Genomic DNA, 111,598 nt, shown 5'->3' on the forward strand with positions numbered 1-111,598 from the left:
TGTAACACTATACGTCTTGGTTTTCTATATGGTTGAATTTACAAAATTCACATTTAATATAAAGTTATTGAATGATGTAATACTTAATAAAAGTTACACCGGTATTATTATAACCTTCCTCATATAAAAATAATATACATATATTATCAATAATATAAATAAATAAATAAATTTATAAAAAATTATCAATATTTTTTTATCACCTCACTTAAATGTCTTACGTACCTTATTCACACAAAATTAAGAAATCCCAAGCAAATAGAAATCCTATCATTCACATCTATTGTACATCATTGTATATAAATGTGCATGAACCATTACTTTAATAAAAAAATAATTTTTTCTATTATCTCTTTGTGGTATTGTATATATATGTACCGTCACCTCATGTATAATGTGTATTTTTTTAGTTTGTTACCATAGCTTTTTAATTTGTTAAAATAGAAGTCAGTTATTCATAATATGTCAAATAAGATAAAGAAATATTTTTTTAAAAAAATTTGGATAAGAATAAGATTATCTTTTTTCATTAAATGTTTACAACTTGTGAACAAAGTGATCCTCTAACAAAAAAAATATTCATTTTTCCGTCCTTTTTAAGACATTGTATATATTTATTCTAAAATCTAAATTTTAATAATATTTAGTAAATTATTTTTTATTACACAAATTTAAAAAATAACTCACAATAACATTTAAAAATAGATTTATGGACTTTTTTAAAAATCATGTTTATTGACCTGATTAATGTCATTAATATAAAATAAATTTTTAAATAAGTTAATAGGTTATACCAGTTTTTGAAAAAGAATACGTTATTCCATTAAAATGTTTAAGATAAATAATAACTTAAACTTAAACTTTAATACTGTTAAACATATTCAATTTATATATTCAAAACTTGACATGACGTGACCTATTTTCATCCTTATCATCCATGTTATCCAATTTTACTTGTAATATTATGATTGACATGATCGAAATTTTTACAAATATCAAATATGAATTCTTTATTAAATAAGTAATTTTCACAATATATAAACACAAAGCAGGTGACCATTAGGCCAACTTAGTAGGCTACAAAACTTATTTATAAAGAAGCATAACTTACAATTCCGTTCACGCATATCCAACATTCCATTTCTCATCATGGACTTTTTTATTCCCTCCTCTCTTCTTTTCATCATTTTCTTCATTTTCTCATTGTTGAACACTCTTAATGGTTCAAACTCCAAGTCCCTCAAAATCCTACCACCGGGACCATGGAAACTGCCTCTTCTAGGCAATATTCACCAATTTGTAGGGCCACTTCGCCACCAAACTCTGAGAAACTTAGCTAACCAACATGGTCCCTTGATGCTCCTACAACTAGGTGAAAAGCCACACATTATAGTCTCTTCAGCAGACATTGCCGAAAAAGTTATGAAAACTCATGATGTCATCTTTGCTAACAGGCCTCATATTCTTGCTTCCAAATTCTTTCTCTATGAGAACAGTGATATAGCTTTCTCTTCCTATGGAAAAACTTGGAGGCAACTGAAGAAAATATGCATTTCACAGCTGCTAAATGCAAAGCACGTTCAATCATTGAGGCACATAAGAGAAGATGAGGTGTCAAAACTAGTTGAAAACATTCATGCAAATGAAGGATCAGTTATCAATCTTAGCAGGGAAATTGAGATCATGACAAATGCTATAATTGTTAAGGCAGTGAATGGTAAAAGGTGTGAGGACCAAGCAACTTTGCTATCAACGATGGAGAAAATGTTAGAGCTGTTGGGAGGTTTCTCGATCGCTGATTTCTACCCTTCAATCAAAGTGCTTCCTTTGCTTACAGGAATGAAAAATAAACTTGAAAGGGCACAGAGAGAAAATGATAAGATCCTAGAGAATATGGTTAAGGATCACATGGAAAATAATAAGAACAGCAAGAATGAGGATTTTATTGATATTCTTCTCAAAACTCAGAAGAAAGATGACTTGGAAATTCCATTGACTCACAACAATATCAAAGCAATTATTTGGGTTAGTATGCAATTTTCTTTCAAATCTCTCTCATTAAATTTTTTTTTTAGCAATTCCATTGATAGTATGTAATTATTAAAAAAATTTAATTTAACAATTTAATCATTAATATAAAACATAAGTTATTAATAGAATAATAGTATGGATAGATTTATTTTTAAAATTAAAGAGTATTATCATAAGTTATGTATTTTATGAAAATCTTTTTATGCCTATATTTTTTTTTTATCATATTGTTTGTTAAATTAATTATTACTATTTTATCTTTTTAAGATTTACTTTGATTTTTTATTTTGTAAATTTTATTTAGTGCTTCATCTTTTAATAGAAAATATTTAATTAGTCAATTCATTATTTTCTTATTGAACACATTCGAACCAAATACGGCTTTATACATAGTAAAAGTCAGATAAAAAAATTTAATCGCACCAGCAACTTGAAAATATGATAATAGTTTTTTTTATTTATAAATTGGGCTTAATAAATTTTAAATTTTAAAATTTAATCTCTCTGAATTTATTTTCATCACGTTTAACATGTTTATGACCTCTTTTTTAACATTAATTGAGTTTAATAAATTTTAGGGATATAAGTGGATTGAGTTGAGTCAGGTTTGGATAAACTCGTAATTCGACTCAACCAAAATTTAAAGGGTTAGGTTGTACTGAATTTGTGTAATTTAAAAAAAATATATATATCAATCCAACCCAACCCAATCACAAACTGGTTAAATTGGGTTAGGTTAATTGAGTTAACATAATTAAATTTATTTATTTATTATAAAATTTAAATATTTTAAAAGATATATATAAATCATTTGATACATTGTTCCAAATATAATGTTACCAATCTATAAAACAAACAATGATATAAATAACATTCTAAAATAAATTTATTAACTTGTTACATTATTATCAATTCAAAAAACTAACATTAATTAATACAAAATAAAATTAAATAATATATATCATATTGTTACAATGTTATCAACTTAAAATACAAAACTCGATATTAAGTAAGAGTAATAGTGATTATTATTATTATTATTATTATTATTATTATTATTATTATTATTATTATTATTATTATTATTATTATTATTATTATTATTATTATTATTATTATTATTATTATTATTATTATTATTATTATTATTATTATTATTATTATCAAGTTGAGTCAGGTAACAGGTTGAAAACACAAAATTCAATGTCCAACTCAAATAAATTTGTTTTTTTTCACGCAAATTATAAGATCTGTTTGAATAAAATTAACAGAAAATATTTATCTAATAAAATAAGAAAAGTCTATGCGACTATGCCCCAATCTGGTCCACCTCACTGTCACGTGGTAATTTCATTTCTTGGCAAATATCAGACTCGTTCTTAAATTTGTTGAATTTCATTTCTTTTCTTTGCTTCTTTCGTGAGGTGAGGTCATTTTTTTTTTACAGTTTCTTTTTTTTTTTTTTAAGCGTCACGTTGTTTTTATATCAACGTCGTGTGTTTTTAGCAACGATTAATTACTTTTTTTTATTTCATTATAAATTGTCACCATACACTATAAGATGATTAATTGAGTTGCAATATAAATAAAAAATTTCACTAAAAATTAATTTTTTTTAAATAAATATTTATTTTACATTAATTTACAAATGATATAAAATAATTATAAACTCAAGTATTTAAGTTTTATTTACACCAAATATTCGTATAAATTTTAGTTTATTAACCTTCATCATATCTTTATAAGATTAAAACTCTTATAGGTATGTTTTTTTTTTTTTTTTATAGTGATAAAGACTATTTTGTAACCTTTATAAAATTAAGTGTTGCTAAAATCTGATATTATATTAAAGTATAAAGCTAAAATAGTAAAAAAGAGAACATATACATATTTCACTTCACGAGTTATTAATTTAAAGAATCCTTCAAAATTTTCTTATTATCTTGAAGTATTTTTAAATAAAGAAAAAGGAAAATTTTCACCGGTGTCCTACCTTGACTTCTTTATTAAGTTTGGAGCTTTTTTTTTTATTCTCTTTTTTTATTATTTAAATAAGATATTGCTCTAACACGCATAAAAAAAAATGGTATTTACAATTTTTTATCCATTTGAATTTTTTATATACAATTTTTTAAAAGATCCATTTTTATAATCTTATTAAATTTAAGTTTTTTTCAACCGTTTAAACATTGACCCTCATATCGATTGTTCAGATAGTTTTAATTTTAACTTTTTAATATAATTTCTATTCTTTTAATATTGTTCTCTATTCTTTATGAACAACTGTTCCCGTCATTTTTACGTGTTAAGATATTGAATTCTGAACACCAAAACCCGAATGAGTTATTGAGCCTTGGTTTAAAATAAAAATAAAAATAAAAGATTATTAATTTAAGTAATTCATTATTTTTATTTTTTAATAAAAAATTAAAATTCATTTTTTGTTTAAACATAAGGTCGCAACAAAAAATATCATTTTAATTAATTTTTTAGTCTTGATAAATCAAATCTTATAGTGTGTAGACTACTAGGGTTAGTTTAGTGGTTGGGTAAGAAAGAATTGAAGTAATTAAAAATATGAGGACCTAAGTTCAATTTTCATTGTCATTATTTTTATAATTTTTTCTGTCTTTTAAAAAAAAAACTTATAAAGTGTTTGATTCAGTATTAATAAGATGATTTTTCACGTCAAATCAAAAATAAATAATTTTAATTTTTACATTTGAGACAAAATTGATATGAAAAAACTTATAAAGTGTTTGATTCAGTATTAATAAGATGATTTTTCACGTCAAATCAAAAATAAATAGTTTTAACTTTCACATTTGAGACAAAATTGATATGAAAATATATTATAAAATACTAAAAAAAATATATTATAAAATGTTAAAACAAACACACACTCATATACATAAGAATGGATGAAGTACTCCCTCCGTTTTTTTTCATAGTCGTTTACTCCCTCCGTTTTTTTTCATAGTCGTTTGAGGTTTTGCACGAGACTTAAGGAAATCATTGATATTTTAGTTTTCAAAAATACTTATTACTTACTTTCCTATTTTACCCTTTATTATTTTTTGCATTTTTTAGACTGTTGAACTACTCCATTAAATGGTTGTTCCTTTTTTTGTTTTTTTATAGTATTTTTGTTGAGAACATATTGCTTTTATAAATGCACATTAATTTTATATGAGTAGTTGGGGAAAAATTAGGTAGACATTAAAAATAAATACACACATTGTTCAGGAAACATGTATTAATTATCAAGGGTAAAAATGGAAGAAAAAAATTAATAACTCATTGATTTTAGTAATATGACAATGAAAAAAAAACAACAAACTCTGACAAAATGACTATAAAAAAAAACGGAGGGATTAACTGTTTAAGGTTTTGCACGAGAATTAAAGAAATCATTGATATTTTAGTTTTCAAAAATATTTATTACTTACTTTCCTATTTTACCTTTTTTTTTTTGCATTTTTTAGATTGTTGAACTACTTCATTAAATAATTGTCCCTTTTTTTATTTTTTTATAGTATTTTGTTGGGAACATATTGCTCTTATAAATGCACATTAACTTTATATGAGTAGTTAGAGAAAAATTAGGTAGACATTAAAAATAAATACACATATTGTTCAGGAAACATGTATTAATTATCAAGGGTAAAAATGGAAGAAAAAATTAATAACTCATTGATTTTAGTAATATGACAATGAAAAAAAAAACAACAAACTCTGACAAAACGACTATGAAAAAAAAACGGAGGGAGTATGTTGTAAATTAAATTTGACGGTTAATTAATTTCAGGACATGTTTGTTGGGGGAACTGCTGCACCAACAGCAGTGGCAGTATGGGCAATGTCAGAACTGATGAAAAACCCGAACGTGATGGAGAAGACACAAGCCGAGGTAAGAAACGTTTTTAATGTAAAACACTACGTAGATGAAACCGACCTTGGACAGTGCGAATACTTAAAATCAGTGATAAAAGAAACCATGAGGCTACACCCTCCTGAAGCACTTCTAGTCCCAAGAGAAAACCGTGAGTCATGTGCCATCAATGGATTCGAAATCCCCGCAAAGAGCAAAGTCATTATCAATGCATGGGCCATTGGGAGGGATCCTAAGTATTGGCACCATGCAGAGAGGTTTTCACCTGAGAGATTCATTGGTAAAAGTTTTGATTTCAGTGGCACAAGTTTTGAGTACATACCCTTTGGTGCTGGACGTAGAATATGTCCAGGGGCTACATTTTCCGTGACCATCATCATGCTTTTACTGGCCAATTTGCTTTATCATTTTGATTGGAAAATGCCGAATGGGACAAAACACCATGAGCTGGACATGTCTGAGTCTTTTGGCCTCACAGTTAAGAAAGCTTCTGATCTTTGCTTGGTTCCCACTCCTTATCAACTCTGTCCGCACATGTGGTAGTAAATTCAAGACAGGTCTTGTTATACTTTTAGTAGCAGTACTGTATTTTATTTTATTAGTTAAAAATCGTCAGTATCATTCATTAAATATGAGTGGAGGTTATGGAATTTAGGATTGTTATTAAGAGTTTAATACTCATATCCTAATATGTTAAGTATCTTTATATTATTAATCAATTAGATATTAGTTAAAAATCGTGAGTATCATTCATTTGCACTATAAGAGCTTGTTCTTCAAAAATGTCATTAGACATAATAGACCGGTTTGATTTTCTAATGAGTTTGGACTTAAAATTTTAAAAAAATGCATGTAAAATTCACAAGTTTTGTGACTTTAGTGCTTCAAGAATGATTATGAATTTGGTGTAACCTTTTTAAGAAAATTGGGCTTTCCATACAAATAGACAGCTTGAACATACTAGGAAAGTTACATGCCTTCCTCAATTGTAGTAGATTTTTTAGTGTCATTATCATTAAATTTTCTCGTGTACTTCTTAAAAGTCTTTCTAAACATTCCATTATAATTTTTTTAAAAAAAAAAGATAAATAATAATTTTCTTAAGCAAAGATATTCCATCGTAATGTTTTGGTCAATTTAAACATAACCATCTACATTATCACCGAACAATTCATATGTTAATATATGAATAGTAGTTGTACATTTTTGGAAGTTAAAAAGACTCGTTCTAATAATTGCATCTGCCCACATTTGAAATTAAGCATCATATAATGACAAATACTCCATTATTGAAGGTGATAGATTTCAATTTTTGTACTCCAATCATGCAGAAAAAAAAAAGGATGGGTGTCCTATTGAATTATGATATATTATTTTGTCGTGCACCATCAATTAGTATTTCATATTTGTTGAATATATTTTTTTTTATAAATTATAAGTGCTTTAAAAAAAATGATTGAAATTTTTTTCAATAGAAATATTCTTAAAAACGTTTTTTTAGTTTGTATTCAAATAGATCAAAGACTAATATTTTGTATATAAATATTATCTAACATAGTGTTTGATTGTAGGAGAATAGAATGGAGGAAAGTAAAATCTCTCCCATCTAATTTCAAGTCCTCTTCAATATTGGGGGATTTAGAGGAGAGGGAAAGTGAGGGGTTTTAAATTATTTATAGTATCATGTTTAAGATATTTTAATTTATGTTTTTAAATTCATTATAATTTATAAGGATATAAGGCTAAATTAATTTTTAAAATCTTTTTTCTCTTTTTGTGAATCAAACTAGAAAATAATTATGGTTCTTTTGAACAAAAAGATCCTAAACGTTTTTCTCTTAATAAAATATGTAATTAATAAATTTGATTTTAGATTAGATAAGTGCTAGTTCAAATTACGAGAATCGATTTTGTTTTGTAACATTAGTTCTAACAAAGGCAAAAGTAGTAACTAACGGATAGTTTGGTCTAATAAAAAATAAAGATCAAAATAATTATTATGAGAAATATTCTCCTTATATAATATAAATAATTTATGATAAATGTAATAAGTTGATTTTAAGGTGTTTGATTTGATATATTAATTTGTTTAAAGCAATTAGGTCACTATTTTTTTTTTTTTGGAAAGAAAATAAGTTATTTAATAACAACGCATGAAGAACAATGAGACCATGCCACACCAAGGTTAACGTGAGGCACGACTCTAAAGCAACAAACAAAGGTACTACAGGCTAATTTTCCGCCATGTTAATAACAACCAAACAAACAAAATAAAAAGAAATTTGTTCTTTGACAAATATTCAATAATCTCATTAAAAATTAATTGCCCTCAAGCAGAAGACCATTCAGCTTGAGCTGAGATTTAACCTTCACCATTTCATCCTCGGCCAAAATCATGGTCACAAACTTGCCATCAACACCATTATTCTTGGTAGAACCTTTTGGCCAAGGATACACCAAAACAGCACCTTCATCACCAACCCCTTGAAGGGTGTAGTAAACAAATGTTGGTTTGTGTCCCTTCAATTGCAAGCCATACACATTGGTTTCTTCCAAGTCTAGAAATGTCAAATTGGCACCATACACAAAAAAGTCACTCACACCTTCATCTCTTTCAATTTCTTCCTCAATTTGCTTCCTCTCATCCACACCTTGATCCGCAAGCATGCTAGCCAACACACTCAAATTTGTGTCAACAATGCAACATTCACTTCCAGCCTCAACCTTGCATATCATTTGGTTATTACCAATGATGTCATTGGCCCTATTGTTCGGGTCGGGTCGACACACGGTCACAATTTTCGGTTCGGATCCTGGCCGAGCCCGGGCCACGCAACTCCAAATCATGGCACATAGGGACTCAAAAGGAGGGGTTTGGGCAAGACTTGGACCCCAAATTTGTGCTTGCAAGTAGTTCATTTGGGAGCTAGTGAGGTGGAAGGAGAATGTGTCCATTTTGTTGTTGTTGGCTGGGATCCAATGATCACTCACCGGGTCGATCCGCTTCGCTGAAACTGGATCCTTTTCGGGTCCGGGTTGTCCGGATGTTGGGACAGGTCTTGGGATGTTATCAAGCTTTTTAGGGCCCAAATTGTTCATTACTTGGCCCCAAGAGTTCATGAATTCTGAAGCTGAAAGTGGGTCCCCCAACACATGGGCCCAGCTAAGGCCCAATGAAATACCTCCGCACTTGAATTTAGTGACCTGCAAAAGCAAATTCTCATGATTTTTATTTTTATTCAGAAGTATTTGTTGTCCTCTTTCTCTGCATTTATTTTTTGAAAATAAAAATAAATAAATTTTCAAAATTACTAGGATAGTATTAGAATCGAGGAAGACATTAATGTTTTTTGAAATTTAAATAATTTTTAAAATTATAAATTAAAATAAAATATCTAAGAATTTTTATAAAATAAGTGTATATATATATAATTTGAGTATAATATTAAAATATAAAGTAAAATAAAAAGTATATCATAAATTCAAAAGATGAAATATCCCCTTGTACTTGTTAAGCATTAAAACATAGAAACAATAATAATTTTTCCGTATTCTTTGTTCTGTATAAATATGTAACTAGCATTCTTAACTAGTAGGAAAAGAAAGCACTAAATCCAGCGAAACATTTTTTTTTTCTTTTTAGTTAAATGATAAGTATTTTTTTTCATAGTGTACAATTATTTTTATGGATAGTTAATTAAGGATAAAATTGGAAAAAAAATTGTAAACATCAAAAGGTAATATATATCTCTTTTATTATTAATATAAAAAGTATACATCATTAGACAGTTATAACATTTGAGTCAACAAAGAAAGAAGAGATAACATTAATATATAAATTTTATGAAAAAAGTTAACATCTAAGTTTTCTCTTTCACGAGCATTAATGATATAGGGAGAGAAACAGATGGAGCGAAAGTGAAAGGAACCACGGATCATGATCGACCTTATCTCTTCTCTTATTAAGAATGGTCTTCCATTATCCATACCATATATACTGCGTATAGGATCTTAAAAAAATAAGATAGTAGTGAATCCATGGTGACTCATTCATTCAACTATGGCAGATTTTCTTTTTCTACATATATTTTGTTTCTAGGGCAATCATGATTTAGGGTATGGTATGGTACTAAACAGGCCGATCTTAAAAAAAATCCTAGATAAAAAGATTTGATTTATAATTATTTAAATATTACTTATGATTATAGTTTTTAAATGTAAAACACAGATAAATAAATATGCAATTGGTAAAAAATGACTATGAGTAATTCTTAGAGATTATTATAAATTGTAAAAAAAAAAAAAAAAAGTTGATTAATATAGATGATACATCATAAAGAAGTTTATGGTTGAGATTCATGATTGATTTTGATGTTTCAACAGAATAAAATAGATTATAATTTAAAAATTTTAAAATTTAAAAAGTTAGAAATAAAGAAAAATGGACAAAATTAAAAACAATCCTTATTATTTTACATTAATACTTACAAAAATTCACATCAGAAATGAAAAATAAGTCCATAATATATCATATTTTTTTATTTACACTTCATATCATAGATTTATTTATTTATTTTATAATTATGAGTATATTTTTTTGACTAGTAAAAAATAATAATTATTAATTAATTATTTACAATTAATTTATCTTCTTTAATTCATATTTTTATGTAATTTAATTATGTAAATTTTTATTTTTATACTATATTGATTAAATAACATTTTTTGGGATTCCTCCAACTATGAGACCTCGACTTATCATCCACCAACTTGTACTTAGGACTATCACTATTACTAAATATAAATACATCTCTTAAATATAAATTAAAATTGTCGTATACTCGTAAAAGTATATAATACGTTATTATATATATGCGTATATGAATGCGATGTAAGATGTGCAAATCCAATTACGTAATATGTGATGTAACCAGAAAAAGATCGAAGGCACTAAATCCAACAGTTGTATAAAAGGACTTTTTTCATATATATATATATATATATATAAGATAATGTAAACCCTAAATCCTAAACTTTAAATTCTAAAAATTTTACACTGATAACCAATTATATTTTTTAGTAGTATTATGTCAATTGCTTATTTAATAAAATAATAATAAAATAAATAATTTTAAAAGATATGGTTGGTTTTACATTGACAGTATAGAGTTAATCATTTATACACTGTCAGGGTAAAACTTTTTACACCGACAACCAATTATATATTTTAATTGTGTCATATCATTATTAAAAGTAAATGTGTTTATAGTAACATGACACAATTAAAAGATATAATTAATTATTAGTGTAAAAAAATTTTACACGATAATTGTATAGGTAATTAACTCTATATAAATATATAAACTAACTTAAGCTAAAAGGAAAACTCAACGAATTTTTCTGTGAGCAAACACAAACAGTTAATTAATTCAATGCCTTAATACAAAGATCGAGTAGCTACTAGCTAGGGTTTCGACCCACTACACTGTACAGTTGTACAATCGTGTCTGATTCTTTTATCAGAAAATGAGGCATTCAATTTTAAATTTATTCAGTGAGAGAATCAGACTAGAGTTTCTTCAATGCCTTAATGCAAAGAGTAATACATAAATTTTTTAAAAAATCTTTCTGTAGCTTTTTCTTTTATCATTAATGTTCTTCTGCTGGTGAACTGGATGCATTTATCTACGTTGACCGGGATTTTGACTTGTATTCGTTCTTTTATTACTGGCTAACTCTTATTCGGTGAAACTTCACTGTCACATTATTTTTTCAGTTTCTGAGTGTCCATTCCAGTGCAAATATGTAATAGAAATTTTCTTATCTGAAAAAAAAAATTTAATAACTACGCACGATGTAAAGTCAATCAATCAGAAATTATTATTTATATAATTTTTTAAATAACTATTATAAAAATTAACAAATTTGTTATGCATATAATAATTTGTGATAGGATAATAATGTAATTTGATACTATGTAGCCTATATTTTCTTTAAGTATATTTAGATGAAAAATTTTAAAAATTTAAAAAAATTAAAATTTTTAAGATTTAAATTACTTTGATTTCAATTTTTATCGTTCTTTAAATGTTTTGTTTGTACAAGTCAATCTACATTTGTTAAATTTTATATTTTTAATTTGAACAAGACAATTTTATTTTCACCACGAATATTGATTTTAAACACACACACACACATATATATATATATATATTAAAATTTTAAGATTAAATTTTATAAAATTAAATATTAACTAATTTTAAATGTTAATAACTTTAAAATTAATATTAAATAATTTTAATAATTTAAGGATAATTTTGAATATTCAATAATAATAAAAATTATTGTTACTTTTTATGTCAACTTTGAAAGAGAAGAGTGAGAGGTAGGAGAAAAAAAGAGGGAAGAATTTCAAAATTTTACTTTTTTAAAAAAATTTAAAATTATATAATTCTAAAAAAATTCAAAAATACTTAAATTTTAAATTTTTGTAAATTTTTCTTTCAAACAAAACATATGATCTCAAAACATTTAAAATTCTTTAAATAAATAAATTACTCCATTAAAATCTCCATTCAAACACACTAACAAAAAATTGAAAAATAAAAATGATTAATACGTATATAACATGTGATGTATAATATATAAATTAAGAGTGATAATGTTACACGTATAGTAAAAGTTGTACTGTAACTTATTCAACATCACTTGTATACTTATATCTCTATCACTTCATTTATTTATTATGGAGAAAAATGCTTATTAATGATGAAGAGATAGACATAAAAATAATTTTGTAGAGTTTTTTGTTGTATATGATTAACATTATATATCGATAAACTTAACATGTGTATGGAGAAAATGAAGCATGATACCTGCAATAAAACAGGAGGAGAAAAAGAAAGGTCAGGTCCAATGACTTGGTGAGAGACCAAGAACTTGTACAAGGGCCAATCCTGAGTGGCTAGCCATTGATGAAGGGTCTTGTTGCAGTTGGCTTCAATGAACCTTGCTCCACAATCATTGCACTTGATGAAGGGTCTACCGGATTCCGATCGGCGGAAGCGGCCACAGGTGATGAAGTAAGGGTTGAACAAAGTGAACATGGCATCCTTGATCTTCATTATGGTTAGGTCTTGTGCAGCCTCACTATCAAAGAAGTAAACCACTCTAAGGTAGTGAAGCTTCATGGCCAAGTCCAACCCACCCGGGCTGTGGAACACGTCCGACCCGGTGGCCCGCCCCGGCCCAACTGAGGATAGCCTCACATCATACACTTCAATCTCCTCCTCTAACACCATTTTCCTTTGATCCTATTCCTACCTAGCTAGGGTTCACAAAGAGAACACAAAAGAGGGGAATAAGGGTTTTCGTTGTTGTACCAAAGTAGGGTTTGCTAGTAAGGACCTTATATAGAGACTGAAAAAAAGTGTAGTTATGACTTCTATGTGCGGGACGCTGTATAGCTAGTTGGAGATTTAATGGAAACTTATTGTGTGTCTCATTCCCATTGGTTCCTACCAAATAAACAGTTAGAAATTCGCATTTCTATTTAAACTATATTGTTCAATTATTGAATATTAATAAATGTCTTGAACAAATTATGAATTTAAAAATGGAATTATTTATTATAAATATTATTAATATAATTTATCGTGATTTTAATATGCTTTGTAACTTATTTAATAATAAAAAAGTCTTCTTGATTTTATAACTAGTATCGTGGCAAGATCTTTAAAGTATTTTATTCTTTAAGTTACTGTTTGTATTTTTTTTAAAAATACTAAAGGGGATTTTGTAATGAAAAGACGGGTCTAATAATACACTAATAATAAAATTTATATATGTAAGTTAAAATATAAGAACTTTAAATGATTTTTTTCGATAAATATATCTTCCGAAGAAAATTAACAATTCTTAAGTTAATTCTTTTAAGCTTTAACAAGTTATAAGTTAATTTGATTATTTTTAAAGAGTTTTTAATTAAAAAATATATTTGTGACATTTATATAAAGTATAAATGGTAACTCTTCCTTTTGAGGAAGGGCCATTGGTGAAGGAAGAGTTAATGGGCAAATGTGGGTGGGAGCTATTTTGTTTGTCTCAGTTTTTGAAAGAGCATCTTTGTGGGGCGTTTAACTATTCTTGTACTTAATAAACAAATTATAAACTTTTTTTAAGTAAATACTTATATCTTAATTTAAAATGTTATATTAATTAACCTTAAGAATGAAATATGACTTGAACTTTTCACCGGCATTTTTTTTTTCTTTTTTGGCCTTAGCAGTTAGCACAATTTTTTAGAATTTTAGTACACTTCTACTAATTCTTGTTGTGAGGTCGCATTTTTGGTGCATCGCAATTTGATGTTAATTGAGACTGCATGCTTAATCGTAGCAGCATGGAGTGCAACTTCATCTAATTATTCTTTAAAGGTGATTTTTAATCCACGAGGAATCCAATTATTTTAAGAATAAATTTTATTTTTTATAAACTTATTTTATTCGATAATTTATGTCTTATATCAAATTTTAATAATTTAATTGCTAAATTAAAATTTTAATATATAGATCAAGTTTATAATTTTTAAAAAAAATTTAAAAATTATATGATATTTCATTATATAAATTTAAATTAATGTATTAAGAACTCTTAATTTGATTATCAGATTATTAAAATTTAACATAGAACATACAATATTGAGTGGAGTAAGCTTACTTAAACTTACTTTTAATTAGAGTAAGTGGATTCCTTCATAATTTATTAAGGTTGAGTTAAACTCAAATTCACTTTCTTAGTATGGTATTAGAATTATCATAGATTCATTAAAAAAAATTACCTACCATTTATGCACGCACCAAGTTTAATAGTGTCGAATATAAAAGGTGTATTAGAAAGAACACAAATATCACATACTCTAAATCATTAAAAGGGTTATGTATGCACTAAGTTTAATAGTGTTAAGTATGGGGGAAGTATTGTAAAAAAGTAAATCTATGAAAATGTAAATTCAAAGTGGATAATATCATATTAATATATGGAGGATGTGTATGAATATTTGAAGCACAAGAAGACATCATGTTCCTCTTGAGAAATATCTCTACAAAACACAAATAAATACAAAACATCTCATCAATGATATTAAAGTCAATTATTCAATGTGAAAGATAAATCTTACCTTACAAGCTAATTTTGTAAGATTGAATTTGACTCAAATCCACTTTCGAAAAATATTATTGTGATATATATTCATATAATTTATATTTCATTCTTCTTAAGTTCTTTTCAAAATTTTGAAATGTTAATATTTTTAATAAATTGACATGATTACTCAAACCAACTCAATTAAAATCAAATTAATTAAGTTTAATTACTTAATTTTAAGTGTGTTCCATCCAACTTTTCATTCCAAGGAAAAGAAAAACTAAATAAAAAGTATGTCAAATAGTACCTAATTTTTAAATGCCGAAATTCTTTCTGCAAAGCCGTCAAAATTCCTTTCCAATTATTTTCTTGGCCAAACCCCCTTTATTTCTCTTAAATAACATCATACTCATTCATTTCATATAATAGTTCATAATGGCAGGTTGAAAATGGATAAGGATTTTCCATTCAACTATGTGCAATGGGAGTCAGCACCAGGGATATGCATTACAGAAGATGAAGGATAAAGATTGGAAGACTTACAAGGGGACACCAGGGATGACACAAGAAGTAATAATAATCTGAGTGGTTGAGTGGAAAAAAGGGTTCTATATAGGGCATTAAATGATTGGTAGAAAATAAATGAGAGTGAATTCGGGATTTACTGTTTTGCTATGCAATGTTGGATCAAATTACTTTTAGGAGAGATACTAAGATTTTGTTTGGTTAGTTCGTAATTTGGTTAGTTAATCTAAATTACCCCTAACCAATACCTTGTAAATATGGGATTATGGCACCCCTAGTACCACAATATAATTTTATTTGGCCGTTTCAAAAAAAAAAAATTTGTTCAATAACTAGTCGATAAAAGATTTAGTCGATGCTACTATTAACATCAAAATTAGTCACAGTTATTAGTGAATACCTGGTTAACCAACCTCCAAAAACATTGAATGTTATTATCAACATTAATCAACTTAGTGACGACGATACAAATGATTTAATCACTATAACAAGTTAGGTTTAGATATAGAGAGACTAGAGAAAAAGTTGGCTGAAGAAAACATGCATTTACGTTGAAATTCTTTAGAAAATGGCATATCTGCTGCAAGATCCGTGTTTTACGATTGTTGCTTCCTCTTTTTATACTAAGACACATTTACCATAGCTAAGTATATTGCACATGGATGCCAATTGATATTCTACACTTCTAGTCTGGTTAGTGGTGACATCTCACATATTTATAGATCAAAAACAATTTATATTATCCATATTAGTTGGCTGAGCTCTGCAAGTGTAAGTGTAAGTATGCCCAGTAATTTGCAAATGTTTTCTTAAAACAAAAAACTGATCATTAATGGTATATTTCAAATAATGTAAAACATTTTGCTTATAATGCTTTAAACATTCTCTTGCTTATTAGGTTGGTTGATTTAAAACTAATTAGTGATATTTTCGACCGAGATTCTATATTTAAATCAAAGTTTAAAAATATCAGTTACTAATTAAAAAATAAAAGTGTTGAATCAGATTGTCATAATCATAAAGGATATTTGTAATGCTAAATAAAAAATAACTTGAAACATTTATATGAGTTCACACCTAAGTTCCTTCAAAGTACATATTGCCCAAATTGTATTTTTTTTAAAATTAATATCAGAATTTTAAATTATTTTATTTACTTATTAAATTATGTTCTTATCTATTGGTTGTTAATTTTATCCAATGGGTCAGTGACTGTTGAGTTGCCGATGAATTATAACCTTATACGTCATTCAATACATTAATATTCATTATAATCCTTGATTCATATGTATTTTGAATTTACAAAAAGATGAATAATTATATGTTGTAATGACTTATCGTAGTCAACACATTAATTATTTTTATAATAAAAAAATAATTATTTAGGATTATATATTTACACTATCAAAATATGTACATTATAGCATATTTGTGAATATAAAAATAATTAAAAGAATTACACAAGTATATGTATAGTAATCCAATAACTAAAGAATATAAAATCTTAAGTCGATCGTTGGTCAAGCGATGCCTATATAAACCATCAAAAATAGTTAAAGACTATTTTACCAAAATATATGGCCTAATAGAAACTCTTATAGCTTAACTCCAGTTAATCATATCCTACTCTCATTAAAATTATGATCATCGCAATTCCAATCATAAGAAAAACACACTATGACAAGCTAACAAAGCTAGGAATAAAATATCTATACTCAACATCATGCAAATCAAGCAAGCACATCACAAGATTCACATCCAACAACATTTACCATGTTTGAAAGCTAAAATACCTAAGCAATCAAACTTATACCATGATCATATTACATAACAACATAATCTTCTGATGCATATGAAAAACAACCATAACACACACCACATCATTTGCATATTCAACAACTAATGTATCATCATATATTTACCTACGAAGATCTTCTAATACACTAGAGCAGCCTAACTGACTTAACTCCACTAAATCAACTCTGATCATTTTCACGCCATATGTACCTGCTGAACCCACAGTTAAAATGGGATACTAATCTTTTCTCTTCGAGTGTCTCCACTTTTATTAGGAAAGTTTAGTTCCACCGTCATGACTAGTATAGTTGGATATAGGCATATCACGGCCTTGACATGTATTACCAAGTTATTTATGGAGTTAGTTCACTAACTATCTACAAGGAATCACACAACCTTTTCAATAATCAATTAAGGGTTATAGCCTTCGATATCATACTTTAATCCACATTAATTAAGGGTCTAGAAGAGACTCAACAAAATCCACTCCAAGATTTTTTCACCTACTCAAGGAGGGTTACAACTAGCTTCCTAGAACGCCAAAACAATATTCTATATGTAGGATCTTCAATTTTTTAAATAATATCCTTTCTTATAGTCTTAAGTCAGTCAACATGCTTTAATGCTCACAACATTCTTAACATCAATACCTCAACATACATCTTATATATACATTACCCTAGGTCAATGCACATAGAGATCAAATTACACCAATCATGTATAACATACCAATAATTAACACCTCAACTAAGAAAAACACACCAATGCTTACCAATTCATTCAAGAATAATATATCAATCACACATAGCATATCAATGCTCATCACCATGTCAACTACACAAATATAGCATGCCAATGCTTATTGTCATCATCCTACATCACACAACATTCAATAGGTTAAGCATTCTATTCATGCTCATCATACAACATTTAATCATCAATAATTAAATCAACATCATACATTATCTCATATCAATGTTCAATCAACATACAAGGTATTAAATTAACATCCATTCTTACTTCATACAAACATTCAACTCATACAACAAAGAAGGAACTCAATTCTTTAAGCGTAAAAGATTCTCGCTCTAAGCGACACAATTTTGCTCTAAGCACCAAGAAACTTGGTTGGAGCAAACCAAGACAGAGAGCACCCCTGGAGTCTCACTTTGGTCTCTTAAAGTGACATCACCCTCGCTCTAGGCGATTGAATCCGCTCAAAGCGCTCCTTAATTCACTTTAAGCAAGCAAAGTCAAAGACTACCCCCTAAACTTCCACCTCCACTCACTCTAAGTAAGTGAGTTTTCACTTTGAGCCACTAAAACTTACTTTGAGTGAACATAATTCACTATGAACAAACCAAATCAAAGATTACCCTTGACCTGGTCAAATCTGCTTGCTTCGATTGGCCCACCATGGAGGCTCTAAAAAAGCAAATTCAAATACCTAAATATTCATGAATGAAAACAACAACAATAAGAACCAAATACAACTTCATATCCTCTCGTCTACTACCAGTTTTCCAAACATGCAACTCAAAATTTAGCATCTTCTATCATGCCACATGCAATCACCTAATAGCAAACAAATTAAGAATTTCCCCATTCTTTGCCAGAACACCCTGTTTATTCAAATCTTTAATACTGAATTTGTATTCATCACACCAACAAGGAATTTAATCAAGAATTCAGGTATCAGAATACCATAGTCTACCAACAAAGAAACTCTAGCTTTCCATATGCCTCAACAATCACACCAAGATGATGAGGATAAGAGAAGAAGCGAATTGAGCTCTCCAAAGAACTTTGCACTATACCAGGGTAGATTCAAGCTTCTAAACGTGAATCAAGGCACACAAGAAGATATAAGACTTGGGGAAAGGATTCAGCGATTAAGAGAAGGTTTAGGAAAAAGAAAAATCTCATAGAACCAGAGCTTCTCTCTCTAAACTATTTTTTAAAATTCTTTAAAATTAAACTTATGAAGCTTAATTCTTTAATAAATGAATAAAAAAAACCTTATATATCGCCTCTTCACCTAAAGTCAACTGAAACTCTAACAAAAAATCTTCATAAGATACATCATTTACCTAAGTACAATGTTACATATGTAATATATAAAATATATAATAATTTAATTTGAGTAAAAATTATGATTTAATATTTAAAAAAATGAGAAATAATAATAATAATAATAATAATAATGATGATAATGATAATGATAATTATTTAATTTGTGTGAAATTGATTTTATTTGTTTATGTATAAAAGAAATATTAAGTAGGAACTTTTAATTATTGTAATTAATGATGATTATAAATTTAATTTCTTCAATTAAAAAAAATAGTGATGATTAAGTATTAGTAAATAATTATACATTCCATTTATTTCATAATAAATGTCATATTTAAAAAAAACTTAAAATAAATGTCGTGTTAGTTTTCAATGTAATATTAAATATATTTTTTTATTTATATTTCTTATAATATTCTTTAAAAAGTGACTATTTTGATACATACTTTTTAATAAAAAATTAATTATAAGATTAATTTTATAAAATTATTATTTTCTTTTATTTATTTATTAAAAAATTATATAAAATAACTATATTTATTATAAAACGGAAGGAGCAATAATATTTATTCAACTCACTCCATATATGAAAATGACTTTTATATTAAATACACCTTTAGTATCAATTCTTATGCCTAAATAAGGGGGACATATGCTTTCAGAATGCACATTACCATACCCAATGGTGAGGCCATTATTTTGCTGGCAACGTTACAAAAGAACTGTATAGGGATATAATGAATTTGTTTGTTTAATTTTTTTTCTCTTTAAAAGCATATTTTTAATAAGATATTTAAAAAAAACAAATTTATGTGTTTGTCTAAACTTATTTTTTAAAAGAAAAAGTAGTTTTCTGTTTTTTTTTTTCTAAAAAACAACTTAAATTGCTTTATTAAAAAAAATACATGTTTTAAAAATACTTTTTATGTTTAATTTTCACTAAAAATTATTTTTATGTATAATATATGTTATATATATATATATATATATATATATATATATATATATATATATATATATATATATGTTAGTAAATACATTTTTATAATTATTAAAATATATAGACATAAATTATAATGACACAAAATTTATGTTACTAAATCATATTTATAATCGATACTAAAATTAAGTATAAATAAATTTATATGAGAAAGGATCATTTTACTTTAGGAATAAGTTTATTTATACTTACTTCGTTCAATAACTCATGTTCTACATCAGATTTCAACAATACAATCGTTTAATTTAAAAATTTTAATACATAGATCAAATTTTCAAATTTTTAAAAAATTTAAAAATTATTTGATACTTCATTTTATTAATTCAAATTGATGGATAATCATAAAATTATTTTATACATTAATTCAAATTAATGAAATGAAGTATCAAATAATTTTTAAAAATTTTAAAAATTTACAGATTTAATTTATACATTAAAAACTTTAAATTGAACGGTTGAATCGTTAAAATTTGATGTAGAATATGAATTATTGAATGGAATAAGTCTATCCCTCCTCAATTTATATATATATACAAATATAGTTATATTTATTATATGTCATCATATATATATATATATATATAACACTCCTTATAATATCTAGATGAAATCATATTATCTCAAATATCTTGATCGAATCATATGTATCCCAAATATCTAGAAGATCATGTATTAACAGACATTTATTATTCTTCTTTTTATATGGGATACATGTTCTCATGTCACCAATTTTTAACATCCGAACGAACTTTTCGTCGCAAGAAATAAAATCATTTATAACCTCAACCCGCTCCACTCATTTATAGGTATTAAAAGTATGCGTATATTCTATGATTTAGATTGTCGGAACAATTATTAATATATTACATGTACATAAATTGTGCTATACATATTCGAACACCATTTCTGTGCCCTTATTTTTTTGTCAAGCTAAAAGTATGCTTAAAAAGTGCTAGTATAAATATTACGATATTGAAAGAATGTAGAAATCTATGTCGAACTGACACTTACCTTTCTTACAAGGCGTTTTATTTTACTTTTTTTTCCTCGACAAACAAACAAAATTTTCCAATAAATTAACTCCAGATTTTCCTGTGCGCCAAAATCAAATCTTCAATTAATAAAATGTTTGCAAGAATTGTACTAATGATGGAATTACATATGATAAATATAATAAATAAAGCTGTGAAAATTCAGACATAGAAAAGTAAAAAAAAAAAATGCAACAAGCTAATGAATAGCACTTCATATTGTATGCATGGCCATCGATCAATACTCCATTTTGCCATAAATTGAGGAAAGAAAAAACAATATATAAACTATAATGTATGAACTGTAACTTAAAAAAACTATAATATTAATGTGTGAATGGGACATTTTGCCAACCTAGCTCTGGATAATTCAAGAACTTCAACTCCCCCATTCCTGCCAATAAATATATTTCCATCAAAATATGAAGGTTCTAGCTGCAAAGGCACTTTCATTGGTCCCCATTTCCTAGATGCAATAATGCATGTGTATTACAATACTGAATAGGCATCGCTTTCACGTTCATCTACCATATATAATCGACCTTTAAGAGACAGTAGTATACCCCCAGTCGATAGAAGTGAATAATGTCACAGTAAAAGTAGTTGAAGTGAAGATAGTACGTTGCATGTTCATCAAATTAAATTAATATATGCCATAATAAAACACTTTAAATTTGGTGTAGTTCTATATTGGTTAATTTATAGTTGACACCTACATTTTTTCCATTGCGCTCTTAAATTTTATGGAATTTTCTTTTTCTTACTTTTGTTTTTGTTGATATGATTAAAATAAAAACATAGTTGAGAACAATTTTTATTCTACAAATTATAGTTTTTTGGAGTTGAATTACATGTAAATTCAAATTTTAAGATCATGTTGAAATTTATTGAAGTGATTTATATTAAGTCAAAACATCCAAAATTCTAAGATGTAGTTGAGCTCTTCTTTACCAAAGGAATGACATAATTTAGTTAATAAAAATATTTTAACCTTGATTAAGTTTTTCTATAAATATTTTTCCTAATTTAAGCATTACTTTTAACTTTTAAGTGCTTGATCACCATTTAAATATTTAGGCTCGTGTTAAGAATACTGAATAAGCATACCCTTCTTGCATTGCATTCATGGATGAGGTTAACCTATAAATAGATACGTACCTTCGTTTACGTAGACTATGATTATATTTAAATTACAATTTTTAAAAGAAATTTTTAAGAAGAGAAAAAAAGTTTTTTTTAATAAGGTTAAAGTAATTTTAATAGTGCAAAATATAGATCCTAATATTTTGATCCTGTTATTTTCCGTTCTTTAATTTTTATTTAAATTCTTAAAAGTGGAGATCAAGTTATTTCATTAATTTTTTTATAGTCAATAACTAGCTGTATGTATTTAATCACTTAAAAGAAAAATACGAAAAGTTAATTACTTTAATCACTTTTTATTTTAAAATTATATTCTTCGTATGAAAATGACACTTCAATTTGGCTGTCCAAGTACAGGTGTCGGATTACGTCAGTTTAATTTCCTGGCCTGGCCTAAACTAATTAAGTCAAATACATATTGAATGTTATAATATCTGTTTATTTAATTTTTAAAAGAAGTATTTATAAACATGTTTTTTAAATGTAGATATATATTATTTTTTTAAAAATTTAAACAAAGACATTAAAAACTATAATTTTTTTTTATTAAAAAAATATTTATATAAAAATAAAAAGTCAAAACAAACAAACCCAACATGAAACTAAGAACGTGAGATAAGAAAAAAAAAATCCCGTGAGAACTGACAAATGATGCAAGGTGAAAATGCACTGTTTTTGTTAAATATAAATAATAATAATAATAATAATAATAATAATAATAAGCATTAAAATAAAAAAAATGATATATTTTAAAAGATAAAGAATACATTTAATTTAAGTCATTTTCTATAATAAGAATATTCTTCTACAGCTATCAAGGATCGACGTGAACCAAACTGAGCGAGTCAAATTTATTATTTATTTACATCAATATTCCAATTATTAGTAAGGTGAGTAAAATAAATAGATTAATTTTTTCGAGAGATAAAAATTATCCAAATAACTTTTGTATTTTCAATTTTTTTTCCATACACATCATAAATCAAATTCTTAATGAGATACTTAAATAATTAAATATAGCTATATTTTCAAGTTCACATGTGTATATATATATATACCATTTTTTATTTACCTAATTAACCTTTCCCACTTTTATTTACCTAATTAACCTTTCCCACTTTTATTTACCAAACTAACTTATTTTTCAGTCCAAGTGAGAAATGGATTGTATCGATTTCTCTCTTTTTTAATTCAATTTTTTTTTTTGTTTTATTTTGTGTTTTTTATTTTTAAAAATTATTTTATTTTAATTTAAAATTCACCACAAAGTGCATATACTTATATGAAAACTGAGTTTTTCTTCTTTTTCTTCCTTTCACTCTAAGGTTGGTGGAAGTTCTTCAACGAACCTCACTACCAATAATGCTCAAATGGTATATGATGAGGATTAAGTTGAACCTGAACAACGACGAATTGTTCATCGAAATCCAAGAAGAAATAGACAACTTCCAAGGTGTGGAACTAGTAGACACAAACATCATTAGTTTATCTTAGTATTATATAATTTGTGGGGTGTGATTTTTATTTCTTTAGGTTATCCTTTGATCTCTTGTATGTCAACTAACTCACTTCGTGAACTTTTATTAAGTCTCTATTAAGCTAGTTTTTTTTTCTTGTGACAACTATTTTCTATAATTTTTATGTCAATCAATCCAACGATATCATTTTCAGGTCTCAGATATGTTTGTAACACCTTTTAAAAGTCATTCAAAAATTAAAAAAATTAGAATTTCATACTAAAATTCATTGATTTATAATACAAAATTTAATATATAATATAAGTATTTCTTGTTATATAACTTAAATGTTCCATATAAAATAATTAAATTAAATTAATTTTTTTAAAAAAAATCATTTAAAATTAATTATCTATAATTATTAAAACAAAACAAAATAAATAAAATAAAATTATACGTATTTAAAATATAATAAATTAATTATTAAATTTAAATATTAAATTATCTATATTTTTAAATAAAATTTAAATATTAAAAATATATTATTTTTAATTTTAATTTCTGAATTTTAAATTAAATTAAAACTACTTAACTAACAATTCAGATGTGACAACAGTTCTGAATTCTGATGAAGGATCCAAGTTATCGGGAGTCCACTGAAGGCGGAGATTGACAAGCAGGTGTATCAACGCTGATCGTTATATTGACATTAAGTTCAACTGTGAGCCAATAACCAAAATCAAGACACCCTCCAATCCTCAAATAATTACCCAAAAACGCTCCCAAATAATTAATTGAGGAAGGCAATATTATTTGATAAGTGTCCCACAAAAAGATAAAAATAAAAATCCCGCCAACACAACTCAAAAGGCTTGGTTAATTATCCTCTACATTTTGCAGAGATGTTTTGGGCTTAGGTGGTGGTGCTATTTTGCCCATAGCTGTGCATGGAAAAAGATATACAGTACCACGTTCACTGCACATGTCTCAAATGTTCAATTCTTAGACCTATACGAAAAACGAAAAACCTACTCTCATAATGAATCTTAACATGTAGAATCAATCTCTAACTCCTTAAGAAGAATATCTTATGTTAAAATAAAAATAGAAAAGACTTGTAATCACAAGGTTCGATCATTAGGAGAAAGTGAAGGCCCCCTATACTGAATAGATTCATCCTCCTTAACTATGACATGTTCGACAGTAACTTATCCATATTTATAGCCCCCACCGTAAAATATGTTGCAACAACCCAAAGACCATAAATGGTATCACTAGTTGCAATATCTCTTCTTACACTACATTGGATTGACTTTTTACACATTCATGAAAAGTAGTCAAGCAAAAAAGTTATCAATCGTTTCAGGTTATTTTGCAAAGGACTGACTATCATACTATATTATCCTCTCTCTTTTTTAATATGATTCACTTCAATCTTGATAGTAAACACTAGAGCAACATGACTAAAAATTTACATGAAACTGAATAAATGAATCCGATTACTCTTTCCCCCTTCTCTATCATACATATTCTCGTAAATAAGAGTTCTATGTTACAAATCAAAATTGTGGTGGAGTTGCCAAGACCACATCTAGTTTCACTTGGATATATTTTCATTCTCAATTAGAAAGAGCATCTCAGCTCTCAGGCAAAAATAGAAAAAACAAGTTGCACAAGCTTGTACCTCTCCCCTTCCTTTCTCCACAACCTGTACAAAGTATCAGTGTTATAAATGAATAACTATGATGCACAAGATGAGAACTGCACCTCCAGCATGTTCTGCAATGCAATGCTCCTAGCATGCAACAGCTTGTGACAGATGTTCTCCAATTCTGAACAGTAAATAATCAGTCATGCACAAGTCACCATCCAAACAGTTTACGATCAACGCACTAATCCAGTCACTCACACTTGCTGTCAGTGTGCAAGTAACAAAAGAATGCATCAAGAAATTTGGAATCATTTTCCGCCTACCCCGTGCAGCAGTTCTGCCAGCGCGGAGTGTCAAAGGAGGTTTCCTTGTGCACATATAATTGATTGAAGTTTCGTGTGACGATTAAATAATCAATCAGTATGGAATGACATATGGAAGAGCAAAAACATCTGCTGGTTCTATGTGCAGAGCTTCTGCCCATACCTGCGGTGTCTCTCCAACCTCTGAAGATTTCAACACAGATTTTTGTTCTTGTGAAACATTGCTGCCAAATAGCCACTCTTGATCATCAAAATCAGACCAATGCTGCACCTTAGGTACTGAATAGACCTGGCTTAGGTACTTGGTATCAGGATGGGGTGGCTTTGCAGATGATTCAGTTACCAAATCAGCTGGCACAGTAGCAGTGTGAATCTTGTTTGAAGAAGCTGCAAATGGCTGAGCTTCAATGAAACCATTTATCTTGCACTCTTTCTTTTCTACCTTAACACCGGCGGCTACTCCTGATCTAACTGAAGCATTTGGAATGGAAATTTGGCAAGGTTCTAATATCTTTCCATTTTCAGTGAATGGATGAGTGGAAGACAACTTTGGAAGCTTATTGGGCCTATTGTCATTGGCTGTAAAAAATTAAAAAATTAGCTATAACATGTCAATCACCAACAAAATAATGTGTACAAAACTTGAGAAAACTGATCAATATGCCTGAAAAACACCAATTAATTGAAATATCAATATAATCATGCGTCATCATGGAAAACCCACCATTATCTCACAGGATGTAGTATCTGGTATTAGCTTATTAGATCAGCAATATACTACTCCAAATCCAATAAGAGAAACATCTTATTCTTATTTAAATACAACTTAACAAGACCACTGGGTAGAAATGAGAACAAGACTCATCATAAGTAACACTCACCATGTGGAACTCCATTTGACTCACAGTCCTTTCGTTTCTTGAGATTTTCCCCACTAACAGCATTCTCGTGGTTGTTCTTGGAAAGCTGTGTCAAAGAATTTGAATCTACAAGTCCAATTTTGTTGCTTTCCATTAATTTATTTAGCTCTGTTGTTTTAAGTTCACTATGTTCCTTAGCTTTCTCCTCCTTTTTCTTCTCTTTATCCCTGTCTTTGTCCTTCCCATGCCCTTTCTTCTCCTTCTCTTTATCTTTCTTCTTATCTCTCCGTTTCTCATCTTTTTTTTCCTTAACTTTTTCCTTTCCTTCATCTTTCTTTTCCTTAACCTTTCTTTCTGCCTTTTCCTTGGTCTTTTCTTTTTGTTCATCTTTCTTTTCCTTGACCTTTTCTTTACCTTCAATTGTTGCTTCCAAATTCCTTTCAAAATACTTACCCAAAAGTTTGGGTATTCCATCAACTCTAGGATGAAGATTTCCAGTATGATTCTGAACTGGTGCATTTCCAATAGGTCTGCCCTCAGCCTGTAATCCTCTTCCATCAATCTTCTTAGCATCAGGACCCCTATCCTTGAGTTTTTCATTTCCATCGGGCCAGGTGCCACCACCTCTAGCCACCAACCTAACACTCGCCTCATCTTTTCTATGGTCTGTATTTGTAAACTTATGAACCAATTGATTGCTAGCTCCTCCATCACCATCCCTAATCCTCCGGTCAAACTCCAAGAGGAACTTTGAATCCTTGTTCTCCTCAACCAGATGATTTTTCTCTCTTGCCTTCTCCCCATTGTTACCAGTATACTGTTTGGTGAGTCTGTTCTCAAACAAGACACCCTTCTTTTCATCTTGCTTAATTTCCTTTTGATGGAGTTTACTTGCATTGGGACCTTCAGCTTGTCTTGGAATCCCTTTGTCATCAGCAGTATTGATTTTACTTTTATCTCTATCTTTTCTCTTATCCTTGTCCTTGTCCTTATCTTTCTTTTTCTCTTTGTGCTTTTCCTTTTTGTCCTTCTTTTCCTTATGCTTTCCATCCCTTCCTTCTTTCTCTCTCTTTTCCTTGCTTTCCCTCTTCTCTTTGTCCCTCTTATCTTTCTTATGTTTTTTCTCCTTCTGCTTTTCCTGCAAGGCATATGGTGACAAGTGATATTAAGAAAAATAATCAAATAAGGGAACAACCACAATTGCTTCACAATATCACCCAAGAACAACCTTAGAAAAATAAAAAGAGAATAATATCAACAGTTAAACATGCAACAAAAAAATATGGTCCTCGTATCCTACAATCATATATCTAGAACGAAGAAACTCCAACTAAAATAACAGATCAAAGTCCATTTGATACACAATGTCCACCCACAAAGCATTCAAGATTTTAGGAAACCACATTTCAGCCAACTATAACCAAACTGCGGGAAAACAATTCCATAGAAGTCAAAATAAAAGTATAGCTCTTTGATGCATTATTCAGCAGTCCAATGATTAGATTCTTTAAACTAAATTAGATGGTAATGCTGGTCATTCTGATCCATTTCAGCTTTTCATATATTAAAAATAAGATGTGCTACGACATTTTTAAAGGACGTTTCATATTCTATGCCTGATGTTGAAAGAAAAAGAAAAATATCATGATATGGTCATTGACATTTAGATGTTTAACAATTATAAAAAATGTCACGATTGTCATCTTTCACAAGTAATCTTCAATCAGAGAAATGCAACTGACGTGTTATTAAGGATTACAAATATGAAACTCCAGCAAATAAAATATACATGTCCAGCTACAACTCATAGATGAACAACCTTCAATGCTACCATGGAAAAGACCCTTCTGTCTTCCAATAGTTGAATCAAAAGGAATGCAAAATAGACAAACCTTGATCATTTAGTTCCTCAAAAAAAACTTTAAGGCATAGAACAAACAACAAAGCCACTGATTGTTCATCTTCCAGGTCACAAGAAGCAATCCTATACACCATAGTCAATACAATAGTCTACCAAATGGGACCAAAGACATAACTATAATTAGCTCTCCATTAGGATACCCCTTGTAGAGGAACATCCTAAGCGAAACAGGTAAGACTAGTTTTCATCTTGTCCCAAATTGAATCTCCCTATTTACATTCTTGAACAGCCATGACAATGTAGTGTAATGAAATGTTTCAAAAGAAGTACTGGATCAATCACTTGAACCGGTCTGACCATGAGCCAGCTATGTTTCTAATTCAAACCTACAAGCACTGTCAGACATTTTCCAACACCAACACTTGTCAGACACTTATAACTAGATATCCAATTAAAAAAATATTTTTGGTTGGCTTAGACACTCATGCCGACACATCTACACAACTCAAATACTTGAGCCAACACCTCCATATGAATGGACACACTAATATTAAAAAATATGACTTACATATGTTTTTAGTTCCCTCAAAATGAACAAATTTTGATTTTGGTCCACATAAAAATTTCCTGTGTTTTTCATCCCTTTGAAATTTAGAACTACTATTTTTAGTCCTAATTATCATGTAATCATTTTAACTACTTATTTGTTTATTAAAAGGTCCAATAACCATCTTAGGTATTATCCATAACTGATAATGATATTATGCTAATGTATGACACTTCTAAATTTCTTATAAGGCTTTAAAAATAAATATTATTTATCTACTTTAAAATCATCATTAGGGACAAAAATAATGATTTCAAAGGGATGAAAATCAAAAAATAATATTTTATACGAATCAAAATTTGTTCATTTTCCAAGGACTAAAAATATATTATAAGGACCAAAAATAATTTTCACAAATTTTAAAAAGATGAAAAAAAAAAATTACAGGGACCTCATTTTACATGGACTAAAAACATATATAAACCAAAAAAAAAATATTTATTTTTTAACTTTTAGATAACTCAGCTTAAAATATAACATAAATTATTAAAAATAATGTTTCTTACCTTTTTTAAGGCTTGTTATCATAGAAAAAACATAGAAGGTTGGTTTAAAAAGGTGAATATACAATTAATTTACATCTTGTTATGTTACTCATTTTATTTCATCAGAATGTGTGTGTCCCACTTTCCTAAATTTTAGACACCAATCGTGTCTAATGTTCGTGTCAAAGTCCATGCTTTATAGATTCATACACCACCATGTTCAATCAGGGTTCAACCACCAATTTAACTAATTGAACCATAACTAAAAGGAGATTCAGAATGGAGAAGCATATTATTAGAATTTTATATCTAATTAAAGTTTATCTAGGAATTATATTTTCTTAGAAATATCGATTACAGATTCAGAATGGAGAAGCATATTACTAGGATTTTATATTCAATTAAAATTTATCTAGGGTTTTTATTCTTAGAAATTATAATAAAACTAAGATTTTTGTTATCTTGGGGTTATAAATGCCCTTTTGTTGCCTGACTTATTTAGACTGTTGAAAGTAAAGAGAAGAGGCATAAAAGATGAGCTGAAACCGTGTGCTTTACTATACCACGGGATATGTTTATATATATGCTCAATTCATTCAATACACATGATTAGGAAATATTTTGTTTCCCTAAATAAAATATGCATAATTATTAAATATCACGACATTATTCACACCACAGACCTTTTGCACAATTTGAAATATTGAGATTTCCTTTCCTCATAGAACCTATGAAATTCTAGTTAGGGTTACTCTGTCTAGAGGAGTACTCCAAATTTATTGAATGACTCCTTTAACATGAAAAAGTGTAGTGAAAATGTATGTCCACCCTTGATTTGAAATGGATTCAATTTATAAGATATTTTACTTCAAATCAAGATCAAGATCAAGAGTGGATACATGCTTACTTTCTCGCTTTACACACCTCACTTTGAAGGACCTAAATCCCGGTTCATCTATCTACACTACACAGGGGTACTCTAGGCTTATCATTCAACATTAGGCCTCACTGGTTCAATCTCCAATACAATTTTAAAAACATTGACATGAATATACTCTACAAGCCAACTCATACATGGTGGATCTGATGAACTTAACTTATCAATGAACTGCCAAGGTTTGCAAATAATTACAGTACAGTGCTTAGTAAAAGGAGAGACTAAACAAAAGTATTGAAATTTAATAATTTAAATCAGGAATGGATTGCAACTGAATGCAGTCATGACCACTTGCAGAATGTTGAACACTTCATTAAATTCAATTTTTGAATGCATTGAATAAACAATCAATTTTATCACCAAAACTTCTTATGAGTCTCAAATTGAACAGGCTCCAAATCAAAATGGAACAAAGCTTAGCAGGTTTGGTTTGCAATTATCCAAATATTAGAACCTGTTTAGAAAAATGTTTGCAGAAACAATGAAATATTTTAACCTCCATTCTATTTCAAAATCCATACAAATGTCCCCCTTGATTTTTAAATACCAGCTTGAAAAACTGCCCACATTATCTTACCTGGATTTTCCGCACATTTTTTTACAAACTCTACAAGGGAGATCAGTTGAGGTTTTGAAAACAGAGGGAAGGAATTATAAAAATTAGAAAAATAGAGTATCAATTGAAGGACTCTACTCTTGAAAAAATCATCAAAGCAAAATGCTAAAGTAATTATCATCAAATAATTATCACTTAATTCACAGTACCTAAAACAAAATACTATGTTAAGAGTAAATTATCTTGAGACCCCTGGATTTCTCGAAATTGCACGTACCTCCAATGCTCTTTTAACATTTACAACATCCTCCCTTAAAAGGGGACACTAAGATTTTTTAAACAATTAAGGGGGCGTAGTGTAATGTTTAATGGGTATCAATGTAATATTTTTCAAACATTTAAGGGTTAGAAAAAAAAGGGGGGATTAAGTGCAATCTCACAAAATTTCAGAGGGTGTTAATGTAATTTACTCTTTCTAAATAACTTTCTTGATTCCAGTTCAAATAATTCAAGTCAATACTAAACTCATTCAGTATCTAAAGTCATTTTAAATAGTATTCTAAGACTTGCAAAAAGAAATACAATTCTACTACGCAGTTCTCTAAAGGTCCTCCAAATACAAAACTTATACACAGATGGAACTCCAACTAAACTACCAAGTTGCAATATCTAGTTCATATTATGCAGTTCAAATCAGTGCCCATGCAATACCTTAAAGGCCTAATCATAATTAAAACTCCTATCTTCCAAAAATATAAGCTAACAGCATTGATCAACATAAGTAAATCTACTACATAACATACTCCCTTTAATGAATCATCCAATGCAATATTCTAGCTGATCTACATAACGTCAACCTCCATACTCGGACATCCTCATCCAACAAAGGATGTTTCTTTATTATTTTCTCTTTCTCCTCAAAATTTTCAAATCCCTTCTTATAGAAAAAGCTCAACAACCTACTACTGCTAGCAGAATACAATTAGAAGTTGAAACAAATAAAAGGTCTAATAGAATGTAACCAAAAAAAATTAATAATAAAGGAGAAATAAGACCATTATCCATAGTCTCTCCAGATAGTCAGATACCAATAGGTTGGGGGAAGTCCAGTCCAACGAGAAAGAAAAAAAGAGGCATTGTGGAGGGACAGATAATAAAGTATGGACCAAAGAGGCAGGCTCAGTACTGATGAAGAGGTCCAGAGGTCAATGCAAACTCAGAAGATGCCAAAGCATCACCAGCAAAAAAAAAGGGCCAGCAGGAGGGGTCACAAAAATGCACAATATGAAATTTTAGGTAGCTTTGTAAACAGCATCCATTACCCATTGCGTTTTCTCAATAGTACCACTTCATGAAATTTGCAATACAAATAGAGTAGAAAAGAAGTATCTTGCAAGCATTGTAGCTGGCTCGCTATAAATAATATGATCCTGAATTGCAAAACTACTAGCCAAGCCAACCGGACAGGATAATCAATTATGTTGTGATACGGTAACACATACACCTTATCAACCAAAATGAAAAGCTACACTAACAATTTAGCATGTTACCTAACAAGAAGAATATACTAACATTTAAAATTAAGGGGGAAAGTTGACATTTACATTTTAACAAAAATTAAAAAAACTGACTTACATCATTGTCGTTCAAATTGAGAATTTTAGGCAGATACTTACCAAAAAATTCATTTCTATTTTCTAGTATAAAATCAACCTGAAGTTATTAATTTGCATGCATAACCTATATGATGAATTCATACACAAAACAGAGTTATCCCTGAAAATATGTATAACTTATTATTAATCTAATCAAGGTAAAATTAACCTGAAATCAAGGGGCATATAAATTGAAGTAACTGAAAAAATCTATTCAAGAACAACATACAAATAGGTTCTCCAACCTTGATCACATCATTGAAGCAACCTCTAGTTTCATCACAAAAAAAAAAAAAAAAAAAAAACTGCAACACTTTTACATGTTTGGGGAAAATAAATCTAGCACAATTTCACTGAGGTGACGTGATTATGATACAACGTTCAGTTACAGACTTATAGCAGAAAATCTGCAACTACTCAATATATGGCTCATGAATGATTAAATCAATTAAAGTTACACAGGAGAAAAAAAAAATTAATAAAATGATAAAAAAAAAAAATTCTCTTTCTTCTTCAAAGAGAAAGAATTGAGAAGTGTACTGAATTGTGCAGATAGACAGCTCAAAACATGGTAAATTGAATAAAAAAAGAGCATAAAAGAAGCTAAAAAAATCTCATGCATGATAATCAAGAAGCCATAGTAGCCAACTAACCAAAGACGAAACAATTAGTATATTTTACATATATCGAATCCTGAAAGTATTCCATAGGATCATCTAAGAAGAATAAAACAAAAGCCTTTTCCAAGTAGTTGGAATTTGCTACATGGACCAAACCATACTATCAAGCAATGTCAAGAACCCAGCTTTTACAAAGGCTATTCTCTAATGGTTTAACTTAAATTTTCCTCAGTAATCACAACAAAACATGTTCAGGTATCAAAGCCAAAGCAAGAAATTTAAAAATGTAAGAATTATTTATACAAAATCATAAACCCAACCATGGTAGTAAGTATCGGACGAATCGCGACTCGTATCGTACGATACGATTCCGTGGTTCCGCAATTTGAATCGCAGGTCATATCGTTTTTGATTATGAATCGTGTTCGAATCGTGTGTATCGTGTTGCGAATCGGAAAATCGCGATTCAAGAAGAAATCGCACGATTATGGAAGAAGCGGGTCGCATCCGAAACTAGGTCGGGTCATGCGCGACCCAGTTCTGAAAACCCTAAAAAAATGATTATTTTTTTTTTAAAACGAAAGTGAGACGGAAATAGCCGATATTACTCCCTGTACATGACCCACTTAGTGGGTTTCACTTTTTGTGGTCCATTTGCTTCGTCCAAGTTCTCTACTTTGTTTGGGTTGCTGTTCATCGTGGTCCAAGGGTAAGGGCTTCCCTTCTTGTTGTGTGGTCCATTCCTTCACTTGTTCTCTCTTTTTTTCTTTGTTATTCCCTCTACAACTTACTAGTCCCATCTCTTCACTTGGTAGGGCATTAAAAAATGGGTCATTCAAAAAGAGAGCCCGATATCACTTGGAACTATTGTGATAGTATCCCTCCAAACAGACTTCAAGTAAAATGTAAGTTCTGTTTTCATGTTTGTTGGGGTGGTATTTCAAGGATGAAACATCATCTTGCTGGAACAAAGGAAAATGTGATTGCTTGCCCAAGTGTTCCTAATGATGTGAAGGAAATATTTGTGAAGCTCTTGGAAACTAAAGATAAAAAGAAAGAGGATTGCTTGGATGTAGAGAATGGGACAGTAAAAGGAAAAGAGGGAACATCTAAAATTTTCAAACAAAAGACGATGAATGAAGTTTGTAAAGATAGGGAATTTGTGATTCAAGAAATTTGTAAATGCATTTATGGTAATGCATTACCATTTAATTTGGTAAGGAGTCCTCTTTTTATTCAAATGTTGAAGGTTGTTGGAGAATATGGAAGAGGTTTGAAGCCACCAACTTATCATGAGGCGAGGGTTTCATTTTTTAAGAAAGTTGTTGACAACATCCAAAAAAGCTTAGAGAAATATAGAAGTGATTCGGAGAAATGGGGATGCACCTTGATGTGTGATGGTTGGACGGATGGGAAAGGAAGATCACTCACTAATTTTCTTGTTAACAGTCCAAGTGGGACTGTTTTTTTGAAATCTATTGATACAAGTGATGTGATAAAGGATGGGGAAAAAATGTTTGAATTGTTAGACAACATTGTTGAAGAAATTGGGGAGGAGCATGTAGTCCAAGTTGTGACGGATGGGGCTTCTAATCTTGTGGCAGCTGGACAAATGTTAATGGAGAAGAGAACCAAACTATTTTGGTCCCCATATGCAGCCCATTGCCTTGATCTAATCCTTGAGGACATTGGAGACCTTCCGGTATTTTATAATACCATTGCTAATGCAAAGAAGATTACTACCTACATATATAGGCATACATGGGTCCTTAATTTGTATAGACAATATTCCAATGGAGGGGAATTAGCAAGACCAGCTGTGACAAGATTTGCAACTTCTTATCTTACACTAAATTGCATTAAACAACAAAAGAATGCTCTTAGATCAATGTTTGCATCGGAGGAATGGGCTACTAGTCCACATGCTAGTAAAAGTGAGGCTAAGCAAGTCATGAACCTAGTGTTGAGTGATGATAGATTTTGGAGATCAATCACATATTGCCTAAAGTGCGTGATTCCACTTGTGAAAGTGTTAAGGCTTGTAGATGGTGATTCAAAGCCAGCCTCACCATACATTTATGAAGCAATGGATATGGCTAAAGAGAAAATTGCTCAAAACTTTCAAATGCAAGAGTCAAGGTATAAAAGAGTGTGGAAGATTATTGACACTAGGTGGAATCTGCAGCTTCATAGGCCTCTTCATGCAGCTGCCTATTATCTCAATCCTAGGTAAATTATTTAAAAATAATTGTCATTTTAAGAACTACTATTTTCTTTATGCCTAGTAGCCAAGTTATTTCTTATTTGGTTAGGTATCATTATGACAAGAACTTCAATCCGGATAGTGAAGTCTTAATTGGTTTATATGAAACCTTTCAAAAAATGGTTCCGGATATAAGGACAAGAGTTATAATAGATCAACAACTTGAAAAGTTTAAGGGAGCTAAGGAGATCTTTGGAATGGACATGGCAATAGCTACTAGAGATAAGAAACAACCGGGTATCCCTTTAATTTTTACTTAATAAATATCATAAAGATAATACATAATAATTAATAATAACTACATTTGTAAACTAAATACACTTTTTTGTAGCTCTTTGGTGGGAGAGTTACAGTGGAAGAGGTAAAGAGTTACAAAAAGTGGCCATGAGAATTTTGAGTCTTACATATAGTGTCACTGGATGTGAGAGAAATTGGAGTACATTTGACCAAGTGCATACTAAGAGAAGAAATCGATTGGAGCAACAAAGATTAAATGCACTTGTATATGTCAAATATAATCTTCAACTTGAGATGAGGCAAAATAGTAGAGAAGAGAATGGAGATACCTATGATCCCATATGTTTGTCAGATATTGAATCCGATGATGAGTGGATCACCGAAAAGGAGAATCCTTGCTTGCCTATTGATGCCTCATGGATGGATGTACATGAGTGCTTTGGTGTTGATGAGGGAGCTCCAAAGAAGAAAAGAAAGAGAGGTAATTATTTATATTTTAAAGTTAGTTTAGAACTTGGAAGTTGGAATTAGAACTAGACCTTATTATTTTCTTTTGATTACATAGGTCCAAGAAACTTGAATGCCAAGATTGGTAAGGGAAAATCAATAATAGAAGATGAGGATGAAATTGAAGATAATGAAGAAGAAGAACTTTTGATATTAGAAGATGAAGATGACTTGAGTGATGTAGATCTTGGGGTTGGAGATGATGAATGATCTTGGATAGGGGCATTTTGTATTTATTTTTTGAGGCTGTATGACTGAATTTGTGTGGCAGTAGCGCCACTTGTTGCTGAGTTTATGCAGCAACAACACTAATATTTTTTTTGGGTGGCTATATTGCTGATTAGAGTAGCAAACAGACCCTGGTATACGCATATATTTAGCAACAACAATGATTTTTTTGGAGGTTTTGTTGTTGAACTGTGCAGTCATTTCTTTTGGCTTTGAGACTGTTATTATTTGTATAATTGTATCTTTGTATTTTGAAGCTTATATATTACTATATATTTATGTATGACTTCATTTTGTCTGTTTCTTTATATTAAAATGTGCTTAGAGTGCTTTTATATGTCTTGTATGCATATATATACACTATGTTTTTACTGATCATAAATCTTACGATTCACGATATGATTCGATTCACGATTCAAAAAATAAGCTTTCCGATACATTATTTGTATCTCGATTCAACTACCATGAACCCAACTATTTACAATAAAATCCATGTGAATTCTTGGTTTTCAACTTTTCATCCCTACTTTTGTAAAAATTGGTTGGGCCAAGAAAATCTAGAACCAGTTTTTGCCAGTGTAATTAGTCTAGAGCATGCATCTGATTAACCTCACATTAAGTATAAGTATATAGACATAGCATCTCTAACCATGGACTGTCCTTATTCTTTAAAGCTATTATTTCAACAGAGACATAGACCAGGCAATTTGTCACCACATGTAAAACAACATATCTATCATTGGTATTACAACTCCCTTTATACCTTTTAAACCCCAAAAAAATGATTATAATTCTATGACCTTATTCTAAATCCATTTCTCTCCAAAAGAATACAACTCAGCAGCCTATTAGAGTTGAGACAACATATCTAGGTAAGCCACCCAAAATTTTGAAGCGCTTTGTTTTATGGCACTGACAAGATCAAGGAGATTCAAAAATATATGTGGTCAATCTCTACCAAGACTAAATTTTTTGCTTCAATACCTAAGATGCCAAGTTACACCATACACCCATCAAAAGGACTAAAAACTTGAATACTGATGACTACTTATTCAATACTAATAACAGGCTAAAATTTTGAAGAACCCACGCTCCTACAAAAAAAGCAAAAAAGAAAATCCATAACAAAATCATATATATTATGAAAGATTGGTTGCATTAGTACAAATCAACACTTCGAAGATAGCTTTGAAGTAAATGATACCTCAACACTTTTAACATGAAAGTACAAATCAAATTCACTTCAAAAATTAAATTCCCATGGCTTACTAATACTATCAAAACAATAAATAAAATTGCCAAGGTCAGGCAGTAGAATGACACAAATTAGGTGAAGTTTGTGGCTTTGTGCAAAGATGGATGTGCATAGAGCAAGTGACGCATATACACTACTAATAATCATAATATCCTCCCCTCTTCATTAGTAATATCATAAGTTCTCTGCTCAATCCTCTTGGAACTTAACTTTTGGCAGTACTACCACAACAGTCCCAAAATCTAAGGTTTGGATATAAAGCAGAAAAACCTAACATGAATTGTAAACATGTACAACAGATAAACTTAACATTTAATGAGACGTGCACCTATGGATAGTTATAAATCACATGAACCAACTTCCATCAACAATGAGTGCACAACCCCTAACTAATCATTGTGGGCCAAACAGATACTGTAATATATGCCCCCAATTATTTTTAATTGCACCCATACCCAACCAAACAAAATCTGTTATACTTTCATGGCCTATGTGATAGTTCGAAAGGGGCCACTTTAAATGTTTCTAGATAGTATTTTAAAATGAACTCAAAGAAAATTCGATTAAATCATTATTAAGAAGAAAGAGATGAAAAATTAAGGATACATAATTATTTTGAACAGCATTAAGCACTTGGTCTAGTGAAACATTTTAACATTCCACTTAGAAAATGAACTTTATCGATATACGTTTAACATTGTGCAAGAAACTGCAATTTGCATCACAAAATAATGCATGCCAAATTATGTGTACAATGTGAATATAGGAAAAGTATATTAACCTTTTTTAATAAGTCCAGTTCATCTGTAGCCTTCTTTACATATCCCGGTGGCGGAAATGGAAAACAGCGCGACATTGCACAAAATCCAGATACGCCTAGTGTAAAATTCTTTTAAATTTGAGAGTGATTGAATTAGTTTCCAATAGCACTGTTCCAGAAAGGGAACAAACCAGCAACTATGCTCCTGTCCATGCACCATGTCACTGCTTTCATTTCCAGCTTTAATACTCCTCCATATGCCTCTTACTACAAACAAAGATAGTGGAAACCACCAAGGTTTACTACCCTTCACCAAAATATTCAAACAGCTAAAACTATACTACTGGAAATTGATGCAAATTCAAGGCACAGCAACCACTTGTTCTAACTACTTAATGTCAGCAAATGGATCAACACAACTCCAATCAGTGTATTTTAGCTACTAATGTTAGTCAATTCAAAGGGCTAAGAGGCAACAAAAAATCATCAGCTTCTTCTTCGTGTCAAATCCCCCAGCAAAGACCAAAAAAAACGCGAAAACTGAAGACCCGGAAGGCTTTGTACTGTGTCCAAACACGGTTCTCCAAATCAACCACTGATTCACTGTTATTAATATAGACAATCTTCTTCCATGCTCAAAAAAGCAATGTTAAACAGCATCTTAAGCAATCTCCAAGTGCAAATGCTCAACCAGCGTAGCTCTAAACCCACAACACGACCCCCAGAAAAGATCAGAGCTCATGCCCATTTCACGCAACCCCGGCGCAGAGAATGAACAAGCACAGTCTTCCTTTCAATCACACCCTCCGATCAAAACCCTAATCACTCGGGAATTTTCCAATTTCGACAAGTGCCCCAGTTACGATCCAATGAAACCCTAAAAACACACACAAACAAGCTGAGTACGCATACCCGGAAAATACCCACAAGGAAAGAAAACCCTAATCCCAATTCCAAAAACTTTTATCATTAAACACGTTAAAAAAAAGTGTATAAAGCAGCAAATTGAGCGGAATAAAGAGAATCAAACACTTTTTGGAACCTAAGCAATAAATGGGTATCGATCAAAAGCGGAAAAGAAGCTCTGATTCGAAGCGTTAAAAAAAAGTGAAAGATGAATTGGTGAAGGAGAGAGTCCAAGTGAAAAATAGTTGCATGAGATTACCAAGTCCGCTACAAAGTGAGCATTGTAGAAGGACAAGATCTCCCTCTCTCTCTCTCAAATGAAAAATCAAGAAAGAGAGAACAACAATCCTGAATATACACAAAACTATGTATACATATATGTATGTACATATAATAATATAATATAATATATGGTTTGGGGGGAAGTACTTTTTGTTTGTGTGTGTTGTGTTGTGTGGTATGGTATGCTAGAGCCGTTTTTGCTCTCTAGATTCTGGGTTTTGTTTTTCTTTGTTTACGCTCTGCTTCTCTTTCTTTTCCTTCTCTCTTCTGTGGTTATGGGTATTTGTTCGCGTTTCTCTGCTTGAGTTGTGTGTTGTCCCCTATATATATCTCATCATTATTGGTCATGTCATGTGTTTTTCATTTTTTTCTTTTTCATTTTTATTATTTCTCTCGGTCTGCTCCTTCTACTCTTGATTACCAGAGCGAAAGAATTTTATGTCTCTAATAATTATACATAAATAAAATATTAAAAAATTATATATAATTATTTAAAAATAATATATAAGATTTTTATATATTTAAAGAATATAATTTTCTATCAATAAGTACAGATTAAAAATAATTATATATTCATATATTTCATTTATATATTAGCATAGATGTTTAATGTATCTTCGGAAGTTGCACGCGAGGATCATAAATAATTGAAACCCCAAACCAAAAACAAACACCACATGTCGATCACACACCATGTATGCACAAGTGTGCTTCAACCTTTTTTTTTATTTGCAACAATAATATTCTTCATTACTTTTCAATAGTATAAATTGTTGAAATTATTTTTTTCTTATAGATAAAATGGTAGTAACATTTATTAACAAAAATGTTAGTAACATTTATTTTAACACTATTTTGCTAACAATTTTTTTATAATTAATTGAGAGTTGCAAATCTCTATAATTACTAATAATGATAAATAGAGATTTATTATTAAGTAAAATGAAGTATTAAAAAAGTGTTAAAAAAATATTAAGGAAAATGTTGTTAGTATCCGCCGTTTACAACGTTGTTTTCCAAGTGTATTTAACAAGTCGAGTAAGGTAGTGAGTAATCAGGTTATGACTTTATGAGATGTTAATTTTCTACTCTCGGTCAAAGATATATTAGGAACAAAATAAATTTCAACTAAGGAAACTTTTAATTTATTTAATTAGCTTGTACATTTGTTATATTAATGTTTATATTTTTATAATTTATTTCTCATTTTTTATTAACATTGACAGAAAATTTCGTTTCAAAAATTTGTCAGTTCAACTTGTATTTCATCCCATATTATAATTAGTATTTTAATATGTGTAGAGGACAAACATTTACTCTATATAGTTATAATTTATAATAAATAAATACTTTTGAATAATTAATTTATGTTAAAATTATAATTTATAATAAATAAATATTTTTAATATATAAATTATATTTTAAATATATAATAAAAAATTTATATCATAATTTAAGGTAGGTTTTAAGTATTGATGATAAAGATTAAAAAAATATTAAAATTTAATATATGATTAAATAAAAGATAAAATGTAAGAGATAAGAAGTTGATAAAAATCTATAAAAACATTCTTGTAAAAGAAAATTAATTAAAACATTTTTATTAAAAATAATAATAATCACAGCACACACTATCATTTAAGACAATTATTTTTATTTATATATAAAGATACAAAAGCTTAAAATTATAACCTCTTAAAATTTTGATAATCAACAGTATTTTGTTTTTAGTTGACAATCTATAAGTGAGTCAAAATCTTAATTCTTTCATATTTTTTTTAGTGGTAGAAAGTTTATATTAGAGCAAAACATTATTTTATGCAATGTTAAAGTCAACCACCAACCTTTTGAGTATTTTTAGTGGGATTGATTAAGGGACAAAACTTAAGTACAATTCCTTATCCATAGATGATGTTGTTCTCCATTCAAAATTCAAGTTTTATCTTGTTAATATGCACTTGAGTTTAATGGAGGCCTGTTAATATACACTTACTCATATTACTAAGGTACAACTTCAATTTTGATTAAAGAACAACATCAACTACATCCAAAGAATTATATCTAAGTTTTGTCCTTAATTAAGACTTTGATTTGCATGGGATGAATAATCAATTTTAATTTGGTTATTAGACAAATTATTTTAGTTATTAAAACAATTTTGCAATCCTAAAAGGGTATGAGGAATTCAACCATGAAGCATCATGTTAAGTGGTACATCCATAAAGTATCATTTTAAAGAATGAAGTTAAGTGATATATCTATGTACCATCACTTATAACTACTGGGTATATATTTTAATATTTTAATGGTTGAGGTGCATTGCCTATATATTATTTATTTTTTTGACATTTTTTCCTCATTAAAAGAAAAAAAAAATCAACTAAGACATTATCACCAAGGATGTCAACAGGATGGGATAGATATGGATAGTAGTCTCTCACTACTCGTTTTGCTAAATAAATATCTACCTCATACGTGTCCCCATTAGGGATGGTAACGGAGCGAAACGAGTACAGGTTTCTCTATCTTTGTCTCCATCCTCATTTTTGTACCATATATCCATCTCCATCCTCATGCTCAATTGGTCTGAAATTTATGTCATCACCCTCGTACTCATTGGATATGGTTATATTTGTACTTGTCTTGTACCTGTCTAAAAATTTATTAATTTTTTTACAAGAAAAAAATTTAAAAATAAGAATTTTAACATAAAATAACAATTACAAAATTTTATTAATTAAATTTTATTTGACATAAATTATAAATAAAGTAAGAATTACATAAAACATTAAGTAAATTTTAAAAAAAGAAAAGTTAAATATCTAAAAATTTAAAATAAGTATGGCTTACAGATACGGGTAGATGACAAATATGTATATATTTATCCCTATCTCAATACCTGAATTAATCAATTGAGTAATACCCGTACCCATACCCGTATATGGTCAAATCAAGTATTATTCATCAAAGTCGGGACATGATCGGACATTATCCACAGATACAGATTTTATTTGTCATCTCTAATCCTCATATTTGTTTAGGTATTAGTTTAGGAGATACATGTATATTTTTTAATATTCGAGGGTATCCATGATATTCATGGGTATTTATTTAAAAAAGAATAATTTATACACAATTTTTTAAAAAAATAATAGTTTAAAAATTAAAATTATTCAAATATTATATACAATTTTATCAATCAAAATTCTTCAATTTTAAAGTTAATTTTAATTGTTAAAGTATTTTATTATTATAAGTTAAAACAAATTTAATATGTAATTATATAATTAATTATTAACATGTAATTTAATGTATGAAATTATGATACTCATACCCACCTGTTAACATGCAGGTATAGGAAATACTCGTACTTGGTACCCGTGGATACCTATTTACAATATTCATTTTTTATCCATAACAAATTTTATCTACAGGTTGGCTAATAGGTAAATCAATTCAATCAAACTCATTTTCTAGTGAGCTTACAAAAAATAAATACAACCCAACCCACCATAAGCTGGTGAGTTAAATGGACTCTCACTTAATTTTTAAAAAATTGAATGTCTAAATAGTCGTACCTTTTTTTCTTCTTTATATTCTAATGTGCAACCAAAAAGTCCAAAATTATTTAAAGAGTTTTTAAGTTACTAATAAATCCATACAAAGGTTAATTTAGATCAAAACAATGAGGGAATACTAAATCACATAAATGGGTTGTGTGAGTTTTTAATCATTTTTTTAGTGAGATGTGAGTGGATTGGTTAGGACTTGATTTTTTTTTTAGACTCGTGACCAATTCGGCTCACCACTTATTTAATTTAAGATGAGTTGAGTTTAATATTTACCGTCATCAAAATTTATAATTTTTTTAGTCTAATCCAACTTAAAACCATAGTAAGTCAGGTTAACTAAAAATATAAATTTGGCAATCCTTGAAGATTTGGTGTTGGTGGCATCTTCAAGAATCACTAGTATGTGGATCGATGGTTTCTTGGGTTGTATCGGCTACTCCAACAACACGTATGCTAAGCTTATCACAATTTACAAGAGTCTTTAAGCTGTGATATGAATTTCACAGTGTGATTTGTTAGTATTTAAATGTTTGTGTTACATTTGTTCCACCCTGCAAATGTTAATTTTCATACGTATAATGTCCTGGTCTTTTTCATTAACTAGCTCCTCCAAAAGGATTGGATAGTGAGCCTATCCAAGGCATACTTTATGGGAAGGAAACGTTTATACAAACCTTATCATCAAGATTGAATTAACCCAAGATCAAATATTCTGTTTCAATGATTCCATTGTGGAATTAGTTTGGCGCTTCATGTCGATGCTCGGGGAAATGACGTTTCTCGCTTGTAATTTTGCGTTTCACGTTTTTAAGTGTTTTTTTTTAATAAGAACGTTTTTTTTTTTTAAATTTTGCGTAACATTCAAATAAAGCATAAAATATATGTATATAAACAACAATGTTATAATATATATAAGATATTAAATTATTTATAATTTTATTTGTTAATATTTCTTTTAATTGACCTGCTAACCAATCTAATAACTAACAAGTAGTTACAAAAAGGGTTTTAACTCGCGAGCTGGCCTGTTAACCCGCCAAAAATTAGTGAGCTAGGCCTATTATGTCAACTCGCCAAACCTGTCTTGCCAAACCTGCCAACTCGTCGGGCCAAATAGCGGGTTGACCTGTCACAACCGGCCAACCTGCACGAGGATGAAGATGATCAAGACGAAAAAATAGAGACAACCACTTCCAAGGGAGCTTCTAATATTCTTGAAATAGAAAGTCAAAGTTAATTAATTGTGTTTGGACTTGTTTTGTAGACTATCAAAAAATTTAGATTATTAGTAGTTTGTAAATTTATAATTTAGTTTTGATTTTAGTGTAAGTGAACTAATTTCTATTTGATTTTGTTATAAGTTTGTAATTTGCTTTTGTTGAACATATATTATGTATAATATGTTTACATTTTTAATTTCATATGGTTATATTTATTTATTTGTAGTAATTTTTTTATTTAAACGTAAAAAATAAATTTCCCATTTTTTTAATAACTTTTTTTTTGTATGTGGGTTGGCCTGCTGACCTGTCAACTTGTCCTTAGGCGGGACGGACCAACATTCCCAACCTGTTTTTCATTGACAAGTTAGTTCAGTCAGACCCATTTTTGACGAACCGAACTAAAACAGGTCAAGCTGACTCGTTTTGTCACCCCTACTAACAAGAATCAAGGTGCTTTAGAACTGACATGAATTGGTTGAATTTCATCACCTATATTAATTTCTATTTTGAGATTTTTATAATTTATATTACATTTATTTGACACTTTATATTCAAAATGTAAATTTATTATTGTTAATAGAAATTTTATATTTTATTAAATTTTAAACTTAAATATTTAATATTTTTATTAAAAATTTATAATAATATTTTATTTAAATTTGTAATATTATAAAGATATATTTATTTAATGTTATTTTATATTAAAAATTAAATAAGTTTTTTAAGACCAATCACGTGGGATTTACAAAACATGGCGTTAAGGTGAAAACTGAAAACACGCGCAAGTGAAGAAGAGTGTTACAGAGTTAAGAAGAATAGAAAATGCATGAAAAGGCCTTCGCATTCGCATAATAATAATTGCATGTGCATTGGTTCCCATTACTACTGCCACAATTCCAGGTGGCGCCACCCCAGCTTTCACTACTTATGCCTTTTCCACACACGTGTCAAATTCCTATCCACACCTTTTTTATAAATACTTTTCTTTTTATTTAAAATAATCAGACAAATTAACATATTTCATGTCTCTAACACTTAAAAATATTTTTAAAATCTAAAAAATATAATGATTTATTGATAGTGAAAACAAAAAGCAATTACATATTTTAATATTCTTTTTATAATAAAAGATACTGATTCTGAAATACTTTTCTCTTTATTTTATAAAACTATAGTATGCTATTATCGTTATATTTTTCAACACTTTGCGGAATATTATAAATTCAATATTTTGTTTTATCGTTATTATATAATATTGAAAAAATACCCTTTAACATTTTTAATTTGGATTTTTTTGTCTAGTGGGATTTTTTTGCTTCTAATTGTTAGCTGTGAAATGTGAATCCAACACCTGGACTTATCATATCAAAGTATTGATGGTGACAAGTGTCAGTTCTTAAGTTCTAATAATCATTTTAAAATCTGAAATTGAAAATACTATTAATTTGATATTTTAAAACTATTAAAATTTTAAAATAATTCTTGAAAGTTGAAGAGAGTTAATCGTTATTTTAACCGCCATTTCAATTAATTAATGTCATCATACTTATATTTAAGTGCTCATTTCAACGCCAACTTTAACCTACACTAGACAGTTTAGTTACAAGAAATTGGAGTACCATTTTAATTTATAAAATTATGAAAAAATGATTGAGACCAATAACTTTTCTGATGAAAAATCATCACTTTTGACCCACTAGCAACCTTTAATCCCCTACCATTACAGTTCAATTTAAAGGAACCAAATGCCATATGATATATGTAAATAATAAGCCCTATTTGGATTTTATAATATCCCGCCCAAAGTTATCAAAGAATCTTTTATTTTTTTAATCATGAAACACAAATATCCAACTATTTAAACTAATAATTTTGATATAAAAAAAAATCTTTCATTAACAAATATAAATTCATTTATATTTTTACAAACAAACACTATAATAAAAAATGTGAGAAATGTTAACAATTTATTAACTAAAATATTATTTTATACAAATATTTATTTATTAAAATTTACTAAAAAAATATAATTTAGTAAATTTTATATTTTATTTAATAATTTTTGTTGAGTATTGGACTCCCTTTTTAAATAAAAAAAATCTAAAATTGAGAGATTCATTTGATGTCAAGTAAAGAGAGATTTGAAGTATAAGAAGGTGAAAAAGAGGGAAGATCAAAAGCCACTTTGAACTCCAACACTTTGAGAGAGAGAAAAAATAGTCATTATCATTTTTACACAAAACTACGACTATAAAATCAATATTGCAGATTCATTAACGTTGGGAGATATCCAGTTCACACTATAACTATGTATTTAAGGTTTTTCGTGTTTCTTGTTTTTTATTTGTAAACTTTATTGCTTTATTATTTGTCTAGGTGTTAACACTGTTTTGTGCAGTTGGGATTTTTCATCTTTCTTATTCTCTATTTGTAAATTTTATTACTTTGTTATTTGGTTGGATGTTAGCATTGTTTTGTGCAGATGATTGAGATTCCTTTGTATTCTTTATTAATTATAGTAAAACTATTTATTTGATTTGGATACTCGTGATTTTTATCCTTACTTTGAGAGATTTTTAATGTTAAAATCTTGGTATCTTTGTATGTGATATCGGTAATTTACTATTATTGTTCATTAGTTATTGTTTCTCATACATTTTTACAAGTTAGACTACATTAATTGTTTGAATTTGCTCTATGTTATTATTGTGTTGTTGTTTTTTTCAACAATTTTCTATCTTGATTTTTGTAATTTTGAATAAATTATAATAAATAAAAATGAGTACATTAAAACAAAGTATATTAGAGTATGTGTTAGTTTTAGTTATTAGTTGAAAGGTAGGAAATTATTTCTTGTTGAATAATAGTTGTCAGAAATGTGGTTTGGGTTTCATCTCAGTCAAAGGGACTGATCCAGATGACATAGCAGTTATATTCAAAGGAAGGTAGGTATAAGGGAAATGAACATGAAAAAGCGTATTCATTTACAGCAATAGATCAATCACCAATCGTTGTCACTGAAGCAGTATGTAACAACTTTTGACTGGTAAAAAAGTATGTACGAGTACGATAACCATTGCAGTTCCAGTCTCCAGAAGGTTAAAAAAATCCAACATCAATACCTTAACGGCTTGATCAATGATAATACCAATTAATTTTCATATAAGAGGAAGCTTCCAAAGTTGAAACCCAAAAGGGAGTGTTTAGTACAATCAAATAAATCCATTCAAAAGATAAATGAATTTAGGATTTTACGAACTCCCAACCTTAATTAACCTTCTAACTAGGATGAATTCACTTATTTTCATTATTTTGGAGGGGACAAGAGTCTTGAATGTCCTTCATAATTTATCCAACTTGTAATCATTTATCATGATAGGATAAAGGCATAACATATAAATATTCACTTTTGGGAAATTATGATTGAATTGAATTATAATATAACAGGACACCATGAAAAAGTCACTGGGTAGTGGTGAACATCCCACCATTAATGCAAGCACTACAATTTTGTTCTTTTATGTGTTCGCGTGTATATATACTTGTATTCATTTGCTTGTTCAATTTATAATCATTTCATTTCAAAGCTCACTTTGAAAAATATGAGAATAATTCTTTTGTAACTTCAAATTCTTAAATTATAATATTCTTGTAAATTTTATGATTTTATCTTTAAAATATAAAATGATACCTTGAAATGAATTTTATCTTTAAAAATATAAAATGATACCTTGAAATAAATGTTCCTTAGATCTTTCTATTTTTATCTATTTATAATATTTAAATTTTATTAATGATTTTCTTTAAAATAGTAATTAATCAGCTCTTATATATTAAATACAAATTATTATGGTACCTGAAAATATTTTTAGAAAATTTTCTTTGATGAGATATTTTTGTAAGAATTTTTTTAATTTTTTATTTAATTCAATTTTTATTTGTATAATTATATTTTAATTAAATATTAATGTTATAAAATAAACTATCAATAAAAAAATTATGTTATAATATAAATTATTTATTATAAATTTAAAATATAATTTATATATATAAAAATATTTATTTATATAAATTTTTAATACAATTTATATATAAAACATAGTATTTATACATATGTATGTGTAATTTATTATAAATTTAATTATATATAATGCAATTTCATATGCATTATACAGGTAAAATATAAATATATAGCAATTAAAGGGAAATATTTTTCTTAAAAAATAGCTCCTTAATTTTCTATTACTATCTATTCATCTTTTGAAAATGGGTCACTTGTATTAATTAATGTAAAAGAAATCTAATTAGGTCAATGTATTTATTGGCCCAACCCTCGTGGAGGCATGTTTTGTTGCATTGTCATGTTGAGATAAAACTCATTTTGAATGTTATAAGATGAAAATAAATTATAACTATTTTTTCTTAATGGAGAGGCAGAGAAGCCTAGACTATGTGAATAAAATGATTGAGAAAATAAAAATTAAAAATAATGGAAAAATATGTACAAAAATAATATGATTATTAAATTCATTCTTAGATATTATAATTAGAATATACAATTTTAGGAGTGAAACTTTAATCTTCAATACTTTTTAATTAAATGTTTTCAATATTCTTTCTCTATTACTACATGATAGAAAATGGAATCTGTCTCTTTTTTTTTCTTTGTTCTGGGCATAAAGGCCCAACACTATATGCTAGAAAATCCGGGCCCATGTTGGATACTATGCCAATTTCCTTTTTTTTTTTCTCCTAAAAATAAATAAATAAATATATATATATATATATATATATATATATATATATATATATATGAAAAAATTATACAAACAAATCCTTATCACATGTCACTTGTCAGATCATGTGACGCGAAAATATACACCGCCGTGAGAGTGTTTATTTATTTATTTTTTAGAAGGTAAATGTAAGAGTATTTACAAGACTTTGGCGGTGAGAGAGTTTATATTTGTTTTTATTTGATTAATAATTGATATGGTTATTAATTTAAATTCCATCCCAACACTACTGAAATCTAATAATATATGAGCCAGATTGCAAGTTAACTTTATTTGTTGACATAATGTATTAACTTAATATTGTATAACTAATTACAAAATTTTTAAAAAAAATTATAATTAACGTATATTTTATAATATATATTTTAATATAAATATAATTTTCTATTATATTATATAAAGTATTTTGGATTAAAAAAGTTTTATCAATAATATATAAATGACTAAAAGTTTTATATATACTATAGGATACTAGATGAAAATAAAAGTCCCATCATAGATCAGTTTAACAAATCTTATGATTTTAAACTACATTATTAGTTAAATTAGTCTTGTTTTTTTTTTAGTTTCGGGTTAAATCTAAACCAAACCAAATGAAATTTGATGTTGATTAGTTTGGATATTAAATTCACATTTTTTAAATCCAAATCAAACTAATGATTTATGTACTAGTTTATGTAGGTTAACATAATAAATATGTGAGTTTGTGTAGTTAATTAGAATATATTGGGTGTACATTGGTAAATTTGACTTTTATCAGACAATTTAGCATATGTTAAAAGAATTTGATTTGTGTTGAGCTTTTTGTTAATTTTTCTTTTTATATTTATAAATGGAGTAATGTGATTTAATAGATTATTTTGTATTATTTTTTAAATAATTTATATTATTATTTAATTAGTGTAAAAATAAAATGTGTAATTCATATTATTTTATAATATCACATTATTTAACAATTTGGAGGCAAAATCATTTTTAATTTTATTTATTTTAAAACATTTTCTTCATTCTAAATCGAACCAATTTGTTGAACATCAAAATAAAAAAAATCTTAAAATCAAATTGAAGAAATGAAATAATTAATTTAGACTTTATTTTTCCTTAAATCTAAATCAATCTACATTATACAAATGAAATTATATATAATATTTTAAAATTAATATAATCATTCCACCTATTTAAGTTAGCATCTATGCTATCTACATTATTAGAAAATGAGACACTTCATTTTGATTTATACAAATTTTAAACTAATTTATACTTATAAGTTACAACTATCTTTAAACCATTTTTCTAATTATTATTTATTTTTTTATTTTTTTATTTTTTTTACTTCAAGGATCTCTCTCTCTCTCTCTCTCTCTCTCTCTCTCTCTCTCTCTCTCTCTCTCTCTCTCTCTCTCTCTCTCTCTCCTCTCTCTCTCTCTCTCTCTCTCTCTCTCTCTCTCTCTCTCTCTCTCTCTCTCTCTCTCTCTCTCTCTCTCTCTCTCTCTCTCTCTCTCTCTCTCTCTCTCTCTCTCTTTCTTGAAGCTACAACATTATCTTCCTAGTATATTATAATTTTTGATAATGTTTCAAATGACATATATTTATTATCACTAAATAAGTAAAATTTTATATATTATTAATATTATAATATTACTTATAAATTAATATAATAATATTATTAGTGTATTTAAAAGAATTAATGATTTTATAAATATAAATCGTTATAAAAATATAAATATATTAGAGTTTAAAAAAAAATTCAACTTTTTATCTATTTCATTTTCTATTTATCTTATTTATTTACGAATAAAATTAACAATCTTAAAATGAATTATAAAATATTTAACATATTTTGTGTTACAATATTAATTATTTTTTACAAATATGAATTAAATATAATTTATGTGTTAAAAAATATTTATTTATATAAAATTTAAATTAATATAATTCAAATATTAAAATATAATATTTTTTCAATAAAAAATATTATCAATAATATTTATTTATATGTATAATTTATTGAGTAACTATTTTAATATAATAAGCCTTTAACCTATTCAACAAGATAAAATACAGGTAAATAAATAATTTTCATATAAATTATATTTTAGATACATGATAAGTAATATATATTGTGGTACAAAGATATTTATCACTATTGATAATATTTTTCAATAAAAAGTTGAAAATAAATATTAAAGTGTACATTATTTAAATTAATTAATTTATTAAGTGTGAAATATTTTATGTGTTTTGAATAGATTATTAGTGTTTATCTTTTTAAATAATTTATTCAATTGTCACTTACAAGAAGATTTAGTTTAATTGATTGAGTAAAGTGTATGAGTTGTTGTGCCTTTATTCAAATTGGTTTGAAATAAATATTTCAATTTTTATATAAATATTATTAAAAAATTATAGTCTTCCTTTTAAATTACTTAATTAATGTAATTATATAAATTTAAACTCTTAATGAATTAAAAATATAATTTATTATTTTTATTTATTTATTTATTATTATTATTATTATGGTGGTAAAAGGTTTGAATTATATGAATGAAATATTAGATTTGAATCTCAATATGTACACTAAAAAATATATATAATTTTAAATATCAAAATAAAATTGAATATAAGGATATATTATGCGTGTTATTCAAACAATTCATTTTATTAAATTTAGTATTTTTAAAAATTACAAATCATCAACTACATATTATTATGGAACTTTTATTATAATCATTAGGACCGATTTTGGTGACGGAGACTTACATAGCATGCATCAAATCATAGATTTCAACCCTAATATTATCATTATAATTTTAATAATATAAAAAAGAACTTCTATTATCTTTATTTTTATATATATATATATATATATTATTTATCATTTTTATAACTACTTTATTACTTTTAATCTCTATTTTTTTAACTTTATAACTACTTTCGAACCAATTAGATCTTCAATTACAAATAAATCACTCACTATCTTCTATTATACGTGTAAATTTTACTTTTAAATTTTTTTAAAAAATAAATATGCAGGGAGAAGAAGTGTTTTTCCTTATAGTAAAAAAAAATTGTTACTAGTTAAAATTCAAATAATTTGTAAAACGATACCATTGTACTTGTGTTTGGATTTTTTGAGATGCAATAATTGAGAAATACCAAAAAAATTTAGTTAAACAAATATATCATTTTTTTAATTTATTAAAAATAATTTATAAAAGTTGTTGAAAAGATATTTTTGTCTTTGTTTATAGAAATATTTTTCGTTGTACCTTTCTAACTACCAAACAACTTGGATTGGATATTGGATCTTGGATTATAAATCACATACGATCTATAATTAATATGTGCAACTTTGTTTATCTTGAATCTTTTAAAACCAAATACGTAGAGAGAAGAAGTGTTTTCCCTCCTAGTGAAAATAAATACGGTTAGTAGTTAAAATCAAAAAATTTGCATAACGATAAGAGATATAATAATAAGAAGATAATGAGAGTAGGAAAGAAGGCGAGTAATTAGGAGGTTTAAAAGGAGGGAATTACTATGGTACCCATGATAATTAAAGGGTTTTGGTATCTTAAATTATGTGAATAAATAAATTAAAAAAAATAAATTTAAAATAATATAAATTTTAGATTAAAAATTTGTAGAAGATGAATTTATTAAAAAGACTAATTAAAAGGTTAATTTTTATAACAAATTTTATTTATATGTAGTATAATTAAAAAAATTAAAAACAAAAAGTATAATAAAATTATAAAAATATTAAAATAAGAAAGATAAATAATAAATAATACAACTGAAAAATTAATTTATACTATAAATTCAAAAAATTAACAAAAGAAAACTAAAACGTTTTAACAAAATAATATTAATATTAAACTATTTAATTATAATAAATGCTATATTAAGATAAAATTTAAAAATATAAAAATAATATAAAAATATAAAATTAATTTATAAAGATAAATTATTAAAAATATTAAATTAAAATTAAAATAAAATAAATAATTACAATAAAAAAAAAATTTAAACGGCTGTACCGGTATCAAGTGGACACCGTAGAATCTTCCTTAAAAGGAAAGGTGATTAGAGAAGAATAGCATTTGCAAAGCGTCAAGTCTTGACTCTGAAAGCAAGAAGGACGAAGAATGTTAGGGTCTTCCGAGCAACATATGAATAAGGATGGGAACAACACTCTAGGGCAAGAAAAGTGGAAGAACATATACCAGAGCTTTCGTACCATACTTCCACAACCCCACCTCGCATTGCCTAACGAGTTGGGTGCTCAAGATGACTTGCTCAACCATCCACTTGACGCGCCGCAGCATGATGGTGGTTCCACGGGAAACAACGATGCTTTGAAGGTGCATGACGGCGTACGTAACGTTGTTAGGGCTCGAATTTCAGCTTCATTATTTACAAATTATTTATTATTATTTGTAGTAAAGAAAAACTATATATATTAATACATCAACATGTAATTATTTTATTTTGAGATTCTGCTAGATTCTATATGTGTAAAAGTTTCTCTAACTATGCTTTTATGGTGAAGAACCATTCTTTTTGGCCGGTTCAGAATGATGCTTTCCCGGTTCAGAACGGTTCTTTTCCGGTCCAGAATGATGTTTTCCCTACGCAGAACGATGTGCTTTGTGGGGGCAGATCGACGATTTTCCGACATGTAATTATTTTATTTTGAGATTCTGCTAGATTCTATATGTGTAAAAGTTTCTCTAACTATGCTTTTATGGTGAAGAACCATTCTTTTTGGCCGGTTCAGAATGATGCTTTTCCGGTACAAAACGGTGCTTTGTGGGGGCAGAACGATGCATTGCTGATTCAGAACGGTGTTCTCCCGGTGCAAAACGATGCTTTTCCAGATCAGAATGATGCTTTCTCAGTTCATAACGGTGCTTTGACGGTCCAGAATAGTGCTTTGCTGTTTCAAAACGGTGCTTTGTTGGAGCAGAAAGATGGTTTTGCGGTGCAAAACGATGCATTGTCGATTCAGAACGGTGGTTTCACGGTGCAGAATGGTGCTTTTTCCGTGAACAATGGTGGTTCCACGGTTTTGCAGGTGCATATCTGCGTAACCGGTTGAAAAACGAGGCTACTGAAGCTTAAACTTAAGTTCATTAACTAGGGTCTACAAATTATTTATCATTACTTGAAAAAGGTTATGTATATATTGAATAATGAGTACATTAACGTATAATTGTTTTATTTACGGTGCAGAACTACGCTTTTCCCCCGCTTCAGAACGGTGGTTTCCCGGTGCAGAACAATGCTTTGCCGGAGCAGAATGATGTTATCCTCCCAGTTCAGAACGGTGTTTTGCCGGTGGAAAAGGGTGGTTCCTCTTCCACTACGGTAAATAACGGTGCTTCATTGGCTAACGTTGCACCAAGGAATCAGAGAGGGAAATGGAGTGAGGACGAACACTTGTAAGCTTTTACTATTATTTTATTTATTTGTCTTTTTAATATTTCATTCTTTCTTTTTAAGGGGTAAAAACAACATTGACAAAAGAGTGTCATCTGTGTTTCTCTTTTGAGTGAATGATATAAATATTTGTTAATTGAAAACCTAATGTCACGTTTGTTTTTTTGGTGACAGGTTATTCTTAATTGGGCTTCAACAGCATGGTATAGGAAAATGGAAAGCTATTTCAGAACGTATTGGAACAAAAAGTAGGACACAGGTGGTGAGTCACGCCCGAAAATTCTTTGCGCGTCAGAATGCTGCACCAGAAAAAAAGAAAAGAAGAAGCATTCATGACATGGTTTTAGAAGACATGAATATCGTTATTGATCGCACCAATGCAGTTCGTGGCCCACAGAATGTTACTGCTCGTCATCCGGATCGTTGAATCCACCAAACAACATCACTCATCAAATGAAGGATTTTAGTTTTATATTAATTGAGTTATTAAATAAAGCATTCTTTTGTTTTGGATACATTTTATTGAAGGACCATGACCCATGCAAAAGATGTCACCAGCTAGCGCAAAAACATTATCAAGCCTCAATCCATATATAATATTACACAATTACACTGATCTACCTTATTCAAAGTTGTTTCTATCTCAGAACAACATTCTTTTTTTTCTCTTCCGGGGCTGCGCACAAGAATTCATGGCCTTGTAGATTTCAAGCCTCAATGTATAGCACACCAAAACACATGTCAACAACCAAAATAAATATGAAATAGTGACTCAAACTAGAAAGAGGACATATATAAGGTGAGAAATTGTTAGTATAAAACCTGCAGAATCATTAATTAGCATTCTTTTTTTCTTCAACTAATTACAAACATGATCCTACATTGCAAGTGATTCACGTGAATTGATTTCACCAGAAAAGCTAGCACACAGTGCATACAAATCGCTGAGTTCGAAATGTATATATATTAGCAATTGCGCATCTAGATATTTTTATTTAGTGATGGAAAAAAATAGTCCTCAATATTTTTATAATTGTCTTGTACACATTTAAACAAGAATTTATAATTTTTCATTGTGAATGCTATTAAAAAGAAATCTCTACTTAGTTTTCTTACATTTATTAAAAAAAATTAATAATTAGAAACAATACCTATTTTTTTAGAACAGTAACTCAACTTGGTTCTCGACCCTTATCAGTTTGAAAATCGTGTTTCCGAGTAGCGATGGGAGAAGAGCATTCTGCGTCGATCGAAAGCTTCAATCCATACAGATAGGTGCCAAAGGGGATTCTGATTCGGATCTGTTTCCCGGTGCTTTCTATCTCACGGACCAGGAGATTGCTGATTATTACTGGCTGGTTGTGTTCATTCTTTCAATGATGGTTTTCGCATTCTCGGTTGTGTATCTCATTACTGGTAAGGAATTGAATTTCGTTGTTGCTGTTGAATAGGGTTTTCTATGTAATTATTGTAATTTGTAAGAGATAGGACAGGATGCACAATTTTATGCATTAATAGAGAAACGTGCCTAAATATAGTTTGAGAGACTACGTGACAATGCATGTCACTTCGATGACCTCTTCTGTCGATTGTAAGTTTTATATTAAAACATGGTTTATACTCATTTGATTCAGGTAGTTTTATGAACTATGCCTTTTATTCTCCGTAGTTAACAACATTTCATTTTAATTTCTATTTGTTATAGGTCTAAAAAGTAAAATTTATAAAACTGATAGGAACTAAAAAAAATTAAAATGGTATATTTAGGAACTAAAATAGAATGTTTTTAGCTATAGGAACTTAAAAGTAAAGTTTACCAAACTATAAGGACCAAATGAGTATTTAAATCTTAAAACGTTTATGGCTATAATATAATGATTGAGAGAAGGCTCATTTGAGGTGAAGAATTTTTGGCACTGAAAGAGTTCAGGCCATGTTTGGATTGATGATAGAAAATTGAATGGAATAGATCGAAACATAATAGAGAGTGGAATGGATTGGAATCACACTTGCTTCTCTCCCCATCATGCTTACCCTCTTGCTTGCTCCTCATTTAAACCTAATAAAAAGCCCCTATGGATCTCTACCCTTTCTATTTTCTCTGGTCTGTTGTGGTTTAACAGTGTCTTACTAATTATTAGTATCTATACCTGGCTAGGAAGACTCTTTCACTGGAATCTTTCTAAGTGGTCATATTATTATAGCAACATGATCTGTGTGGTTATGTTATTTGCAAGATTATGTTATATTTTGCTCTTTAAGTATGTCTTTAGTTATCCCTCGTCCTTCTAAAAATTAGAAACAGTAATATTCCTTCTCAAAATATGACATGTAACTCAACTTCGTTATAAAATTTAATATAAAATTTGAGTTATTAAATAAAATAAATCTAAACAAACTTAGTTTTCAAATAATTGGACCCTTTTCATATACACACACAAACATATATACTTATATACATACGTATGTCTACATATATACAAAATAACAAAAATATTTTATTTTAGTAAAAAATTGTTCTAAAAAAATAGGTATTGTTTCTAATTATTAATTTTTTTTAATAAATGTAAGAAAACTAAGTAGAGATTTCTTTTTAATAGCATTCACAATGAAAAATTATAAATTCTTGTTTAAATGTGTACAAGACAATTATAAAAATATTGAGGACTATTTTTTTCCATCACTAAATAAAAATATCTAGATGCGCAATTGCTAATATATATACATTTCGAACTCAGCGATTTGTATGCACTGTGTGCTAGCTTTTCTGGTGAAATCAATTCACGTGAATCACTTGCAATGTAGGATCATGTTTGTAATTAGTTGAAGAAAAAAAGAATGCTAATTAATGATTCTGCAGGTTTTATACTAACAATTTCTCACCTTATATATGTCCTCTTTCTAGTTTGAGTCACTATTTCATATTTATTTTGGTTGTTGACATGTGTTTTGGTGTGCTATACATTGAGGCTTGAAATCTACAAGGCCATGAATTCTTGTGCGCAGCCCCGGAAGAGAAAAAAAAGAATGTTGTTCTGAGATAGAAACAACTTTGAATAAGGTAGATCAGTGTAATTGTGTAATATTATATATGGATTGAGGCTTGATAATGTTTTTGCGCTAGCTGGTGACATCTTTTGCATGGGTCATGGTCCTTCAATAAAATGTATCCAAAACAAAAGAATGCTTTATTTAATAACTCAATTAATATAAAACTAAAATCCTTCATTTGATGAGTGATGTTGTTTGGTGGATTCAACGATCCGGATGACGAGCAGTAACATTCTGTGGGCCACGAACTGCATTGGTGCGATCAATAACGATATTCATGTCTTCTAAAACCATGTCATGAATGCTTCTTCTTTTCTTTTTTTCTGGTGCAGCATTCTGACGCGCAAAGAATTTTCGGGCGTGACTCACCACCTGTGTCCTACTTTTTGTTCCAATACGTTCTGAAATAGCTTTCCATTTTCCTATACCATGCTGTTGAAGCCCAATTAAGAATAACCTGTCACCAAAAAAACAAACGTGACATTAGGTTTTCAATTAACAAATATTTATATCATTCACTCAAAAGAGAAACACAGATGACACTCTTTTGTCAATGTTGTTTTTACCCCTTAAAAAGAAAGAATGAAATATTAAAAAGACAAATAAATAAAATAATAGTAAAAGCTTACAAGTGTTCGTCCTCACTCCATTTCCCTCTCTGATTCCTTGGTGCAACGTTAGCCAATGAAGCACCGTTATTTACCGTAGTGGAAGAGGAACCACCCTTTTCCACCGGCAAAACACCGTTCTGAACTGGGAGGATAACATCATTCTGCTCCGGCAAAGCATTGTTCTGCACCGGGAAACCACCGTTCTGAAGCGGGGGAAAAGCGTAGTTCTGCACCGTAAATAAAACAATTATACGTTAATGTACTCATTATTCAATATATACATAACCTTTTTCAAGTAATGATAAATAATTTGTAGACCCTAGTTAATGAACTTAAGTTTAAGCTTCAGTAGCCTCGTTTTTCAACCGGTTACGCAGATATGCACCTGCAAAACCGTGGAACCACCATTGTTCACGGAAAAAGCACCATTCTGCACCGTGAAACCACCGTTCTGAATCGACAATGCATCGTTTTGCACCGCAAAACCATCTTTCTGCTCCAACAAAGCACCGTTTTGAAACAGCAAAGCACTATTCTGGACCGTCAAAGCACCGTTATGAACTGAGAAAGCATCATTCTGATCTGGAAAAGCATCGTTTTGCACCGGGAGAACACCGTTCTGAATCAGCAATGCATCGTTCTGCCCCCACAAAGCACCGTTTTGTACCGGAAAAGCATCATTCTGAACCGGCCAAAAAGAATGGTTCTTCACCATAAAAGCATAGTTAGAGAAACTTTTACACATATAGAATCTAGCAGAATCTCAAAATAAAATAATTACATGTCGGAAAATCGTCGATCTGCCCCCACAAAGCACATCGTTCTGCGTAGGGAAAACATCATTCTGGACCGGAAAAGAACCGTTCTGAACCGGGAAAGCATCATTCTGAACCGGCCAAAAAGAATGGTTCTTCACCATAAAAGCATAGTTAGAGAAACTTTTACACATATAGAATCTAGCAGAATCTCAAAATAAAATAATTACATGTTGATGTATTAATATATATAGTTTTTCTTTACTACAAATAATAATAAATAATTTGTAAATAATGAAGCTGAAATTCGAGCCCTAACAACGTTACGTACGCCGTCATGCACCTTCAAAGCATCGTTGTTTCCCGTGGAACCACCATCATGCTGCGGCGCGTCAAGTGGATGGTTGAGCAAGTCATCTTGAGCACCCAACTCGTTAGGCAATGCGAGGTGGGGTTGTGGAAGTATGGTACGAAAGCTCTGGTATATGTTCTTCCACTTTTCTTGCCCTAGAGTGTTGTTCCCATCCTTATTCATATGTTGCTCGGAAGACCCTAACATTCTTCGTCCTTCTTGCTTTCAGAGTCAAGACTTGACGCTTTGCAAATGCTATTCTTCTCTAATCACCTTTCCTTTTAAGGAAGATTCTACGGTGTCCACTTGATACCGGTACAGCCGTTTAAATTTTTTTTTTATTGTAATTATTTATTTTATTTTAATTTTAATTTAATATTTTTAATAATTTATCTTTATAAATTAATTTTATATTTTTATATTATTTTTATATTTTTAAATTTTATCTTAATATAGCATTTATTATAATTAAATAGTTTAATATTAATATTATTTTGTTAAAACGTTTTAGTTTTCTTTTGTTAATTTTTTGAATTTATAGTATAAATTAATTTTTCAGTTGTATTATTTATTATTTATCTTTCTTATTTTAATATTTTTATAATTTTATTATACTTTTTGTTTTTAATTTTTTTAATTATACTACATATAAATAAAATTTGTTATAAAAATTAACCTTTTAATTAGTCTTTTTAATAAATTCATCTTCTACAAATTTTTAATCTAAAATTTATATTATTTTAAATTTATTTTTTTTTAATTTATTTATTCACATAATTTAAGGTACCAAAACCCTTTAATTATCATGGGTACCATAGCAATTCCCTTCCCTTTATCTATTGTTATATATATATATATATATATATATATATATATATATATATATATATATTTTATTTTTTTTTCTTTCTTTTTTGCGTTGTTCATATACTTATTTATTTTTAAAATATTTCCTTCTTTGTTGAGAGCGTATGTACCCAAAAAAGTTAAAAACAATAATTATTTACTAGCCAGAAAAAGGCACTCCGTGCCTACATTATATTAAAAAAAAGGAAAAAAAATGAGAAATTAATCATAAAAAAATTAAAGAAAGTTTTGAAATTTAACGTGAAACATAAATATATTCTTGAGGTGGCTTTCGTTAAAAGTCCTTATATATGCGTAAAAATAATAGAAAATATCAATGGTAGAAAAAGAATAGAAAAATAGAGGAATTACTTTAGTAGAAGCAAAGGGGACCAGAGTGTTAGATCTTAACCGGATTACAAAATGGTGATGGTCCAAATGCATGCAAAACATTAACAACAACCTGAAAACCAAAATTGAAACTAAATTGTTGTCATTTCCTTCACAAATTCAAATTTCATTTTAATATACATACCTTCAATTTCAAACATGTCATTGTGTTTCTTCTATTATAATTTTTAGCATATCTAATTATAGATGATTTAAAAAAAAGAACATATTTTTTGTTTGATGAACTTCATCTAAGTCATGATCATGAAAGGTGTGATCATGCTTTTGAATGTTGTCGTTATCACGGTCAGAGTATTTATCTTCTACACCATGTGTCACTATATTCAAAAAATCCAGTAGAAAAAGAAACAAAGAAATTGATTAAAAAAATATTAGAACGTTAAAAAAGATGAGTTAAAATATAATACAACTTGTTTCCAAATGTGATTCATACCAAGAAATAGGGATGAGTTTGGAATATAAGGGAAACTGAGAATCAATTGGGATGAGAAAATTGTAGAGACTGAGAATGAAAAAGAAAATACGAAAGAGGGAGAGGAAATTTTTTAGAGCAGCAAGATAGAAATAGATAAAAGCCTAGATATGTTGAGTCGTTATTATTTTAAAAGAAAGTGGTTATTGTTTTAGAAGAAAGTAGTTATTTTTTTTTAAAGGAATAACCACCAATAAGGATGAAAATTGAATAAAGAAAAGTGGAGACCAAAACCTTTTTGTATCCCTTTTATCTTAAGTTATAGATTAGGACACTTGAAAACATAAGATCGAGTAATATCTATCATATTAACAACTTTCATACAAAACAAAATATTTCCATTTTTGAGGTTGAGTTTATTTTTTCATAAACTATAAATAATTACATGAATCGTTAAATATCTCATATTTATATATGACATTATATTATTTATTTTTGTAATTTTTTAAAATCAAAGAAATTATGGATGACGTATTCTATAATGACTTAAGATTAATTCTCGAAAGGTATGAGATTATTTAATTCACTACAAGAAAATGACGATTTTGCGACGGTTATATGACCTACATTGCGACGGTTATAACTGCCGCAAAGACAACATTGCGACGGTTGGGAACCGTCGCAGAGTCGTCCGTCACCAGGCAATTTTGCGACGGTTATCAGAACCGTTGCACAAACCGTCGCAAAATTGGAATTGCGACCGTTTCATCAACTGTCGCACCAAATGCCTCTATATTAACATTGCGACCCTTTCATCAACTGTCGCACCAACTGCCTCTAAATTAATATTACAATCCTTTTTTTAACAGTCAAAAATTATAATTTTTTTTTATTTTAATAAATTTATTAATGTAACAATCCTCATATTTGGCCTTTCAAAGATTTTATTTCACGATATTTCACTGTTTAGCATGTTTTATCCTTACTTGTGCAATTTCTGGGAAACTTCCCAGAAGGTCACCCATCCTTGTACTACTCCAGGTCAAACACGCTTAACTGTGAAGTTCTGATGAGTAAGCTACCGAAATGTATATGTATGTTGTCAGTATAACTTGTACAGATTAATTCATTTAAGTCATCCTCAAATATACAATCTCATATCTGTATTATAATAATAATATATAATAATTTTATATTACAAATAATAATAATAATAATAATAATAATATATTTAGTTATTCTTTATTTATATGTACTTACTTTTATAATTAACATCTACTTATTTCGATTTAAAATTATAATTTAAATTATTTAAATTTTTTAATTTATAATGATAATATAATTTATAAAATTATAAATATTTATTTATTACATACTTATAAATTATTTTAATATTTTAAATAAATTATTAATTAATTTAATATATTTATTTACCTTAAATCAAACATATAAAATTCAAAAAAAAAATGTATTTATCCTTGTTTTATTTTCTAATTATCAACTATTAATAAAATACTAACTTAAAATCTTATCTAATTATATATAATATTCTCATATCAAATTTAAAACCAAGTATTAGTTATACAAAAATATTAAGATCATATAGTAAATTGTCAATAAGATTTTAGTTAAATAATTTAAAATAATTAATGTTTTAATTATATTGTTAATTAGAAAATAATTTATTCCAAAACTAATTAAATTTTTTATATTAATTATTAGTAAAATTTAATAATTTTTAAATTAACAATTAATTGGATCAATGAAATTCAACACACACGATGAGTTATTGAGCGGAATAACTTTACCAAGAGTTATTTTGTAAGTTATCTTAAATCAAATATATAAAATTCAAAAAATATATTTATCCTTGTTTTATTTTTTAATTATCAACCATTAATAAAATACTAACTTAAAATCTTATCTAATTATATCATAATATTTTCATATCAAATTTAAAACCAGTTCTTACATTTTCGACAAATATAAATTTTTCTAAAATATTTCATCAATAATATAGTTTTTCCTACAAAAATTTTCTCATCAAAAATATAAATTTTCTGACAGATTTAATTTTGTTTTTATAAGAAATCATCTTCGATTAATTTAACATTTTGTATATATGATTTAACAGTAAAAGATTTTCAATTTAACGGTTAAATTTACAAAATTCACATTTAATATAAAGTTATTGAGTTGTGTAACACTTAGTAAAATTTACACTGATGTAATTATAAACCCCCTCATATATATATATATATATATATATATATATATTAAATGTGACTTTTACTAAGTATTACACCGCTCAATAACTTTATATTAAATGTGAATTTGGTAAATCCAACTGTTAGATTGAAAGTTCATATCTCTCAAAGATTATATATACAAAACTTTATATTAATCCAAGATGGTTTGATACTTCATTTTTATAAAACAAAATTGATGTCATATATTCATTTTAAAATACACTAAAATATAAACAATTTGATTACCTTCCAGTTGTTGTTCAATTTTAACAAAATTTGATATACACTTATAAAGTGATATGAACTTTCAATTTAACGGTTGGATTTACAAAATACACATTTAATATAAAGTTATTGAACAACATAATACTTAATAAAAGTTACATTGGTATAATTATAACTCCCTATATTATATATATATATATATATATATATATATATATATATATATATATAGATATATATAGGGACGGATGTACATTTGGAATAGTGGGCACTTGCCCCACTACTATTTGACATATACATAATTTTTTATCTAAAAAAATAATATATTTTAAAAAATAAAAATTATATTCTAATAAAATAAAAATATAGATTCAGAAAAAATGTTTATTTATTTTATATCTATCAAATTTTTGAAAGAAATTAATTCTCATGTAATAAATTTTTTTTTCTTAATAATGAATTAATTTTTTAAAAAAGTTTAATTATAATATATATATATGTATATATATATATGTCTTAATATTCACATATATAATGTAATATATTAAAATAAAAAGTTTTTTGATAAAATAAAAATTTTACTATGCATGTTTATCTTTTGTGTTTTTTCTTTATTGTATACGTTGATTGAAAAAATCAAAATAGTAAAATTATATATATTGATTAAAAAAATCAAACTAAGAAAAATCAGAAGATTTATGTTCCATTTAGAATTGTTATTATAAGATATATTTTAAAATAAATTATCATCTAAAAATATATATTAGATATTAAAAACATATTTATATCATAAATAAATTAAACTGGATTTTTATAAATTTTAACATATTTATTTTTATATTTTTAAAGAAAGTATATATAAAATTGTTAATAAAATATAAGTTCGTTAAGATAATATACATAATACTTAAAAAAAAACTTTTAAATTCTAATAAAAAAAATGCTGAAAATTTTGCGACGGTTTATGACTAACTGCCGCAATGTTAAATTTGCGACGGTTATGATTAACTGTCGCAATGTTAAACTTGCGACGGTTTATCATAAACCGTCGCAATGTTAAACAAATTTTGCGACAGTTTATGATAAACCGTCGCAATGTTAAACAAATTTTGCGACGGTTTACGATAAACCGTCGCAATGTTGAACAATTTTGCGACGGTTTTGAAAAACCGTCGTATGAAGGGTCGCAATATCAAAGCGACGACGGTTTCTAGATAACCGTCGCAATTTGTCCGTCGCAATTTATCATTTTTCTTGTAGTGATTTAATTATTTATTAATTCTGATATATATTTTAGTTCATGTTAATGTTAACTAAAAATAATAGCAAAATGACATTTAATTTCTATAATAAATTACAGCGAAGCTAAAAATCGTCCTGAGGTGGAATCTTTATTTGGTCTTCCTATTAAGGAAGTTTTATGATTGTAAAACATCATGTTGTGTAAAAATTTTTTGTATCATTATATGTTAACAAATGAATTCATTCCATAGATAAGTTATTTTAAATTTTAAGATAATATACATATAGAGGCACGAAGTGCCTCGGTCCCGCTAGTAATTTATATTTTTTTTGAACTATTTTATTCATTTTAAATAATAAAAAATAATTTTCAAAATTAATTAAATGTTAAAAATCAAATACATTATTTATTTTTATTTTATTGGCCGAAGTTACCATTCAATATATAACCTCTGCAAACTACCCGTTGATACAGTTAGTTATGAGTTAGTTACTATTCCTAAAGAAATCACTCATCCTTTAGAGCACTTTGATAACTTTGATACCTTTCTTCAACTCTCGCGGATATTTTTGAAATATCAAAGCTTCACCCTCTGACCTTATGTTTTATCTTTTGAAAAATTCAACTTTAATTTAGTTTTTAAAAATGTTGAATAAATTTATTTGATTATAATTTTTAAACTGAATTCCTGTATTTTAAAAATTGTTATAAATATTCATTTCAAAAAGAATTTATCAGATTACCTTTATCTTTCTCCATGGTAAATGAAGAAAGGCTTTGGTTTCTTTATATGAATTTATTTATTATATAAGCAAAATCTGATAAAGAACGATTTTGCTATCTTCTGGATGAATGAACATGGAGTTTTAAAATAGTATTTGTGCCTCCATTAAATTTATCCGTCGTGTATTCAAAAGGTGTCATAAGATAGTTTTACCATTTATTTATTTATTTATGTAATTTATCTTTAAACATGATAAATGGAGAACCAATTATTGATACAAAACAGAAAATAGAAATTACCAATTGTGGTGTACGATAGAATGACTCCTTTACAATTGCTATCACAATGGCCACACACAAATAAGAGTTTTACTTTGCGATTCCAATCAACAAATATAACAAAGTCAATAAAACAAAAACACCTAGTAGAAAAACATGAAAAAGAGAGGCAAAGACTGTATCAAGGATAAAAAAGAATTAGGGTGTGAGAAAGATGGAAAATGCGAGATGTGGAAAATATGGCGAAGTCAATAAAACAAAAAGACTAAATAGAAAAAGTGAAAATGAGAGACGAAGATTTTACCAGAGATAAAAAGAATAGGGTGTGATAGAGATGGAAAGTGAGAGATACGAGAGAAATGAATAGAATAGAAATTATAATAAGAAGTGAAGTGGTGGTTTGACGGTTTATAAATTTTGAATAAAGTAGTTACAAATTTAAGAGGTGATTTGTTATCTATTAAAGGGTAAAAGAGACTAAAAAAAATGGAAATCAAAGCTTTTTGTATCCCCTTTATATAATATATATAATATATATATATATATATATATATATATATATATATATATATATATATATTATAGATTATAGATATAGTAAATAACATTTGAAACATTAATCTTGCTAAGTCGCATTAGTAGTTGGGTAAACGTGGATTAAAGATTAAAAAAAGTTATAGAAGTCAAATTGCCTTTTTTCTAATTCCTTGGATGATTAGAGATCTGTTAATTAGGTTGACATACATGATTAGAGAGTCACATAAAAGTATTAAAAGAAATTCTCAACAACCTTAAACGAGTATTTTCTGTTCTTTTTAATCTATAAATTGGAATAATTTAAATCAAGTGCAAGAAATTATAAACGTAAAACTAATAATTAGACAATTTATTTTTTTCTTACTTGGTGTGTATATAAAATAAAATCACAACCATATATCAACATTTTTACTGTATTAAAGAAAAATAAGATAGAGTAATTTCTTCGCCAATTAATATAATATTGATTTTAACATGAATTTGGAATATCCATCCAAATATGTCCTTTAAGATGATTTTGTGTGGAAAAATAAAATTAACAAAAGAAGAAGGGAAAAGGGAAGATGGGTAAAAAACTTACTTACCTAAATTGACATGTGACTGCAGAGAAATATTAGTAATATATTTTTTAAAATATTTTTAATTAGTTAAAATTTATTAAAAAGTACAAATTTTGATACGTCTCATATTGTATTTAATTTTTTTTCTTCATAATTTTGTAGTTTCTAGTAAATTTTAATATTAAAAATATCTGTTAAGAAAAATGTGTTAAAAAATGCGCGACGATTTCTTTTAGATAGAGCTGACTCAAACATAAGATTATTCAAACTCTAGTTTTAGGTTTCTAAAATCACTACTAGAAAAATTAATATTTGTGACGAATTTTGTGACGAAAAAAATAACATCGCTAATAGTGACGCATTTTGTGAGGGAATTTTAAGTTTTGTGATGGACAAGAATTTATTGACTTTTGTGACGGATTTTGTGACGGAATATATTCCGTCTCTAAAAATCCGTCACAAATTTCGTCACTGAATCAAAAAAAAAATATTTGTAACGGATTTTGTGACGGAAAAATTTTCGTCTCTAAAAATCTGTCACAAATTTCATCACTAAATAAAAAAAAATGTTTGTGACGGATTTTGTGACGGAATGAACTTCGTCTCTAAAAAATCCGTCACAAATTTCGTCACTAAAATGAAAAAATTTAGTGACGGATTTTTCCCTCTCAAAATTCCGTCACAAATAGGTTAAAATATTTTGTGAAAAAATTTGTGACAAATTGTTCCCTCTCAAAATATTAAATTTTATTTATGAAACTTTTATATTTAAGAATTATGCATAATTAAAGAAAATATTTTAATTTTTTTTTAAAAAAATAATAAAATTAAAAATATTTTATTTCATTAAAGGACTGAAAAAATTATGAAATTCATTTAATTAAATAAAAAATTGTCAATTTTGAACATAAGAAACTAAGACATTCATTAAAAATATTTTAAAAAAAACTTGTGAAAATAAAAAAAATATATATTAATTTAATTTTGGCTTAATTACATTTTTGATCCCTCAAGTATTGTAATTGTGCAATTTTGATCCCTAAGATTTTAATTGGATAATTTTAGTCCCTAAAGAATTGTAATTGTGCAATTTTAGTCCTTTAATTTTTAATTGAACAATTTTAGTCTCTCAAAAATCATAATTGTGCAATTTGAATCTCTCCCATTAAAAATTTAATAATTTTAAAATTTCAATATATATATATATATATATATAATAATTTAAAATTATACCATTATTTGTTTATTTAAGTTAACATATACTATAATTTTTATTAATGTAACAAATGATATATATTTATTATTACTAAATAATAAAATTTATATATTATTAATAATTTAATATTGCTAATAAATTAATATCAATAATATTTTTAGTATATTTATAGATAAATTGATAATTTGATAAATATAACTTAGTATATATTAATATACTTTTACACAAATATAAATATACTAGATAAGATATGTATATTTATATTTTTGTAAAATTATATTAATATATAATAAGTTATATTTATCAAATTATTAGTTTATGTATAAATATACTAATAATATTATTGATATTAATTTATGAATAATATTATAAAAATATAATATATATATATATATATATATATATATATATATATATATTTTTATGTATTTGTTAATAATAAATATATATCATTTGTGTGACACCCTCTACCCCACATACCATAATACAAATAACAAAAATTGAATAACATAATCTTTTTCATAATTGAAATACCAAATATGTTTAATTCAAATCAAAACTCATGTATTTGAGGAATTTAATAGATATTCATACATCTCACGCAACAAGGAATACAACAGAACAATCAAAAAACAAAATATAAACTTGCATAGTTTATTTGTTTCTCTCAGGGTTCTCTTAAGAACCCACAAAGTACTCTAATCCATACAATAAACATCTTACTCATATAATTGTCTCTTACAATTGCATTCCCTTATGGTGTGTTTGGATGAGTAATTTTACAAATTCAAGGAATTTGAAATTCTTGGTATTTGAATTACTTTCATTTCAATTTCTATCATTGTTAAAATATTTTGTTTGGATAAGTCAATTCAATTTTTTTTAAATTTTAAATTGTTAATTTGGATATGATAATTTGATTCTATCATGATAAAATTGCTTTTAAAAATATATTTATATGTTGAGATTTTTAAATAAAATTTTATAAAAAAAAATGTTAACCAATTTTTAAATATTTAATAATTTTAAAAATTAATTTAGATAATATTTAATAATTTATAAAGTATTTTTGAATATTCAATAATTATAAATATGAAGATATAAGATAAAATATATGAGTGAAATAAGGGGAAAAAAATATGAGGAATTTCAAAGTGTTACATTTTTGGGAGAATTTGAAATCTTACTATTTCAAAGAATTTCACAAATGCTCTGGTAATCGATTACAACACTTGGTAATCGATTACAACGGTTTAGTTTGTTGTAAAGTTTAAATTCAAATTTTGAAAATTTTATCTTATGGTAATCGATTACATGGAATGGGTAATCGATTACCAGAGCACGTTTTTAAGAGTGACTGTGCACATATGAGATTCATCCTTTGGTAATCGATTACATTTAATGGTAATCGATTACCAGTTTCTTAAAAATAATAATTGCCTTATTAAAACTTAAAATATTGAAAACCTTTATTTTCAAAACCTTATTAATATAAATCATATTTGGGTTTTCTTTGAAATTCTTTATTTTAAATGGCCAAAAACTTTATGCAATATCTCTAAAGATTTCTTTTTACATATTAAGCTAGGTTGACAAGACTTATCTAAAATATTTTGAAATTTTTGTTTCTTGGTCACCTTGCTTTAACTTGACCTCTTGTTTTCTTTAACTTCTTTGGCATCATCAAAATCCTTTAGATACGTTCTTCCACATTCTCCCCCTTTTTGATGATGACAACATACTTTAGATGGAAAGAAACATAAAACAGTGTATATCGATCACTCCCCCTTAGTCTCCCCCTTAATAAATCATTGTTTGATGTTAATTTTTATATTGTAAAAATTTGACTTTAAATAGACAGTTGTAATAATCAGATTAAATTGTTCAATTCAAAATATCTAATATTTGATCAGGACCCTTCTTTCCTTTTCTCTCCCCCTTTGGCAACATCAAAAGGAATGAGACAATATATAAAAAAAATTGAATAAGATAAACAAACACCATTCAGAAACAAAAGTAAAATATGTCCTATGAGCAAAATAGTCAGAGTCAAGCGAGCAGAATTAATCTAAAACATACTAATCAAAGATCCAGAAATTGACTAAAAAATAGTCCAAAACATAAGATAAACTAAAATAGCAAATAACAGAATCAAAGTCAACTAGCTACTCGGAAGGGCGTCTAAGAGATTTTACTTCGTCCTCAAGACGAGTCATGCGAGTGTCAAGAGAATCAAAACGTTCACCAACATAGAACCGGAGATCTCTAATTTCATTGAGAACATCCGAGAGAAGTGCTGATGAAGGATCTTGAGGAGGTGGTGACGGAGTTCGATCGTCAGTGTCTACTGCTTGAAAATCCCGCTTCCTGACCCAGGTGTTGTCCAGTGTTTTCTTGTACCCAAAAGAAGCAATTGCATTTGCTCCAATCTCAGAGACCCTCTTAACTGGAACCCAGGTTTCATCTTCCAAAGGAACTTTAAAATGTTCCAAAATAGTAGTTACAAAATGTGGGTATGGAAGAGAAGCATTAACCCGCAAGGCCTTCTTCATTCGACTCCTAATCAGATGAGCCCAGCTAAATTCCTGGCCAGTGATTAGAGCCCATATCAAAATTAAGTCCTCTTCTGAAGCCTATGCAAGGTTAGTCGTGCGTGGAAGCAGTACCCGAACAATTATGTAATGCATGATTCTATAATCAAATTTCATTGAGCCAGCCAATAATCTTCCAGTCATGTCAACATTATCCACACAAATCATACTTCGGGCATTGGGATGGGAATATTCTGGTTTCCATGTATCCGGAATCGTGCCCTCAAACAGAGTACCTTGATCTTTTAATTTTGATAAATCCCGGAACAAAGACTGATTTATCACTATTGGAATCTTTTTAACCTCGCTGTAAAGAACTCCATTCCTAATTTCCAAATTGCTGTAAAAGACCCTAACTAATTCTGGATAAACAGGGTTTTTCATAGCCATAAAATCTACTAACCCAGAATTCTTAAAAATCGTATAACACTCAAAAGATTCATCCTCAAAAAAATCAATACTGATATATTTGGGATCAACAATATTTCTCTCAGAAAATAACTGGTAGTACTTATCTCGTTGTTCTTCTGTGGAGAACAGAGCGAGAGCACGTCCAGCGTACGGAATGGGATTCGTAGGAGTAGGGGCGTCGTCGGAGGGAGGCTGTTGGCGGCGCCTGGCGGTGGTTGAACGAGACGAAGAACCCTTATGACGTTTGGATGATTCTGCCATTTGAGTGTTTGTTTTGAAAAATGCAATCGGTAGAGTTGAAGAGACTTGAAAACGATGAAGAATGGAACAAACGGGGCTCAATTTGGTTAAGATTTGAGGAAGATATGGGGATTTGAAGATCTAAGGGCGCGGAGGGTTTTGGGTTTTCTTTCGTGAGGAAGAAGACGAACTGCACTTTTTTAAGTGCAGAGGAGTCGTGTAATCGATTACATGACTATGGTAATCGATTACACCCTTTGAGATTCTTTGCATTTTTGGCACTGGTAATCGATTACATTACATGGTAATCGATTACAGATAAGTGAATTAGCACTGGTAATCGATTACACTACTCTGTAATCGATTACATATATCAGAACAAGCAAACATGCACTGGTAATCGATTACATGACCAATAGCTGATACTTTAAAACATTCTACAAAAGTCATTAAAATAACTATAAGAAGATAATATCCACAAATATAAAATAAATAATAATTAACTAATTTAGTTATTTATTGAAAAATATCTTTCTAATTTTATATACCTGAAGTCAAGCAGACACATACTGGTAATCGATTACATGACCATGGTACGCCACTAGGCCAAAAGCTATAGCTGATAGTCAGGGCGCAACTCTTTTTACTTAAGGGCGTAGAAGCCCAAGTTTGAGAACGGCCCATTTTGGGCTACTTAAAAATCAAAATATTATAAAAATTAATTTTCATAAATATTCATTATTAAAATAGTAATAATTATTAAAAACCTTTAAAATATTCTATAAAAGTCATTAAAATAACTATAAGAAGATAATGTCCTCAAATATAAAATAAATAATAATTAACTAATTTAGTTATTTATTGAAAAATATCTTTCTAATTTCATAATTTTTAATTTTAAAATTTAAATTTTTAGGTAAAAATTAAAAATTTCTTATTTTTTGTTAATAAAATAATATCCTTTAATTTCTTAATTTTTATGCTTAAAAGCAAACTTATAAAATAATCTAATTTAGATTTATGAAAGAAATAAGCACAACCTAAAAAATGGAAATGTTTTATTTTGCATGAAAGTTATTAATATGACAAGTATTACTCGATCTTGTGTTTTCAAGTATCTTAATATTGTGAATTTTATATTTAAGTAGTAAATCTGTAAAATATAGGTAATGAGTATAAATATATGAGTATTATATTTAAAAATTCAATGAATCTATATATAAAAATTAGAAATAAGTAGATTGTTAATTATAAAGGTAAGTATATAAATAAAGATTAATTAAATATATATATTATTATTCATAATATAATTAATTATCAAGCGGTGTGTAATATTTAATATATAAAAGTTACACCCGGTATCAGTGTTAGTATAACCTGTTTGTCTATATATATATAGAGAGAGACAGAGAGACTGAGATAATGAATGGAAGAAAAATAATTAAGGGAAAATATATTACGTCATCTTGTAATTGATTTTTGTCTCCAAAATAATGGATAATATTATAACCCTCAATTCTTAAGAAATAAATAAATAAATTTTAATTATTAATTTTACTTTTTATTAAAAGATTTAAAGACATGAAGTGTATATAATGGTATGTGATAACCTAATTTAATATATGAATATGGATCCTTTTACTCCAACAGTAAGTTTACATAGACTTACTTCATTCAATAACTTATGTTCAACATTAAATTTTAACAATCAAACTGTTCAATTTAAAATTTTTAATGCATAGATCAAATAATGCATAGATCAAATAATATTATTATTATATTTTTATAATATTATTGATAAATTAATATCAATAATATTATTAGTATATTTATAGATAAATTGATAATTTGATAAATATAACTTAGTATATATTAATATACTTTTACAAAAATAAAAATATAGTAGATAAGATATGTATATTTATAATTAATATATTTATATTTTTGTAAAAGTATATTAATATATAATAAGTTATATTTATCAAATTATTAGTTTATCTATAAATATACTAATAATATTATTGATATTAATTTATCAATAATATTATAAAAATAATAATATATATATTTTATTAATTTATTAAGAATAACTATATATCATTTGTGTGACACCCTCTCCCCCACATACCATAACACAAATAATAAAAATTGAATAACCTAATTTTTTTCATAATTGAAATATCAAACATGTTTAATTCAAATCAAAACTCATCTATTTGTGGAATTAAATAGATATTCATACATCTCATGCAACAAGAAATACAACAGAACAATCAAAAAGCAAAATATAAACTTGTATAGTTTGTTTGTTTCTCTCATGGTTCTCTTAAGAACCTACAGAGCACTCTAATCCATAGAATAAACATCTGACTATTTTAGTAGTTTAGTTTAGAACGGCCCGTTCCACTATAGGAACGGGCCATTCTGTATTTGCGTATTGATCATAAATTTATGTGTTAGAACGGCCTGTTCCGCTTTAGTTTTAATAGGCTATTTTAGTAGTCTAGAACGGCCCGTTGCAGTTTGAGAACGGCCCGTTCTGGCTACTTAAAAATCAAAATATTACAAAAATTAATTTCCATAAATATTCATTATTAAAATACTAATAATTATTATAAAACTTTAAAACATTCTATAAAACTCATTAAAATAACTATAAGAAGATAATGTCCACAAATATAAAATAAATAATAATTAACTAATTTAGTTGTTTATTGAAAAATGTCTTTCTAATTTCATAGCATCAAATAATTCAAATAGTAAGAATTTAAAATTCTTTAAATTTATAATATTTTTCATCCAAACACACATGATAAGGATTATTTTCCTTATCTTCTTATCTTGTCCAATATATATATATATATATATATATATATATATATATATATATATATATATATATATATATATATATATATATATATATATATATAAGCAAAACTCAATAAAATTATTGATTAAAAGATAAAGTATACAAATATGTAATTAATATTGGATTTTATTTATTATAAAACATAATAAATAAAATCTAAAATCTAGAGCAATTTCTTTGATACAAATATGTAATTAATTTTGATTTAATATTAAATTTCTTTTGATTATAATATTTTAATATATTTTATTTAAAATATCAGTTAACATATTTTATTATATTTTCATTTTAATTTATTATAAAATAATTAGAATATTTAATTTAACATCATTAAAAAAATAATCATTATAAAATTTATTCTTTTTTAATTTAATTATTTATTATAATACTTTTTAGTTACCGTATTTACCAAAAAATTATTTTTAATTAAAATATATTTTAGAATTTTAGTTAATTTATTATCATTCACTCACTTGATTAAAACGTGATAAAATATAATTAAAATTATTTATTATAATACTTTTTAATCACCGTATTGACTAAAAAATTATTTTTTTTAAAAATATATTTCAAAATTTTAGTTAATTCATAAAAAATAAATTATTGTAAAAATTAAAATTAAATAACTTAGTTAAAAAATGACTATAGTTAATAAATTAATGTAGAATTTGTTTAAAAAAGTGTTTTAAAAAAAATCTGAAAATAAATAGGAAAATAATTTCCCTCCCGCGCCCCTGAAAAATCTGAACCACTCTCCCTCCTCCTCTTAAGTTAGGTTTTCATCTCACTTCAATCCCACACTCTTTTTGTTAAGTCATCGTAGACGCACTCTCCCTCCTCCTCTTAAGTTAGGTTTTCATCTCATTTCTGCTACACTCTTCGCTTTCAGCTGTTGGCTCCCAGGATAGGCTACTTGCCTCTGTTGATTTCGCTTTTGAAGCCTCACTTCAGCACCACGCTTCCCCCTGGAGTAACACCATTTGGTTTGAATACAAGGGCCTTCCTCTTAAGTGGTGCGTCTACGATGTTTTTTTCACTCTCGCATCGCGTTGCACTCACCAATTTGTTCATGATTCGTGCAGGTATATACCCACTGGTGTTCTTTTTGATCTTCTATGCGTGGAGCCAAGAGAGGCCGTGGAATTTGACGGTAAAGATTTTTGTTTTGTTTTCGTTTGCTGCTTATCAAATGAATATAGGTCCATGTGCTATGAGCTATTTTTTGATTTTGGGAGGGGAAGGGGAGTAGGGCTTAAAATGAAATAGTAAGATTGCTTAAAGAAATTAGGAGGGATTTATTACAACATTTTTATGCTAGCTACAATCAATCTGTATCTTATGATTTGTAGGTACACTTTAGAGGATATCCAAGTAATTTGTTGCTTCCCTGTGAAGGTGAAGACAGCGTGAAGGTGAGTCCTTTACATGGTTTATTGGTGTGGCATATACGATATTAAGGAAACTACAATGTCAAGGGCTAGGTTTATGGTTTTGGATGGATATCAGTAGTGGAACTTGGTTGTTTCAAGGTTTATTGAGCATGTATCAAGGTAATGATGGTTTGCTGGGAAGAAAGGAATGATGCTAATGGAGTAATGGACCAAAATATCTGTGATAATTGGCTGCTATAAAATGTGTTTTAATTATAAAGGTTAATGGATATATGGGTTTTGTGGAAGGACACAACTTAGATGTAGTTCCATAGGTACTTTTGGTGCTGTTGTCTAATAAGAATTGGATTTTTACCTTGGTAATTTGCATGATAAAGGTTTCCATTACATGTCAACGTGGATTATTGAGGTGAAATTTCAATTCTTATTAGAGAACAAAATCAATTGGACCTATGGAATTGCATACAAGTTTTTTCCTTTGTGGACTACCCAAGGAAGAACCTATTACTGCTTTCAAATAAGGAGTTCTCTATGGAATCTATGATGATTTATAGTCTCCAGATCTTGGAATAATTCTGAATTCTGAAACCAGAAAACAAAATATTGAATAAAATGAGTTTTGTTGAATTGAAGAGAGCTTGAGCTATTATAGAACTGAAAGAAAGAAACCAGAGCTTAATCTCCCCAGAGAAAACACTCTCTGCCCAGCAAAAGGCCTAACAAACTGTGATTTCCAATAACAGATCCCCTATTCTCCAATCAGCTTATTAAATAATCCTTTTCCCACATGATCTCTCTTCCCTCTAGTTTCCACCTAAGATAATTAACTCTCCACTAGGCCCTTATGCCATCTAGAATAAACCCTCCATATTGTAGGCCTTTTCTGACTCTGGCCCAGTATTGGGACCACTACTTCCTTATCAGCCTTTGTACTGCAGGTTCTATAATAAGGAATGACATCTTTGAAAATCAGTAGTAGGTATACTACCTTCATAAGCTTCCCAAAATGTTTTGTTCCACTTTTCTATATACTTTTTGTACATCTCTCTCGAATAATGATATTACTTCGATGGTAATTAGTATGCCACTAGACCAAATGATTCTCCGAAAAACTTTCTTGCTTGTCTAAAATGATGACTCCCTGCCAAAGTCTGCATGTGTCTAACTACCTAATTTTTCGAAAATTTATAAACAAGCATATCCTAATCCCTATTAATACAAATTGTTATTGGATTCTTTGACATCTAAACAATTTTGAATGTAACTCTGCTTCTCATAAATTAGTATAGTACTCCCTCTAATCCTTTATTTAAGAAACAAATTACTAATTAATCAACACCAATAAAAGTAGTTAAGGTATTACATGAATAATGTCATAAATTTAATTTTATTATAAAAAAATCCTTTGAATTGAATGATTTAAATAGTGGTTACATTTAATGACACTACTAATTCAAGAGATAACTTTTTTCTACCAATGACTGTAAATGGTATTGTTAATAGATTAATAAACACATCTACTTGCATTGCATGAGAGGCAAAGAGACTTTGTTGGAATCAACACAGCGCCACTATGGCAGCTCCTGTAGTGGGCAGGGGTTGTTCTGCACCGATAGACTTTCTATAGTGCACTATTTAAAGCCTTAATCTTAAGTTAACCATTCTTAAATGAATTTTGATTTTACTGCTGCAGGCTGCATATGTAATAAATGGTAATTGCAAGAATGTCATGAACATGTCGCATCCTGATCAGGTGGAGCTTTGGGGCTCTGTTTTAAATGGTACAGTTGCTAATTACTTGATATTAAATCTGATACTTTGTAATTCTTTTATTCTGTTTCTTTCCAGGATAGGCAACTTGCCTTTGTTGATTTCGCTTTTGAAGCCTCACTTCAGCACCGCGCTTCCCCCTGGAGTTGACACTATTTGATTTGAATACAAGGGCCTTCCTCTTAAGTGGTGCGTAAATGTATCATAATGCTTTTCCATCATTCAATATATATATATATATATATATATATATATATATATATATATATATATATATATATATATATATATATATATATATATGAGATAGGATTTATTGATAATAGTCCACATTATGTATACTTTCTAATTAATTAAATAATTTTCGATACTCTCCCACTAATATATTATGTTTTTCTGAATTCAAGCTCCCAACAGAAGATCAACTAAAAACCGTTCTTGATAAAGTGAAAGACTTTTTCGGAGACGCAAAGGAATCTTTTGGGAAGATAACATTACTGGCACTACTGCAACAGAGGATTCAGACGAAGATACAAAAGAAAAAACCAAGTGAGTTTATTATTTTAATTTTAATTTATTTTAAAAATAGACAAACACTCAAACACATAGTGTCTCTTCTTTCCTAGCATAATTGAATGTAATTGCTACAATAAATTTTAAAAAATATTTTTAATCTTTTTAATAATTAATTTAGATGTAACATCTTGCTAACTTACACTTATGCTTGAGTTGTACTAATTTGATGATCTTAAATTTTATAAAGTTTTTCTTAGATACAAAGATGAATTTAAATTTTAAACTCGATGGCTTGTTAATTTTATAAAGTTTAAATTCAAATTTTGAAATTTTCATCTGCTGGTAATCGATTACAACATATGGGTGATCGATTACCAGAGAACCTTTTAATAAGTAAATTTTGAACATATAATTTTCATTGTCTGGTAATCGATTACAATAAACGGGTAATTGATTACCAGAGAACCTTTTAATAAGTAATTCATTGTATGGTAATCGATTACAAGAAACGGGTAATCGATTACCATAACACTTTTTAATAAGTAATTCATTGTCTGGTAATCGATTACAAGAAATGTGTAATCGATTACCGTAGATCCTATAGGTAATCAATTACCAGACTCTTAAAACAATAGTTTCCTCATTAAAACTTAAGATACACAAAACTTATATTTTCAAAACCTTATTTATATATATATATATATATATATATATATATATATATATATATATATATATATATATATATATATATACTATGCCTCTATGTAACTGACTAATGTATGTGTTATTATTGAGTGGAGTAACTCCACTAAGTGTTATTGTTGAAGTGAACCCCTCATTGTCTCTATCTCTTTTCTCTCTCTCTCTCTCTCTCTCTATATATATATATATATATATATATATACACAAATTTCATTTAATGCTCACAGGAGTGTCACAGGAGAAAATAGATTAAAATTGTTATAATAATTAATTTTGTCTTATTATATGCATCAGAAATGAATATTCGTGAAAATAGAAGGTGGATGGATAATAGAGTGGATTGTCATAGAAGTATCACAAAAGAATTTATTGTCGGAATTAATGAATTTGTGAATTTTGCTTTGGAACACGATGAACATGATATTGGACAAGGGAAGATTAGGTGCCCTTGTAAGAAATGTAAGTGTAGGAGATATGAAACACCTAACTTAGTAAGGGTGCATCTTTGCAAGAAAGGATTAATGGCTAACTATTATCATTGGACAAATCATGGTGAACCAATACCCCCAATTCCTCCTATGGTTGCAGATCAATCATATTATGCTAGTAATGGGCCTAGGGAAATGTTTGATAATTATCAACAATTGGTCATGGATGCTGCTGGACCAGAAATTGGCACCCACCTTGACCAACATGATGATGACAACAACAACATAATGATGGAAGATCCAAACGTAGAGGCACAAAAATTCTTTCAAATGTTAAAGGATGCACAATCTCCTTTATGAGATGGTTGTGATAAATATTCTGTTTTGTCTGCTTCTTTAAGAGCCTTAACTTTGAAAACAGACTATGGCTTATCCAAAGGATGTTTTAATGAATGGATGCAATTTATGGGGGATATAATGCCAGATGACAATCGTTTTCCTAAAAATATTTACCAAGCAAAGAAAACAGTTGTTGAATTGGGGTTAGGAAGTATGAAAATTGATTGTTGTCCAAGTGGATGTATGTTGTACTACAAGGAAAATGAGATGCTCCAAAATTGTAAAGTTTGTCAAAGGCAGCGATATAAACGTTTTACAAGACGAGGTAAGGACAAAGTAGTGCCACTTAAAAGTATGTGGTACTTCCCGCTTGTTCCTAGGTTGAAACGATTGTATTCTTCAATGCAAACAGCTCATGAAATGAAATGGCATCATACTCATCAAAGAGAGCCTAGTTCTTTGTCTCATCCCTCAGATGTAGAAGCTTGGAGACACTTTGATGAAACATGGCCTGATTTTGCTCAAGAGCCTCAAAATGTTCGATTAGGGTTGTGTGGTGATGGCTTTGCTCCATTCGACAAAACTGGTAGGACTTATTCTTGTTGGCCTGTAATTGTTACTCCTTATAATTTGCCGCCGTGGTTGTGTATGAGAAGATAGTTCATGTTCTTAACCATTATAATTCCTGGGCCAACCAACCCAAAGAATAAAGTTGATGTGTACTTGCGCCCCCTTATAGATGAATTAAAAATGCTATGGGATGATGGAGTTATGACTTATGATGTGTCCTTGAAGCAAAATTTTTTGATGAGAGCAGCTTTGATGTGGACGATCAATGATTTTCCAGCCTATGAGATGTTAAGTGGTTGGATGACAATGGGAAGACTTGCTTGCCCAATTTGTATGGAAAATAATAGAGGGTTTAGCCTTGCATGTAGTAAAAAGACATCATGGTTTGATTACCATCGTCAATTCTTACCACAAGATCATCCATATAGAAGGAATAAGACTTCATTTACAAAAGGCAAAGTTGAGGTTCCAACTCCTCCACGAAGGTTGAGTGGTGAAGAAATATGGGAAAGGGTACAACATCTACCAAGTATTGAAGAATCCCAAGAACAAAATCCATCAGGCTATGGGAAAGAGCACAATTGGACAAAACGAAGTATTTTTTAGGAATTACCATATTGGAAGACAAATCTTCTTCGACATAATCTTGATGTGATGCACATTGAGAGAAACGTATTTCTCAATATTTTGTTCACAGTCATGGATACCAAAGGAAAAACAAAGGATACTATCAAATCTAGAAAGGACTTGGAAGTTCATTGTAAGCGTAGAGGTTTAGAACTACATGTCGGCAAGAATGGGAACCTTGTAAAGCCAAAGGCACAATATACATTAACCAAACAACAAAGACTAGCTGTTTGTCAATGGGTTATAAGTCTCAAGCTTCCAGATGGTTATGCTTCCAATTTGAGTAGGTGTGTTGACTTGAGGGAAGCAAAGTTATTTGGCATGAAAAGTCATGATTGTCATGTGTTTATGCAACGTTTGCTTTCAGTCGCATTCAAAGTGTTGCCTAAGCCTATATGGAACACTCTTACCGAGTTTAGTCAATTCTTTAGAGAAATTACTTCGTCCTTGCTTTCAGAAGAGAAGTTGTGCGTGTTACAAGATAACATTCCAATCATAATGTGCAAACTAGAACAAATATTCCCTCCAAGTTTTTTTGACTCAATGGAACATCTACCAATCATTTAGCATATGAAGCAAGAGTTGGTGGCCCTGTTTAATATAGATGGATGTATCCATTTGAAAGGTTAGTTATTATTAATATTAAATCTATTACAACATCCTTATTTTTTTTTGCTTGAATTTAAAGACTTATTTTTTTCATAGGTTTATAGGATCGTTAAAAAAGAAAGTTACAAACCAAGCTTATGTGGAAGGCTCAATTTGTAAAGCATATTTACTTGAGGAGATGTCCACATTTGCATCATATTATTATCCTTCCCATATTCCATCAAGGAGAACAAGAGTGTCACGAAATGATGACGGTCAACAATCTTCTTCATATCCTCCATTGTCAATTTTCAATTATCCATGTCGTCTTTTTGGGAAACGTATCAATTCTACCTTGGAAGAGAAGGAAATGGAAGTTGCACATTTGTATGTGCTTTTAAATTGTCCAGAGGTGGTTCCTTACTTAAAGTGAGTATATTTAATATAAACATTGTGTTATAAATTTAAATCAAACTTAAAAATGATTAAATCCTAATCTTGGATATGCAGTATGTACTCGCATTTGTTACGGGAATTGGACCCTGAGATAAATGAAGCCAACCTACACAAGGAAATTTCCATGAACTTTTCTACTTGGTTTAAAACACATGTACGTGAAATAATTATTTTATTTCAAACAAGGTACCTTATTTTAATAGCTTTGACTAACAAAGTATCAAATGTAGGTGCTTAACCCTGATAATGCAATTGATGATGTGCTTTTAAGGAGTTTGGCATGGGGCCCTATTAGAAAAGTCACAAAATGGCCTAATTGTGCTATCAATGGATACAAGTTTGTAACTAAATCCCAAAATGAGGGAATGAGTACAACAAACCATCATGTTTGTGTGCGAGGAGGCCAATATGAAGTAATGGAAAATGATTATTATGGACTGTTAATTGATATTTGTGAATTGGAGTACACTGGGTGGCCTAACAAGAAGTTGGTTTTATTTAAATGTGACTGGTTTGATTCCAGTTCTCAAGGGACAAAAATAGATATTTATGGCAATGTTGAAATTAAAAAATCTAGGAGATATCATACGTATGATCCTTTTATACTAGCTCAACAAGCAGAACAAGTGTATTTTACATCCTTTCCTGAGGGATAACAAGGTTGGTTTGGTGTCATAAAAACCAAGGCACGAAATATAATTCAATCATTAGAAAATGATAAATTTGAAACAAATGTTGCTTACCAAGATGATGATCTACAACAAGTGCCTTTAGTTGTTTCAAATGATGATTTTCAACAAAGTCTTGTTGATAGTATGGGCATGGTAGAGGAAGTTCCAAATGACATAGAAGAAGAAGAAGAAGAAGAAGAAGAAGAAGAAGAAGAAGAAGAAGAAGACATACAATTGACATCAAGTAATGAAGACGATTATGATGAAACTTATGAAGATATAGATTCAAATTAACTTAATCTCATGTTTCATATTGACTTTTTTATGTAATAGAAGAAGAAGAATTAACTTAATTTCATGTTTCATATTCACATCAAGTAATGTTGTAATTGTTGTTGATATGTGTGCATTAATAGACTTTGATGTCATAATCTTGTGGTTGTTGTGGATATGCATATATTACTATATAGTAGATATTATTTGTTAATCTTGAACTTATTATTGATGTCTTAATAAACTTTATTTGTTAATGTTCTACATTGTGTGTATAGATTATGAGCAATAACATGACTGATAGAGGAAGAGGGAGAGGCACTGGTAGAGGTATTAGTAGAGGTAGGGGAAGAGGGAGAGGTAGAGGTACCACCATTGTGCCACCACCTTCTACTTCTCAGCCAATACATTCTATTGGAGAACCCTCTCATTGTACTACACAACCTACACATGGTTCCACCTCCCAAACACCTACAACTCCCCAAAGTAACCAAGCTACACCTACCCCTCATGTTACTTCCACTTCCCAACCACATTTAGTTCCTCAAACTAACCAGTCTATACCTACCCCTCATGTTCCTTTAACACAATTCCCAAATATCATTGAAAGACCACAAACAAATCCCTCCATTGATGCTACTGGTAGTCCAATTGTTGGATCATCATCCTCTATTGATCCATCTTTAGAAATTGGAAGCTTTGACTCTGATGGACGTATTTGGATTCGCCCAGGTCCACAAAACACGTAAGTATGAATAATTATTTTCTTTTAGATCAATATAAACATGTTTCGTGTTATAAGTTATTTTAGTTCTTCTATTTTATTTTTATAGATTCGACCCACCAATTCACCCTACACGTGAAATTTCAAGAATAATCAAAGGGAAGTTTGAAGGGTCATGGGAATCATATGGAGAGGTTAAAAGCACTAATGAAGGTGTGGCAAACATGTGGTTTGAAGAGTTTCAGGTATAAAGAACTACAAATATTATAATAACCATTTTATATTTTTCATTGCATTAAATTGCACATTGTTTAAATAATATTTTATAAATTTTTGATGTAGAGAAAGTTCAAGTGGTTGCCTGATCATGATGCACAAATAAGAAAAGCATTTGACCATAAAGCATCTGAAGGGCTTTCAAATGCTATGTATAGGGTGCGACGAGGCATTGATCAAGGGAGTTGGATTCCAAAGCAAAAACTTGTAGAACTTCAACAAAAATGGAATGATGAGAATTGGAAACATAAGTCAATGACTAATGCTAATAATAGAAATTCTTCTGATGGTTCATTGCATACTGGAGGATCCATTCCTACTTCTGAGCATTTTAAGAGATTGGTAAGTAATATTTACTTATTCTTTTCAGGAGCAAAATTTAAAATTAAACTATATTACTCTTTGTTCCTTCAGAAAATATCTACAGATATGACTCCAACATGTTGGGACCTATTCCAAAAGACCCATAAGACAGCAAACGGGAATACATGGGTGTCTTCCAAGGCAGAAAAGATAGCGGTAAGTTATAATTTTATATATATTGAATTATGAAGAACTTGATTGATTCTGTTAGAGAGATAATAATGATTATGTTTGCAAGACTTGACATATAATGGTTATATTAGAGACAGAACAATGGTTATGTTTCAACAATGGTTATGGTACTATCAAAGTTGTCATGTTCTGTCCTTCACTGTCGACTTGACATATTAAGATAGGTTACAATTAATGGTCTCAAAATTGCAAGCTATACCATTTATAGTATGTAAATTTTTTATATGATTTGAAATTTTTACTGAATTATGTGAACATAGAATCATTTCACCTTATTGGTTGTGCTCAATTTTAGTTTCATGTAATGTGAAGTGCTATCATCTCTACATCTTACTTTACTAATTGCTAAATTCAATGAGATTCATGTGTATGTGGTGTTGCATCTAGGTTTACAAGTTACTAATTTCATTGCAATTCATACTTATCTAGTGATGTGTTGCTCATAAGTTACATCTTAAACTTTTTACTAAGTATTTTTGTGTGTTCTTCTTGCATGATTCTTTGCATCATTCATGACATTCATGAGATCTTCTATTGTCATTATTAATGTTTATATACTTTTGTTTCTTACTTTTCTTTTTATAGAATGAGTATGAAGACGGTTATCTGAAAGAGAGTCATAACAGTTATCGGGAGATCATGCTGCCTCTAGTGTGCAATCTGAAAATAGTATTTTCTATGATGTTGTTGGTAGTGTGAACGATAAAGGAAGAATATTTGGTTTAGGTTCAGAGGCTGGGAAGTATAAACCTTCTTCTTCTACATTCTTAGAGGGTATCTCAACTCCTGAGTATCAACAAATGAAAAATCTTATTTCAAATTTGTCTGAAGAAAACAAATCATTAAAAGAACAATTGCAAAGCCATGCAGATTTGATTCGTGCTTCACAGGAAGAGTCTCGGTTGGTTCGTGAGCAGCTGAAGCAATTTATGGAGATGTTTTCTCAATCTTCTCGTCCTCACCAACCTCCTCCTACACATGATGCTGACACAGTACAATCTGATGATAATGAGTTAGATGATGATCATGATATAGATGTTTAGGGATGCATTATCTTTTATTATTATGTTTACTATGCTTTAAACTTATAATTTGTTATGTTTAAGTTTTACTATAGTACTTATCATACATTAGGGATACTTTGTTATATTTGGTGTTATTTGTATCTATGGTATGCTTGACTTTCTTGTATTATTTGTATTTAGTTACATGTTTTTATAGAATTGAGAAATTTTTCTTAATTATTTATTTTGTTAATTTTTTAAACAATTACACAATAAATTCAACTTCTTTGATTAATTAATAAATTATTTGTTAATCACAATTATAGGAGAAAAATATATTCTTTACAAATTTACGAAAAAATAATTTGCAATTTGTGACGGATTTTATTTATCACCGATAGATTTCATTCAGTACAACGGTTTGTGACAAATTTCGCAATTATTCATCACAAATTTAGTCATCAAAGATGCCCAGTTTGTGAGGGATTCACAACCCAGTTAGTGACAGATTTTATCTGTCGCAAATTGTGATGGATTTTGTGACGGAGTCACATACCTATCACTCCCTCTCAAACAGCGAGGGATTTAATCCCTCTCAAATAGCGAGGGATTCATTCATCTCTCAATCCCTCTCAAACAGCGAGGGATTTAATCCCTCTCAAATAGCGAGCGATTCATTCATCTCTCAATCCCTCTCAAACAGCGAGGGATTTAATCCCTCTCAAACAGCGAGGGATTTAATCCCTCTCAAATAGCGAGGGATTCATCACAATTTGTAAGGGATTCATACCTCTCAATCCCTCACAAATTGCGAGGGATTTAATCCCTCACAAATTGCGAGGGATTTAATCCCTCACAAATTGCGAGGGATTTTTAATCCCTCACAAATTCCGTCACTAACTTATTTGTGACGGATTTTATGAAGATTAGTGACGGATTTTTTCCCTCTCTAATTTTAATTTTTCTAGTAATGAATATTTTTTAATTTATAGAACTTAATAAATCAATTGTATTAGTACTGATTTTGGTTTGTTAGTCATTATATAAGTTTAACATTGTAAGGACTAGGATTCGATCTTAATATTATAACTTTTTACTAAAAAATTATTTTTTTTATGTATGACTACTAATTTTTTTACCATTCTCTCATCTTTTTTAGAAGACAACTTAAAAACTCGTTTTAAACGTTAAAATATATGGGGTGGGCTCTGCTTTTGAAACTTTATTCAAATTAAATCCATCATTGATGGAGTGGCACGACATGGATCCTTGACAGATATTTTCCCCATCTTTATGTTTAACGTATGATTGTGACCAGAAAGGAAAGAAAGAGTAAAAGACATGATAATAGGGATTCCAATCAATTTATAAACTGGTGGCAACCTTTTATTTTGTCTTTTGGGCGTAGGCCAATGGGGAAAGGATTAGAGGACTAATGGTAATTGTGGTTCCAATTAGTTCCATCAATGGTAGTATCCATGTCCTTTGGCGTTCTATGTGACTCACCCAGTTGCGCTGGATTGCTTACATTCCATACACTTCACCCAACCTCTAATTCTAATAAATAAAAAATAATACGTATATTCTTAATCTATTATGTGTGAATTATCTCTCTTTCATTTACTAAAAACTCTTAATAATGGAAGGAAATTTAAAAAATGGAGAGTATCTGCTATCTTGACTTATTATCTACCTCTAAATTATTAAAGCTAGGTCGTTGATTAATAAGATGTTCCTCATTGTTCACCTTACTTATCATCTTGTCTTTTTTTTTCTTTGATATTATCGTCATTTTTTTTCAAGACTAAAATAGACAAGTATTTTTTGATAAAGTATTAATTTGGATATAGTATAGTGTCAAAGTTTTTAGTTTAATTTCCGTGTGCACGGGAAATTTTATTCGATTAGTGTTCGAAGATTGATTTTTTAAGTCTAAAGACTACTAAAATTAAATTTTAAATCTTACCTAAACATAACTTTCAATATGTGATCGTAATTCATAAATCAAACTTAAGTAACATGTTTAAAAGACATAATTCATTGTCAATTATTTATATTTCAAAGTTTTGAATATTGTCTTGTGTTTGAAAAAATATATGAGAAATTTATCAGTTCTTTTTATTAGTTTATAAGCTATATTAATTAAAATAAATTTGTTTGGTATAAGATTTAACGATCTGTTATAACCATTATATTTACAACTCATTTATAGTAAAAACTATTATAAATACTTATGATTAATATATTAACATCACCTATATATATGTACAACTCTCTCTTTACGTGCGCAGACACATAAATATATGTATGTGTATATTAATCCAAAATAATGAAAATAGAATCATATGTTGTTGGTCAAGCAACATCTATATAGATCATCAAAAGTAGTCAAGGACTACACTGCCAACAACATATGGCCCAACAGAAGCTCCAATAGCTCACTTCTAGCTAGTCCTGCCTTACTTCCATGAAAATCATGACCACTGTAGTTTCAATCACAAAGAAAACAACTGTCCAATCAACAACTCATGAGCCACATCATACAACAATCAACTAGGCATGATATTTTAACTTGACCCTATGGGTACTCGCCCCGATTTGGACAGGAAAAACCTGTGTTGACCGGGTTTGGGTTTGGGTTTTCCCCAATTGGCAAAATTAGGGGCGAGGACGGGGATGTTAATACCCGCCCCTGTACCCGTCCCGCTTAATAATATAATTACAAAACTACCCTTACATATATAAACCAAAATTAGAAACCCTAGTCTCATTTTTCTTAGAGTCATGAACCTCACCTCACGCGACCATAACTATCTCCTCTTCATCTCTTCAGTCTCCATCCTGCTTTTCTTTTATTTTGTTTTTTAAAATTTTTCATATTTATTAGAAATAAAGTAAAAAGGTCCAGGGGCGGAGGCGGGGCGCGGAAACCCAAACCCCAACGGAGGTGAGGATAGGTACCTAGATTTTATTTCCAATAAGTATTGGGGGCGGGGGCAGGGGCAGGGAACATAAAACCTGCCCTGCCTCGCCCCATTGTCATGCCTACAATCAACAAACACACCAGCATATTTGAAAGCTAAACACCAAAGCAATTCAAACATCGACCATAATCATACCATACAAGATATTCATACCATGCATATGAACAATATCAACTCACACCACATCATATACATACATCACAACTAATTCATCGTCACGCATTCACTTAAGAAAATCTCCTATCACATCTTAATAGTCTAAGTGGGTTGACCCTATCGAATCAAACAGATCATTTTCATATCCAATGTGTTTGTTAGATCAATTAAAATGTCAACCCCTAACAAGATGGTTTCTCGAATATTGTCACTTAAACTCAGAAATATAGTATTACTATCAGGGTAAAACAACTTAGGTATAAGTCTATCACGATATTAGCTTATCAGGCGCGACACACGAGCCACGCCGTGCCGAGGTTGGGGTAGTCGAATGAGGCGGCTATATTTTTTGTTAATATTTGATGATGAATATGTGTTTTATTTTTTTTGTCGCATTATGTTTTGATCTTAGAATTTTGGAGCCAACCTCTTTAGGCGAGATGTTGAATCTTCTCAAGCTTGGAGCTTGAAGGACAAAAGAAACTCTAATTTTTAAGTTAATATTTGATGATGAATATGTGTTTTATTTATAATGTCTATACTTTTCGACAAGATTATCTCTTCTGTAAGTGTTACGATCTTTGTGACATGAGTGTTGTACTGATATCTTATATTATTTGACTAGATTTTTAGATATTCTGACTTTATTTGACAGATGTATGATGTTAATATTATTTGACTCTTGATACCGATATCTTCTATTCTTGATTGAGTTTATTATTTCGGTCAAGTTGGTACATGTTTTTATTTTTACTAAATACAAATTATAACACAATTTCATAACCATGACATATCAGCTTTATTACAATTAATAAATTTTGTGTGTTTTCTGTGAGTATTGCATGGTTATGTATACTAGTAGGTATTACTATATATTTACACTTGCTCTTGTCCTTGCTTTCACTTTCCATTTCTCGAACACTAGTCTCTTCCTTCTATATACGTTGGTTTTCATGATCTATTATGACGAGTCATGTCATGATTCATGCATTCTCACATGGACCACAACAATAACCTCTGGCAACACAAAGAATATACGATCGATATTATTAATAATTCACAAAGAAAAAAAAATCCCATGTGAAAGGAGTGGCAAAAGCAGCAATCAAGTAGAGTGTTGGTGATTTTCCTTTTCTGGCCCTGAACGAACCCCGTAATAACCAACGTACCACTTTACGAACTTTCGGAGACCAGCGGCAAGGTCCGTGGCGGGCTCGTAGCCCAACTCTGCACGCGCCAAGCTCACATTAGCGTGCGTGAAGGGAACGTCGCCGTTTGGCGGCATTTTGATCACGTGCTTCAAAGCCTTCACCTTCAGCAACGCTTCCAAGATATGAACGAGTTTCCCCACCGGCACCGGCGAGGTGTTGCCGAGGTTGTACAGCCTGAGCTGCGCCGCGCCGCGCTTTCTCCCGCGGCTGCCGGTGCTCCTCTGGGCGGTGTCGAGCGCGCCGAGGCAGCCCTTAACGACGTCGTCGATGTAAGTGAAGTCACGCGCGACTTCGTTGTGGTGGTGCGTCTGGTAAATGTTAATGGGGTTGCCTCGGAGAATGGCCTCGGTGAAGAAGAAGTAAGCCATGTCGGGCCTCCCCCAGGGCCCGTAAACGGTGAAGAATCTTAATCCGGTGAGGGAGAGTCCATAGATGTGGTTGTAGGCGTGCGCGATTTCCTCCCCGGCCTTTTTAGTCGCGGCGTAGAGGCTAGCGGGCATGTCCGTGCGGTGGAGTTCCGAGAATGGGCTTTTGGTGTTGAGCCCGTATACGGAGCTGGAGGAGGCCCAGACGATAGCGGGCTGGGGGTTGGCGTTTTTGGAAGCTTCTAGAAGGTTTACGAAGCCGGCGATGTTGGACGCCACGTAGGACTGGGGGTTCTGCATGGCGTAGCGCACGCCCGCTTGCGCTGCCAAGTGGAGCACGTGCGAGAACGAAACGACGTCGAAGAGCTTCGCCAGCAACGGCGCGTCGTTTAGGTCGCCATCGACCACGAAGATTCCGTGCTCGGAGAGAAGGCGCTGTCGCGCGCGCTTGAGCGAGGGGTCGTAGTAGTGGTTGAAGTTGTCGAGGCCGAGGACGCCGTCGCCGCGCTTCTTCAGGGCGAGGGAGCAGTGGGACCCGATGAAGCCCGCCGCGCCGGTCACCAGCACCGACATGCCGGCGGGGCGGCGCGGCAGGGAGGAGAGGCGGAGGTGGTTCTCCCAGGCGCCGCCGTGGAGGGCGGAGGAGAGGAGGATGTAGAGGGGGACGAGGATTACGAGGGCTAGGAAGAGGAAGAGGATGAGGATGAGGATGAGGATGAGGTTGGAGGGTGCGTTTAGGGGCTTGGTGGTGTTCCCTCTGCTGTTGTAACGCACCAGCTTTATGGTTTTGGTGGTGTCGCGTGGAGATGCCATGTTTTGAGGTTTCATGCGTTGTGCTTTAATTTGTAGGTTTTAATGTTGCTGTTTATAGTATTGGTGATTTGGTTGGAACAACTTGGGAGCACCAGCCCGCTGGATAAGGACAAATATGTGTGTTTTGGAGGGTTAAATTGAGTTAAGGGGTGTGAGAAGATTCATATATTTAGAGAAAGGGAATCCCATAGGTATTTAGAGAGAGACAACCACTTGAATCACGTCACAAGCATTCCAACTTAAGTAGTAACATCCACTCCAAGTCTAAATGCATTTTTGGTTAACATGATTTAGAACAAAAATCATGATTAAAAAATAAAATTATAATTGATAACTTCTATTCTAACTTGATTTATCATGTTAAAAATCTAAACCAAACATACATTTAATTATGAAGTTGAGTTACATGTCATATTTTGAGAAAGAATTTTACTATTTATAATAATTTTATCATATTCAAACATAAATATGTTAAAAACTTCATATCAAATAATAATATTGAATAAACATTTTTTTAATATGAAATACTTGTTTTACACTAGTGAATATTAGACAACTGTTTATTTTTTTTAAATAAAAAGATGTATAGGACAAGAAATTTAGAGCTCAAGTAATGATTTAAAAAATAGTAATGATGTAAGGAAAAAATTCTTGGACTGAGGTTCAGACACCTCCACTTTGAGAGAGAGGAAAAAAAATAGTATGAATGAGGATCTGATCTAACAAAACATAAATACAAGCAAATAAAATGAATGAGTTGGTGTTTAAAATTTTTAGATAAATGTTCAACTAGAAAAGATAGATAATCTATAAATATCTCTGATGATTATAAAATTTTGTTTCATGTTTTGACCTTAGTGAATTCTAGCCAAATCTAATTCATGACTTAAAGTTTTCATTATAAAAGAAAAATAGATGAGATGAATTAAGATAACAAACAATTTTTTTAAAAAAAAAAAAAGACAGATAACAATAGATATTTTTATTAATTATTAATTTGAGACATACTTTTAAAATTGAATATAGAAATAAGAAAATATGCAAACAAATTTAAACTTTATTGATAAAATTAGTAGATAAATAGTTGAAACTCCCTTATCTAATAAAAACAAAATAATTTAAACTAAATATGTATGTAGATATATGTGTATGTATATCTATTTGAGGGTATGTTGATGAATTTTTTAACTCTTTGCTAGTTGATAATTCTGAAGGGTGGAATACTTACAAAAGGTACTTCGACATTGAAGTCAAGTGAGACTCAAATATTTAAATGAGTAATAAATGAATAATAATTTTATTTTGATTTATGTAACTATTTATACTAATCATAATGAGTTTGAATTTAGTAGATTTTAGTTCCTAATTATTAATAAGGTAATACAACTACTACTCACGAGTTAATCTCTTAATTATGCTTATTTTCTTTGTTAGTCACATAACCCACCTTATAAGGGTTCCAATTCATAATCATGATGACCATCTCGACATCCCTAACAACTAAGAATGTCGAAGGCATCACAAATAGGGTAAACATGTACATGGATAAATTGACTTAGACCATTTTGATCACTTCTGTTGTTGATGATGTCATAACCATAACAAATGTAGTAATCACCCTGTACTGTCCACATCAGGTACCGAGTTCCAGGTCAGCCCCAATCACGCTATGACATCAGTCATGTGCGCGAGCCCATAACCAGTTGGGCCATTACCAATTTTGGGTCATAATCAACCCTATCCTCGCCTAAAGGAAAAAATTCTAATTCAGACCGAGGTACGTGTACTATACATAAACGAGACTCACACACCTACAAGGACTAACTTAAGCATCGGAGTCTCTTTTACAAACATCACCCCCATCTTGGAGCAACCAGCGTATGAAGCAGAGAAGATTCACTGACCTCATCAAAGAGGTCATCCCCAGACCAATATCTCAGGTGAGAACACACCCAATTCAACTATTTTGACTAATTTGGTTGTAGAGGACATCGAGACTAATGTACATGTAAGACACACTGAGTAGCAAAACATTTGTTAAATTGATTAATGGTTGTCATTATTTGATCACCTCAACAGTCGTGGTAGCCGAGAGAGTTAAAGCATGTCGTTGTTGTACCTTTTCAGCATGCTACACACACACACACACACACACACACACACACACACATATATATATATATATATATATATATATATATATATATACTTATTCAAAAAGTAAATTCACCTACATTTATTTCACTCAATAATCTATGTTTTGCATCAAATTTTAACGATGCAACCATTGAATTAAAAAATCTTAATACATAGATCAGATATGTAAATTTGTTAAAAAATTGAGAGTTGTTTGATTTTGTTTTGTTAATTTCAATTAACATATAAAATACTTTCATGATTAATAAAACTGAATATAAAATAGTTTTAATTTTTTTAAAAAAATTCACAAACTTGATCTATACACTAAGAACTTTTAATTTAATGGTTGAACCATTAAAATTTAATATAGAATATGAATTATTGAGTTGAATAAATTTAATTCAACTTACTTTTTGAATAAATAGATCCCTCACACACACACACACACACATATATATATATATATATATATATATATATATATATATATATAATATTAATATCAGTTTCAAACTTCTTTGATTCTTAGAGAAAAGATTCTAAGACCCTTGATTAAATTAAAGCCGAAAAATCAAGAAAAGGGGAATGCATTTTGTTTTTTAATTAGTCATCCAAATCGATCCCGTGGCAATTTGATCCGCAATTAGTGGGGTAAAGTTTATGCAAGTCAAGCTAAGATAGAATTGTATGTGCAAGTTGAGAACTGGAGCACTAAAAAATTGTAGAGAAGACAATTCCTTTTCGTCCTCTTTCTTCTTTCTCAACAAATTAACAAGACACAAACTCCCCAAATGGAAATAAAAACATTAGACCTAGTCCTCAAAATCATAATGAACGACACCTTGCAGCATGCAACAAGATATGGATGAAAACAATACGTGTGTGAGTTGAACTTGAACTAAGGCTAAGGTGATTATTATATAGTCGTCATGCACAAGTAAAACATAAAATGGCACGTTACGTTATGTTAACCAATAAGTACAATTGTGGGGTCGGGTAGGTTACTTTCTAATTTTGCAAATAACCATTATTGGAATTGCGTTTGTCAAAAGCTAGTGAAGAATAAAGATGGTCGTTGCTGGGTGGAGCCATGATAAATTGAGAATTGACTTTATTTACTACATTTGAGATTAAGACAGAGAAAAAGACATATGGTTCTCCTCACAACTACGTAGTCCACTTCATAGACATATCCATATAACTAATATTAATATATATTCCAAACCACAATATGCATTCTTGCCTTTCATTCGGTGCAACGTTCTCAAACTTTTGACCTTAAAGCTTTCACCATTCAACGAGGTTTCCATTTTCACATTTATTAAACAAGTACTAATATTAATTTGGACACTCCCATTTATATATCTTATTAACACTTATTATTCATCTCAGTTAGTCATGGATCCAGAAAATTTCTTTAATGAGAGCAATAAAATAGCCTAAAATATTTTCATAAAAAATATAATAAGCTTTTACCAAATAATAAAATCAAAATACCTAATGTTTTATATATTACAGTTGTTTTAATGGGTAGAACGACAATTTATCCTTCTTCTTTTTTTCTTTAATTAAAATTGTACTAAGATTTATATTTGTGATTTTGTGTGACTTGTTTAACATTTTAAAAACTAGACGGTAAAAGTTAGAATGATAAAAGTGATAAAATTAGTATTCATTTACTTTCATTTTTTTTTTATCTCGTAATTTTCTATATTCATTATAAAAACATTTTAAAGGGCAATACTTATTTTTGTGGGGAATATACTTTTTTTTTATTAAATAAGGAGGCTTCAAATGATACTGGTATAACTTTTACTAAGTATTACATCGTCCAATAATTTTATATTAAATGTGAATTTTATAAATCTAACAGTTAGATTGAAAGTTCTTCACTCTTAAATCATATATATAAAAAATTTTATATTAATCCAAGATGATTTAATAATTCATTCTTATAAAATAAAATTGACGTAATATATACATTTCAAAATATAATAAAATATGAATATTTTGATTACCTTCAAGTTGTTGTTCAATTTTAACAAAATTAGATATAAACATGTAAAGTGAATGAAGTTATAATTCAACGGTTGGATTTACAAAATTTATATTTAATATAATTTCATTGAACGGTGTAATACTTAGTAAAAATTACACCGATGTCGTTTGAACCCTCATTTTATTAAATATATATAAATAAAGAAAAAATATGTGAGGGCAATTGCCTCCATTCCTTTCAATGAAAATGGATCATCTTTATTCCTTTTCTCAACATTTCTTTCATTTCCTATATTTTTTTAAAAAATCAATAAAATAGAATTGATGAAGTTGGTGCATATTTTAGGATGACTTACATGTGTACTTTTAAAATTTTAGTAATGAAAGAAATTGAAAGAAAAGGAAATAGAGAGGATCTCAATTCCCTTTCAACATATATCTATATGAGATCTCAATCACTCTCTTTCTACCCATCACAATCATATTACTTATCACACTTATGTTTTTCTCTTTTCTTTCCTTGTGTCAAATAGGTAATTTAGATATTAAAAAAATACTTTTGATATAAAACGATGTAATGAACATCCACTAGTTAGGGTACTCGAGTGCTCCTCAAACCTTTATTTTTTTAATTTATTTTTGAAAAAATATAAAAATTATCAATTTGTTAAATACTAAATACTATTTAAAACATGAGATTTCCATGATAACAAGATAGAAAGTACATTGAAATAATTATAAATGAACTTTTATCTTTAATATTTTCATTTTTAAAAATATCAATTTCATCTCAAACTATCTTCTTTTTAATTTTTTATTTATATATTTCATATTCTTAATTGTTTACCTCTCAATTTTTTTTATCTTAATTTCTAGATTTAATTTTATTTTTTGAAATATCAATTTAAGATAACTTTACATAAATATTTAAATTATTATTTGTAAATATAAAATATAATTTAATATATTCAAATATATTTATGACAATCTCTCAAATTAAAGCTAAATTTATTTTTAGTTTCTCATATTTAAAATTGGTCTTTTTAGTTCCTGTAATTTCAAAAATCTTATTTTAATTCTTATATTTAAATTTTGTTACAAAATATGTAAAATATAATACTATTACATAAAGCTTATTTATTGATGTCCATGTCAGTGAAAATATCACATTAACTGTCTCAATCTATTACTTTCAAATGTTATTGATAACCCGAGGGACTAAAACAAGATTTTTGAAAATTATAGATATTAAAAATAATAATTTTAAATTTAAGGGATCAAAAATAATTTTACCTTAAATTTTGGAAACTAAAAATATATTGTAAGCCTATGTTTATTTATTGTGAAATTTAATTATATAACTTTTATACTCTCAAATATTTTATTATAAATTTAATTATATGAAAAATAAACATTAATCTTATAAAATACCCAATTAAAATAATTGTTATATATTGTGTAATTGAATCAACAAATTATTACAATGTAACATATTACTAGCATTAGCTTGGGCTGACTTTGTATTTTTGTGTAAGTGGAGGGATCAAGGCCCAGTGCTTAGAACAAAACAAAATGAAAATGTCCTAGTTAATAGACTAGACTAAGTCCAAAATATGAGGGAGGGGATAACAACATAGAAAAAAAACACCAGGCCCAGCTTCTTCCATTCATGCCCATAATAAGTAAAAAAACACAACAACAAAAGAAACGTAGGAAAAGAACCAAGTGAATGAAGCCACAAATCAGAGAACATATCCTAATAATTAGATGTATAATATAAATAAATAAATATATATATATATAAAGGGGTTCTCGTTTTAGTGTACATATTTTATTTTGAATTTTTTTATATTTTATTATTTGTTATTTGTTTGTTAAAGAATAACATTAAAAAAAATATCACAAAAGTTTTAAACAAAATAATCATAAATAAGCGTAAAATCAGCATTTTTTTTTATTTATTTATAAAACGAGTAACTGTTACTTTCTTATTTTTCTCTTTATTTTATATTAGGTTAAAAATGTTTAGTCCTAAAAAATTGGATTCTATTTGATTTTAGTCTCTAAAAAAAAAATTCTTTAATTTTAATCCTTCAAATTTATATAATATCTATTTTTAATCCTTTTTTAAATACCATTTGCTGTTAAAATAAGTCACCTTAGCATCATTAAAGTTAAGAGACATAAAAGAGATGTGTGTGAAAGAGAGCGAATAAATTGAACGATGGATACAAAGGAGGAAAAAGAGGTGATGCATGTGAAAGGGGGAAGTAAATAATTAAAAATAACAAAAATAATTGAACATTAAAAACAAGGAGATTAATAAAGTCAAAAAAATTGAAAACTGAAAAAGTATTTGAAAAAAATATAATAAAAGTGTATGATTAATATTGGGAAGTGCATGAGGCTAGTGAATAATGTGAGAAAAATGAAGCAGAATGGCTTAAGCCCAATTCGGCTAGGAATGAAACGAAACGAAACAATATTGCTTTCATTTGTCTTGGTTAGTTAAATTGCTAATCACATTAAACTCGAGGACGTTTCTGAATAACAATTGATGTTAACATTGACGAATCCCAATGGGATCATCAACTATTAAGGCTAAAATACACCTTTGATCTTTCCCTTTCTAATTAAAAAATAACAGAGTCCAACAATTTTTGCATACGACAGATATTAAATACGGTATTCTCGACTAAATAGGGTATCATATTATTGTTTTTCTATTTATAATAAAGCCACCATGGCAATATTATATTTGGCAATTATTAGCTGTCACATTAGCAAGGCTTGGCTTGAAGTTTTACAATAACGAGGAATGTTATGTTATCCTATAAAACCAAAGGTTGTGTTTCTGTTCCATTGAAGGCAAAAATCAATGAGGCCACCAAGTCCAACCATCCACTTTCTTCTCCAAATCCTTCTTACCTGTCTACTGCACACACCCAGCTCTGCACTCAAAAAGGTTAGGCATTGCAATTTGCACAATCTTGAAAAATATCCAATCATTTTGGTGTTGAATTTAACCCTTGCACCATTTTATTGTGTTTGTAGTCATATGTGGTGTACTTGGGAGCCCACTCACATGGCCCAGATTTCTCTTCACTTGAATTCAATCAAGTGACACAATCTCATTATGAGTTTCTGGGATCTTTCTTAGGAAGGTATGCCTAAGTTCAATTAGTATATTTAATTTATAACATCTTTTTTATTTTTTATGTCATACTGAAATGCTTGTGTTTTCTTCCCTCTAGTTCTAATACAGCCAAAGATTCCATATTTTACTCATACACAAGGCATATCAATGGTTTTGCTGCAACTTTGGAAGAAGAAGTGGCTTCTGAGATAGCAAGTAAGAACCTTATCTTCTGCTACTTCCTCTGTTCTTCCCTTCTCTCATTACCCTTTTGTTCAAACTGTTTGTAGAGCATCCCAAGGTGTTGTCAGTGTTTGTGAACAGTGGGAGAAAGCTACACACCACTCGTTCATGGGAATTCATGAAGCTAGAGCATAATGGGGTCATTCCATCTTCCTCAATCTGGAAGAAAGCCAGGTTTGGTGAAGATGTGATAATAGGAAATCTAGATACTGGTGAGTTTCCTGATTTGTGTGTTAAAAACTCTTGTTATTCTTTTATTATTATCATGTTTTAGTCTGCATCGTTGACTAATACACATGTGGAAGATGCTGAGTTCTCTATTCCCCACCAACCAATCTGTTTCTAGAGTTTTATCCCAAAAAAAAAAGTTGATTTCATAACATTAGTATATTATTAATTTGAATCTTGTCGTAAATGGGTTGTGTAGACCAGGTTTTTTCAATAACAAAATGATTTCTGAACACTCATGGGACAATTACATCGAGAGAGAAGCAAGTAGAAAAATGAACAATATCAATTAAGTGTATGTGAATATTCATATATCATTTCTCTTTTTATGCTCATCCTATGAATATTCATGCACGATCTTTCAAAAGTAGGCTGATATTTACATATGAATTGAACTCGCGAATTTGGTAAAATAAGCATTGATTAAAAAAATACATATAATGTGTGGATTAACAGAATAGAACCTTGGTGCAGATTTTACAAAATCCATTTCGAACTAATTACTAATTAGGCAATATTTGTCTAAAACTAATATGAAAAGGTCAGTGTAATGAAATTGCAGAACTTTATTGTTTTTTGATTACAAAGAATCGAATAAAGTTTGGTGATAAATGATGGAGCAGCCGACTTTCAGTTGTTTTATGAGAAACGGACCACCTTTAAAAGACAATATGGGCAAACATTTGTTTGTTATATCAGACTTTTGTTACAACTCTTAGTTTGTGTATTATGACATATTGACATGTCCATTATTTTAAATAATTTTACGAGTCATAAATAGGAACATAGGTGATAAAATTAGTGTTTGTCTTACCGTGATGCATGAGGTTGGTCATAAGTCATATTTTGATGGTAGATTATGACTTGTGTTAAATAAAAAGGTGTGTTCATTGGGGTGGGGCTAAGGTGAGAATAGTCCAAAAATGTCATGATAAGGTGACCAATAAGAAAATTGTTATGTGCATGTTATCATATTGATGTTCAAAATGTCAATGTTCCCTAAGTGCAGGCGTGAAAAGTGGTGGGGGCAATGAGAACCAAGATAGGACCATGATGGTAACCTTAAGGCAAATTGAATGAGAATGAGAAGGGTAGAATAGAAGTAGAGTCTCCATCTGCAATATGCTTATCTTGTTTTGTTTTGAGTTTTGACCACCAAGCCATTTTCTCTAGGTGTTTGGCCTGAATCAGAAAGCTTTAGTGACCAAGGCTTGGGACCAATTCCATCTAAGTGGAGAGGAATCTGTGATAACGGAACTGATCATACTTTTCACTGCAACAGGTACAATATTTTATTATTATTATAATCGTTGAAGCTTGAGAGTTGAAAATACTAATAAAGAATCCAAATAAAGTAGTAGAGTATTTAATTTTCTTAACTAATTTGCACCGCACGTTGGAAGAGTTCGTTGAATCTTGGGAGTTGGAATACTAATAAAGAATCTAAATAAAGTACTGTAGTAGAGTATTTAATTTTCTTAGTCCTTTAATTTATTATGGATAGTAATTTTTTCTTAGGTAATTATTTGATTTCCGACACCCTTTGCTTAAGGGCACGTACCCATCTTAAATTAGTGCTCTTTATTAGGTGACTGCAATGAAAGGGTTACGTACATTCCTTTGAAAGCAGCATTTTTAGACCTCTGTTTTTCGTTACCTTTTATTAATTGTTTTATATTACTTTTGCACCAATTACAATACAATGAAACTTGGAGAGGATTTCGTTCAATTCACTGGGCATGTGGCTCGATCTTTGAACGTTGACCATGTCATTTTATTTTCATTAACTAAAGAAATATTAAAATATTCTATAAGAAAAATCTTTTAAGTTTATCCTATATATATATATTTATATATATTAATATTTTTATCATTTAAGAAATATTTAATTATTATTCAATGCTAAATATACTTTTATTTTAGTTTTGGAAAATCAAGCGGACCAAAATTGAAGAGTTGAGGGGATGGGTAGATTAGAATACAATAATAGGAATCCATTATATTCTTATCATTTTATATCTAAGTTTTTTTTTTTTATATATATATTTTAAAAGGCTTCATTTGGGTTCCTGTCTCAGTATTAAGTAGAAAGCTATGACCTTGTTAAATTTTTTTATAAAAAAAGACTATTTTTTTAAAATATGTTTAATGCTAGTTCTATAACTAATTATGATAATTTCTTGCGTCATAAAAATTATGTTTAATTATGTATTTGATTCTTTAAATATGGAGGGCTAAAAATTTATTTTGGTCCCTTATAATATTTTTTTGTTTCAATGTAGTCCCACTTTTATTTTTTGTCTCAATTTGGTCCCTAACTAATTAATGTGTTTCAATTTAGTCCCAAATTAATTAATTGGTTTCAATGTGGGACTTCTGTCCAAATTATTTAAACGGAGTTAACTTTTGGCCACGTGGATGCCACATAGATGCATACGTGGATGCCACGTGGATGATAATTTTTGGCTAAAAACCTATTTTGGTCCCTTATAATAATTGTTTGTTTCAATTTAGTCCCAATTTTATTTTTGATTTCAATTTGGTCCCAAATAATTAATTGGTTTCAATTTGGTCCCAAATAATTAATTGGTTTCAATTTGGTCCCAAATAATATCAATAATATCATAAATTAATATCATAATATTTTATAATATATATTAATATACTTTATAAAAATATAAATATATAAGATGACATATATATTTCTAATTAATATACTTATATTTTTGTAAAAGTATATTAATATATAACAAGTTATATTAATCAAATTATTAGTTTATCTATAAATATATTAATATTATTGATATAATATCAAAAATTATAATATACGTTAATTTGAATAGATAAATAATTGTTTAATTTTAAAATATTATATATATATATATATATTAAAATTATTAATTTTTAATGGGATAAACTAAAATCGTACTATTATGATATTTGAGGGACTAAAATTGTTCAATTAAAAATTAAAGGACCAAAATCGCGCAATTATAATTCTTTAAGGACTAAAATTACTCAATTAAAATTTTGGGATCAAAACTGCACAATTGTAATACTTGAGGGATCAAAACTGCTCCACGTGGCCAAAAGTTAACTCCGTTTAAATAATTTGGACGGAAGTCCCAAATTGAAACCAATTAATATATTTGGGACCAAATTGAAACCAATTAATTATTTGGGACCAAATGGAAACCAAAAATAAAATTGGGACTAAATTGAAACAAACAATTATTATAAGGGACCAAAATAGGTTTTTAGCAAAAAATTGTCATCCACGTGGCATCCATGTATGCATCTACATAACATCCACGTGACCAAAAGTTAACTCCGTTTAAATAATTTGGACGGAAGTCCCACATTGAAACCAATTAATTAATTTGGGACTAAATTAAAACCAGTTAATTAGTTTGAGACCAAATTGAGACCAAAAATAAAAGTGGAACTACATTGAAACAAAAAAATATTATAAGGGACCAAAATAGGGTTTTAGCCAATATGGAGTATATATATTTTTGGTTCTTTAAATTTAAAATTTTTACTTTTAATTCTAAAATATTAAAAAAAATTATTTTGCTCTTCAAATTTTAAATTTAGCTTACCTGTCATAGACTCTCACAATTTACCCATCTTACCTGCATATAATGTTATAGCAAGGTTGATAGATACTCCTAGTAAAACCATGATACCTAAAACATTTTTTACAAAAATACGAAATACCTTCTTATTATTAATAATAAATAAAGGAAATAACACATAAATTTAATAAATATTTTTATTTTGAGTCTATTTTTTTAATATCATTTCTCTCGGTTTTACACATTTTTATTGAAGAGTTATTTTTAATTACACGGTTACATATTAGTGACAGTTATATCTGTTAGAATAGTGAAATTAGCCTAACTCAACCCTACAAAATCGACTTGTAAGGTGAGGGTTGCTTTCCACTTATATACTATTCACTATTAGGCTTGGTACGTGGATAAATGGTACCCTTTTTAATGATCTAGGATTGGCGAGACTTGGATTTTTTCCAATACAATGGTGGGTGGCCCATTTAAAATGGATCTAAATGGCTCTGATACCATCTTAGAATAATGGATTAAATCTTAGAATAGTGGATTTAAGTCTAACTCAACCTTACAAAATCGGCTTGTAAGGTGAGAGTTGCTTTCCACTTATATACTATTCAATTGCCTAATCTCTAGTCGATGTGGGACTTGAGATTTTTCTCAATACACCCCCTCACGTTGGTACGTTGATAAATAGTGGGTGACCCTTTTTAATGATCTAGGATTGACGAGACTTGGATTTTTCTCAATACAATGGTGGGTGGCCTATTTTTAAAGTGAATCTAAATTGTTCTGATACTATGTTAGAATAGTAGATTAAGCCTAACTCAACTCTACAAAACAGACTTATAAGATGAGGGTTACTTTCCACTTATATACTATTCAATTGCCTAATCTCTAGTCGATGTGGGACTTGGGTTTTTTCCAATACACCCCCTCACGTCTAGCACTATTGAACTTGGTATGTAGATAAATAATAAGTGACCCTTTTAATGATCTAAGATTGACAGGACTTGAATTTTTTCCGATATAGTGTGGCCCATTGGGTTTTTTAATATCATTTCTCTCACTTCTACACATTTTTATTGAAGAGTTATTTTTAATTACACGGTTAGGTATTAGTGACAGTTATATCCGCAATATCAATTTCTGTCACTTTTACGTATTACTCTTTTAATAATGAATCTGACTTGGTCCTGTCGGGTGAAGCTCTTTCAGTTTAGTTAAATGGTTCCATCAGCTTAAATCCATGATTGAATCTGCAAAAGCTTACATCTATTACTTATATATTTATTTTATTATGCACGTCGTAATGTTTCAAAGATTAATACCTACGTGCAAAACGTAATATTTGTTTTATTGCTCAACCGTTGTTCAATATTATTTTTTTCCAAAAAAAATAAATTAATTTGTGATTGAATTGAATAATCTGTTGATCCACGCATACATGATACAACAATCTTTCCTCCAATTTAGCATTTTTGAGAAATGTTTTCACACTCTCATTAATTCTTTTTTATTTGTTTATTGCTAGTTAAAAATTATTAAAACATATTGTTTTTAACTTTTAAATCTTTCAGGTTGTTTCTTTAGTTTTTTTCTTAATTATACTTTTAATTTTCTTATAATATCAAATTTTTAGTTTTGGTCCTTTTAATTTTAATTATGTAATTTTAATATCTCAATTTTACAAGACTATAATTTTAATCATATATCTTGTTGAATGTTCATCCTTTTTTTTTTTAAAATTGTTATATTAGTCATGATTTAATATTAAATAAATGACATCACAATTAATATTTAATAATATTACATTAAATTTTACTAATAATTTTTATTTTTATCTCATAAAAATGGTAAAATATTATAAAAACATTATTAAAATAATAATTAAAAGTGTAAATTAGTCTAAATATTGTTAAATATTAATCATTGTATCATCTATTCAATAATAGGTCAGGACCAATATTTCAACTTTAATAGAAATATCAAAATTATGAATTTAATATTATAAAAGATTAAAAGGGTAATTAAGCATATTTTTTAAATCATATTTTCAGTAAAATAAGAAATTTTTATGTGTTTGCTTAAATTATTTTTTTAAAAAAATATATTTTTTTTATTGAGAAAACTCATCACCTTATAAACATTTTATTAGTTTTATCTAGGTTTAAATTTTTCTAAATAATTATTTTTAAGAAATAATTTTTATTCACTTTTAACTTTCTAATTATTTTTAAAATTATTGTTTTTATAATTGCAAGCAAATTAAATTTGATGAATCTCTTTTGATTTAATGACAAGATTATTATAATTAATAATTTTAAACAATAAAAATAATATTAAAAATAGAAAATAAAGGATAAAGCTTACAAATAATATTATATGTAGTGTATTTTTATTATTATAATCTTATAATGTGATAATTCGATTATTTTTTCCACATTAGATTAGTAACTCAAGAGACAATTGTTATTGTCCGAAAATAAATTGTTGTCTGCTAGAATTTTTGTTTTCCTTATTTGTTGTCCACGAATGCAGGAAGCTGATAGGAGCAAGGTACTTCAACAATGGTTACGCCTCCGTGGCGGGCCCACTCAACTCCTCCTTCGACTCTCCACGTGACACGGAGGGCCATGGCTCCCACACCCTCTCCACCGCCGCCGGCAACATGGTGCATGGCGTCAGCGTCTTCGGCCAAGGCCTCGGAACAGCCAAAGGTGGCTCCCCCAAGGCCCGCGTCGCTGCCTACAAGGTCTGCTGGCCCCCCGTCTCCGGCGACGAGTGCTTCGACGCCGACATCTTGGCCGCCTTTGACATGGCCATCCACGACGGCGTCCATGTCTTGTCCCTCTCCCTCGGCGGCTCCGCCTCTTCTCTTTTCAACGACGGCGTTGCCATCGGATCCTTCCATGCAGCCATGCATGGCATCCTCGTCGTTTGCTCTGCGGGTAACAATGGCCCTGCTGATGCCACTGCGGAAAATCTCGCACCTTGGTATATCACTGTAGCTGCCAGCACCATGGATAGAGAGTTCCCTGCGTATGTCTTCCTTGGTAACAACGTTGCTCTCAAGGGCGAGAGCTTATCCCCTACAAGATTGCCTCACAAGTTCTACCCCATTATTAAAGCTACGGATGCTAAATTGAAGAGTGCGAGAGTTGAAGATGCGTAAGTATCAAAAGGTTGGAACTGGTTTATGTTTTATATGATTAGCGTAGTGCTGGATATATATGGTGAATGAAGTTTATGAGCATATATATGCAGGGTGCTGTGTCAGAATGGAACGCTGGATCCCAACAAGGTGAAGGGGAAGATTGTGGTATGTCTCCGAGGGATAAATGCAAGAGTGGACAAGGGAGAGCAAGCTCTCCTAGCTGGTGCTGTGGGAATGGTCCTTGCTAATGACAAGAATAGTGGGAATGAAATTTTAGCTGATCCTCATGTTCTTCCTGCTTCTCATATCAATTTCACTGATGGTCTTGCTGTCTATCATTACATCAACTCAACCAAGTAAGATATCTACCATTCTAGTCTTCCACTTAGCAATAACTATACCGTGCTTTAATCAGAATGCATGTATTGCTTAAACTTGCAATGTACGGTCAAGTAAGCATAGGAAAATGATTCTAGTTTTTTGTGATTTGCTATTTTTTTATATGAAGACCACAAAAGGATAATCAATCATGTATCTCGGGTTCTTGACTACTTGAAATTTATATATTGCTAGGTCCCCAGTGGCGTATATTACACATCCAAAGACACATTTGCATACTAAGCCTGCCCCGGTTATGGCAGCGTTTTCATCAAAAGGACCAAATACTATCGTGCCAGAGATCCTTAAGGTGTCTTCTTTACCAACAAAGTGTAAATTTGCCTTGCAATTTTTTGTGATGTGTAAAGATATCTAACAACTCTTTGGCATAATACTCAGCCTGATGTCACTGCACCGGGAGTGTCAGTTATAGCGGCCTTTACTGAAGCCGAAGGACCAACCAATCAAGTGTTCGACAAGCGCCGGATTCCTTATAACTCAATCTCAGGCACATCCATGTCATGCCCTCACGTTTCAGGCATTGTGGGACTGTTAAGAACCCTGTATCCTTTGTGGAGTCCTGCTGCTATTAAATCAGCAATCATGACCACAGGTGAGATGTTCTTCAAGGTTTCTCAATCTTCAAATCCTTTTTCTCAAGCCAGTCTAAAATAAAAAGTTTAGATGCAGTTCCATAAATATTTTCGGTGATATTCTTTAATCAGAATTGGAGTTTCATCTTAATAATCTATGTTAATCTTTAAAAGAAACCTTACTGAAATGAATCTCTAATTTCGATTAAAAAATAGTATTGAAAACACCTTTAAAATTGTGTTCATAAAGCTTAGCATTTTATAATATCTAGACATGTAAATTTGATTAATGAGAAGTAAAATTTGGTAATTTGTCCTTTGCTACTTTCAGCTACAGCACTAGATAATGAGTTGGAGCCAATACTGAATGCTACTGATGGCCAAGCAACAGCATTCAGTTACGGGGCAGGACATGTTCAACCAAACAGAGCAATGGATCCTGGGCTTGTTTATGACACAACAATTGATGATTACCTTAACTTCTTATGTGCTTTAGGTTACAACGAGACACAAATCTCTGTGTTCACAGAAGGTCCATATCAGTGCCGCAAGAACATTAGTCTCCTAAACTTAAACTATCCCTCAATCACAGTCCCAAATCTCTCTGGTTCAGTGACAGTTAGACGGACATTGAAAAATGTTGGTTCTCCAGCAACGTACATTGGTCATGTTCAAAGCCCAGATGGAATCACCGTTTCTTTGAAGCCTAGCATCTTGAAGTTCAAAAATATTGGTGAAGAAAAGAGCTTTAAATTAACCTTCAAGGTCACGAAAGGAAAGGCTACAAATAACTACGTGTTTGGAAAACTGATATGGTCAGATGGCAAGCATTACGTCACGAGTCCAATAGTTGTGAAAGCCATCTTAACTAGAAATTGAAGTAATCGGTGCAATTAGCTCATTTGCATTTCTAATTGATTGGTAGCGTATTCTAAATTTGAGCTTCTTTGGGGGTTATCTCCTCTTGCGTTGATTGATAACAAAGAAACCCACAAGTGGATTTCTTTGAGCATATATTTTACCTGAATGGTCTACTTTTAGTGTGCTTCCAATGAGAAATAAAACATAACACGTTCATCCTCCTAGTTATAAAATTTGGAAAGTTTCTTACTCTAATCATATTTCAAGCCTTACTTGTTGACATGAAGTTTCTTTCATGACATTTTAAAACTTCATCTTTGATGCAAGAATATTGGTTCATACTTCAACTTGTGTTGAGAATATTGTAAATGTAAAGTTTTGACTTTGTAGTAACAAAGTGAAGTACTACGAGATGAAATAAATAAAATGTAAAATGCTGAATATACACGGTTTGCGATGTTTGGTACTGGAACTACTGTGTGTCTATGTCTGTGTCCTCAATACCAAAAAAAAATTGTCTGTGTCCTTTTTGGTGGGTTTAACTTGTTGAGTCAAATTCCTCTGAGTACTACTATGCGTTTCAATGACAACAAACCTCTCGATAAAATAAAAGATTACAAGCTTTCTTAATCTATGTTTTACAAGATCTTAATCGGATTGAGAAATTAAGATTGAGTTTTTGACTCATACGTCATCAATTGACAGTTAAATGCTCACTAACTTGCTAAAATCTTTTAGAGGATTATTCTATGTCCCTAGATTTCTATATACAATTAAACGGTGAAAACTTTGCATTAAGAATTTGAGTCAAGTTACAAAAACCAAATCAACATCAATCATCGAAATAAATTTCACTATCGTATGTTACTTGATTCTGATAACTTTATAATTTATGGGTATGGTTGATTGTGATATTCTATCGTATCAATTAAAGAATCTACTTTTTCTTGCTTAACTAAAATTCATGGGGGGTGATTTGGGGATAGGCGATGGAGCATTGAAACATGAGAGAGGATACATTATTTGGATGTCCAACATATAGAAGTTGGGCGCAGTGTAAACAACCTACAAGGATAAAACAAAAAGAGAGAGAGATCTCAAAAGCCGATAATCTTCCTTTTCTTGATCAAGTAAAACTCATGGTTGTCAAGATGTTCCATTGCGCAATATTTGTTGTAGATGAAATCATGAAACATACTAGCTTGGAAAGAAGAGAAAGAAAGCACATGTATTATTTTGACTGTTGATAAGAAAAAAATATGATATCAATCAAGCTAACAAAATTAAACTTGAAAACAAATACAAGGAAACTTGAAACAGCATCGCGTTAAACCCTATCACTCCCAGAAAGGAAGATACTTATTTCCTTTTTTCTCCATTTCTGCACATTGGGCCGAACTTGGAGCGACACAATTAAGTGGAGAGTTGTATATGTTTGAACCTAATCCTTGTACTTCATTTCAGATACCAGGAAGCCAGGCATGTCAAACGTGGCAGAGAATTTCTCAACATCAGCTTTGAGACCTTCAATAGCCTTGTTGTTGACGAGACCCTTGTTGAAATCCTTGAGAAGCTTGCCATGCTCCTTCTGGATCTCCAGTGTGAGAGTCACAGCACGGTGAAGGAACTCACCAATCTGCTCAAAGTCCTTTTCAACCAAACCCCTAGATGTCATGGCAGGGGTACCTGGTCACACAAACTCCAGTCAGGCAGGCACTCATACTAAACAAAGACACAAATTTAACTAACATCTGAGAAAAATGCATACACAAGTGGGGGAAAAAAGCATTTTGGCAACACACCAAAATAATCCACTTCAGGGAAAAAAAAATATATATTATGACAAACAAAATAACACTTAGTTACAACTGATTCGGCAATCTTATTGCAAAAACATGTTTAGGCCAGTCTGCAAGCTTAAGCCAGAATTGGCACACATTTTTTAAAGCACCAAAAAGTAAAAAACACATCTCAGATGCGATTTTAAAGCTTTATGAGAAGTGAAGCGTTTTAATGTTTGGAATTTGGATCAAAAAAAGAAACAAGTTAATAGTAAAAAACTTGATACAAAAAAAAAAAAAAATCCAATGCAAAAGCAACCTAAAGTTGTTTCAGCTGAGAATCAATTTTAGACTTGTAATCAATTCTTTGACGTGAAACCAAACATGTGAAAGTCTATCAAAAATCACGTTTAACTGGTATTTGAAAGTGATTCCAGAGAATCCAACGTAAAACCAAACACGAACTAATAGGTAGCTTCTACATCTTAGAAATTATTTCTTATTCCTTATCAGATTTTCCAAACATGCAATCCTCAATGAAATCTCTTTGAATACTAATCTACAACTCACCAAGATACCTTTACCCTGTACCAATTCATCAAAAACTGAACAAAACTCAAATGAAGCTACTTGAGGTTTTAGATAATATTCTCGGAACAGAATAAGAATTTCATCCCCTAAATAGACCCACTTATAATAGAAACCTTTATAACATAACCTCGATTTCAATAACAACATAAATAAGAATATAGTGGTAGCACATTAAAGAGAAGTAAGTTGGTTACCGATCCTAACTCCTCCGGGGGCCAAGGCGCTGCTATCACCAAAAACAGCGTTCTTATTGACGGTAATGTTACAGAGATCACAGAGCTTCTCCACCTTATTCCCTGCAAAGCAATAACAGAAGGAGTTAGATTGTAGAAATGAGCAACAAATGAGAAGAAAGATAGGAAGCGAATCGCGCACCAGTCAAACCAAGAGGTCTGAGATCCCACAACACAAGATGATTCTCCGTTCCACCGGTGACAAGGCTGTAGCCTTTCCCCATCAAGTACTTGCCGAGCGCAACCGCATTGGCCTTGACCTGCTTGGCGTAGGCCTTGAAGGCGGGGGTGGCGGCCTGCTTGAGCGCGACGGCGAGGGCCCCGATCTGGTGGTTGTGGGGGCCACCCTGAAGCGAAGGGAAAACGGCGAAGTTAATCTTATCCTCGAAGTCGTAAGCGGCGTTCTCGGGCTGGCCCTTCTTGGGGGGCTTGGGCCCCTTGCGGTAAAAGATCATCCCGGCCCGGGGCCCGCGCAGGCTCTTGTGCGTGGTGGTGGTGACAATGTCGCAGAACTCAAAGGGATTATTAGCCTCCTGCGCGGCCACAAGGCCGCTAATGTGGGCCATGTCGCAGAGAAGCAAGGCCCCGCACTTGTCGGCGATTTCCCGGAAGCGCTTGTAGTCCCAGTCGCGGGGGTAGGCGCTGCCGCCGCAGATTATCATCCTAGGGCGGAAGTCGAGCGCCTTCTCCTCGAGGCGGTCGTAGTCGATGTAGCCGGTGGAGGAGTTAACCTTGTAGGGGAGGCTCTCGAAGTAGATGGAGGTGGCGGAGATTTTCTTGCCGCCGGAGGTGTAGTAGCCGTGGGTGAGGTGGCCGCCGGAGGGGAGGTCGAGGCCCATGATGCGGTCGTGGGGGCTGAGGACGGCGGTGTAGGCGGCGAAGTTGGCCGGGGAGCCGGAGTAGGGCTGGACGTTGACGCCCCAGGATTGGGGATCCAAGTGGAAAGCCTGGAGGGCGCGTGAGCGGCAGAGGTTCTCGATCTGGTCGATGAACTCGTTCCCCCCGTAGTAGCGGTTCCCCGGCATCCCTTCCGAGTATTTGTTCGTGAGGGCGCTCCCCAGAGCCTCGATCACCGCGAACGACGTGAAATTCTCCGACGCTATCAGCTCTATCCCCCGGCTCTGCCTCCTCTTCTCCTTCTCGATCAGGTCGTGGATCTCTGCATCCACTGTCACCAAGGGCGCGTTGCCCCACACGCTCACCGGATCCATTAATCTTGGAGATGGAGATTATGAATATGTGAATGTGATTATGTGTGAGTGAGCGAGCGAGTGTGTTTGAATGAACACCAGAATGGGTGTTTTAAAAGGGTTCCCACCTTATGTGAATGGACACTTGTAGCCTCTGTTAGTTACTTGCAGGTTAATTATGTCCACTTGTTCCCCCCTGCTTTCCTTTACTACCAACCAACCACTCCATCTCATCCTAATTAATTTACTATTACATTAAATTAATTAAGTGCAACAAAATATATCAAACCAAATTAGCTTAATTAGCTTTGTGAAACATGGGAAGACCTAAATTTGGAAGAAAAAAATAGCTTAAGCATCAGATTTCCTTTAG

General features: G+C 29.6%; 11 protein-coding genes and 1 pseudogene across 21 annotated transcripts; 7 read left to right on the forward strand and 5 right to left on the reverse strand.

Annotated features, from left to right (window-relative positions):
- The first annotated feature begins 1,069 nt into the window (after nucleotides 1-1,069).
- Nucleotides 1,070-6,660, forward strand: LOC109799589 (cytochrome P450 71D10). Its single transcript, XM_020360173.3, has 2 exons — nucleotides 1,070-2,025; nucleotides 5,840-6,660. Exons 1-2 carry the CDS (start codon nucleotides 1,150-1,152, stop codon nucleotides 6,464-6,466), a joined length of 1,503 nt encoding a protein of 500 aa, XP_020215762.1. The 5' UTR covers nucleotides 1,070-1,149; the 3' UTR covers nucleotides 6,467-6,660.
- Nucleotides 6,661-8,145: 1,485 nt separating this feature from the next.
- On the reverse strand, nucleotides 8,146-13,318 carry LOC109799361 (protein ECERIFERUM 26). The gene is made up of 2 exons (XM_020359894.3): nucleotides 12,799-13,318; nucleotides 8,146-9,127 (listed from the first exon to the last, which is right to left on the reverse strand). Exons 1-2 carry the CDS (start codon nucleotides 13,222-13,224, stop codon nucleotides 8,243-8,245), a joined length of 1,311 nt encoding a protein of 436 aa, XP_020215483.1. The 5' UTR covers nucleotides 13,225-13,318; the 3' UTR covers nucleotides 8,146-8,242.
- Nucleotides 13,319-25,583: 12,265 nt separating this feature from the next.
- Nucleotides 25,584-40,393, reverse strand: LOC109792761 (uncharacterized). 2 transcript variants are annotated; one of them, XM_083068771.1, is made up of 4 exons: nucleotides 40,234-40,393; nucleotides 38,920-39,775; nucleotides 26,949-28,065; nucleotides 25,584-26,646 (listed from the first exon to the last, which is right to left on the reverse strand). In XM_083068771.1, the coding sequence occupies exons 2-4, from the start codon at nucleotides 38,992-38,994 to the stop codon at nucleotides 26,162-26,164; spliced, it is 1,677 nt and encodes a 558-aa protein (XP_082924897.1). In that variant the 5' UTR covers nucleotides 38,995-39,775; nucleotides 40,234-40,393; the 3' UTR covers nucleotides 25,584-26,161. The 2 variants fall into 2 exon arrangements, with proteins under 2 accessions (XP_082924897.1, XP_082924898.1); XM_083068772.1 differs by lacking the exon at nucleotides 40,234-40,393 and adding an exon at nucleotides 40,064-40,218.
- LOC109793699 (uncharacterized) lies at nucleotides 36,335-36,988 on the forward strand. Its single transcript, XM_020353157.3, has 2 exons — nucleotides 36,335-36,629; nucleotides 36,714-36,988. Exons 1-2 carry the CDS (start codon nucleotides 36,443-36,445, stop codon nucleotides 36,863-36,865), a joined length of 339 nt encoding a protein of 112 aa, XP_020208746.2. The 5' UTR covers nucleotides 36,335-36,442; the 3' UTR covers nucleotides 36,866-36,988.
- A 13,116-nt stretch (nucleotides 40,394-53,509) lies between the features above and the next one.
- Nucleotides 53,510-56,669, forward strand: LOC145954488 (uncharacterized). 5 transcript variants are annotated; one of them, XM_083068777.1, is made up of 5 exons: nucleotides 53,510-54,053; nucleotides 54,230-54,358; nucleotides 54,458-54,754; nucleotides 54,913-55,121; nucleotides 55,294-56,669. In XM_083068777.1, the coding sequence occupies exons 1-5, from the start codon at nucleotides 53,826-53,828 to the stop codon at nucleotides 55,544-55,546; spliced, it is 1,116 nt and encodes a 371-aa protein (XP_082924903.1). In that variant the 5' UTR covers nucleotides 53,510-53,825; the 3' UTR covers nucleotides 55,547-56,669. The 5 variants fall into 5 exon arrangements, with proteins under 5 accessions (XP_082924903.1, XP_082924899.1, XP_082924901.1 ...); XM_083068773.1 differs by having other exon boundaries at nucleotides 53,666-54,053; nucleotides 54,434-54,754; XM_083068775.1 differs by having other exon boundaries at nucleotides 53,666-54,041; nucleotides 54,434-54,754.
- A 1,468-nt stretch (nucleotides 56,670-58,137) lies between these two features.
- On the reverse strand, nucleotides 58,138-60,361 carry LOC109794570 (uncharacterized). 5 transcript variants are annotated; one of them, XM_083068782.1, is made up of 5 exons: nucleotides 59,868-60,361; nucleotides 59,563-59,691; nucleotides 59,167-59,463; nucleotides 58,800-59,008; nucleotides 58,138-58,627 (listed from the first exon to the last, which is right to left on the reverse strand). In XM_083068782.1, exons 1-5 carry the CDS (start codon nucleotides 60,093-60,095, stop codon nucleotides 58,375-58,377), a joined length of 1,116 nt encoding a protein of 371 aa, XP_082924908.1. In that variant the 5' UTR covers nucleotides 60,096-60,361; the 3' UTR covers nucleotides 58,138-58,374. The 5 variants fall into 5 exon arrangements, with proteins under 5 accessions (XP_082924908.1, XP_082924909.1, XP_082924906.1 ...); XM_083068783.1 differs by having other exon boundaries at nucleotides 59,167-59,487; nucleotides 59,563-59,667; nucleotides 59,880-60,348; XM_083068780.1 differs by having other exon boundaries at nucleotides 59,167-59,487; nucleotides 59,880-60,348.
- Nucleotides 60,362-80,602: 20,241 nt separating this feature from the next.
- On the forward strand, nucleotides 80,603-82,749 carry LOC145955150 (uncharacterized). Its single transcript, XM_083069859.1, has 5 exons — nucleotides 80,603-81,017; nucleotides 81,120-81,516; nucleotides 81,755-82,066; nucleotides 82,148-82,247; nucleotides 82,324-82,749. The coding sequence occupies exons 1-5, from the start codon at nucleotides 80,603-80,605 to the stop codon at nucleotides 82,747-82,749; spliced, it is 1,650 nt and encodes a 549-aa protein (XP_082925985.1).
- Nucleotides 81,955-85,718, forward strand: LOC145954489 (uncharacterized). 2 transcript variants are annotated; one of them, XM_083068784.1, is made up of 4 exons: nucleotides 81,955-83,008; nucleotides 83,316-83,782; nucleotides 83,871-84,379; nucleotides 84,452-85,718. In XM_083068784.1, exons 2-3 carry the CDS (start codon nucleotides 83,319-83,321, stop codon nucleotides 84,010-84,012), a joined length of 606 nt encoding a protein of 201 aa, XP_082924910.1. In that variant the 5' UTR covers nucleotides 81,955-83,008; nucleotides 83,316-83,318; the 3' UTR covers nucleotides 84,013-84,379; nucleotides 84,452-85,718. The 2 variants fall into 2 exon arrangements, with proteins under 2 accessions (XP_082924910.1, XP_082924911.1); XM_083068785.1 differs by lacking the exon at nucleotides 81,955-83,008 and having other exon boundaries at nucleotides 83,087-83,782.
- LOC145955151 (uncharacterized) lies at nucleotides 84,188-85,635 on the forward strand. The gene is made up of 4 exons (XM_083069860.1): nucleotides 84,188-84,379; nucleotides 84,452-84,556; nucleotides 84,664-84,699; nucleotides 85,219-85,635. Exons 1-4 carry the CDS (start codon nucleotides 84,188-84,190, stop codon nucleotides 85,633-85,635), a joined length of 750 nt encoding a protein of 249 aa, XP_082925986.1.
- A 4,036-nt stretch (nucleotides 85,719-89,754) lies between the features above and the next one.
- Nucleotides 89,755-91,322, reverse strand: LOC109808487 (UDP-glucuronate 4-epimerase 6 pseudogene; annotated as a pseudogene).
- A 6,724-nt stretch (nucleotides 91,323-98,046) lies between these two features.
- On the forward strand, nucleotides 98,047-107,652 carry LOC109808358 (subtilisin-like protease SBT5.3). The gene is made up of 10 exons (XM_020371334.3): nucleotides 98,047-98,227; nucleotides 98,317-98,426; nucleotides 98,517-98,614; nucleotides 98,689-98,853; nucleotides 100,043-100,151; nucleotides 104,983-105,612; nucleotides 105,709-105,954; nucleotides 106,172-106,286; nucleotides 106,376-106,589; nucleotides 106,901-107,652. The coding sequence occupies exons 1-10, from the start codon at nucleotides 98,141-98,143 to the stop codon at nucleotides 107,446-107,448; spliced, it is 2,322 nt and encodes a 773-aa protein (XP_020226923.1). The 5' UTR covers nucleotides 98,047-98,140; the 3' UTR covers nucleotides 107,449-107,652.
- A 980-nt stretch (nucleotides 107,653-108,632) lies between these two features.
- Nucleotides 108,633-111,321, reverse strand: LOC109808109 (serine hydroxymethyltransferase 4). The gene is made up of 3 exons (XM_020370955.3): nucleotides 110,178-111,321; nucleotides 109,997-110,098; nucleotides 108,633-109,116 (listed from the first exon to the last, which is right to left on the reverse strand). Exons 1-3 carry the CDS (start codon nucleotides 111,244-111,246, stop codon nucleotides 108,872-108,874), a joined length of 1,416 nt encoding a protein of 471 aa, XP_020226544.1. The 5' UTR covers nucleotides 111,247-111,321; the 3' UTR covers nucleotides 108,633-108,871.
- Nucleotides 111,322-111,598: the final 277 nt, after the last annotated feature.

The sequence above is a fragment of the Cajanus cajan genome, chromosome 2 (assembly GCF_000230855.2).
Source record: "Cajanus cajan strain Asha chromosome 2, NIPB_CcT2T_4, whole genome shotgun sequence".
Classification (NCBI taxonomy): domain Eukaryota; kingdom Viridiplantae; phylum Streptophyta; class Magnoliopsida; order Fabales; family Fabaceae; genus Cajanus; species Cajanus cajan.

What these genes read in the sequence shown, in the direction of transcription:
- LOC109799589 (XM_020360173.3), top strand. Translation starts at nt 1,150, where the DNA reads ATGGACTTTTTTATTCCCTCCTCTCTTCTTTTCATCATTTTCTTCATT. An exon ending in ATATCAAAGCAATTATTTGG is followed by an intron (nt 2,026 to 5,839) that starts GTTAGTATGCAA and finishes AATTAATTTCAG; the next exon opens with GACATGTTTGTTGGGGGAAC.
- LOC109799361 (XM_020359894.3), bottom strand. Translation starts at nt 13,224, where the DNA reads ATGGTGTTAGAGGAGGAGATTGAAGTGTATGATGTGAGGCTATCCTCA. An exon ending in CTCCTCCTGTTTTATTGCAG is followed by an intron (nt 9,128 to 12,798) that starts GTATCATGCTTC and finishes TTGCTTTTGCAG; the next exon opens with GTCACTAAATTCAAGTGCGG.
- LOC109793699 (XM_020353157.3), top strand. Translation starts at nt 36,443, where the DNA reads ATGAGGCAAAATAGTAGAGAAGAGAATGGAGATACCTATGATCCCATA. An exon ending in AAAGAAGAAAAGAAAGAGAG is followed by an intron (nt 36,630 to 36,713) that starts GTAATTATTTAT and finishes TTGATTACATAG; the next exon opens with GTCCAAGAAACTTGAATGCC.
- LOC109792761 (XM_083068771.1), bottom strand. Translation starts at nt 38,994, where the DNA reads ATGTCGCGCTGTTTTCCATTTCCGCCACCGGGATATGTAAAGAAGGCT. An exon ending in AACTGGACTTATTAAAAAAG is followed by an intron (nt 28,066 to 38,919) that starts GTTAATATACTT and finishes TATGCCTTGCAG; the next exon opens with GAAAAGCAGAAGGAGAAAAA. An exon ending in GTCAAATGGAGTTCCACATG is followed by an intron (nt 26,647 to 26,948) that starts GTGAGTGTTACT and finishes AATTTTTTACAG; the next exon opens with CCAATGACAATAGGCCCAAT.
- LOC145954488 (XM_083068773.1), top strand. Translation starts at nt 53,826, where the DNA reads ATGTTAGGGTCTTCCGAGCAACATATGAATAAGGATGGGAACAACACT. An exon ending in CTTTGAAGGTGCATGACGGC is followed by an intron (nt 54,054 to 54,229) that starts GTACGTAACGTT and finishes TTTATGGTGAAG; the next exon opens with AACCATTCTTTTTGGCCGGT. An exon ending in GATCGACGATTTTCCGACAT is followed by an intron (nt 54,359 to 54,433) that starts GTAATTATTTTA and finishes TTTATGGTGAAG; the next exon opens with AACCATTCTTTTTGGCCGGT.
- LOC109794570 (XM_083068779.1), bottom strand. Translation starts at nt 60,095, where the DNA reads ATGTTAGGGTCTTCCGAGCAACATATGAATAAGGATGGGAACAACACT. An exon ending in GATCGACGATTTTCCGACAT is followed by an intron (nt 59,488 to 59,562) that starts GTAATTATTTTA and finishes TTTATGGTGAAG; the next exon opens with AACCATTCTTTTTGGCCGGT. An exon ending in TGGAGTGAGGACGAACACTT is followed by an intron (nt 58,628 to 58,799) that starts GTAAGCTTTTAC and finishes TTTTGGTGACAG; the next exon opens with GTTATTCTTAATTGGGCTTC.
- LOC145955150 (XM_083069859.1), top strand. Translation starts at nt 80,603, where the DNA reads ATGCTATGGGATGATGGAGTTATGACTTATGATGTGTCCTTGAAGCAA. An exon ending in TTGCTTTCAGAAGAGAAGTT is followed by an intron (nt 81,517 to 81,754) that starts GTGCGTGTTACA and finishes TTTTTTTCATAG; the next exon opens with GTTTATAGGATCGTTAAAAA. An exon ending in CTACTTGGTTTAAAACACAT is followed by an intron (nt 82,248 to 82,323) that starts GTACGTGAAATA and finishes TATCAAATGTAG; the next exon opens with GTGCTTAACCCTGATAATGC.
- LOC145954489 (XM_083068784.1), top strand. Translation starts at nt 83,319, where the DNA reads ATGAGCAATAACATGACTGATAGAGGAAGAGGGAGAGGCACTGGTAGA. An exon ending in CGCCCAGGTCCACAAAACAC is followed by an intron (nt 83,783 to 83,870) that starts GTAAGTATGAAT and finishes TTATTTTTATAG; the next exon opens with ATTCGACCCACCAATTCACC.
- LOC145955151 (XM_083069860.1), top strand. Translation starts at nt 84,188, where the DNA reads ATGTATAGGGTGCGACGAGGCATTGATCAAGGGAGTTGGATTCCAAAG. An exon ending in CCAAGGCAGAAAAGATAGCG is followed by an intron (nt 84,557 to 84,663) that starts GTAAGTTATAAT and finishes TGGTTATATTAG; the next exon opens with AGACAGAACAATGGTTATGT. An exon ending in ATGTTTCAACAATGGTTATG is followed by an intron (nt 84,700 to 85,218) that starts GTACTATCAAAG and finishes GAGTCATAACAG; the next exon opens with TTATCGGGAGATCATGCTGC.
- LOC109808358 (XM_020371334.3), top strand. Translation starts at nt 98,141, where the DNA reads ATGAGGCCACCAAGTCCAACCATCCACTTTCTTCTCCAAATCCTTCTT. An exon ending in CCAGCTCTGCACTCAAAAAG is followed by an intron (nt 98,228 to 98,316) that starts GTTAGGCATTGC and finishes TTGTGTTTGTAG; the next exon opens with TCATATGTGGTGTACTTGGG. An exon ending in AGTGGCTTCTGAGATAGCAA is followed by an intron (nt 98,615 to 98,688) that starts GTAAGAACCTTA and finishes AACTGTTTGTAG; the next exon opens with AGCATCCCAAGGTGTTGTCA.
- LOC109808109 (XM_020370955.3), bottom strand. Translation starts at nt 111,246, where the DNA reads ATGGATCCGGTGAGCGTGTGGGGCAACGCGCCCTTGGTGACAGTGGAT. An exon ending in CAGACCTCTTGGTTTGACTG is followed by an intron (nt 110,099 to 110,177) that starts GTGCGCGATTCG and finishes ATTGCTTTGCAG; the next exon opens with GGAATAAGGTGGAGAAGCTC. An exon ending in CCCCGGAGGAGTTAGGATCG is followed by an intron (nt 109,117 to 109,996) that starts GTAACCAACTTA and finishes TTGTGTGACCAG; the next exon opens with GTACCCCTGCCATGACATCT.